At 50.0% G+C, this 144,179-nt stretch overlaps 4 protein-coding genes and 2 long non-coding RNA genes across 8 annotated transcripts in view; 3 read left to right on the top strand and 3 right to left on the bottom strand.

Annotated features, from left to right (window-relative positions):
- Positions 1-34,972: 34,972 nt before the first annotated feature.
- On the bottom strand, positions 34,973-43,774 carry LOC132397032 (claudin-7-like). The gene is made up of 4 exons (XM_059975267.1): positions 43,410-43,774; positions 39,661-39,825; positions 36,373-36,457; positions 34,973-35,951 (listed from the first exon to the last, which is right to left on the bottom strand). The coding sequence occupies exons 1-4, from the start codon at positions 43,630-43,632 to the stop codon at positions 35,786-35,788; spliced, it is 639 nt and encodes a 212-aa protein (XP_059831250.1). The 5' UTR covers positions 43,633-43,774; the 3' UTR covers positions 34,973-35,785.
- A 144-nt stretch (positions 43,775-43,918) lies between these two features.
- Positions 43,919-67,675, top strand: LOC132397033 (uncharacterized). Its single transcript, XR_009513240.1, has 3 exons — positions 43,919-44,254; positions 53,754-53,840; positions 59,034-67,675. It is a non-coding gene; the product is annotated as an uncharacterized LOC132397033 (long non-coding RNA).
- LOC132397034 (uncharacterized) lies at positions 46,118-74,560 on the bottom strand. Its single transcript, XR_009513241.1, has 3 exons — positions 74,425-74,560; positions 73,114-73,213; positions 46,118-48,981 (listed from the first exon to the last, which is right to left on the bottom strand). It is a non-coding gene; the product is annotated as an uncharacterized LOC132397034 (long non-coding RNA).
- Positions 74,561-74,597: 37 nt separating this feature from the next.
- Positions 74,598-86,784, top strand: elp5 (elongator acetyltransferase complex subunit 5). Of its 3 annotated transcripts, none has more exons than XM_059975263.1 (8): positions 74,599-74,744; positions 82,539-82,599; positions 83,237-83,317; positions 83,712-83,944; positions 84,421-84,620; positions 85,562-85,651; positions 86,125-86,225; positions 86,454-86,784. In XM_059975263.1, exons 1-8 carry the CDS (start codon positions 74,690-74,692, stop codon positions 86,557-86,559), a joined length of 927 nt encoding a protein of 308 aa, XP_059831246.1. In that variant the 5' UTR covers positions 74,599-74,689; the 3' UTR covers positions 86,560-86,784. The 3 variants fall into 3 exon arrangements, with proteins under 3 accessions (XP_059831248.1, XP_059831246.1, XP_059831247.1); XM_059975264.1 differs by having other exon boundaries at positions 85,562-85,645; XM_059975265.1 differs by lacking the exon at positions 83,237-83,317 and having other exon boundaries at positions 74,598-74,744.
- Positions 86,785-92,911: 6,127 nt separating this feature from the next.
- LOC132397031 (CTD nuclear envelope phosphatase 1) lies at positions 92,912-125,335 on the top strand. Its single transcript, XM_059975266.1, has 8 exons — positions 92,912-93,356; positions 116,023-116,089; positions 118,151-118,269; positions 118,389-118,460; positions 120,011-120,127; positions 120,732-120,843; positions 122,546-122,630; positions 124,245-125,335. The coding sequence occupies exons 1-8, from the start codon at positions 93,252-93,254 to the stop codon at positions 124,303-124,305; spliced, it is 738 nt and encodes a 245-aa protein (XP_059831249.1). The 5' UTR covers positions 92,912-93,251; the 3' UTR covers positions 124,306-125,335.
- Positions 125,336-142,232: 16,897 nt separating this feature from the next.
- LOC132397035 (protein NYNRIN-like) overlaps positions 142,233-144,179 on the bottom strand; it is a 3,851-nt gene continuing 1,904 nt past the window's right edge. The window contains exon 1 of the mRNA XM_059975268.1: positions 142,233-144,179. This exon is cut by the window's right edge and continues 1,904 nt beyond it. Within this exon, the coding sequence (XP_059831251.1) occupies positions 142,909-144,179 (1,271 nt within the window). The 3' untranslated portion in view covers positions 142,233-142,908.

A 144,179-nucleotide genomic window follows, 5' to 3' on the forward strand; every position in this document is an offset into this window, starting at 1 on the left:
AAACTGAACATACATATAATTTCAGACTACTTGTATCACGTAGGAATTTGGAGAAACAAGAAATTAACTTATTGAATATAATGGGTTTAATTGCATAATAATGGCGACTTTGCAAGAGTTCAACTCAGCTAAACATGTTCCGTTGATGATTTTCATTTGAGGCTTCTCACTTAAATATCCAACAATAATCAGCCAGCATTAATGGATTCCAGTTGCCCCGATACAGCTTCTCCACAATATCCTGGTGAAACCTTTCACTAACAGCAGCAGGATTTGCAGGGAAGCTGTCTAACTGGGAATGCAGGAAATGAACCTTCAGTGACACGTTGCACCTCATGGTTTTCTATGCTTGAAGCAGGTTGTCAACCAGCTGCACGTGGTTTGGTGATCTGTCGTTGCCAAGAAAATTTTCAGCAACAGTCTTGTCTGCCTTCCATGTGATTTTCTCCAGCCCCACTAGATTAGAAACTCTTCAAATTGCCTGTCGTTGATGTCCTGTTTGAACTGTGGACCAACAAAAATGCCTTCCTTGATCTTGGCATCAGTTATCCTGACTTGAAGAATTGAAATAACAAAAGCAGGTGATTTTTAAAGAAGTGGTAGGGAAATTTCATGGTGATTTTCCTGATCAGCTGCCCACGATCCATAAAACGCACCCAGAAGTAATCAGGAAGCAGAATCTTTGTTGCCCAGTGCTGTTTGTACAGAAACACCAAAACACAGGGTGAAAAGCATCATCTACGTCACAGTCTGAGGATGTGTCGGGGGGCTTCCGTTGCCCACTGCTTACTAATGGTAACCCGCACATCTCTGGAATGTGGGAGGAAACCGCTGGGAGAGCATGCAAACTCCTCACGGGCAGTAACCCTGGTCGCTCATCGCTGGTGCTGCAAAGTGCTACGCTAACTGTTTCAATCTACTGTTCCGCCCCGCCGGACAGCACGGTGCAAAAAGAAGGAAACACTTTGGTCCACGATATTGTGCCAAACCAATTGAACTAATTATTCAACACCCAACTAAACTAATCCCATCTGACCGCAGGGTACGAGGGCAGAGACTTGACAGCAACCTGAGAGGTAACTTCTTCACACAGAGGGTGGTGAGGTCCTGGAATGAAGTGCCGGACAAACTGGGCACGGTTGCATTTGGATAGGTAAATGGAGGGGCTTGGGCAATGGGCTAGCAGGGAAGATGCTGTGGTCAGCACAGATCTGTAGGGCAGAATGTCCCATTTCTGTGTGACTCTCTGACTGATGTCCAGATCCCTTTATTCCTGCAAACTCAATCCAAATGGAGGACCTCTTCGGTTTCTGGTTCCTCTGCCTCCCGAATCAGGTAGCCTCCCCTCTGTGTGTGTGGGGGGGGGGGAATCACCCCGTAAATGTCCTATCAAAGTACCTCTCGCATCTTTAATGCACGCCCCGTCATTAAACATCTCGACCCCGGTTCTCTGTCCACACCTCTCAGGCCTGGCCGAAGCCTGTTGGTCAGACAGTACATCGCGATAACCCCGCCGGCCAGCACGGGAGGACGGGCTGAATCCTGCAGGACCACGGCACGGGGCTCGTCCACTGCGGGAGAGGGAGGGGCCGGCCGGGTTGGTGAGGGAGCCCCTCACTATTTATTTATTTATTGAAATAGACTGCAGAGTAAATCCTTCGAGCTGCAACACCCAGAAATCCCCCAGTTTAACCCTACCCATTAACACACCAACCGGGACTGTGGGAGGAGTCCCACGCGGTCACGGGGAGAACGTACAAACTCTTCGGTGGGAATTGAACCCGGGTCACTTGTATGGTAGAGCTTCTACACGACTGTGTCACCCGAACCGTGGAGTCTTTGTCACTGTTACGTACTCCGTAACGGGTTAAAAAGAACCAGCAGATGTGACACAGCTGGAGTCGGAGTCTTCCCTGATAAACCCTGTGATCTTAGTGACTACGTGAGAAAGTAATACAAAACAAGATAAGGCAAAGCAGGTTAGCAGAGTATATGCATATGTAAAGTTCTCAAGCTTCTCCCGGCTCAGGTGATTAGATGATACATTCTTACAGTCAGTTCAGTTCTGGAATTTGATTTGAGTAGAGGTAGGGAGAGGGAGAGAGGGAGTTGATCCTCCACGTTGTCCTCCTGCTCCCGAAATGTAAAAATCACCAACTTGTGACCACAGAAAGAGATGCCGTCTTTACATGACACTGCTATCAACCCAGGTGAGGTTAAACACACCGATTGCTCCCCACCGGTCCACACTGTGAGCAAAAAACCCACCCTTGTCGTGGGCACACAAATCTCACCAGTGCTTCCTTGGTGTCTGGCGTGTCTGATTACAAAGCCAGCTGGCCCTGTATATATTCCACTAGTGCTGACCATCACATAGTTCCGCCTTTCAGTTTCCAAGGCAACTCAGACTTTCTGTTGCTCTCTCTCCCCCTGAAATAGCACACACGCTGCCCGCTCCCCCTCTCGTTTTTTAAAAGGAACAGTCCACTTAGAATAATCTTTCACATCTCGTCACAGTGGCAAGGAATGTTTCTGGGATTGAAAGGCGTGTCGTTTCATGGCTCACTGGAATTCAGGAGAATGAGGGGTGACCGAATTGAAACCTATCGAATGTTGAAAGGCCTAGACAGAGCAGACACAGAGAGGATGTCTCCTACGGTGGGAGAGTTGAAAACAGGACACAGCCTCCGAATAGAGGGGAGTCCATTCAGAACGGAGATGAGGAGGAATTCCTGTAGCCGGAGGGTGTTGGGTCTGTGGACAGCCGTGGAGGCCAGGTCAATAGGTCTACTTGGCACAGAGATGGATAGCTTCTTGATTAGCAAGGCATCGAATGGTAGGCCGAGGAGGCAGCAGAATGGAGTTGAGAGAGGAAATTGATCAACCATGATGGAATGGCGGGTGGACGCGATGAGCCGAGCGGCCGAATTCTGCTCCTCTGTTCTGGTCCTATCGGGCCTCACCAGGGTCACAAAGCCGCCATCATGCCCAACGTCCCTTCTCCCACCGCAAACCACTTGGGTGACTTTCATCTTCAACTATTTCTTTATAACGGACACTGTTTACTCTTTGGCATTCAGACAAGTCTGGAATTTATTACCTTGCTATACACAGCAATAAGCTAATCTAATCATAAAGATAACGCGGCCGATGATAGGAGTCAGAGTAAACGTTACTTTTTATCGAAACGTTAGTTTGAATTTTCTGTGTCCATGCATTTTATGAATAACTTGGAGTTAATATGATCAAACACAAAGTGACCCTCCCTCCACACCGTCCCATCACACACTCCCGGGGTCAGACACAGAGTGAATCTCTCTCCACACCGTCCCATCACACACTCCCGGGGTCAGACACAGAGTGAATGTCCCTCCACACCGTCCCATCACACACTCCCGGGGTCAGACACAGAGTGAATCTCCCTCCACACCGTCCCATCACACACTCCCGGGGTCAGACACAGAGTGACCCTCCCTCCACACCGTCCCATCACACACTCCCGGGGTCAGACACAGAGTGAATCTCTCTCCACACCGTCCCATCACACACTCCCGGGGTCAGACACAGAGTGAATCTCCCTCCACACCGTCCCATCACACACTCCCGGGGTCAGACACAGAGTGAATGTCCCTCCACACCGTCCCATCACACACTCCCAGGGTCAGAGACAGAGTGAATCTCCCTCTACACCATCCCATCAGACACTCCCGGGTTCAGACACAGAGTGAATCTCCCTCCACACCGTCCCATCACACACTCCCTGGGTCAGACACAGAGTGAATGTCCCTCCACACCGTCCCATCACACACTCCCAGGGTCAGAGACAGAGTGAATCTCCCTCTACACCATCCCATCAGACACTCCCGGGTTCAGACACAGAGTGAATCTCCCTCCACACCGTCCCTCACACACTCCCGGGGTCAGACGCAGAGTGAATCTCCCTCCACACCATCCCATCACACATTCCCAGGGTCAGACACAGAGTGAATCTCCCTCCACACCGTCCCATCACACACTCCCGGGGTCAGACACAGAGTGAATCTCCCTCCACACCATCCCATCACACACTCCCGGGGTCAGACACAGAGTGAAGCTCCCTCCACACTGTCCCATCACACACTCCCGGGGTCAGACACAGGGTGAATCTCCCTCCACACTGTCCCATCACACACTCCCGGGGTCAGACACAGAGTGAATCTCCCTCCACACCGTCCCTCACACACTCCCGGGGTCAGACACAGAGTGAATCTCCCTCCACACCGTCCCATCACACACTCCCAGGGTCAGACACAGAGTGAATCTCCCTCCACACTGTCCCATCACACACTCCCGGGGTCAGACACGGAGTGAATCTCCCTCCACACCGTCCCATCACACACTCCCGGGGTCAGACACAGAGTGACTCTCCCTCCACACTGTCCCATCACACACTCCCAGGGTCAGACACAGAGTGACCCTCCCTCCACACTGTCCCATCACACACTCCCGGGGTCAGACACAGAGTGAATCTCCCTCCACACCGTCCCATCAGACACTCCCGGGTTCAGACACAGAGTGAATCTCCCTCCACACCGTCCCTCACACACTCCCGGGGTCAGACGCAGAGTGAATCTCCCTCCACACCATCCCATCACACACTCCCAGGGTCAGACACAGAGTGAATCTCCCTCCACACTGTCCCATCACACACTCCCGGGGTCAGACACGGAGTGAATCTCCCTCCACACCGTCCCATCACACACTCCCGGGGTCAGACACAGAGTGACTCTCCCTCCACACTGTCCCATCACACACTCCCAGGGTCAGACACAGAGTGACCCTCCCTCCACACTGTCCCATCACACACTCCCGGGGTCAGACACAGAGTGAAGCTCCCTCCACACCGTCCCATCACACACTCCCAGGGTCAGACACAGAGTGACCCTCCCTCCACACCGTCCCATCACACACTCCCAGGGTCAGACACAGAGTGAATCTCCCTCTACACTGTCCCATCACACACTCCCGGGGTCAGACACAGAGTGAATCTCCCTCCACACCGTCCCATCACACACTCCCGGGGTCAGACACAGAGTGAAACTCCCTCCACACCGTCCCACCACACACTCCCGGGGTCAGACACAGAGTGACCCTCCCTCCACACCATCCCATCACACACTCCCGGGGTCAGACACTGAGTGAATCTCCCTCCACACCGTCCCATCACACACTCCCAGGGTCAGACACAGAGTGACCCTCCCTCCACACTGTCCCATCACACACTCCCGGGGTCAGACACTGAGTGAATCTCCCTCCACACCGTCCCATCACACACTCCCGGGGTCAGACACAGAGTGACCCTCCCTCCACACCGTCCCATCACACACTCCCGGGGTCAGACACAGAGTGACCCTCCCTCCACACCGTCCCACCACACACTCCCAGGGTCAGACACAGAGTGAAGCTCCCTCCACACTGTCCCATCACACACCCCCAGGGTCAGACACAGAGTGAATCTCCCTCCACACTGTCCCATCACACACTCCCGGGGTCAGACACAGAGTGACCCTCCCTCCACACCGTCCCATCTCACACTCCCGGGGTCAGACACAGAGTGACCCTCCCTCCACACCGTCCCATCACACACTCCCGGGGTCAGACACAGAGTGAATCTCCCTCCACACCGTCCCATCACACACTCCCGGGGTCAGACACCGAGTGAATCTCACTTCACACTGTCCCATCACACACTCCCGGGGTCAGACACAGAGTGAAACTACCTCCACACTGTCCCATCACACACTCCCGGGGTCAGACACAGAGCGAAGCTCCCTCCACACAGTCACATCACACACTCCCGGGGTCAGACACAGAGTGACCCTCCCTCCACACCGTCCCATCACACACTCCCGGGGTCAGACACAGAGTGACCCTCCCTCCACACCGTCCCATCTCACACTCCCGGGGTCAGACACAGAGTGACCCTCCCTCCACACCGTCCCATCACACACTCCCAGGGTCAGACACAGAGTGAAGCTCCCTCCACACTGTCCCATCACACACCCCCAGGGTCAGACACAGAGTGAATCTCCCTCCACACTGTCCCATCACACACTCCCGGGGTCAGACACAGAGTGACCCTCCCTCCACACCGTCCCATCTCACACTCCCGGGGTCAGACACAGAGTGACCCTCCCTCCACACCGTCCCATCACACACTCCCGGGGTCAGACACAGAGTGAATCTCCCTCCACACCGTCCCATCACACACTCCCGGGGTCAGACACCGAGTGAATCTCACTTCACACTGTCCCATCACACACTCCCGGGGTCAGACACAGAGTGAATCTCCCTCCACACTGTCCCATCACACACTCCTGGGGTCAGACACAGAGTGAATCTCCCTCCACACTGTCCCATCACACACTCCCGGAGTCAGACACAGAGTGACCCTCCCTCCACACCGTCCCATCACACACTCCCGGGGTCAGACACAGAGTGACCCTCCCTCCACACCGTCCCATCACACACTCCCGGGGTCAGAGACAGAGTGAATCTCCCTGTACACTGTCCCATCACACACTCCCAGGGTCAGACACAGTGTGAATCTCCCTCCACACCGTCCCATCACACACTCCTGGGGTCAGACACAGAGTGAAACTCCCTCCACACTGTCCCATCACACACTCCCAGGGTCAGACACAGAGTGAATCTCCCCCCACACCATCCCATCACACAATCCCGGGGTCAAACACAGAGTGAATCTCCCTCTACACTGTCCGATCACACACTCCCAGGGTCAGGCACAGAGTGAATCTCCCTCCACACTGTCCCTCACACACTCCCAGGGTCAGACACAGAGTGAATCTCCCTCCACACCGTCCCTCACACACTCCCAGGGTCAGACACAGAGTGAATCTCCCTCCACACCATCCCATCACACACTCCCGGGGTCAGACACAGAGTGAATCTCCCTCCACTCCGTCCCTCACACACTTCCAGGGTCAGGCACAGAGTGAAACTCCCTCCACACCATCCCATCACACACTCCCAGGGTCAGGCACAGAGTGAATCTCCCTCTACACTGTCCATCACACACTCCCGGGATCAGACACTGAATGAATCTCCCTCCACACCGTCCCATCACACACTCCCGGGGTCAGACACAGAGTGAAGCTCCCTCCACACCGTCCCATCACACACTCCCGGGGTCAGACACAGAGTGACCCTCCCTCCACACCGTCCCATCACACACTCCCGGGGTCAGAGACAGAGTGAATCTCCCTGTACACTGTCCCATCACACACTCCCGGGGTCAGACACAGAGTGAATCTCCCTCCACACCGTCCCATCACACACTCCTGGGGTCAGACACAGAGTGAAACTCCCTCCACACTGTCCCATCACACACTCCCAGGGTCAGACACAGAGTGAATCTCCCCCCACACCATCCCATCACACAATCCCGGGGTCAAACACAGAGTGAATCTCCCTCTACACTGTCCGATCACACACTCCCAGGGTCAGGCACAGAGTGAATCTCCCTCCACACTGTCCCTCACACACTCCCAGGGTCAGACACAGAGTGAATCTCCCTCCACACCGTCCCTCACACACTCCCAGGGTCAGACACAGAGTGAATCTCCCTCCACACCATCCCATCACACACTCCCGGGGTCAGACACAGAGTGAATCTCCCTCCTCACCGTCCCATCACACACTCCCAGAGTCAGGCACAGAGTGAATCTCCCTCCACACCATCCCATCACACACTCCCAGGGTCAGGCACAGAGTGAATCTCCCTCCACACCATCCCATCACACACTCCCAGGGTCAGGCACAGAGTGAATCTCCCTCCACACCGTCCCTCACACACTCCCAGGGTCAGACACAGAGTGAATCTCCCTCCACACCGTCCCATCACACACTCCCAGGGTCAGACTCTGTGGAGGGAGATTCACTCTGTGTATGTCACCTTCCTGTCAGCTTGAACCAGTCTGGCCATTCTCTCTCTCACCCACACACTCTCTCTTTCACACTCACACACACCCCTACACAATGCACACTTCCAGTTCCCCACAGCCCACCCGCCCCCTTCTCCCTCTCTCACCCCCCGCAGCTGCCAACCACACCTGATTATTTTCTTTCCATTATTCACAAAGCTTTGACTAATGGGGATTTAAACACGCTCCCAAAGTTTCTGAATGTGAGAGGAGCTGGTGGCGAAAGGGGTGTTTTCCCCGGGCAGGTGAGCAAGCTGGGCCTGTTCCGGCAGCCGCCGTGTGTGACCATGCGGGTCAGAACACTCGGGGAAACTTGGTCAAGTAGGAAGAATTGGCCTGGAGCGGCAATAGCGAATGGACGGGGTCACATTAGCCTCCAGCCCCGATCTCTCTGCCCTGTCCTTCCCCGGTTCCATACAGTACAGTACAGAGACCGCTCGGTCCCTCTGTCCGTCACTGGGACTTGAGAGGCCTCCCTGATAGCCCTCCGCACCGAACTTGCTTTTGATGTCAACTGTAATCTGCAGGAGGGACGTAACCACCATATCGGAGCAGAATTAGGCCATTTGGCCCATTTAGTCTCACCTTACCAATCAGGAAGCTCTTTACCTCTGGTTTAAATGTTTTGGCCTTCACAGCTGCCTGAAACCCTCTGACTGAAGAAATGCCTCACATTTGTTCCCCAAAGCCTGGAGAAGAGTGGAGGGGGAGGGGTTCTGATCCCAAAAGAAAATGATTCGTCCACCATTGAACAGTTTTGCCAAATAAACCTTCTGAACATAGAAGGCAAGATATTTTTCATTGACATTCAAAACCATTTCATTGACACGTCAATCCAAAAGACTGGCATAGCAGGCTTCTCGGGATGCCTTGAACATACCAGCGTCATATGGCATCAAATCCAGACAGCTAAGAAAGAAGGAAAGGATCTGCATGTCTTGTTCCTCGACCTGGCCAACGCCTACGGATCGGTTCCTCATTCCCTGCTGTGGACTGCTTTTGAACTCTTTCAGGTGCCTGCAACAATAACAAATCTGGTAAAATGCTTCTTCCAGGATGTGCAAGCTTGTCTCACAACATCAGACTTCACCACAGCTTGGCAACCACTGGAAGTAGGCATCATGGCGGGGTGCACCTTCACTATGGCAATGGAGCTCATTATCAGAGCCTCAAAATGGGTTGCGGGAGGAAAACGGCTGCAGTTTGGTCAAAGGTTACCACCGATACGAGCCTATATGGACAAGATAACAATACTGACGACAACTGTCCCCTGCACCAAGAGACTTCTGCAAAAGCTTCATCAAAACATCACATGGGCGAGGATGAAGTTCAAGCCCAGCATGTGCAGAAGCATCTCTATTGTCAAAGGTCAAGTCACAGATTAAAGATTTCATATTGAGGGAACACCTGTCCCAACCATGTCAGAAACACCAGTGAAGAGCTTGGGCCGATGGTATGATGCTCTCAAGGACACCGGGCAGTTTAAACAACTCAAAAAGGATACCATCACGTACATAGCTCACATCAACAAGTCCTGGCTGCCAGGAAAACTCAAGCTATGGTGCTTCCAGTTCGGCATACTCCCAGACTCATGCAACCTTTAACAGTGTATGAAATCCCCATCGGCAAGGTGGAAAAGCTCAAAAGAGTGATCAGCACACATGTGAAACAGTGGCTTGGATTCCACGATGCTTAAGTCCTGTTGGACTGTACGGGAACGGCAAATTGGAATTACCAATTACAAGTCTTATGGAAGAATACAAGTGCACCAAAGCAAGGTTGGTCATTACCCTCAATGAATCTGAAGATACTGTTATTCGAACAGCAGCCCCCCGTGTGGCAACGGGGAGGAAGTGGACCCCATCTGAAGCCGTTCAGAGTGCTAGGTCTGCTCTTCACTTCAGGGATGTGGTTGGCCAAGTCCAACATGGGAGAGCCGGTCTCGGGCTCGTCCCAAAGGCTCCTCAATGGCATCAGGGCAGAAGAGACGGCTCGTGGTGGAGGAGGTGAGGAGACAGGAGGAGGCAGGGCGACACGCCAGAGCCGTCTCAATGGCCAAGCAGGGCCAATGGACTAATTGGGAGAGCCTGGAAAAGAGGAAACTCAGTTGGCGTGACCTCTGGGAGATGGAGGGATCTTGTCATCAGAGCCACTTATGACCTCCTACCAACACCTCAAAACCTGAACCAGTGGTGGGGAGAAGACCCCTCTTGCTTTATTTGTCAAGCACCTGGATCACCAAGGCACATTTTAACAGGATGCACCATGAGCCTCAGCCAGGGGCCGTATACTTGGTGGCATAACCAAGTTCTCAGACAGCTGGCATCAATCTTGGAACAGAGGCCAATCTTGGAACCACTGTAAACACTCTTCCACAAACATCGGCAGGAAATATCCACATTACACGATTTGTACCAGCAGGCCAACCTCCAGAGCACCAAGTAACATCAAAGGATATAAGCATTCTGCAAGTTGCTTGGGATTGGAAAATGGATGAGAACTTGGAAGAAAAGCTTGTGTTTCCCCCAGATATTGCGGCTATAACACTCCGGCCAGACATAGTCCTGTGGTCCACATCAGCCAAGCTGGCTTATGTTGTGGAATTGACAGTACCATGGGAAGATGGCGTTGAAGAAGCTTATGAGAGGAAAACGACCAAGTACTCTGAACTGGCAACTGAAGCTGCTCAGAATGGCTGGAAGACCAAGATTTTCCCTGTAGAAGTGGGATGCAGGGGATTCATTGCTATATCTACAACCAGTCTATTGAAGAAGGTGGGGGTGAGGGGTGTCTCCCTGCAACAAGCAAACAAATCCTTGTCAAATGCAGCAGAAGAAAGCAGCAATTGGATTTGGATTAAAAGTTAAGACAACAACTGGGCTGCAAGATGAAGACAGGAGGGTACGGAACTGAGGGGGGTGTATCTGGGACACCAGGTAGCAGCGTTGAGCCCTCTGGAGACGTCATGGGTTTATCAACGAAACGTCAAAGAAAGAGGATGCCCACCTGATGACCCCGATAAAGTAGCTACCCTCCTCATCACCACTCCAAGCCCACTACCAACATCGAGAGCGCCGACTTTATCATTGGGATTGAAACATCAAGTCCTAGTAGCTCTACTGCTCTGCCAAATGTATTCTGAGGTATGACCTCAGATCCTACATGCTCCCACTATAGGGAATGTCCACTCTATCTGTGTCCTCTGGTCCTAGACTCCCCAACTAAAGGAAACATCCTCTCCACATCCACTCTATCTGTGTCCTCTGGTACTAGACTCCCCCACTATAGGAAACATCCTCTCCACATCCACTCTATCTGTGTCCTCTGGTCCTAGACTCCCCCACCATAGGAAACATCCTCTCCACATCCACTCTATCTGTGTCCTCTGGTCCTAGACTCTCCCACTATAGGAAACATCCTCTCCACATCCACTCTATCTGTGTCCTCTGGTCCTAGACTCCCCCACTATAGGAAACATACCCTCCAAATCCACCCTATCTGTGTCCTCTGGTCCTAGACTCCCCCACTATAGGAAACATCCTCTCCACACTCACTCTATCTGTGTCCTCTGGTACTAGACTCCCCACTATAGGAAACATCCTCTCCACACTCACTCTATCTGTGTCCTCTGGTACTAGACTCCCCCACTATAGGAAACATCCTCTCCACACTCACTCTATCTGTGTCCTCTGGTCCTAGACTCCCCCACTATAGGAAACATCCTCTCCACACTCACTCTATCTGTGTCCTCTGGTACTAGACTCCCCACTATAGGAAACATCCTCTCCACACTCACACTATCTGTGTCCTCTGGTACTAGACTCCCCACTATAGGAAACATCCTCTCCACACTCACTCTATCTGTGTCCTCTGGTACTAGACTCCCCCACTATAGGAAACATCCTCTCCACACTCACTCTATCTGTGTCCTCTGGTACTAGACTCCCCCACTATAGGAAACATCCTCTCCACACTCACTCTATCTGTGTCCTCTGGTACTAGACTCCCCCACTATAGGAAACATCCTCTCCACACTCACTCTATCTGTGTCCTCTGGTACTAGACTCCCCCACTATAGGAAACATCCTCTCCACACTCACTCTATCTGTGTCCTCTGGTTCTAGACTCCCCCACTATAGGAAACATCCTCTCCACACTCACTCTATCTGTGTCCTCTGGTACTAGACTCCCCCACTATAGGAAACATCCTCTCCACACTCACTCTATCTGTGTCCTCTGGTACTAGACTCCCCCACTATAGGAAACATCCTCTCCACATCCACTCTATCTGTGTCCTCTGGTCCTAGACTCCCCCACCATAGGAAACATCCTCTCCACATCCACTCTATCTGTGTCCTCTGGTCCTAGACTCCCCCACCATAGGAAACATCCTCTCCACATCCACTCTATCTGTGTCCTCTGGTCCTAGACTCTCCCACTATAGGAAACATCCTCTCCACATCCACTCTATCTGTGTCCTCTGGTCCTAGACTCCTCCACTATAGGAAACATCCTCTCCACACTCACTCTATCTGTGTCCTCTGGTCCTAGACTCCCCACTATAGGAAACATCCTCTCCACATCCACTCTATCTGTGTCCTCTGGTACTAGACTCCCCCACTATAGGAAACATCCTCTCCACACTCACTCTATCTGTGTCCTCTGGTACTAGACTCCCCACTATAGGAAACATCCTCTCCACACTCACTCTATCTGTGTCCTCTGGTACTAGACTCCCCCACTATAGTAAACATCCTCTCCACACTCACTCTATCTGTGTCCTCTGGTACTAGACTCCCCCACTATAGGAAACATCCTCTCCACACTCACTCTATCTGTGTCCTCTGGTCCTAGACTCCCCCACTATAGGAAACATCCTCTCCACACTCACTCTATCTGTGTCCTCTGGTACTAGACTCCCCACTATAGGAAACATCCTCTCCACACTCACTCTATCTGTGTCCTCTGGTTCTAGACTCCCCCACTATAGGAAACATCCTCTCCACACTCACTCTATCTGTGTCCTCTGGTACTAGACTCCCCCACTATAGGAAACATCCTCTCCACATCCACTCTATCTGTGTCCTCTGGTACTAGACTCCCCCACTATAGGAAACATCCTCTCCACACTCACTCTATCTGTGTCCTCTGGTCCTAGACTCCCCCACTATAGGAAACATCCTCTCCACACTCACTCTATCTGTGTCCTCTGGTACTAGACTCCCCCACTATAGGAAACATCCTCTCCACATCCACTCTATCTGTGTCCTCTGGTCCTAGACTCCTCCACTATAGGAAACATCCTCTCCACACTCACTCTATCTGTGTCCTCTGGTCCTAGACTCCCCACTATAGGAAACATCCTCTCCACATCCACTCCATCTGTGTCCTCTGGTACTAGACTCCCCCACTATAGGAAACATCCTCTCCACACTCACTCTATCTGTGTCCTCTGGTACTAGACTCCCCACTATAGGAAACATCCTCTCCACACTCACTCTATCTGTGTCCTCTGGTACTAGACTCCCCCACTATAGGAAACATCCTCTCCACACTCACTCTATCTGTGTCCTCTGGTACTAGACTCCCCCACTATAGGAAACATCCTCTCCACACTCACACTATCTGTGTCCTCTGGTACTAGACTCCCCACTATAGGAAATATCCTCTCCACACTCACTCTATCTGTGTCCTCTGGTCCTAGACTCCCCCACTATAGGAAACATCCTCTCCACACTCACTCTATCTGTGTCCTCTGGTACTAGACTCCCCACTATAGGAAACATCCTCTCCACACTCACTCTATCTGTGTCCTCTGGTACTAGACTCCACCACTATAGGAAACATCCTCTTCACACTCACTCTATCTGTGTCCTCTGGTACTAGACTCCCCCACTATAGGAAACATCCTCTCCACACTCACTCTATCTGTGTCCTCTGGTACTGGACTCCCCCACTATAGGAAACATCCTCTCCACACTCACTCTATCTGTCTCCTCTGGTACTAGACTCCCCCACTATACGAAACATCCTCTCCACACTCACTCTATCTGTGTCCTCTGGTTCTAGACTCCCCCACTATAGGAAACATCCTCTCCACACTCACTCTATCTGTGTCCTCTGGTACTAGACTCCCCCACTATAGGAAACATCCTCTCCACATCCACTCTATCTGTGTCCTCTGGTACTAGACTCCCCCACTATAGGAAACATCCTCTCCACACTCACTCTATCTGTGTCCTCTGGTACTAGACTCCCCCACTATAGGAAACATCCTCTCCACACTCACTCTATCTGTGTCCTCTGGTCCTAGACTCCCCCACTATAGGAAACATCCTCTCCACATCCACTCTATCAGTGTCCTCTGGTCCTAGACTCCCCCACCATAGGAAACATCCTCTCCACATCCACTCTATCTGTGTCCTCTGGTCCTAGACTCCCCCACCATAGGAAACATCCTCTGCACATCCACTCTATCTGTGTCCTCTGGTCCTAGACTCTCCCACTATAGGAAACATCCTCTCCACATCCACTCTATCTGTGTCCTCTGGTCCTAGACTCCTCCACTATAGGAAACATCCTCTCCACACTCACTCTATCTGTGTCCTCTGGTCCTAGACTCCCCACTATAGGAAACATCCTCCCCACACTCACTCTATCTGTGTCCTCTGGTCCTAGACTCCCCCACTATAGGAAACATCCTCTCCACACTCACTCTATCTGTGTCCTCTGGTCCTAGACTCCCCCACTATAGGAAACATCCCCTCCAAATCCACCCTATCTGTGTCCTCTGGTCCTAGACTACCCCACTATAGGAAACATCCTCTCCACACTCACTCTATCTGTGTCCTCTGGTACTAGACTCCCCCACTATAGGAAACATCCTCTCCACACTCACTCTATCTGTGTCCTCTGGTCCTAGACTCCCCCACTATAGGAAACATCCTCTCCACACTCACTCTATCTGTGTCCTCTGGTACTAGACTCCCCACTATAGGAAACATCCTCTCCACACTCACTCTATCTGTGTCCTCTGGTCCTAGACTCCCCCACTATAGGAAACATCCTCTCCACACTCACTCTATCTGTGTCCTCTGGTACTAGACACCCCACAATAGGAAACATCCTCTCCACACTCACTCTATCTGTGTCCTCTGGTACTAGACTCCCCCACTATAGGAAACATCCTCTCCACACTCACTCTATCTGTGTCCTCTGGTACTAGACTCCCCCACTATAGGAAACATCCTCTCCACACTCACTCTATCTGTGTCCTCTGGTACTAGACTCCCCCACTATAGGAAACAACCTCTCCACACTCACTCTATCTGTGTCCTCTGGTACTAGACTCCCCCACTATAGGAAACATCCTCTCCACACTCACTCTATCTGTGTCCTCTGGTTCTAGACTCCCCCACTATAGGAAACATCCTCTCCACACTCACTCTATCTGTGTCCTCTGGTACTAGACTCCCCCACTATAGGAAACATCCTCTCCACATCCACTCTATCTGTGTCCTCTGGTTCTAGACTCCCCCACTATAGGAAACATCCTCTCCACACTCACTCTATCTGTGTCCTCTGGTACTAGACTCCCCCACTATAGGAAACATCCTCTCCACACTCACTCTATCTGTGTCCTCTGGTCCTAGACTCCCCCACTATAGGAAACATCCTCTCCACACTCACTCTATCTGTGTCCTCTGGTACTAGACTCCCCCACTATAGGAAACATCCTCTCCACATCCACTCTATCTGTGTCCTCTGGTCCTAGACTCCCCCACCATAGGAAACATCCTCTCCACATCCACTCTATCTGTGTCCTCTGGTCCTAGACTCCCCCACCATAGGAAACATCCTCTCCACATCCACTCTATTTGTGTCCTCTGGTCCTAGACTCTCCCACTATAGGAAACATCCTCTCCACATCCACTCTATCTGTGTCCTCTGGTCCTAGACTCCTCCACTATAGGAAACATCCTCCCGACACTCACTCTATCTGTGTCCTCTGGTCCTAGACTCCACACTATAGGAAACATCCTCTCCACATCCACTCTATCTGTGTCCTCTGGTACTAGACTCCCCCACTATAGGAAACATCCTCTCCACACTCACTCTATCTGTGTCCTCTGGTTCTAGACTCCCCCAATATAGGAAACATCCTCTCCACACTCACTCTATCTGTGTCCCCTGGTCCTAGACTCCCCCACCATAGGAAACATCCTCTCCACACTCATTCTATCTGTGTCCTCTGGTTCTAGACTCCCTACTATAGGAAACATCCTCTCCACATCCACTCTATCTGTGTCCCCTGGTCCTAGACTCCCCCACCATAGGAAACATCCTCTCCACATCCACTCTATATGTGTCCTCTGGTCCTAGACTCCCCCACTATAGGAAACATCCTCTCCACACTCACTCTATCTGTGTCCTCTGGTACTAGACTCCCCCACTATAGGAAACATCCTCTCCACACTCACTCTATCTGTGTCCTCTGGTCCTAGACTCCCCACTATAGGAAACATCCTCTCCACACTCACTCTATCTGTGTCCCCTGGTCCTAGACTCCCCCAGCATAGGAAACATCCTCTCCACACTCATTCTATCTGTGTCCTCTGGTTCTAGACTCCCTACTATAGGAAACATCCTCTCCACATCCACTCTATCTGTGTCCCCTGGTCCTAGACTCCCCCACCATAGGAAACATCCTCTCCACATCCACTCTATCTGTGTCCTCTGGTCCTAGACTCCCCCACTATAGGAAACATCCTCTCCACACTCACTCTATCTGTGGTTCTAGACTCCCCCACTATAGGAAACATCCTCTCCACATCCACTCTATCTGTGGTCCTAGACTCTCCCACTATAGGAAACATCCTCTCCACATCCACTCTATCTGTGTCCTCTGGTCCTAGACTCCCCCACTATAGGAAACATCCTCTCCACACTTATTCTATCTGTGTCCTCTGGTTCTAGACTCTCTACTATAGGAAACATCCTCTCCACATCCACTCTATCTGTGTCCCCTGGTCCTAGACTCCCCCACCATAGGAAACATCCTCTCCACATCCACTCTATCTGTGTCCTCTGGTCCTAGACTCCTCCACTATAGGAAACATCCTCTCCACACTCACTCTATCTGTGTCCTCTGGTCCTAGACTCCCCACTATAGGAAACATCCTCTCCACATCCACTCTATCTGTGTCCTCTGGTACTAGACTCCCCCACTATAGGAAACATCCTCTCCACACTCACTCTATCTGTGTCCTCTGGTTCTAGACTCCCCCACTATAGGAAACATCCTCTCCACACTCACTCTATCTGTGTCCCCTGGTCCTAGACTCCCCCACCATAGGAAACATCCTCTCCACACTCATTCTATCTGTGTCCTCTGGTTCTAGACTCCCTACTATAGGAAACATCCTCTCCACATCCACTCTATCTGTGTCCCCTGGTCCTAGACTCCCCCACCATAGGAAACATCCTCTCCACATCCACTCTATCTGTGTCCTCTGGTCCTAGACTCCTCCACTATAGGAAACATCCTCTCCACACTCACTCTATCTGTGTCCTCTGGTCCTAGACTCCCCCACTATAGAAAACATCCTCTCCACACTCACTCTATCTGTGTCCTCTGGTACTAGACTCCCCCACTATAGGAAACATCCTCTCCACACTCACTCTATCTGTGTCCTCTGGTCCTAGACTCCCCCACTATAGGAAACATCCTCTCCACACTCACTCTATCTGTGTCCTCTGGTACTAGACTCCCCACTATAGGAAACATCCTCTCCACACTCACTCTATCTGTGTCCTCTGGTCCTAGACTCCCCCACTATAGCAAACATCCTCTCCACACTCACTCTATCTGTGTCCTCTGGTACTAGACTCCCCACTATAGGAAACATCCTCTCCACACTCACTCTATCTGTGTCCTCTGGTACTAGACTCCCCCACCATAGGAAACATCCTCTCCACACTCACTCTATCTGTGTCCGCTGGTACTAGACTCCCCCACTATAGGAAACATCCTCTCCACACTCACTCTATCTGTGTCCTCTGGTTCTAGACTCCCCCACTATAGGAAACATCCTCTCCACACTCACTCTATCTGTGTCCTCTGGTACTAGACTCCCCCACTATAGGAAACATCCTCTCCACATCCACTCTATCTGTGTCCTCTGGTACTAGACTCCCCCACTATAGGAAACATCCTCTCCACACTCATTCTATCTGTGTCCTCTGGTACTAGACTCCCCCACTATAGGAAACATCCTCTCCACACTCACTCTATCTGTGTCCTCTGGTCCTAGACTCCCCCACTATAGGAAACATCCTCTCCACACTCACTCTATCTGTGTCCTCTGGTACTAGACTCCCCCACTATAGGAAACATCCTCTCCACATCCACTCTATCTGTGTCCTCTGGTCCTAGACTCCACCACCATAGGAAACATCCTCTCCACATCCACTCTATCTGTGTCCTCTGGTCCTAGACTCCCCCACTATAGGAAACATCCTCTCCACACTCACTCTATCTGTGTCCTCTGGTCCTAGACTCCCCCACTATAGGAAACATCCTCTCCACACTCACTCTATCTGTGTCCTCTGGTACTAGACTCCCCACTATAGGAAACATCCACTCCACACTCACTCTATCTGTGTCCTCTGGACCTAGACTCCCCCACTATAGCAAACATCCTCTCCACACTCACTCTATCTGTGTCCTCTGGTACTAGACTCCCCCACTATGGGAAACATCCTCTCCACACTCACTCTATCTGTGTCCTCTGGTACTAGACTCCCCCACTATAGGAAACATCCTCTCCACACTCACTCTATCTGTGTCCTCTGGTACTAGACTCCCCCACTATAGGAAACATCCTCGCCACACTCACTCTATCTGTGTCCTCTGGTTCTAGACTCCCCCACTATAGGAAACATCCTCTCCACACTCACTCTATCTGTGTCCTCTGGTACTAGACTCCCCCACTATAGGAAACATCCTCTCCACATCCACTCTATCTGTGTCCTCTGGTACTAGACTCCCCCACTATAGGAAACATCCTCTCCACACTCACTCTATCTGTGTCCTCTGGTACTAGACTCCCCCACTATAGGAAACATTCTCTCCACACTCACTCTATCTGTGTCCTCTGGTCCTAGACTCCCCCACTATAGGAAACATCCTCTCCACACTCACTCTATCTGTGTCCTCTGGTACTAGACTCCCCCACTATAGGAAACATCCTCTCCACATCCACTCTATCTGTGTCCTCTGGTCCTAGACTCCACCACCATAGGAAACATCCTCTCCACATCCACTCTATCTGTGTCCTCTGGTCCTAGACTCTCCCACTATAGGAAACATCCTCTCCACATCCACTCTATCTGTGTCCTCTGGTCCTAGACTCCTCCACTATAGGAAACATCCTCTCCACACTCACTCTATCTGTGTCCTCTGGTCCTAGACTCCACACTATAGGAAACATCCTCTCCACATCCACTCTATCTGTGTCCTCTGGTACTAGACTCCCCCACTATAGGAAACATCCTCTCCACACTCACTCTATCTGTGTCCTCTGGTTCTAGACTCCCCCACTATAGGAAACATCCTCTCCACACTCACTCTATCTGTGTCCCCTGGTCCTAGACTCCCCCACCATAGGAAACATCCTCTCCACACTCATTCTATCTGTGTCCTCTGGTTCTAGACTCCCTACTATAGGAAACATCCTCTCCACATCCACTCTATCTGTGTCCCCTGGTCCTAGACTCCCCCACCATAGGAAACATCCTCTCCACATCCACTCTATCTGTGTCCTCTGGTCCTAGACTCCCCCACTATAGGAAACATCCTCTCCACACTCACTCTATCTGTGTCCTCTGGTACTAGACTCCCCCACTATAGGAAACATCCTCTCCACACTCACTCTATCTGTGTCCTCGGGTTCTAGACTCCCCCACTATAGGAAACATCCTCTCCACACTCACTCTATCTGTGGTTCTAGACTCCCCCACTATAGGAAACATCCTCTCCACATCCACTCTATCTGTGGTCCTAGACTCTCCCAGTATAGGAAACATCCTCTCCACATCCACTCTATCTGTGTCCTCTGGTCCTAGACTCCCCCACTATAGGAAACATCCTCTCCACACTTATTCTATCTGTGTCCTCTGGTTCTAGACTCTCTACTATAGGAAACATCCTCTCCACATCCACTCTATCTGTGTCCCCTGGTCCTAGACTCCCCCACCATAGGAAACATCCTCTCCACATCCACTCTATCTGTGTCCTCTGGTCCTAGACTCCTCCACTATAGGAAACATCCTCTCCACACTCACTCTATCTGTGTCCTCTGGTACTAGACTCCCCCACTATAGGAAACATCCTCTCCACATCCACTCTATCTGTGTCCTCTGGTACTAGACTCCCCCACTATAGGAAACATCCTCTCCACACTCACTCTATCTGTGTCCTCTGGTACTAGACTCCCCCACTATAGGAAACATCCTCTCCACACTCACTCTATCTGTGTCCTCTGGTCCTAGACTCCCCCACTATAGGAAACATCCTCTCCACACTCACTCTATCTGTGTCCTCTGGTACTAGACTCCCCCACTATAGGAAACATCCTCTCCACATCCACTCTATCTGTGTCCTCTGGTCCTAGACTCCACCACCATAGGAAACATCCTCTCCACATCCACTCTATCTGTGTCCTCTGGTCCTAGACTCCCCCACTATAGGAAACATCCTCTCCACACTCACTCTATCTGTGTCCTCTGGTACTAGACTCCCCACTATAGGAAACATCCACTCCACACTCACTCTATCTGTGTCCTCTGGTCCTAGACTCCCCCACTATAGCAAACATCCTCTCCACACTCACTCTATCTGTGTCCTCTGGTACTAGACTCCCCCACTATAGGAAACATCCTCTCCACACTCACTCTATCTGTGTCCTCTGGTACTAGACTCCCCCACTATAGGAAACATCCTCTCCACACTCACTCTATCTGTGTCCTCTGGTACTAGACTCCCCCACTATAGGAAACATCCTCTCCACACTCACTCTATCTGTGTCCTCTGGTACTAGACTCCCCCACTATAGGAAACATCCTCTCCACACTCACTCTATCTGTGTCCTCTGGTACTAGACTCCCCCACTATAGGAAACATCCTCTCCACACTCACTCTATCTGTGTCCTCTGGTACTAGACTCCCCCACTATGGGAAACATCCTCTCCACACTCACTCTATCTGTGTCCTCTGGTACTAGACTCCCCCACTATAGGAAACATCCTCTCCACACTCACTCTATCTGTGTCCTCTGGTACTAGACTCCCCCACTATAGGAAACATCCTCTCCACACTCACTCTATCTGTGTCCTCTGGTTCTAGACTCCCCCACTATAGGAAACATCCTCTCCACACTCACTCTATCTGTGTCCTCTGGTACTAGACTCCCCCACTATAGGAAACATCCTCTCCACATCCACTCTATCTGTGTCCTCTGGTACTAGACTCCCCCACTATAGGAAACATCCTCTCCACACTCACTCTATCTGTGTCCTCTGGTACTAGACTCCCCCACTATAGGAAACATCCTCTCCACACTCACTCTATCTGTGTCCTCTGGTCCTAGACTCCCCCACTATAGGAAACATCCTCTCCACACTCACTCTATCTGTGTCCTCTGGTACTAGACTCCCCCACTATAGGAAACATCCTCTCCACATCCACTCTATCTGTGTCCTCTGGTCCTAGACTCCACCACCATAGGAAACATCCTCTCCACATCCACTCTATCTGTGTCCTCTGGTCCTAGACTCTCCCACTATAGGAAACATCCTCTCCACATCCACTCTATCTGTGTCCTCTGGTCCTAGACTCCTCCACTATAGGAAACATCCTCTCCACACTCACTCTATCTGTGTCCTCTGGTCCTAGACTCCACACTATAGGAAACATCCTCTCCACATCCACTCTATCTGTGTCCTCTGGTACTAGACTCCCCCACTATAGGAAACATCCTCTCCACACTCACTCTATCTGTGTCCTCTGGTACTAGACTCCCCCACTATGGGAAACATCCTCTCCACACTCACTCTATCTGTGTCCTCTGGTACTAGACTCCCCCACTATAGGAAACATCCTCTCCACACTCACTCTATCTGTGTCCTCTGGTACTAGACTCCCCCACTATAGGAAACATCCTCGCCACACTCACTCTATCTGTGTCCTCTGGTTCTAGACTCCCCCACTATAGGAAACATCCTCTCCACACTCACTCTATCTGTGTCCTCTGGTACTAGACTCCCCCACTATAGGAAACATCCTCTCCACATCCACTCTATCTGTGTCCTCTGGTACTAGACTCCCCCACTATAGGAAACATCCTCTCCACACTCACTCTATCTGTGTCCTCTGGTACTAGACTCCCCCACTATAGGAAACATTCTCTCCACACTCACTCTATCTGTGTCCTCTGGTCCTAGACTCCCCCACTATAGGAAACATCCTCTCCACACTCACTCTATCTGTGTCCTCTGGTACTAGACTCCCCCACTATAGGAAACATCCTCTCCACATCCACTCTATCTGTGTCCTCTGGTCCTAGACTCCACCACCATAGGAAACATCCTCTCCACATCCACTCTATCTGTGTCCTCTGGTCCTAGACTCTCCCACTATAGGAAACATCCTCTCCACATCCACTCTATCTGTGTCCTCTGGTCCTAGACTCCTCCACTATAGGAAACATCCTCTCCACACTCACTCTATCTGTGTCCTCTGGTCCTAGACTCCACACTATAGGAAACATCCTCTCCACATCCACTCTATCTGTGTCCTCTGGTACTAGACTCCCCCACTATAGGAAACATCCTCTCCACACTCACTCTATCTGTGTCCTCTGGTTCTAGACTCCCCCACTATAGGAAACATCCTCTCCACACTCACTCTATCTGTGTCCCCTGGTCCTAGACTCCCCCACCATAGGAAACATCCTCTCCACACTCATTCTATCTGTGTCCTCTGGTTCTAGACTCCCTACTATAGGAAACATCCTCTCCACATCCACTCTATCTGTGTCCCCTGGTCCTAGACTCCCCCACCATAGGAAACATCCTCTCCACATCCACTCTATCTGTGTCCTCTGGTCCTAGACTCCCCCACTATAGGAAACATCCTCTCCACACTCACTCTATCTGTGTCCTCTGGTACTAGACTCCCCCACTATAGGAAACATCCTCTCCACACTCACTCTATCTGTGTCCTCTGGTTCTAGACTCCCCCACTATAGGAAACATCCTCTCCACACTCACTCTATCTGTGGTTCTAGACTCCCCCACTATAGGAAACATCCTCTCCACATCCACTCTATCTGTGGTCCTAGACTCTCCCAGTATAGGAAACATCCTCTCCACATCCACTCTATCTGTGTCCTCTGGTCCTAGACTCCCCCACTATAGGAAACATCCTCTCCACACTTATTCTATCTGTGTCCTCTGGTTCTAGACTCTCTACTATAGGAAACATCCTCTCCACATCCACTCTATCTGTGTCCCCTGGTCCTAGACTCCCCCACCATAGGAAACATCCTCTCCACATCCACTCTATCTGTGTCCTCTGGTCCTAGACTCCTCCACTATAGGAAACATCCTCTCCACACTCACTCTATCTGTGTCCTCTGGTACTAGACTCCCCCACTATAGGAAACATCCTCTCCACATCCACTCTATCTGTGTCCTCTGGTACTAGACTCCCCCACTATAGGAAACATCCTCTCCACACTCACTCTATCTGTGTCCTCTGGTACTAGACTCCCCCACTATAGGAAACATCCTCTCCACACTCACTCTATCTGTGTCCTCTGGTCCTAGACTCCCCCACTATAGGAAACATCCTCTCCACACTCACTCTATCTGTGTCCTCTGGTACTAGACTCCCCCACTATAGGAAACATCCTCTCCACATCCACTCTATCTGTGTCCTCTGGTCCTAGACTCCACCACCATAGGAAACATCCTCTCCACATCCACTCTATCTGTGTCCTCTGGTCCTAGACTCCCCCACTATAGGAAACATCCTCTCCACACTCACTCTATCTGTGTCCTCTGGTACTAGACTCCCCACTATAGGAAACATCCACTCCACACTCACTCTATCTGTGTCCTCTGGTCCTAGACTCCCCCACTATAGCAAACATCCTCTCCACACTCACTCTATCTGTGTCCTCTGGTACTAGACTCCCCCACTATAGGAAACATCCTCTCCACACTCACTCTATCTGTGTCCTCTGGTACTAGACTCCCCCACTATAGGAAACATCCTCTCCACACTCACTCTATCTGTGTCCTCTGGTACTAGACTCCCCCACTATAGGAAACATCCTCTCCACACTCACTCTATCTGTGTCCTCTGGTACTAGACTCCCCCACTATAGGAAACATCCTCTCCACACTCACTCTATCTGTGTCCTCTGGTACTAGACTCCCCCACTATAGGAAACATCCTCTCCACACTCACTCTATCTGTGTCCTCTGGTACTAGACTCCCCCACTATGGGAAACATCCTCTCCACACTCACTCTATCTGTGTCCTCTGGTACTAGACTCCCCCACTATAGGAAACATCCTCTCCACACTCACTCTATCTGTGTCCTCTGGTACTAGACTCCCCCACTATAGGAAACATCCTCTCCACACTCACTCTATCTGTGTCCTCTGGTTCTAGACTCCCCCACTATAGGAAACATCCTCTCCACACTCACTCTATCTGTGTCCTCTGGTACTAGACTCCCCCACTATAGGAAACATCCTCTCCACATCCACTCTATCTGTGTCCTCTGGTACTAGACTCCCCCACTATAGGAAACATCCTCTCCACACTCACTCTATCTGTGTCCTCTGGTACTAGACTCCCCCACTATAGGAAACATCCTCTCCACACTCACTCTATCTGTGTCCTCTGGTCCTAGACTCCCCCACTATAGGAAACATCCTCTCCACACTCACTCTATCTGTGTCCTCTGGTACTAGACTCCCCCACTATAGGAAACATCCTCTCCACATCCACTCTATCTGTGTCCTCTGGTCCTAGACTCCACCACCATAGGAAACATCCTCTCCACATCCACTCTATCTGTGTCCTCTGGTCCTAGACTCTCCCACTATAGGAAACATCCTCTCCACATCCACTCTATCTGTGTCCTCTGGTCCTAGACTCCTCCACTATAGGAAACATCCTCTCCACACTCACTCTATCTGTGTCCTCTGGTCCTAGACTCCACACTATAGGAAACATCCTCTCCACATCCACTCTATCTGTGTCCTCTGGTACTAGACTCCCCCACTATAGGAAACATCCTCTCCACACTCACTCTATCTGTGTCCTCTGGTTCTAGACTCCCCCACTATAGGAAACATCCTCTCCACACTCACTCTATCTGTGTCCCCTGGTCCTAGACTCCCCCACCATAGGAAACATCCTCTCCACACTCATTCTATCTGTGTCCTCTGGTTCTAGACTCCCTACTATAGGAAACATCCTCTCCACATCCACTCTATCTGTGTCCCCTGGTCCTAGACTCCCCCACCATAGGAAACATCCTCTCCACATCCACTCTATCTGTGTCCTCTGGTCCTAGACTCCCCCACTATAGGAAACATCCTCTCCACACTCACTCTATCTGTGTCCTCTGGTACTAGACTCCCCCACTATAGGAAACATCCTCTCCACACTCACTCTATCTGTGTCCTCTGGTTCTAGACTCCCCCACTATAGGAAACATCCTCTCCACACTCACTCTATCTGTGGTTCTAGACTCCCCCACTATAGGAAACATCCTCTCCACATCCACTCTATCTGTGGTCCTAGACTCTCCCAGTATAGGAAACATCCTCTCCACATCCACTCTATCTGTGTCCTCTGGTCCTAGACTCCCCCACTATAGGAAACATCCTCTCCACACTTATTCTATCTGTGTCCTCTGGTTCTAGACTCTCTACTATAGGAAACATCCTCTCCACATCCACTCTATCTGTGTCCCCTGGTCCTAGACTCCCCCACCATAGGAAACATCCTCTCCACATCCACTCTATCTGTGTCCTCTGGTCCTAGACTCCTCCACTATAGGAAACATCCTCTCCACACTCACTCTATCTGTGTCCTCTGGTCCTAGACTCCCCCACTATAGGAAACATCCTCTCCACACTCACTCTATCTGTGTCCTCTGGTCCTAGACTCCCCCACTATAGGAAACATCCTCTCCACACTCACTCTATCTGTGTCCTCTGGTCCTAGACTTCCCCACTATAGGAAACATCCCCTCCAAATCCACCCTATCTGTGTCCTCTGGTCCTAGACTCCCCCACTATAGGAAACATCCTCTCCACACTCACTCTATCTGTGTCCTCTGGTACTAGACTCCCCACTATAGGAAACATCCTCTCCACACTCACTCTATCTGTGTCCTCTGGTACTAGACTCCCCCACTATAGGAAACATCCTCTCCACACTCTCTCTATCTGTGTCCTCTGGTACTAGACTCCCCACTATAGGAAACATCCTCTCCACACTCACTCTATCTGTGTCCTCTGGTCCTAGACTCCCCCACTATAGCAAACATCCTCTCCACACTCACTCTATCTGTGTCCTCTGGTACTAGACTCCCCACTATATGAAACATCCTCTCCACACTCACTCTATCTGTGTCCTCTGGTCCTAGACTCCCCCACTATAGGAAACATCCTCTCCACACTCACTCTATCTGTGTCCTCTGGTACTAGACTCCCCCACTATAGGAATCATCCTCTCCACATCCACTCTATCTGTGTCCTCTGGTCCTAGACTCCACCACCATAGGAAACATCCTCTCCACATCCACTCTATCTGTGTCCTCTGGTCCTAGACTCTCCCACTATAGGAAACATCCTCTCCACATCCACTCTATCTGTGTCCTCTGGTCCTAGACTCCTCCACTATAGGAAACATCCTCTCCACACTCACTCTATCTGTGTCCTCTGGTCCTAGACTCCCCCACTATAGGAAACATCCTCTCCACACTCACTCTATCTGTGTCCTCTGGTACTAGACTCCCCACTATAGGAAACATCCACTCCACACTCACTCTATCTGTGTCCTCTGGTCCTAGACTCCCCCACTATAGCAAACATCCTCTCCACACTCACTCTATCTGTGTCCTCTGGTACTAGACTCCCCACTATAGGAAACATCCTCTCCACACTCACTCTATCTGTGTCCTCTGGTACTAGACTCCCCCACTATAGGAAACATCCTCTCCACACTCACTCTATCTGTGTCCTCTGGTACTAGACTCCCCCACTATAGGAAACATCCTCTCCACACTCACTCTATCTGTGTCCTCTGGTACTAGACTCCCCCACTATAGGAAACATCCTCTCCACACTCACTCTATCTGTGTCCTCTGGTACTAGACTCCCCCACTATAGGAAACATCCTCTCCACACTCACTCTATCTGTGTCCTCTGGTTCTAGACTCCCCCACTATAGGAAACATCCTCTCCACACTCACTCTATCTGTGTCCTCTGGTACTAGACTCCCCCACTATAGGAAACATCCTCTCCACATCCACTCTATCTGTGTCCTCTGGTACTAGACTCCCCCACTATAGGAAACATCCTCTCCACACTCATTCTATCTGTGGTACTAGACTCCCCCACTATAGGAAACATCCTCTCCACACTCACTCTATCTGTGTCCTCTGGTCCTAGACTCCCCCACTATAGGAAACATCCTCTCCACACTCACTCTATCTGTGTCCTCTGGTACTAGACTCCCCCACTATAGGAAACATCCTCTCCACATCCACTCTATCTGTGTCCTCTGGTCCTAGACTCCACCACCATAGGAAACATCCTCTCCACATCCACTCTATCTGTGTCCTCTGGTCCTAGACTCTCCCACTATAGGAAACATCCTCTCCACATCCACTCTATCTGTGTCCTCTGGTCCTAGACTCCTCCACTATAGGAAACATCCTCTCCACACTCACTCTATCTGTGTCCTCTGGTCCTAGACTCCACACTATAGGAAACATCCTCTCCACATCCACTCTATCTGTGTCCTCTGGTACTAGACTCCCCCACTATAGGAAACATCCTCTCCACACTCACTCTATCTGTGTCCTCTGGTTCTAGACTCCCCCACTATAGGAAACATCCTCTCCACACTCACTCTATCTGTGTCCCCTGGTCCTAGACTCCCCCACCATAGGAAACATCCTCTCCACACTCATTCTATCTGTGTCCTCTGGTTCTAGACTCCCTACTATAGGAAACATCCTCTCCACATCCACTCTATCTGTGTCACCTGGTCCTAGACTCCCCCACCATAGGAAACATCCTCTCCACATCCACTCTATCTGTGTCCTCTGGTCCTAGACTCCCCCACTATAGGAAACATCCTCTCCACACTCACTCTATCTGTGTCCTCTGGTACTAGACTCCCCCACTATAGGAAACATCCTCTCCACACTCACTCTATCTGTGTCCTCTGGTTCTAGACTCCCCCACTATAGGAAACATCCTCTCCACACTCACTCTATCTGTGGTTCTAGACTCCCCCACTATAGGAAACATCCTCTCCACATCCACTCTATCTGTGGTCCTAGACTCTCCCAGTATAGGAAACATCCTCTCCACATCCACTCTATCTGTGTCCTCTGGTCCTAGACTCCCCCACTATAGGAAACATCCTCTCCACACTTATTCTATCTGTGTCCTCTGGTTCTAGACTCTCTACTATAGGAAACATCCTCTCCACATCCACTCTATCTGTGTCCCCTGGTCCTAGACTCCCCCACTATAGGAAACATCCTCTCCACACTCACTCTATCTGTGTCCTCTGGTTCTAGACTCCCCCACTATAGGAAACATCCTCTCCACACTCACTCTATCTGTGTCCCCTGGTCCTAGACTCCCCCACCATAGGAAACATCCTCTCCACACTCATTCTATCTGTGTCCTCTGGTTCTAGACTCCCTACTATAGGAAACATCCTCTCCACATCCACTCTATCTGTGTCCCCTGGTCCTAGACTCCCCCACCATAGGAAACATCCTCTCCACATCCACTCTATCTGTGTCCTCTGGTCCTAGACTCCCCCACCATAGGAAACATCCTCTCCACACTCATTCTATCTGTGTCCTCTGGTTCTAGACTCCCTACTATAGGAAACATCCTCTCCACATCCACTCTATCTGTGTCCCCTGGTCCTAGACTCCCCCACCATAGGAAACATCCACTCCACATCCACTCTATCTGTGTCCTCTGGTCCTAGACTCCTCCACTATAGGAAACATCCTCTCCACACTCACTCTATCTGTGTCCTCTGGTCCTAGACTCCCCCACTATAGGAAACATCCTCTCCACACTCACTCAATCTGTGTCCTCTGGTCCTAGACTCCCCCACTATAGGAAACATCCTCTCCACACTCACTCTATCTGTGTCCTCTGGTCCTAGACTTCCCCACTATAGGAAACATCCCCTCCAAATCCACCCTATCTGTGTCCTCTGGTCCTAGACTCCCCCACTATAGGAAACATCCTCTCCACACTCACTCTATCTGTGTCCTCTGGTACTAGACTCCCCATTATAGGAAACATCCTCTCCACATCCACTCTATCTGTGTCCCCTGGTCCTAGACTCCCCCACTATAGGAAACATCCTCTCCACACTCACTCTATCTGTGTCCTCTGGTTCTAGACTCCCCCACTATAGGAAACATCCTCTCCACACTCACTCTATCTGTGTCCCCTGGTCCTAGACTCCCCCACCATAGGAAACATCCTCTCCACACTCATTCTATCTGTGTCCTCTGGTTCTAGACTCCCTACTATAGGAAACATCCTCTCCACATCCACTCTATCTGTGTCCCCTGGTCCTAGACTCCCCCACCATAGGAAACATCCTCTCCACATCCACTCTATCTGTGTCCTCTGGTCCTAGACTCCCCCACCATAGGAAACATCCTCTCCACACTCATTCTATCTGTGTCCTCTGGTTCTAGACTCCCTACTATAGGAAACATCCTCTCCACATCCACTCTATCTGTGTCCCCTGGTCCTAGACTCCCCCACCATAGGAAACATCCACTCCACATCCACTCTATCTGTGTCCTCTGGTCCTAGACTCCTCCACTATAGGAAACATCCTCTCCACACTCACTCTATCTGTGTCCTCTGGTCCTAGACTCCCCCACTATAGGAAACATCCTCTCCACACTCACTCAATCTGTGTCCTCTGGTCCTAGACTCCCCCACTATAGGAAACATCCTCTCCACACTCACTCTATCTGTGTCCTCTGGTCCTAGACTTCCCCACTATAGGAAACATCCCCTCCAAATCCACCCTATCTGTGTCCTCTGGTCCTAGACTCCCCCACTATAGGAAACATCCTCTCCACACTCACTCTATCTGTGTCCTCTGGTACTAGACTCCCCATTATAGGAAACATCCTCTCCACACTCACTCTATCTGTGTCCTCTGGTACTAGACTCCCCCACTATAGGAAACATCCTCTCCACACTCACTCTATCTGTGTCCTCTGGTCCTAGACTCCCCCACTATAGGAAACATCCTCTCCACACTCACTCTATCTGTGTCCTCTGGTACTAGACTCCCCACTATAGGAAACATCCTCTCCACACTCACTCTATCTGTGTCCTCTGGTCCTAGACTCCCCCACTATAGCAAACATCCTCTCCACACTCACTCTATCTGTGTCCTCTGGTACTAGACTCCCCACTATAGGAAACATCCTCTCCACACTCACTCTATCTGTGTCCTCTGGTACTAGACTCCCCCACTATAGGAAACATCCTCTCCACACTCACTCTATCTGTGTCCTCTGGTACTAGACTCCCCCACTATAGGAAACATCCTCTCCACACTCACTCTATCTGTGTCCTCTGGTACTAGACTCCCCCACTATAGGAAACATCCTCTCCACACTCACTCTATCTGTGTCCTCTGGTACTAGACTCCCCCACTATAGGAAACATCCTCTCCACACTCACTCTATCTGTGTACTCTGGTTCTAGACTCCCCCACTATAGGAAACATCCTCTCCACACTCACTCTATCTGTGTCCTCTGGTACTAGACTCCCCCACTATAGGAAACATCCTCTCCACCCTCACTCTATCTGTGTCCTCTGGTCCTAGACTCCCCCACTATAGGAAACATCCTCTCTACACTCACTCTATCTGTGTCCTCTGGTACTAGACTCCCCCACCATAGGAAACATCCTCTCCACATCCACTCTATCTGTGTCCTCTGGTCCTAGACTCTCCCACTATAGGAAACATCCTCTCCACATCCACTCTATCTGTGTCCTCTGGTCCTAGACTCCTCCACTATAGGAAACATCCTCTCCACACTCACTCTATCTGTGTCCTCTGGTCCTAGACTCCACACTATAGGAAACATCCTCTCCACATCCACTCTATCTGTGTCCTCTGGTACTAGACTCCCCCACTATAGGAAACATCCTCTCCACACTCACTCTATCTGTGTCCTCTGGTTCTAGACTCCCCCACTATAGGAAACATCCTCTCCACACTCACTCTATCTGTGTCCCCTGGTCCTAGACTCCCCCACCATAGGAAACATCCTCTCCACACTCATTCTATCTGTGTCCTCTGGTTCTAGACTCCCTACTATAGGAAACATCCTCTCCACATCCACTCTATCTGTGTCCCCTGGTCCTAGACTCCCCCACCATAGGAAACATCCTCTCCACATCCACTCTATCTGTGTCCTCTGGTCCTAGACTCCCCCACTATAGGAAACATCCTCTCCACACTCACTCTATCTGTGTCCTCTGGTACTAGACTCCCCCACTATAGGAAACATCCTCTCCACACTCACTCTATCTGTGTCCTCTGGTCCTAGACTCCCCACTATAGGAAACATCCTCTCCACATCCACTCTATCTGTGTCCTCTGGTACTAGACTCCCCCACTATAGGAAACATCCTCTCCACACTCACTCTATCTGTGTCCTCTGGTTCTAGACTCCCCCACTATAGGAAACATCCTCTCCACACTCACTCTATCTGTGTCCCCTGGTCCTAGACTCCCCCACCATAGGAAACATCCTCTCCACACTCATTCTATCTGTGTCCTCTGGTTCTAGACTCCCTACTATAGGAAACATCCTCTCCACATCCACTCTATCTGTGTCCCCTGGTCCTAGACTCCCCCACCATAGGAAACATCCTCTCCACATCCACTCTATCTGTGTCCTCTGGTCCTAGACTCCCCCACTATAGGAAACATCCTCTCCACACTCACTCTATCTGTGGTTCTAGACTCCCCCACTATAGGAAACATCCTCTCCACATCCACTCTATCTGTGGTCCTAGACTCTCCCACTATAGGAAACATCCTCTCCACATCCGCTCTATCTGTGGTCCTAGACTCCCCCACTATAGGAAACATCCTCTCCACACTTATTCTATCTGTGTCCTCTGGTTCTAGACTCTCTACTATAGGAAACATCCTCTCCACATCCACTCTATCTGTGTCCCCTGGTCCTAGACTCCCCCACCATAGGAAACATCCTCTCCACATCCACTCTATCTGTGTCCTCTGGTCCTAGACTCCCCCACTATAGGAAACATCCTCTCCACACTCATTCTATCTGTGTCCTCTGGTCCTAGACTCCCCCACTATAGGAAACATCCTCTCCACATCCACTCTATCTGTGTCCTCTGGTCCTAGACTCCCCCACTATAGGAAACATCCTCTCCACATCCACTCTATCTGTGTCCTCTGGTTCTAGACTCCCCACTATATCCACTCTATCTAAGCCTTTCAATATTCCATAGATTTCAAAGTGATTCCCCCCCCTGCCCATTCTTCTAAACTCCAGCAATTAGAGGCCTGGAAACATGAAACCCTGTGCAAATGCTAACCCTTTCATTCCCAGAATCATTCCCGTCTGGTTCCTCTCCGATGCCAGCACATCCCATCTTGGGTGAGGAGTCCCAATTTGCTTGGAATACTCCGTCCACCTAAAGACTATCCACCTCTCTCCCTATTGAGATTCTGCATGTTTCTCTCTCTGTCTAGTCTCCCCCTCCATCTCCAGATTCTCTCCTCTCCCTCACTTTCTAGAGAATCTCAGACTCTTTCTGTCCTGAGAGCCCTTCTCTGTCTAGAGACTCCACCCTTTCTCCCTGTCTTGAGTGTCCCCATTTCTCCTTGTCCCCCTCTATCTAGAGTGTCTCCCGATTCTCCCTCTCTGCCTCAGTTTCACTGGATTCTCCCTCCCTGTCTCAAGTCTCCCGATTCTCCCTTTCTGCCTCAGTTTCACTGGATTCTCCCTCTCTGTCTCGAGAGACTCTCCCTAGAATTTGTCCTGTCTTAGGGAGTAACATCTCTCTCTCTCTCAAGTTTCCCCTTTTCTCTTTACTCCTAGAATTAATCTCTCTCCATTTAGTCTTTCCCTTGCAGTCTTGTCTCTTTATCTAGACAGCCTCCCTCCCTTCTCAAGTCTGTCTCTCTCTCTGTCCCACCCCCCTGAGTTACCCTTTGCTCCTGCTCCATCTCAAGAGTATCCCCCCCCCCCTTTCTCTAACCCTCCAGGGAGTCTGTCCCCTCTACCCCCAACCCGACCAATGTGTCGCCTTATCAGTCTGTCCCCTCCCCTCCTGTGGCCAGGGTGTCAGAGTATGTGAGTGTGACTGTCTAAAGAATATCCCACTTCTTTTCTGTCTGAAGAATTTCACCATATTTCTGTGTCTAGAATTTCCCATCTCTCACCATCTACAACCTCTGACAGGAGTCTTTACCCCTCTATCCATCCAGAGACCCCCTCACTCTCTGCCTCAAGAGCCTACCACTCAGTCAAGTCTCCTTCTCCCTCCCTATCTAGAGACTCCCAGCGTCTCCCCTTTGTCCTCTCTATCCGTTTAGAGTCTGTCTCTGTATCCCACTTCCTTTGTCTGGAGTCTTTACCATCTCTCTCAAGACTCCATCCCTTGTTGTCTCAATAGTCTGCCCATTTCAGTCTAGACAGTCCATTCCTGTCTAAAGTCTCTATCTAGAGAGCCTACCCATCTATTTCACAAGTCTCCCCATCTCAAGAATCTCCTCCTCTGTCCAGAAAATATCGTCTAGACTGCCCCCACTGTCTCAAGTCACCACCCATTCTCTTGCCATCTATCCATCTCTCACCCTTTCTTTCTAGAGTCAGTCTGTCTAACGTGTCTCCCTGTCTAGAGTACCCCCCTCGTCCATTGTGTGTCTGTATGTGGGACAGTCCCCCAGTGACAATCTCTCTTGAACCTCTGTCTCCTCCACCTCACCCCCCCCTTTCTCTCTATATGTCTCTCCCTGTCTAGAGTTCCCCCCCCCCCACCACCACTCTGCCAGGAGTCAGTGTCTCTCTGTCCAGCCTCTCACTCTGGGGGTCTAACACAACACCTCCTCCATCTCAGGTGTCTACCCTGTCTTTGAGTCTCTAACTCTCTCCCTCCCCCCACCTCAATGGTCTCCCTCCCGAGCCTTTCTGTCTCCTCCCCTCCATCTGCCTTGAGTTTCTCTCCCTCTCTCATCTCTCTTACTGTCTAGAGTCCCCCCACTCTGTCCCTGCCAAGAGTATTCTCATTTCTCTCCCCCCCCCCCCAAAACCTGACTGGAGAGTCCCCATCTGTCTCGAGTCTCTCTCCCCTCCCACCTACACTGATCACAACTCTCGACACTCTGTCCCCCTCTCAACATGCAGAGGGTCTCTGGACAGAGTACGAGTCTTTGTCTCGTCTCTCCCCCCCCTCCTCCTCCAAGCCAGGGACTCCACCCATGCCCCCCCAATCTACCAAGAGATGAGTGGTGACTCAAACCCCAACATCTGCCCGTCAGGACAAAGGCAGTGCCAACAATAGATCCCCCCCCCTGCCCAGGGCAAGCAGAGAACTCACATCATCACCACACCAGCAGATTATGAACTTTATTTAAGAAAAGAAATGTACATGCACATGTTTTAAATAAAACCAGATAACTCTTTAAAACCCCTCAAGTATAGGTGGGAGTATTGGCAAGACAGACCCCACCTTCCACTGAAGGAATCTGACCCCACCCGGAATGTCACAGGTCACGAACTGTAACCTTTCAGAGGAGCAGGATTGGGCAGGGAGAAAGAACGCGGTCCCCACTCTCCAAATGGACCCTCCATTATCCCCGGGAGAGATTCTCTGCCTCAGCGGAGTGGATAATGGACTGGACTATTCCATCTTGGAGGTGCTGAGGGCAGGATCGGGTACCAGAGGCGATTGAAACAGGTTGGTGAGAGGGAGAACAGTCACCATCAGTTGGATGCCAGTTTCAAGGTAACGGAATCAGGACTGGTCTGTCCTTTTCCCTAGCACGAAGATCAGCCACACTTCTTCCCGAAGACGCGTTCAGACTCAGCACCGTGCCAAGGCCAAGTCTCTCGGTTCGAAACTCGTCCCTTGAGTACCCTTCCCAAACACATTATTATTTTTAAATTCCTCGTCCAGAGCTATCTGAAGCAGGAAAACTTAATCCATCACAATCTGTCAAAACCCCAGTCCCTCCCCTCAGTTTAAAAAAAAACTCTAAACAAAAAAAATACACAAGATAAATGTTTAAAATAAATCAAAGCACAAAATGTACAACGTTCTGTTTAAATTCACAAAAATTCCTTCTTCATTCAGCATCCCACAGAGAATCTTTTGATCAACAGTTCGTGGAGATACTCCTCTTCAAAAATGACCCCCGACTGATCCTCACACAAACTCCTTGTTGCTGGAGGCCTTGGAGCGAGCCTTAGATTTCGGGTAGGATGTGGGGTAGCCACTCTTACCGGGGCAGGAGCAACTGAGCATCCCACCACCAATCAGCACCAGGGCAGCCCCAGCCCAGTTGACAAAGATCGCAGACCCAAACTCGTACCTGAAAGGAAATGATGTCACAGCACCGTTCAGCATTGGAGGCACAGAATGAGACCACAATCCCATCGTGGGGAGCCATTCACCCATCTGGGGTCCTTCCCATTTCCCCAATATTCACCCTCTATACGTGTGCTAACCTGGAATCACACACCTCAGGTTCCCACTCTCATCAGGCTACTGTCCCAAATACCCCCACCCCCCCATCCTGGTATAGATTCTGCCCCATCTCCCACACCTGCAGCCCAGGCCCTTGGTGGGACAGGGACAGGCACCGAACACAGACCAGCCTGGCACCGAGGAGTTTTGCAAGAGGTTGCCAATCCCACAGGGACATGACTGGTTAAATTCCAAAACCCTGCCACCTCAAGCCTCCCTTCCCTTCTCCTCCCCTCCCCACTGTGCAGTCAACAGGAAGGACTTACTTTGTGTTGACAGGGGTGAATGGGTTGTAGAAGTCTTTCACAATCTGGTTCCCAAACCAGGAGGCGCCAATCAGTACACAGAGACCTGTGGAGGAGAGGCAAGTTGTGACAGTTTCTCGCAATTACCAAGCAAAAGCTCTCAATTTCCTCCCCACAGGGAGTAGAAGGGCCAAAGGGCAGACAAGACACTTTGAAATATAAACAGGAGCTTGGGGTGGGGGAGACTGGAGGAGAGAGGGAGGGAGAGGGAAACAGAGTCAACCTCAGGAATTTAAAAGGGCTAAGGGACGTGGGTGGTAAGTCCCAATCCTAGAAAGCAAGGGAAGACTCGGAACAAGGATCAGACCGATGCCCTAGCCGGAGGCAGCCGATCTGTGTATGTGAGAGAGGGTGGGGAGGGAGGAACCACTGAACATCGCGAGGCTATGAAAAGTCCTTGGCAAGATCTATCAAAGAAAATCCCAAGGGCTTCTGTGCATACATCAAGAGGCAGAGGATAACTAGAGAGACTCAAGGGTAAAGAGGGGAGCATCTGCTTGGATGCAGAGGGAGTGGTCGAGGTCCTGAACGATCAGTATTTACTAAGAACGTGGGGGAATAGAGAGACAAGAGCTGAGAGTATTAATATTGGAGGGTATTTCAAAGCAAAGGAGGGGGTCATTGGGTCCCATTAAAGTGGGCAAGTCCACAGGGCCTGATGGGTTATACCCCAGGTTATTGATAGGGGCAAGTGATGAGATTGCTGGGGCCTCAACCAATATCTGTGTGACCTCGCTAGACAGTCAAGGTCCTGGAGAACTGGAGAGTAGGCAATGCTGTTCCTTTATTCAAGGGAACTGGGGACCTTCACATCAGTGGAGAGGAATCTTAATGATATGAGCATTTGGAAACCCACAGCCTAATAATTATGGGTAGCCAGCATGGCTGTGCTCATCCAGAAGATTAAGAAAAATGGATTGTTTGGATTCAGAACTGCCTCGCACATGAAAGACAGGGTCTTGGGTGAGGAACTGATTCGAGCTGCAGGTCTCACATCAGTAGAGTTCCGCAGGGATCTGTGGTGGGACCTCTGGTGTCTGTGATGTACACAAATAACCTGGGTGAAAATGCAGATGGGTGGGTTAGTTTGTAGATTTTAGCAAGAGTGGTGGAGCTGTAAGTAGTGTAAAGAATATAGTGCGATTATAGATCAGTTGTATATATGGGCTGAGAAATGGCAGATGGAGTTTAAGCCAGATAAATGTGAGGTGTTGCACTTTGCAAGGAGATGGCTAAGGACAAGATCCTCAACAGACTTGCTGATCAGAGGGTGTTTGGGGCCCAAGTTCACAGCTTCTTGAAGGCACCTACACAGTTCAATACGGCGGTTCAGGCGGCTTGCCCTTATTAGTCGAGGCAGTGTTCAAAAGTCAGGACTACGTTGCAATTTGATAAAATTCCAGTTGGGCCACACCTGGAGTACTGCACACAGTTCCTGTTGCCCCCACTATAGGAAGGGCATTGAGACTTTGAGGAGGGTGCAGAAGATGCTGAGGGGAGATCTGATGGAGGTTTATAAGCTTGAGAGGCATAGAGTATCTGTTCCCTCCCAAGCGAGGAAATGTCTAATACCAGAGGGCACTTAAGGTAAGAGGGAGCAATTTTAAAGGAGATGTGAGGGGTAAATTTTTGAGTGGTGGCTGCCGGGTGGTGGTAGAGGGTGACAGAAGGTTTTAAGAGAGATTTAGATGGTCACATGAATGTGCAGGAAATGGAAAGTTGTGCAGGCAGAAGAGTTTAGTTGGTCATTAGATTACCAATTGAATTGGCTCAGCACAACACTGTGGGCTGAAGGGCCTGTTCCGGGATTGTTCCATTGTGCAGGGGCTCTGTTGGTGCGGGACTGTGTGGTGATACTCGTGGGCCGGCTCCACACATCCACAGGCTGTGTTTGTTTCAACACAAACACCACACTCGATCCTCAAGATCAACCCAAGGGCAGGGCAAGTCTTTCAGTGTTTAAGTGAAAGGGAAATTTATTCTCCCCCCCCCCCACCCCACTATGGGTGTCCAGTTCACACGAGGAACATCGAGGGGAAATCATCAAGTGCAGGTGCAGGACCACCAGTGTAAAGGAACAGAGGGACGTGATCAGGTATCGAAAGAGAGGGAGGGGAGTGGTCTGGGAGAGCACTGGGCTATCTGTAAACCAAGGTCAGAGAAGGGAGGGGTGGAAACAGCTTGTGGGAAAGGTCCATCAAAACAGGACAGTACAAAGCAGTGTTCATTCTGGAACGATGCAGGGATCAAACTGAGGTGCTTAGGACTTGACTTGGGATGAAAGACAGAAAGGGTCCCATGAAGCAGGGTGCAGATTTACATGATTGAATGACCTCCCTGCTCAGTGCCATTTCCCCACCTCTTCACAGTAGACTTTGACCTCCATATTAATCCCTGGAATGCTGGGGCCTGGATCAAGGATATTGGGGAGCAACACCCCATCCCCCATTAGAGGATACAGGGCAGTCTATCTCCCACCCCGAAGGGAGAATCCAGAGACAGCCAAGAGTGTGCAGCTGCTGGAGATCTGGACCTGAACTCGTTGAAGTTTAGAAGAATGACGAGGGATCCCATTGAAATCCACTGAAGAATGGAAGCCTTAGAGAGGGGGTATTTCCTACAGTGGGCATCTAGCACCAGAGGGCACAGACTCAGAATAGATGGATGTCCTTTAGAGCAGAAGATAGTGAATCTGTGGAATTCATTGCCACAGATGACTGTGGAGACCAAGTCATTGGTATTTTTAAAATGGAGGCTATTGGCTTCTTGGTTAGTCAAGGAACCAAGGTCTTAGGGAGAAGGCAAGAGAATGGGGTTGAGAAGGGTATGATGGAACAGTGGAGCAGACTTGATGGGCCAAATGGCCCAATCCCACAATGGATATGACAGGCCAAGGCACACAGACAGTGGGGGGGGGGGGGGGGGGGGGCAATTACCCTCCTCCGCACCTGGTTTGGAGCTCAGGTGGGGGTCCGTGCGGGCAGGAGGCACGTGGCCAGAATTCGCTGAACAGCAAGGCCACCGGGTCCTGAGGTCAAAACACACCCCTGGAGCATTTGGCAGTCAGCACAAACTGTACATTTCATCGGCCACTACAAGCAGGCCATTCAGCCCATCTAGTCCAATAAATAAACTATGAATCTGCACCCCCTCCCCTCTGTCCCACCAGACCCCTTTCCTCACCCGCCCCCCAAATCTGGCAGGAGGCTCCCATGCTGGGCGGGGAATGGGACCCGGGGCAGTTCTCACCTGCCAGGATGAAGGCGATGCCCCCGCCCATGGCGATGCGGGCTTTCCGGGCCTTGTCGTCACCCCCACAGTTGGTGCACTTCATGCCCACGGTGCTGATGCCAACTGCCAGGACACCCACCACGATGCCCACCACCATCAACGCCCGGGTTGCCTGCAGCGAAGCTGTAAGAGAGAGAGAACTTGTTAGAACCCAGATGAAGGATCACCGGGCACACAGGGAGGGGGTGGAATGGAGCCTCATGGGTCATAAAGGCAAGAGAGGGGGAAAAAACAGGTTATTCGGCCCCTCAAGTCTGTTCTGTCACTGATTTATTTTCCCTCCCAACCCAATTCTTCAGCCTCACTCATTAAGAACCTCTGAACCTCTACTTTAAATATACCCAACGATGTCCTTCACAGCCACCTGAAGTCCAGATTCCCTGCCCGCAGGCTGAGGGAATTCCTCCTCACCTCTGTTCTGAAGGGACATCCCTCTACTCTGAGGCTGCGCTCTCTGGTTCTAGTCTCCGCTCCATCTAGGCCTTTCAATATGCAGTAGTTTTCAATGAGATTTCATCACCACCTTTCATATTTCTAAAGTTCAGCAAGTATAGGCCTAGAGGTATCAAACACTCCTCATACATTAACCCTTCCATTCCTGGTATCATTCTTGGGAACCTCTTGCCAGCACAACAGCCCACACAATCTGCTTACACACCCCATGTCTTTGGCCCTCCATCCCCAAATCCAGAAAGGACATGCCTTGTGTAATTTAGTGCCCACTTACAGCCCCCTCCCACAAGGATTGCAGGGGATGGTCCCGATACCCAACTCTCCACCCCCCCCACCTCCTACTGAGGTTGGGCAAGATTGCAACTAGGAGCTACAGGTCAGGCTGAAAGGCGAAATACTTCAGGGCAGCCCGTGAGGGAACTGAGAAGGTGCTGCCAGCAAGAGCTGTGGACACGGGTTTGATCGCAACGTTTAAGAGAAGTGTGGATGGGAGGGTGATGGAGGGCTGCAGTCCAGATGCGGATTTTAGACTGATTACTAGTTCAGCATGGACTAGATGGGCCAAAGGGCCTCTGCTGTTGGCCTCCAACCAGAAGGAAGACAGATCAGTGGTGTCACTGTGAAAGGAGATAACTGCGTCAATAACCAGCTCTGACGGCTGGGGGGGGTGGGGCAGCCTGCCTGTGACGCCTTCTTCTGGCAATAGAGCAACGAAGTGTGGGAGGAAACCTCCACGGCCCGACAGACTGTAACAGGAGTTGAACCCCAATGCTGTAAAGCACCTCGCTAACCTTGCTGCTATTCCACTGCCTCCTTTCTGTGAAAGGGCAGATTAAGAGTCCTCCAAGAGATGGTGCAGAGGGGAACTGCATCCCACATCGGTCTAGTATAAGAGTTTCAGCAGCCCTCGTCTGAGCAGGCACTCTATAAATAAAGGTGACACAGTGCCTTTGGAAAAGTAACCGGGGCAAGACTGGCCTAGAGAACAATTAAAAATCACACCCCATGCAAATTAAACACAGTCAACAACAAAAAAAAACAGGAAATTAAAAACCTAACCACAAGGACATTAGATTATTCCTTAAAAATTCAGGGCAGGAAGTAACTGCATTCTCTTCCCCAATCTCACTCTACAACAGCTCCAAATTTGAGGAAGTCATACCCCAGTGAACCTGCGAGTGGGTTAACGGAGCCGATTACCTGGGGCTGCAGGTTTGCTACAGAAGGAAGTGGAATCTAGGCAAGGGGAACCGTGTGGTCACAGCCTAACTGCCAGTTTATACGTCACTCCTGGTTAACCAGCTAACCTTCCACAGTCAACACGAAGCAAGAGGGACAGTGGGGGTAGTAATCGGCAGGTACAAACACCTAACTCTTCACATAGTTGGAAGTTGGAATGGGCACTTTCCAATTAAACCAAATGCCGGAGAGAAACTCAGCAAGTCAGGCAGCATCTATGGAGGATGCCATCTCAACGCGGAACGTTGACTGTTTACCTCCCCCCCCCCCCCCAATTAACGCTGCCCATCCCGTGGAATTTCTCAGACTTCCAGCACCTGCCAGTCCCAGCCAGGGACAGGAGGTCGGAGGCCCAAGCTCTGTGACACATTTCCCTGTGTTTCAACGTCTGCAGAATAGATAATCTGCAGGGGATCAGATCAGAGATTAACCTCGTGTCTTGTTCATGTACAGCTGCAAAGAGTTGTCAGAGGAGTAAGAAAATGGAGGGGGGGGGTGCTTAGAAACATTACAGCACAGTACAGGCCCTTCGGCCCACAATGACCTTTTAACCTACTCCAAAACCAATCAAAGCCTTTCCTCCAGCTTCCGATCTAAATGCCCCCAATGTCTCTTCCTCCTCCACAACTCATTGTCAGTGTGTTCCATGAACCCACCAATCTTGGTGTAAAAATATACAGTCCCTCTAAATCCCCCCCCCCGAAATTCTCTCCAATCATCTTAAAATAATACCTCCCTTGAATTAGCCATTTCTGCCTTGAGAAAAACAAACGTATCTGGCTGTCCACTCGGTCTCCGCCTCAGACATCGCAATCTAGAAATACTTGAGATTTCTTTCCAGAAGTGACCTCTCCTTGTTCCGCGCTCCCCACCTTGCGGGGGCCGGAGAAGAGCCGCTGTTCCCCGGGTCTCCAGCTCGGTAAACTCGTTACTCGAGGTGGCGGCCCGGGAACGGCTGCGCTCCGCACCTGCGGCGGGTCTGAACCCTTCCTCCTTCCCACTGCACGACTGGCCGCCGAGGTATTTCCTCGTTCGAGTCGGACTCTGCACCCCCTCCCGCTCTCTCAAAACAGGAACTCTCTCCAACAGTTCAGGAGACTCAGCAAGAGGGTCCAGGGCTGGGGCGGGGACAGCTCGCTGTCTCTCAGTTACGGGGCAAAAGAGCTGGGGGTGTGTGGCTGAGGGTCACAGGACCCCCTAATCAAACAGGAAACGAGGAGACATTCCCCTCTGCGCAAACACCTACCCTCCGCAGAAAGAAACTGCGGGGGGGGGGAATCATTTTCCGCGCGTGGGGATGCGAAGGGAACCGAGGAACGGACGAGACCGGAATCTTGCTCTGATCTACCTGTCGGAGACACACCCAGAGCCCCAGGAAAGCAGAGGGTGGAGGTTAACCAACACGCAACAGCCAGGACCCTCTCGGTACATAGTTCCCCCCCCCCCCACCCCTCCGCCCAACCCAAATCCTTAAAGGGACAGGTAACACCACCAACCCACCGGCCCCGAGAAGTTCCTCTCCAAATCCAGCTCCGCTCTCCGCGAACGTCCGTTAAGGACCTGTGGTTTATTTTCAATCCTAATCTGGCCTCAAGCGCTTTTATCAACAGTTGTGTACATTTAACCAACGCGATAAGACAAAATAAATATGGAAAAAAAGCCTCAACAGAACGAGTGCAAAACTCAGAGCGCTTTCCCGATTTCTGAACAATCGGGCCCGGCGCAGAATAGGTGCCCGCCCGGATCGCAGATTTCTTTGTTTCATTCCCAGACTCGGCGGGCGGGGGGGAACTCCGGGAGAGTACAAGATCACGCCGGGGCCTTAGTTTGGTAACTTGCCACCTTCAATTTAGAGGACAGTCTGGGTAAAACAACACCGGGGGTGGTGCGGTGTGGGGGGGGGGGGGGGGGTGAAGAGGGCTGTTTAACCGCCAGGGGGATCTTGTGCAAACAAACAGACCTGCCTCATTGTTTACCCCTCCACTGCAAACCCCGGCACGACGCCGTTCGCTCACCTCCCAGCGCCAGGATGGAGTCGTACACCTTGCACTGCATTTGTCCGGTGCTCTGAAATACGCAGTTCATCCACAGCCCCTGGTACACCGCCTGTGCCGTGATAATGTTATCGCCCGCGTAACTCGACATTTTCCACTGGGGCATGATGGTGCTGGCCACCACGGCGATCCAGCCGAGCAAAGCGAGGACAAACCCCAAAATCTGCAGCCCCGCGTTGGCCATCGGTTCGCTCCCGGCGCCGAGATTAACCTGAAATCAAAGAGCTGAGCTGAGCTGACCTGTCCCGTCCCGTTCCGACGCCGCTCTCTTCTACCTGCAACGGCCCCACCTTCACCTGTTTTTAACAGCAGGCCGCGGGGGCGCGCCCCGCCTCCTCGGGGACGCGCGTCGGGTTTCGGTTGGGAAACCGCCCGAGTTTCGACACGGAAGACATCCACTGCGCGTTCCCGTGGTTTCAGCGAATGTAACAGACAAAACAATCGTAAAAACACACAAACACGCTGCCGACATTTCCTCCATAATATTACGGATTTGTTGAACTTCAGACTCCGCCACTGTTAAGAGCCCAGAGGAACGGCAAGATCCCACGGGTGTCAGCCACGTGACGATGACCCGAATCATCTGGTTTCGCCGATGATTCAGGGGTTGGGGTGAGAGTAAACGAGTCCGGCTGAGAGGGTTTCTCCTTCAGCCCAGGAAGGCGCCCCTCGCCTCCGACCGAATTCTACCGAGACCCGAGACGAAGGCAGGGAATGGGGTCGAGTCCCGGACACACTCCATCCCCAAGGATACCCGTCCCCTCACCTCCGGGGTAGTCAGCGACACCCGAACTTCACTCTGACCAGTGAGTTTTGAGTTAACTTAGTTTGGGTTGTTTGTAGGGCCCATGAAACTGAGTGGCGGAGGTGTGCCGATAATTGAGAACTCGGGTCCAGTTCAGAGAGAGGAGGAGAGTCACTGAAACATACTAAATATTGAAAGGCCCACTTGTAGGTTTCTCCACAGCACCGAAACTGCACCTGGGCCCCTCTGGTTGGCGCCAGATTGTTATTCTGTCCGGTCCTATTGAAACATAGCTGTCCATAACCCTCCTGGCCGTGCTCTTATCCAAACTTCTCTGAGACGTTGCAGTCAAACCCACAACTACCACTTCCCTTGGCAGCTGGTTCCACTCTCTCACCACCCTCTGAGTGAAAAAGTCCCCTCTCCGATTCCACCTTAAATATTCCACCTTTCCCCCTTCACCTATGAGTTCAAGTCTCGGCCATCCTCAGGGTAAGATACCGCTTGCATTTACCCCATCGATACCCCTCATAATTTTGTACACCTCTATCAAGTCTCCCCTCAGTCTCCTACGTTCCAGGGAATAAAGTCCTAATCTATTCAACTTTTCCCTAGAACTTGGGTCCTCAAGTGTTGTGGGGGAGTCCAAGACCCGGAATGGAAGGATGTCCCTTTATAAGAGAGATGAGGAGGAATGTCTTTCACCAGAGGCACTAGCTTGCCCAGCAACATGAACATCTTCAGAAGGGATGCCTCAAAAAGGCGGCATCTGTCATGAAAAACCCCCACCACCCAGGACAGCCTGTAGTCCAGTGTATTTTTTTTCTCTCTCTGTTGTTTTTTACGTAGTTCAGTCTAGTTTCTTGTACTGTGTCATGTAACACCATGGTCCTGAAAAACGTTACTGACCCTCTTCCCGCTGTTACCATCAGGGAGGAGGTACAGGAGACTGAGTGATTCAGGAACAGCTTCTTCCCCTCTGCCATCTGATTTCTGAATGGACACTGAACCCATGAACACTACCTCACTATTTTTCCTCTAGTTATTTAATTATATCTATGTACACTTACTATAATTCATAGTTTTTTTTAATTGTGTATCTCAATGTATGCTGCCATAAAATGGCAAGTTTCGTGGCACATTGCCAGTGATATTAAACCTAATCCTGGAACCTGAGGGCAGCCTGCAAGTGTCGATGTTGCACATTCTCAAGTGTTTGGCAGAACAACAGCAACAAAACAAGCCCCTTCCTTTTGTGGTATCCACCCACCCACACACAGGCCCCCGGCCCCAGGACAGGCCACTCCCGGGCTCCAGCCTCCAGTGAAGGTGTGATAAATCAGAATTCTCCTGCCCTGGAACGTGATCTCTCTCCTGCCTCCGCGGATGCTGCTTGACCTGTTGCGTGTGTCTGACTTTACTCTGGTTCTGATCCAGGTGTTTGTGGCCACGGAATAGTGTATGCCAGCCACTCTGGCACATCTGTCCAGCTGTGTGGGCTGGCACTGGACTCGTCAGGCCAGCTTGGAGTCAGCAGATCCTTTGTCAGAGTGAAAAGCCTTTCCACACAGTCCATACAGATTGACCGTCACGGTAGCGTGGGGGTTAGTACATCGCTTTACGGTACCAGTGACCTGGGTTCAATTCCCACCACCTTCAGTAAGGAGTTTGTACGTTCTCCCCGTAACCTTGTGGGTTTCCTCCAGGTGCCCCTCATAATTTTGTACACCTCTATCAAATCTCCCCTCATTCTCCTACACTCCAGGGAATAAAGTTCTACCCTGGTCAAACTTTCCCTAACTCAAGTCAAGTCAAGTCATTTTTATTGTCATTTCAACCATAACTGCTGGTACAGTGCATAGTAAAAATGTGACAATGTTTTTCAGGACCATGGTGTTACATGATACAGTACAAAAAACCAGACTGAACTACGTAAAATATAACACAGAAAAAAAACTACACTAGACTACGGACCTACCCAGGACTGCATAAAGTGCACAAAACAGTGCAGGTATTACAATAAAAAATAAACAAGACAATAGGGCAGTAAGGTGTCAGTCCAGGCTCTGGGTATTGAAGAGTCTGATAGCTTGGGGGAAGAAACTGTTACATAGTCTGGTCGTGAGAGCCCAAATGCTTCGGTGCCTTTTCCCAGACGGCAGGAGGGAGAAGAGTTTGTGTGAGGGGTGCATGGGGTCCTTCACAATACCGTTAGCTTTGCGGCTGCAGCGTGTGGTGTAAATGTCTGTAATGGCGGGAAGAGAGACCCCGATGATCTTCTCAGCTGACCTCACTATCCGCTGCAAGGTTTTGCAATCTGAGATGGTGCAATTTCCAAACCAGGCAGTGGTGCAGCTGCTCAGGATGCTCTCAATACAACCCTTGTAGAATGTGATGAGGATGGGGGGTGGGAGATGGACTTTCCTCAGCCTTTGCAGAAAGTAGAGATGCTGCTGGGCTTTCTTTGCTATGGAGCTGGCATTGAGGGACCAGGTGAGATTCTCCGTCAGGTGAACACCAAGAAATTTGGTGCTCTTAACGATCTCTACGGAGGAGCCGTCAATGTTCAGCGAGGAGTGGTCGCTCTGTGCCCTCCTGAAGTCAACTCAACTCCTCAAGTCCAACACCCTTGTCCATTTTCTCTGCACTCTGTCAACTTTTTAATATATTCCCTGTATGTAGGCGATCAGAACTGCTCTCAATTCTCCAAATTTGGCCTCACGGTCGGGGGTAAGTCAGTAGAATATGTGAGCCTGTGTTCTGTACATAAACATACCAAATTCATATGCAAGTAAGTGATGTCAAGTGTTTTGGGGGGTTGGGGGGGGGGACACAAAAACAGCAATTCAAATTCAAGTTCAAGGTTCAAAGTAAATTTATTATCAAAGTAACAATTTTTCTATCAAAAGAGACTTTTTCCCCGGGGCTTTCATTAGACTATTGGGAGGGGGAGATAATTTGGAGGTGATTGGAGGGAAGTATAGGGAGAGATGTTTGGTGAGAGTTTTCTTACACAGAGAGCGGAGAGCGTGTGGAACATGCTGCCGTGGGTGGGAATAGAGGTAGGTATTTATTTATTTTCTTGATGGTTTATTGAGATAGGGTGCAGAATACTCCCTTCGAGCTGCTCCACACAGCAAACCTATGACTTAACCCTGGCTTAATCACATGACCAGTTAAGCTACTAACCCGTTTGTCTTCGGACTGCGGGAGGAAAATCTGCAGCGCCCGGAGGAACCCCACAGGGTTACGGAGAACGCACAAATTCCCTACAGGCAGCGGCGGGAGACATTTGAGAGACTCTTAGATAGGCACGTAGATAACAGGTAAATGGCAGGAAAGGGTTAGATTGATCTCAGAGTAGATTAAAATGTTGGCACAGCATCATGGACCCAAGGGCCTACGGTCTATCTGTATATTACCGTTCACAACAGTCTGCCTGATATAGTGTTCCATTTGTGTTTATTCCTGTAAAAATTATTTGATTTACATGTAGTTTACGCTTTTCTTGTGAGTGCTGCTTATCTGATGTTCTGAGCCTGAGTTGCAGCAGCAAATAGGTTTTTCACTTGTTCAGACATGTACTTGTTAAGATGAAAGTAAACTTGAACTTGGCTTCAGTTTTCCACATACTTCTGACTCTCTTCCTTCTTTTCAGTCTCTTTCTCCTTCTCTCCCTCATTCTGCCAAGATCTGTTTCACCCCTGCACGCATGTGACTGACGCATCAGAGCCCGGGCAGAAACTATAGAATGCAAACAGAAACGCGATGTGGAGCCCGCCTCTTCCCCACGATGTCAGCAGATTCCCCGTGAAGAGTACCTTGAGTCACTCCCTCTGGGTGACGGTGCAGCGTTCTCGGTGATGTCACCAGGATCCCTCACCACTAGCCGAGGGCTGTCATCTCCCCTCTGGTCACCATCTGTCACCTTCTTTACCCCCCGCGATCTCTTCTGCCATCACGGCACGACCGCGTAGCGGTTAGTGCCAGTTCAATTCTCACTGCTGCCTGTGAGGAGTTTGCACGGCCTCGTAGGTTTCCTCCGGGTGCTGTGGTTTCCCCTACAGTGCAAAGACCTGTGGTCAATTGGTCACAGGGGTGTAATCGGGCGGTGCGGACTCATTGGGCTGGAAGTGCCCATTATCGGGCCATATCTCTGAATAAAAATACTGGGAATTGTAAGCAAGGAATTCTGCAGTTGTGGGAGGGCTGGGCTCTCCCCGGTACAGTCCTCGGACTGTATTGATCAGTGACACAAGTGATGCAGCACGTACGTTTCGATGGAGGTGAAGCAGATAAAGCCAATGATAAGACTCCCTTTAATCTGTAATCAGCAACTCCCCCCCCCCCCAACCCAGTTCCCGTTGCTCTGTCACCGGCAATCCTCAAACCCCAGGGTCCTCGGCTCCAGAATTCCCTCCCTGAATTTTTCCACCTGCTGGGATACGTTGGGAATTCTGCCCCCTTCCCGTGATTGTGTGCCGGATTCTTTCCTGCGCATCGACTGCCCTACCCCTGGGATGAGTTTAACTTGGCAATTTGACAAGCAAACATCAACAGGGACTCAGAGTTTCCACAGGAGCCAATCTGTATACATCAGAAGGTTCCGGAACGTTGACCAGAACTGGGAGAACCAGACCTTCCACATTGACACTGGCTTTTTACCTGCATGATCTCATGCAGTGGGTGGGTGTGTGAAACCATGGCAACCGGGGCTGTCCCAACAGTCGAACCATAGCAACCGGCAGGCTTTGCGTCTGAGTGGCAAAGGCTGGCGTTTAATCAAACCTAGGATTGTAATCAAAACATGACAATCAGAGCCTGTAATCAAACTGAGGATTGTAATCAAAACATGACAATCAGAGCCTATGATCAAGTCAGGGACAGTAATAAAACTATAATCAGGCCTGGAACTCGTATTAAGCTGTAACAACCATGGCCTGTCATCAAACCTAATCAGTCACTTCCATCATGGGCTCTAACCTCCCCAGCATCCAGGACATCTTCAAGGAGCGGTGCCTCAAAATGGTGGTGTCTATCATTAAGGACCCCCACCACCCAGGATGTGGCCTCTTCTCACTGTTACCATCAGGAGCCTGAAGACCCACTCAACTATTGCTTAGCCTAAGGGTGGTGAATCAGTGGAATTCTTTGCCACAGGTGGCTGTGGAGGCCAAGACATTGGGTGTATTTAAGGAAGAGGTTGATAGATTCTTGATTGGTCCAGGCACGAAGGGATACGGGGGGAGAAGGCAGGGGATCAGGGCTGAGAGAGAAATAGAGCAGACTCAATGGGTCAAATGGCCTAATTCTGCTCCTATGTCATATTGTCTTATGGATTCAGAAACAGCATCTTCCCCTGTGCTGTCCGATTTCTGAATGGACAATGGACCCATGAACAACAGTTTTTTTCTTTTTTTGACCTACTTATTTAATTTGATTTTTTTAATACACACAGAATATATGTATATACTTGTTACTGTAACTTACACTTTTAAATATCGTGTTTGGCAATGTTGCTTAATAACAAATTCCATGATATATGCTGTTGGTATTAAACCTGAGTCTGATTCAATCAGAGATTGTGACCAAATTCTATCAACCCGTGTCTCTAATGAAGTCACAAGAACCTTGATCCTGTGATCGAATCGTTGCTTTGTAATTGAACACGACTTGTAATCATATTTCTGCTCCTGACACGACACCAAGCTCCTCCTACTCCAAGCTCAGCTCTTCGGCAAGAACTCCCCACCCTGCACCAATGACCTTCACCCACCTCCAACCCTCCTCATCACCTCGTACAGCCCGCTCTGGTTCTCTGCCCTCGCTGGATCTCTTCACCTCGAATTGCCAACAAGACTTCAACCGTCTCGAAGCTTACCCCCTCTGAAATCACTTCACCCCCACTCTCTCTGCACCAATCCCAGCCTCACCATTGAACCTGCAGACAAAGTTGTGGTGTGGTGCGCTGACCGCTACTTGCTGAGGCCAGGCGACATCTCTCAGACACTCCACTTGAAAAGGACCCCACTCCACACCATTGGAAAACTGCCTCCGACACCATCACTAACTTCATCCGCTCTGGAGAACTCCCAGCCACTGCCACCATATGCATAGTTCCATTACCCCATGCTGCTCACTTCAAACCAAGATCCACGAACTTGACTGGCCAGCTAGGACTGCTGACTCTGCCTGTTCCTGTCCCACTGAACTCTTGTCCACGTCAAATCGTCTTGACTTGATTCTATCCCTCCACACCTGCATCCCCGACGTTTCACATCCCCTCAGTCTCCTCAGTTACTTTCACTTCCCTGGCCATGATCGCCTCATCTTCTCCATGGATGTTCAGTCCCTGTACACTTCTATCCCCCATCAAGAAGGCCTCAAATTTCTCCACTTCTTTCTCACAAATGACCCAGCCAGTTCCTCTCCACCACCACCCTCTTCCGTCTGGCAGAACTGGTCCACACGTTCAGCAGTTCTGCCTTTGGTTCATTGTCCTCAACAATTCCTCCTTCGGTTCCTCCCACTTTCTCCAGGCTTGTGGGGTAGCCATGGTTACCCACATGGGCCACAGCTAAGTTGTCCTTTATGTTGGCTACATAGAACAGTGCCCGTTCCAAGCCTTTCCTGATGATAATCCACAACTCTTCCCGTGCTACATTGATGTCTGCATTGGAGCTGCTTCATGCACTCGTGCTGAGCTAATCAATTTCATCAACTTTGCCTCCAACTTCCACCCTGCCCTTAAATTCATCCAGTCCATTTCTGACACCTTCCTTGATCTCCATCTCTGGAGCCAAACTGTCTACCAACACCTTTTATAAACTTACCGATTCCCATGGCTATATTGACTGTACCTCTTCCCACCCTGTCTCCTGTAAAAATTGCTAGTCCCTTTTCTCCATTCCCTCTTCTGCACTGCATTGGCTCGCAGAATGAGGCTTTCCTTTCCAGGACATCAGAGGTGTCCTCGTTCTTGAGAGTTCAAGGTTTCCCTTCCCCCACCATTGATGCAGCCTTCACCTGCATCACCTCCATTTCCCGAACATCCACACTCACTCAATCTTCCCGCCACCTGAACAGGGCTGGAGTTCCACTTGTCCTCACCCACCATCCATCAGCCTCTGTATTCCACATACCTTTCTCCACAGCTATTGCCACCTTCAGTGGGACCCTACCACCAAACACATCTTCACTTCCCCCTCACCCCTGCCAACTCTCCACTTTCTGCAGGGGTAGCTCCCCTAAGTGATTTCCTTCCATTGTCCCTTCCCACTAATCTCCCTCCTGCAAGTGACAGAAATGTTAACACCTGCCAGTCCTTCCAGATGAGACATCTGGTCACCTGTGGATCTGTTGGGGTTCTCTATTGCATCTGCTGCTCCAAGTATAAGTTGGGGGGTGGTTTGTCGAGCAACTTGCCCCATCCGGGAAAGCATAACTTCCCACCGGTCAACCACTTTAGTTCTGCTTTCTGTCCCGACATGTTGGTCTATGGCTTCCTCCTGTGCTACCCTCAGGCCGGAGGAGCAACTCCTCATATTCCATCTGGGTAGCCTCCATCCTGATGACGAGAATATCGATTTCTCCTTCCAGATATTTTCTTCTCTTCTTTTGTCCTCCCTCATCCTTCTTCACTTCCCCACTTTCCATCCATCTTTCATTCCCCACTCGACCTCATACCTCTTCTCCTCACCTGCCTATCATCTCCCTTTGAATCCCCTACTCCTTCCTTTCTCCCATGGTCCACTCTTCTCTTCTATCAGGTTCCTTCTTCGCCAGCCCTTGACCTTTCCCACCCACCTGGCTTCACCTGTCACTGTCCAGCTATCCCCTTCCATCTTTTTATTCTGGCATGTTGCCCCTTCCTTCCCAGTTCTGAGGAAGGGTCTCGGCCCAAAACGTCGACTGTTCCTTCATTTCCATAGATGCTGCCTGCAGTGTTTTGTGTGTGTGTTGCTCTGGTCTTCCAGCATCTGCAGAATCTCTTATGTCTGCAACTGAACCTTCATCAATCTTGGAACTGTTAGTGACCAAGGCTTGTAACATAAACCAGGATTACAAGTAGGGTCTCAGCAGCAGTCACTCGGACGAGGAGGGCAACTCCCACAGGTCAGGGTAACTTTCAGAGTTTCACTCCTGGATAACATCTGTGTGCTGGTTCCCCTAAACGATTCCCTCTCCCTGTACAGACTACAGATACTGGGAAGTGGAGTCACACACCATCAAATGAAGGAACTCAGCAGGCCGAGCACTTGTGGGGATAATTAACGTTTCGGGTTGAGATCTTTCATCTAGACCTTGCTCATTCATTCACCCCCAATAAACACCCCACTTCTTGTGCACTGGGGAGTGTGTGGCCAGATTGTGCTCAAACTCCACCTAAAAGTTTGCTGGTGATACCAGCATGATGGGCCATCTCAAATGATGAGTCAGAGCACAGGAAGGAGACAGAGTTGTCATGACAGGAACCTTTCCCTCAAGGTCAGGAAAAGAGCTGGCCATTAACTTCAAGAAGAGGAGCAGTGGACATGCTCCTGTCTACATCAATGGTCCCGAGGTCAAGAGGGTTGAGAACTTGAGGTTGCTCGGTGTGAACATCACCAACAGCCTGTCCGGGTCCAACAATATTGATGTTATGGCCAAGAAGGATTACCAACATCTCAACTTCTTCAAGAGGCTGGAAAAAAATTGGTTTGTTGCCTTTGATCCTTACCAATTTTAAGTGACACACCACAGAAAGCATCTGATCTGGTCATGGCTCTGTACGTGAGAGTTGTGGACATCGTGGAAACTAGCCTCCCCACCAATGGTCTCTGACGACACTTTTCACTGCCTCAGTAAAGCAGCTGACAGAATATAAGACCATACTCACCCCGGATAGTCTCTCTTCTCTCTCCTCCTGTCAGGCAGAAGATCCAAAAGCTTAGAAGTACCTACCTGCAGGCTCAAGAACAGACCTATCCCACTGTTATCAGACTAGTCAATAGTTCCCTGGGTCAAGGTGGACTCTTCACCTCACAATCTAGCTCATTATGATCTTGCACTTTATCATTTTGGGGTGGCTGGGTGTAGATACGTCTCTACCGAAGGAGGTGTGAGGAGCTCCTTCCCTCCGCTAGCCTGCTGGTTACCCTTGGGTAAGGTGTAGCACTTGTTTAGCCCCCACTCAGGGTCACATGAACCCATGGGAGCAGGTGGTTGTTGGTCGTACGAGCAGCAGGTGCACATCACAAGTCCTGGTTACGCGACCACTGACGCCAGGCAGACAATCTCTGAAGAGTGTTAATAATGGCTGGAGTTACCCATCTTGTAAAGACACTGTCCAGAAGACGGCAATGGCAAACCACTTCTGTGGAAAAATTTTCCAAGAACAATCATGGTCACCATAATCGCCCACATCATACAACACGGCACATAACAAACAAACCTTATTGTCTACCCACACTGCACTTTCTCTGTAGCTGTTACACTTTATTCTGCATTCTGTAGTCATTATATTTCATCAGGAGTTTGAGAATTGGTATATAACCAAAGATTCTTGCAAATTTCTACAGACGGAGAGCTTCTGACTGATAACATGGGAAAAATACAACATCATCCACAGTGCAAGGAGGAGACCAATTCAGCATGTTACTAAAAAGGTGAGAGGTCAGTGTCCATGAACAGCCCCCGCTGATAGAATACGTGCAGGGGAGTGAAGCAGTGGAGCAGTTTATTGACTTTCCGCAGGAGGGTTTGGGGACAGGAACAAGGGTGTCTTCCTAAAGTTCTACACAGCCTTGGTGGGACCACATCTGGAGTGTTGTGGGTAAGTTTGGTCTCACATCTGAACGGAGCCTCCACGTGCTGTTCACATCACTGTGGTCAAATCTGCAGATGTTACCCATGTGGGTAGAGGAATGGATCAAATTGTTGTTGCTGATTTATAAAATAAAGTAACTGGGACCAGAACACACGCACTCTTACAACTCAAGTATTCTTTTTAATTTCCTTGGACACAAGGAGAACAGCATGGTACCTGTCTCCCACACTGTTCTGGTTTGAACAGAAAACTGCCATTTTTACACAGAATTGGCTTATCAGTTAAGGATGTTGAACATTTGGTAAGTTAGAAAAACGATGTCTCTCAAAACAATTGTTCAGTGTGTTTCACATCCTTCAGTTATTCTTATCTCATCGGCCTCTGGCACCCCTACCTTAAAAAGGGAAGCTATGTTTTAGGAAGGCCTTTCAGTGAAAGACTCAGAACAGAGGCCTCACTCATCTGGTTTTAGAGCACAATGCCCCAGTCACCCCAGCCCATCTCGTCTCTAGAAAGCAGAGGTGTCGCTGGCAGTCTCACTTCAAAGGTCACACCTAACTACAACTGAACCAGGCTATCCTTGCCTGGATGCTGTCTTTAACCCTCGCCTTACCTCAACTTCCACACTTTCTCCCCATTGTCCTGTAGACAGAAATTCATAAATCTTACTGAACTTCAATAGGGCAGAGTCTCTGAAACCCTGTGAGCTTTTCATCAAGGACGGTTGGCTATTGATGTCAGGGATGTGCGGGCAACACTCCTGGCATGTACCAGCTCTCGGACAACAGAAAGTCAAGTACTAGTCGACTTTGAAGGGCCACGGTGTGGATTGCCAGCGTCTCGGCAGTCACGTGGTCTGGCTCGTGTCACCTAGCACTAAGACTGTGTTAGTAGCCACCTCCTGCAGTGCTGCATAGTCCACATTAATGCTCTCACAAGCCAGTCTGGCAGGAACACTGCAATCCAGAAACACTCAGTCTCCATAGCCCTACGCAGTGACGCAGTGGCGTGTAGAGGTGGTACATCTACTCCTCCGCAACTTCGCCTCTGACCAGAGGTCCCATTTTGGAAGGACTATCCCAGCAGTCTGTTGGCCAGAGATCCAGTAAGTACCATTGACAGGATTCGGAGGGTCACCAGTTGTGTAGACATTGCACAGACTGTTGCCTAAGTTTAGACCCGTCCCTTGATGGTTACAGTTAACATCCTTACCCCTATCCCCATGAAACAGCTTCAGAGTGGGGTGGGGGGGAGGGGGTTATGCGACCGTTGCAAGTCGTTTGATAAAATAGCTACATTGGCAAGAGTCATTGCTACGGGCAGTGCAGGTCCATCCTCCATTCACAGTTCCAATTTTGTTATCAAAGTAAATGGACTCAAACTCGTTATGGTCCAGGGGTACAAATGCATTGGCAAGCCACCTTCTGGAATGTATAGGCCCTCTCTAGCGTACTCCCAATGGGCTGACCTGTCAGGACCCAACGTATGGTCATAACTAGGGTGAAGCCAAGTGTTTGGAGTATTACTACTGAGATGCAAGTGGAAAACAGATGTCCAGATTACCCAAGACTCATAGTGCTCAGTGATGGAGACTTCAGTCCATCGGTCCCAATCACCAATGTTCTTCTGGCCACATGTTTTCTAGTCCAGTGGCACCGCTGGCTCAATGTGTCAGGCGTGTAATCATGTCAAGACGTACAAGCAAGCTGGATGAACTCAGCAGGTCCAGCAGCATCTGTTGAAATGAGCAGTCAACGGATGCTGCCCGACCTGCTGAGTTCATCCAGCTTGTTTGTACGTCTTGATTTGACCACAGCATCTGCAGTATACTTTCTGTAATCATGTCAACTTCTCTTGGACCTTTGAAGAGCTAGATGTGGTCAGCAATACTCTCCATGGAGCTCCAGGCAGCTCTTTCGTAAGTAGGCTCTCAGCAGTACCCAATCTCCCGTCCAGCAGGGGCTCCCAACCTTTTTTATGCCATGCACCAAAACAATGGTCCCAGGCTGGGAATCCCCTGCTGTAAGACAACATAATCTTCTGGCTTCAAGTACCTATTGACAGGAAACTTTAAGAGCTTGTGTGAGTGCTGTACAATAGTACAACATGCTTTCGCTCATAATATGTCCATCTGTCTCATTTGAAAGGGAGGGGTGACTGGCAAATGCTGGACAGGTAGTAATGCAGGACAAGGAATGGAGGATAAATTGAATAAGTGTTTCATTGTGGAAGACACTAGCAGTATGGAGGAAGTTCCAGGTGTCAAGGGTCATGAAGTTACCATGACTAGAGAGAAAGTTCTTTGGAAACTGAAAGTTCTTAAGGTAGATAAGTCACCTGGACCAGATGGACTACACCCCAGGGTTCTGAAAGAGGTTGTTGAAGAGATTGTGGAGGCATTAGTAATGATTTTTCAAGAATCACTAGATTCTGGATTTGTTCCGGAGAACTGGAAAATTGCAAATGTCACTCCACTCTTCAATAAGGGAGGGAGGCAAAATAAAGGAAACTATAGGCCAGTTAGCCTGAGTTCTGTGGTTGGGAAGATGTTGGAGTCAATTTTTAAGGATGTGGTTTTGGGATATTTGGCCAAAGTCAACATGTTTCCTTGAGGGAAAATCTTGCCTGACAGATGTGTGTTATGAATGTGCCACCGCTCTGAGGGGCTGAAGGGTGCGGGGTAGCCCCCTCCTTTGTGAGAATCGCAAGATCACTATTGAGTCAGTTCAGGAGACCCAGGAAATGAGAGAAAGACATGCAGAATCTACAAAGAGTTGGAATGTGTCCTGGCCTCCGAAAGGCGGAACCATTGATACCGGCTATTGTCTCTTGGAGACAGGATTGTGTATTGAATCCTGTACGATGCATCAAAGCCCCAGGCAATGAACCGAGGGGGAGGTTGGTGGAGGGATTGCATCATCCCAACCTGATTGACATCTGAGACCCTGTAAGTCAGGATAAAAGAGGGTCTGTGGGAACAGCCCCTCAGACGCACCAGAAGAAACGCTAGCGATCCTGTAATAGCGAAAGCCGGTGGGAAGGCCATGTGCGTTCTTTTCCATTTGCCCCGGAATCGGTGAGCCTTTACCACGGAAGAGCAGTTTTTAGCTAACAACGGGGAAATCAACTCCCAACGACTCTCAAAGGATTGACATCATAAAAGGAATGGGCAAGTTTTAACTGGTCTTTCTCTCCAACCGAAACGCTGCAGCTTGAATGAACTAAAGTGACTTTTATATTTCCATCAAACAATACATTAACCCCTAGACAACAATAGAGGTATTTCTTAGTGATTATTATTATACCCGCGCTTTTAGATTTAGTATTGACGACGTATATCATCTGTATGTTTGGATTGATATTATTTTTGTGTATTTTTATCAATAAATACTGTTAAAAATAGTACCATCAGACTTCAATGGACCTCTCTATCTTTGCTGGTAAGTGTCCCAGTTACAGGGTACGTAACATGTGTTTGAATTTTTTGAGGAAATAACAAGCAGGGTAAACAAAGGAGAATCCGTGGATATTGTGTATTTGGAATTTCAGAAGGCCTTTTGCTATGTTTTGTGACTTCAAAATATTACAGTAATTCAAAGGAAGATATTGGAGTCTGAAATGTGAGTCTAACTTTGTCTTTTACTTTAAATGGTGATGTATGCTATTTATATATTTTTACATACAACAGTCCTTCAAGGTGAGGCAACACTTCACCTGCTGGGGTTGTCCATTGTGTCCAGTGCTCCTGAAGCAGCCTCCTCTACATTGCTAAGGTCCATTGTAAATTGGGGAACTGCTTCGTCATACACCTCCGCACATCACTACCCGATGGCCAAACATTTTAATTCCCATTCCTGTTCCCGTTTTGACATGTTGGTCCACGGTGTCCTCCTGTGCCAAGATGAGGCCACCCTCTGGGTGAAGGAGCAACACCTTATATTTTGTCTCGGTAGCCTCCAACCTGATGGCATGAATATTGATTTCTTCTTCTAGTGAACTAATTTCCCACCTCCCCCACCTTACTCTATTCCCCACACTGACCTTTTTCTTCTTCTTATCTATTAATTCCCCCAGATCCCCTCCCCCTTTCCTTTCTCCTATGGTCCTATCAGATTCCTTCTTCTCCGGCCCTTGACCTTTCCCAGCCATCTGGCTTCAGCTATCACCTTCCAGCTAACCTCCTTTCTCCACCCCCCCACCCAATTTTTATTCTGGCGACTAACCCCTCCTTCTTTCTCAGTCCTGAAGGGTCTCTGCCTGAGATGTTGACTATCTATTACTCTCCATGGATGCTGCCTGACCTGCTGGGTTCCTCCAGCATTTTGTGTGTGCTGCAATATATTCACAGTATTTCTCAAGTGTCACTGTAATATTAAATACACAACAGTCTTCCCTGCTTAGCTATAAACTCCAACTCCATAGAGAATGCACCTCAACTATTATTACTATATAATACAACTATACTGACATCCACTGTATAGAAAATGTTAACTTGTCCCATTCAGGCCAAAAGATTTAATTGCTTTCAAGGATTTCTTACTTCTGTGGGATAATGTCTTTCCTGACAAGTGGGGTCACTCTGTGAGACTTGTGCAGTCTCACGTTCTGAAGTCTTCTCCATGGTGGCTGTAGGAGTTGACTCTGAAACTGCAGCAAAGAGCCTTTACACGTAGAGTAGATTCTGGTTCCTTATGCTCACAAAAGCTGAATGCTTGCAACTTTCCTGAATCTTCTTTAACTCTCTTCCAGCTTAAAACGAAGGCACATTTCACAAGCAGCTGCCTGACTAACAAACACATCTGAAGCTTTCTCTGATATGTTGCCGATATGCAGCAGTCAGACCACTGCTTTCACAATTCCTCCGAACAACATTGTCCTTCCTTGGTCCTATACGCTTTCCACCAGAGGCACAGAGGCTGACCCCAGCAAATGTTTGTCCTCGATTGGCAGAGGTTCATGGTGCTCAGTGTGGAGACATTAGTAGCATCACTCAGTGCCTTTCTTAATTCACTTTCATTTGACTCTATTGCAGGGGATGTGGCACGCAAATGGTGGATGGATCGCCAACTAAGTTGCAGTTGTCTCAGCCAGTCACATTCCCACAATGCTGCTCTCCTGTTGGTTGTTGTATTTCACTGTATGAATGTCATTCCCATAGGGGTTTGCTTTCTCCGGTATATGTTCTTAGTTGGATCTCTGCAGGCTTCAGTTAAAAATGTCATTCAAACTCATTTTGTGGAATGACTGAAATAGCTGAGCTGGTGTCTAATTTTTTTTCAATTAATTTCCCATTTCACTTGCCTATTGTTAGTTTTTCATTGTAAATCATAAGGCCACCAAGTCCTGTGTCACCTTCTTCATTATCAGATTTTTCATCAACACATCAGCGCTCTATTTGAAACTGCAACTTGATTTTTTAGCTTTTACTCTTCCCTGATCAGTCCATTTATTTTTGTCTGCTTGACATGCTCTTTGTATGTGTCCTACTTTGCATTGGTCTGGTACATGTGAGCCCCTGCCACAACGATAACACAATTTGGTCAGAACAGTTTCGGTTTAGACGTTGCAATTTTGTTCGTGCTCACTTTCATTTGTGAATGCCACTCAATTGTGTCTGTCGATTGCTCCCATTGATACAGTGATTTCAACTGCTCTTTTAAATGTGAGTTGTACTTCAGTTAGGAGCTGTTATCTTGTAAGAAAAATGCTTTCTTGTAAGATTCCACAAACTAAAAGATCTTTCAGTGTATCATTAAGCCCATCACTGAACTGACAATGCTCAGGCAATCCCAATTCAGCCACGTAAACTGAAATGGACTTCTCCTCTTGTTGATTCTACTTATGAAACCTAAAGCGTTCTGCAGTCAACAATAGTTTTGATTCTAAATGTTCCTGCATTACTTTGACAATATCAGCAAGGCAAATTTCTCCTCGTTTGGTTGGAACAGTTCAACTTTGAAGCAAACTGGATGCCTTTAAACACAAAGCACTCAGCAAAATTGGCACTTGTTTCTCACTTGCTATTTTGTTTGCTTCAAAATATTGTTCAATTAGCTCTGTATACATGAGCCAATTATTTCTTGTGGAATCAAATGCACCAATCTTCCCGATGTAGCCAGCATTTCTGCTATTTTTATGATTATTATCACGTGATACTCATTCCTTATGAACCCGCGAATTCTTCCATCTTCTTACTTAAAAAAAAAACTTGACTATGTCTTCCTTTCTGAATAACATGTACTGGGCTGTATTTTTTTACTTTCTGTGTATTTTTTTTTAGTCTAAACATCTCAGTGAGCTTCAGCCGGCCAATAGCCATGTTGGGTTCATTTTGAAAATACGTCGCCGACAATGGTAGCTTTATCACTTCAAAACATTAAATTAATTCAAAGGAAGTCTGAACTTTAAGTCCAGTTTTGTCCTTTACTTTTGGTGAGGTACACACATATTGTGCGGTAGCATGATGATGTATGTATTTCACTTATTTTTACATATAACCCATAATTAATTATTTAAATGAACAATAATGCTTGATCAAACAATATATATACACAAGTTTACTCAAATGTTACTGAAATATTAAAAACACAACACCTTAATGAGCTATGAGCCCATGGTATTACTGGAAAGATAAAGCAGAGGTTGTTAGGAGGCAAAGAGTAGGAATAAGGGGAGTGTTTGCTGATTGGTTGCCGGTGACTAGTGGTGTCCCACAGAGGCAGGTGCTGGACCATTTCTTTTCACCTTATATGTCAATGATTTAGATGATGGAATCAATGGTTTTGTGGCTTGATACAAAGATAGATGGAGCGGCAGGTGGTGTTGAGGAAGTAGAGAGGCTACAGAAGGACTTCGACAGATTAGGAGAATGGGCAAAGAAGTGGCAGATGGAATACAGTGTCAGGAAGTGTATGGTCATGCACTTTGGGAGCAGGAATAAAAGCATAGACTATTTTCTAAATGGAGGGAAAATTCAAAATCCAAGGTACAAAGGGACTTGGGAGATTCCCTTAAGGTTAACTTGCAGGTTGAGTCTGTGATGAGGAAGGGAAACACAACGTTAGCATTAGTTCAAGTGGGCTAGAATATAAAAGAAAGGGTGTAATTTTGAGGCTTTATAAGGCAGTGGTGAGGCCTCACTTGGAGTATTGTGAGCAGTTTTGGGCCCCCTTATTTAAGAAAGAATGTGCTGACGTTGGACAGGGCCCAGAAGAAGTCCACGTGAATGATCTTGGAAACAAAAGGGTTAACATATGTTTTTCTGTCTCTAGACCTGTACATGACAGAGTTTAGAAGGATGAGCAGGGATCTCATTGGTTACTTAATGGCTTGGACAGAGTGGAAGTGGACAGGATGTTTCCAGTAGTGAGAGATGCTAGGACCAGAGAGCACAGCCTCAGATTAAAGGGATGTCCCTTTATAACTAGAGTGAGGAGGAATTTCTTTGGCTAGAGGGCAGCGAACGTGTGGAATTTGTTTTAGGGATCTGCTGTGTATCAGGGTCAGGGTGCAGCCGGTTCTTCCTCACTGCCACCCTCCCTCTGCAACCACTTCCCAATGACTCCAGGCCCCAAGCAGGAGTTGCCAACTTGCATTGCTGCAAGAGGTTCAAATTCTCATTTATTGTCTACATGTACATCATTGAATGAAACAATGTTGCTCCGGGCCGAAGTGCACAACACAGTACATATAACGCATACACATAACACGCCACAAATAAATTAACAAATAATATGGTTAAAGTTCAAAAGTAAACAGTATAACGCTGCTAATGGCCGGGGGGGGGGGGGGAGCTGTTTCCAATTGTAACAATCCTGGTGCTACAGTACCTCCTACCTGATGGTAGGGGGTGAAAGAGATTGTGCGCAGTGTCCCTGGCAAATATCTCTACTGGGTGGAAGAGAGACCCTGACGATCCTCTCGGCAGCCCTCGCAATCCTTCGTAGCGTCTTGTCCAGCAATTCCTGTCCCGGATGGTCAGAACAACCCAATGGTGTTCCTGTAAAAACTGGTTACAGTGGGGTTGGGGGGGGGGGGGGGGTTGCCTCAGTCCCCTCGGGAAGTGGAGATGCTGCTGTGCTTTCTTGACTAAAGAGGAGGCGGTATGCAGGTACCAGGTGAGATCATCCATTATGTGCACTCCTCCACGGAGAACCATGTGTGTGTAGTGAGGAGTGGGCAGCCTGTCTCTTCCAAAAGTCCCATCATCTCTTTGGTCTTGTCCACATTGGGACTCAAGTTGTGGTGCTGGCCACTCATCCTCTGTGAATGCTGACTGGCCATTGTTGTTGATGAGGTCGACCACTGTTGTGTCATCAGTGAACTTGATGATGCGGTTTGAGCTGGATCTGGCGGTGCAGTTAGTCAGCAGGTAGCCCTGGGCAGTGATGGAGCTGGAGATGCTTCAGCCATCACGGATGGACTGTTCAGCCTGCCTGTCTAGATGTCCAGATCCAGTTACAGACACAATAGTTCTGATGGTGTACAGGAGAGAGATATATCTGTCAGATGAGTAGTCTTGCATTCAACATAAGAAATTGGAGGAGGAGTCGGCCATCTTGCCCATCGAGCCTGCTCTGCCATTCAACAAGATCATGGCTGATCTGGCCATAGACTTATCTCCTCTTACCTGCCTTTTCCCCATCACCCTTAATTTCCCTATTATGCAAAAATCTATCCAACCTTGTCTTAAATATATTTACTGAGGTGGCCTCCACTGCTTCACTGGGCAGAGAATTCCACAGATTCACCACTCTCTGGGAAAAGCAGTTCCTCCTCATCTCTATCCTAAATCTACTCCCCCAAACCTTGAGGCTATGTTCCCTCATTCTAGTCTCACCTACCAGTGGAAACAACTTTCCTGCCTCTATCTTAGCTATTCCTTTTATAATTGTATATTGTATGTTTCTATAAGATCTTCTCTCATTCTTCTGAATTCCAGTGAGTACAGTCCCAGGCAACTCAATCTCTCCTCCTAATCTAACCCCCTCATCTCTGGAATCAACCTGGTGAAGCTCCTCTGCACCGTCTCCAAAGCCAGTATATCCTTCATCCAGTACGGAGGCCAGCACTGTACACAGTACTCCAGGTGTGGCCTCACCAGTACCCTGTATAGTTGCAGCATAACTACCCTGCTCTTAAATTCAATCCCTCTAGCAATGAAGGCAAACATCCCATTTGCCTTTTTGATAGCCTGCTGTACCTGCAAACCATCCTTTTGTGATTCATGCACAAGCACTCCCAACTCCCTCTGCACAACAGCATGCTGCAATCTTTCACCATTTAAATAATAATCTGCTCTTTCGTTTTTCCTTCCAAAGTGGGTGACCTCGCATTTACCGACATTGTACTCCATCTGCCAGACCTTTGCCCACTCACTTAACCTAAATGTACCTCTCTGCCTGCTCTCCGTATTTTCCGCACAGTTTGCTTTTCCACTCACTTTAGTGTCATCAGCAAATTTAAATACATTCCGCTCAGTCCCCTCTTCCAGATTGTTAATGTACAGTGGCATGCAAAAGTTTGGGCACCCCTGGTCAAAATTTCTGTTACTGTGAATAGTTAAGTGAGTAGAAGATGGCCTGATCGCCAAAAATCATAAGGTTAAAGATGAAACATTCTTTTCAACATTTTAAGCAAGATTAGTGTATTATTTTTGTTTTGTACAATTTTAGAGTGGGGAAAAAAGGAAAGGAGCACCATGCAAAAGTTTGGGCACCCCAAGAGATTTGAGCTCTCAGATAACTTTTACCAAGGTCTCAAACCTTAATTAGCTTGTTAGGGCTATGGCTTGTCACAGTCATCGCTAGGAAAGGCCAGGTGATGCAAATTTCAAAGCTTTATAAATACCCTAACTCCTCAAACCTTGTCCCAACAATCAGCAGCATGGGCTCCTCTAAGCAACTGCCTAGCACTCTGAAACTTAAAATAAATGATGCCCACAAAGCAGGAGAAGGCTATAAGAAGATAGCAAAGCGTTTTCAGGTAGCCGTTTCCTCAGTTCATAATGTAATTAAGAAATGGCAGTTAACAGGAATGGTGGAGGTCAAGTTGAGGTCTGGAAGACCAAGAAAACTTTCTGAGAGAACTGCTCGTAGGATTGCTAGAAAGGCAAAACAAAACCTTCAGGAAGATTTAGCAGACTCTGGAGTGGTGGTGCACTGTTCTACTGTGCAGCGACACTTGCACTAATATGACCTTCATGGAAGAGACATCAGAAGGAAACCTTTCCTGCATCCTCACCATGAAATTCAGCGTCAGAAGCTTGCAAAGGAACATCTAAACAAGCCTGATGCATTTTGGAAACAAGACCTGTGGACTGATGATAAAATATAACCTTTTGGCCGCAATGAGCAAAGGTATGTTTGGAGAAAAAAGGGTGCAGAATTTAATGAAAAGAACACCTCTCCAACCGTTAAGCATGGGGGTGGATCGATCTTGCTTTGGACTTGTGTTGCTGTAGAGGGAAGAATGAATTCAATTAAATACCAGCAAATTCTGGAAGCAAACATCACACCGTCTGTAAAAAAGCTGAAGATGAAAAGAGGATGGCTTCTACAACAGGATAATGATCATAAACAAACCTCAAAATCCACAATGGACTACTTCAAGAAGCACAATCTGAAGGTTTTGCCATGGCCCTCACAGTCCCCCAACCTAAGCATAATCGAAAATCTGTGGATAGACCTCAAAAGAGCAGTGCCTGCAAGACAGCCCAAGAATCTCACAGAACTAGAAGCCTATTGCAAGGAAGAATGGGCAAAAATCCCCCAAACAAGAATTGAAAGACTCTTAGCTGGCTACAGAAAGTGTTTACAAGCTGTGATACTTGCCAAAGGGGGTGTTACTAAGTACTGACCATGCAGGGCACCCAAACTTTTGCTTTGCGCCCTTTTCCTTTTTTGTTATTTTGAAACTGTAAAAGATGGAAATAAAAAAAGTAATCTTGCTTAAAATATTAAAGAAATGTGTCATCTTTAACTTTACACCTTTTGGAAATCAGGTCATCTTTTACTCGCTTAGCTATTCACAGTAATAGAAATTTTAACCGGGGTGCCCAAACTTTTGCATGCCACTGTATATTGTGAACAGTTGCGGGCCCAGCACCAGCCCCTGTGACACACCACTCACCACTGATTGCCAACCAGAGTAGCACCCATGTATCCCAACTCATCAGGGCCTAATGGTCTGCATTCCAGGGTACTCAAGGAGGTGGCTCTAGAAATCATGGACGCATTGGTAATCATTTTCCAATGTTCTACTGATTCAGGATCAGTTACTGAGGATTGGAGGGTAGCTAATGTTATCCCACTTTTTAAGCAAGGAGGGAGAGAGAAGACAGGGAATTATAGACCAGTTAGCCTGACATCAGTGGTGGGGAAGAAGCTGGAGTCAATTATAAAAGATAATAAGTACTCCTGCTTGAGTACTGTTGGGGGGGGGGACAGCCTACCTGGGGGAAGCAACAGTGGCTGTGCCTCCAACACAGAGTCTGGCCCTGTAGCTCAGAAGGGTAGGGAAAGGAAGAGGAAGGCAGTAGTAATAGGGGTTGCAATAGTTAGGGGGTCAGATAGGCAATTCTGTGGACACAGTCAGGAGTCCCGGATGGTAGTTTGCCTCCCTGATGCCAGGGTCCGGGATGTTTCTGATCACGTCCAAGATATCCTGAAGTGGGAGGGTGAGGAGCCAGAGGTACATATAGGTACCAATGATATGGGTAGGAAAAGGGAAGAGGTCCTGAAAGGAGAATATAGGGAGTTAGGAAGAAAGTTGACGAGAAGGACCGCAAAGGTAGTAATCTCGGGATTACTGCCTGTGCCACGCGACAGTGAGAGTAGGAATGGAATGAGGTGGAGGATAAATGCGTGACTGAGGGATTGGAGCAGGAGGCAGGGATTCAAGTTTCTGGATCATTGGGACCTCTTTTGGGGCGGGTGTGACCTGTACAAAAAGGACGGGTTACACTTGAATCCTAGGGGGACCAATATCCTGGCGGGAAGGTTTAATAGAGCTGTTAGGGAGGGTTTAAACTAATTTGGGAGGGGGATGGGAACTGGAATGATGGAGTGGAGGAGAGGGAAAACAGAAATAGATCTAAGGTAGTGAGCAGTAAGGACGTCAGGAAGGACAGGCAGGTGATGGAGCAAATTTGCAGCCATTGGGATGAGTTGCAGTGCAATCAATGCAAAAAGTACCAAATACTGGACTTAAGGTTTTATACTTAAATACACGCAGCATAAGGAATAAGGTGGATGATCTTGTTGTACAGTTACAGATTGGCAGGTATGATATTGTGGCCATCACTGAGACGTGGCTGAAGGATGCATGTCTCTGGGAGCTGAATGTCCAAGGATACACAGTGTATCAGAAGGATAGGCAGGTAGGCAGAGGGGGTGGCGTGGCTTTAATGGTAAGAAATGATATTAAATCATTAGAAAGAGTTGACATAGAATTGGAAGGTACAGAATCTTTATGGGTTGAGCTAAGAAATCGCAGGGGTAAAAGGACCCTGATGGCAGTTATCTACAGGCCTCCAAACAGCTGCAGTGATGTGGACTACAAATTACAACAGGAAATAGAAAAGGCTTGCCAGAAGGGCAGTGTTATGATAATTGTGGGGGATTTTAACATGCGAGTGGATTGGGAAAATCAGGTCGGCACTGGCTCTCAAGAGAGAGAATTTGTAGAATGTCTACGAGATGGCTTTTTAGAACAGCTTGTTGTTGAACCCACTAGGGGATCGGCTGTTCTGGGTTGGGTATTGTGTAATGAACCAGAAATGATTAGAGACATAGAAGTGAAGGAACCCTTAGGAGGCAGTGATCACAACATGACTGAGTTCACTGTGAAATTTGAGAAAGAGAAGCCGAAATCCGATTTGTCGGTATTTCAGTGTAAAGGAAATTACAGTGGCATGAGAGAGGAACTGGCCAAGGTTGACTGGAAAGGGACACTAGCGGGAAGGATGGCAGAGCAGCAGTGGCTATAGTTTATGTGAGAAGTGAGGAAGGTGCAAGACAGATATATTCCAAAGAAGAAATTTTTGAATGGAAAAAGGATGCAACTGTGGCTGACAAGAGAAGTCAAAGCCAAAGTAAAAGCAAAGCAGAGGGCATACAAGGGAGCAAAATTTAGTGGGAAGACAGAGGATTGGCAAGTTTTTAAAAGCTTACAGAAGGAAACTAAGAAGGTCATTAAGAGGGAAAAGATGAACTATGAAAGGAAGCTAGCAAATAACATCAAAGAGGATACTAAAAGCTTTTTCAAGTATATAGAGTAAAAGACAGGTGAGAGTAGATATAGGACCAATAGAAAATGATGCTGGAGAAATTGTAATGGGAGATAAGGAGATGGCAGAGGAACTGAACGAGTATTTTGCATCAGCAATATACCGGACATTCAAGGGTGTCAGGGAAGAGAAATATGCGCAGTCACAATTACAACAGAGAAAGTACTCAGGAAGCTGAATAGTCTAAGGGTAGATAAATCTCCTGGACCAGATGGAATGCACCCTAGTGTTCTGAAGGAAGTAACAGTGGAGATTGCAGAGGCATTAGCAATGATCTTTCAAAAGTCGATAGATTCTGGCCTGGTTCCGGAGGACTGGAAGATTGTAAATGTCACTCTGCTATTTAAGAAAGGGACAAGGAAGCAAAAAGGAAATTATAGACCTGTTAGCTTGACATCGGTGGTTGGGAAGTTGTTGGAGTCGATTATCAAGGATGAGGTTACAGAGTACCTGGAGGTATATGACAAGATAGGCAGAACTCAGCATGGTGTCCTTAAAGGAAAATCCTGCCTGACAAACCTAGTGCAATTTTTTGAGGAAATTACAAGTAGGCTAGACAAGGGAGATGCAGTGGATGTTGTGTATTTGGATTTTCAGAAGACCTTTGAATAGGTGCCGTACATGAGGCTGCTAAACAAGATAAAAGCTCGTGGAATTACGGGAAAGTTACATATGTGGATAGAACGTTGGTTGAATAGCAGGAAACAGGGAGTGGGAATAAAGGGATCCCATTCTGGTTGTCTGCTGGTTACCAGTGCTGTTCCGCAGGGGTTCAAGTTGGGGCCGCTTCTTTTCACATTGTTTACCAACGATTTGGATTATCAAATAGATGGTTTTGTGGCTAAGTTTGCTGATGATACAAAGATAGGTGGAGGGGCCGGTAGTGCTGAGGAAACAGAGAGTCTGCAGAGAGACTTGGATAGATTGGGGGAATGGGCAAAGAAGTGGCAAATGAATTAAAATGTCGAAAAGTGTATGGTCATGCACTTTGGTAGAAGAAATAAAAGGGCAGACTATTATTTAAATGGGGAGAGAATTCAAAGTTCTGAGATGCAACTGGACTTGGGAGTCCTCGTGCAGGATACCCTTTAGGTTAACTTCCAGGTTGAGTCGGTGGTGAAGAAGGCGAATGCAATGTTGGCTTAAAATTTCTAGAGGAATAGAGTATGGGAGCAGGGATGTGATGTTGAGGCTCTATAAGGCACTGGTAAGACCTCACTTGGAATACTGTGTGCAGTTTTGGGCTCCTTATTTAAGAAGGGATGTGCTGACATTGGAGAGGGTTCAGAGAAGCTTCACTAGAATGATTCCGGGAATGAGAGGGTTAACATTTGAGCACCGTTTGACCGCTCTTGGACTGTACTCCTTGGAGTTTAGAAGATTGAGGGGGGAACCTCATAGAAACATTTCGAATGTTGAAAGACATAGACAGAGTGGATGTGGCAAAGTTGTTTCCCATGGTGGGGGAATCTAGTATGAGAGGACATGACTTGAGGATTGCAGGGCGCCCATTCAGAACAGAAATGCAAAAACATTTTGTTAGCCAGAGAGTGGTGAATCTGTTGAATTTGTTGCCACAGGCAGCAGTGGAGGCCAAATCATTAGGTGTACTTAAGGCAGAGATTGATAGGTAGTAGTCGGGGAGAATGGGACTAAATGGGAGAATGGATCAGCTCATGATAAAATGGCGGAGCAGACTCGATGGGCCAAATGGACCTGCTCCTTTGTCTTATGGTCTAAGATGAAATAGCAGCACATTTGAATAGCAATAACAGGATCGGTCCAAGTCAGCATGGATTTACGAGAGGGAAATCATGCTTGACTAATCTTCCGGAATTTTTTGAGGATGTAACTATGAAAGTGGACAAGGGAGAGCCAGAGGATGATGTGTACCTGGACTTTCAGAAAGCCTTTGATAAGGTCCCACATAGGAGATTTGTGGGCAAAATTAGAGCACATGGTTTTGTTGGTAGGGTACTAACATGGATAGAAAATTGTTTGGCAGACAGGAAACAAAGAGCAGGGATTAATGGGTCCCTTTCAGAATGGCAGGCAGTGACTAGTGGGGTACCGCAAGGGTCGGTGCTGGGACCACAGCTATTTACAATATATATTAATGATTTAGATGAAGGGATTAAAAGTAACATTGGCAAATTTGCAGATGACACAAAGGTGGGTGGCAGTGTGAAATGTGAGGAAGATGTTAGGAGAATGCGGGGTGACTTGGACAGGTTGGGTGAGTGGGTAGATGCAGTTTAATGTGGATAAATGTGAAGTTATCCACTTTGGTGGCAAGAACAGGAAGGCAGATTACTATCCGAATGGTGTCACGTTAGGAAAAGGGGAAGTACAACGAGATCTAGGTGTTCTTGTACATCAGTCACTGAAAGTAAGCATGCAGGTACAGCAGACAATGAAGAAAGCTAATGGCATGTTGGCCTTCATAACAAGGGGAGTTGAGTATAGGAGCAAAGAGGTCCTTCTGCAGTTGTACAGTGCCCTGGTGAGATCACACCTGGAGTATTGTGTTCAGTTTTGGTCTCCAAATTTGAGGAAGGACATTCTTGCTATTGAGGGAGTGCAGCGTAGGTTCATAAGGTTAATTCCCGGGATGGTGGGACTATCTATCATATGTTGAAAAGTTGGAGCGACTGGGCTTGTATACACTGGAATTTAGAAGGATGAGAGGGGATCTCATTAGGGACATATAAGATTATTAAGGGATTGGACATGTTAGAGGCAGGAAACATGTTCCCGATGTTGGGGGAGTCCAGAACCAGAGGCCACTGTTTAAGAATAAGGGGTAGGCCATCTAGAACAGAGTTCAGGAAAAACTCCTTTCACTCAGAGAGTTGTGGATCTATGGAATGCTCTGCCTCGGAAGGCAGTGGAGGCCAATTCTCTGGATGCTTTCAAGAAGGAGTTAGATAGAGCTCTTAAGGGATATGGGGAGAAGACAGAAACAGGGTACTGATTGTGGATGATCAGCCATGATCATATTGAATGGCGGTGCTGACTCAAAGGACCGAATGGCTTACTCCTGCACCTGTTGTCTATTGTCTCTCCGCTTTCTATAAGTTAACCAATCCTCTATCCATGCTAATACATCACCCCCCCCCAAACTCCATGCATCCTTATCTTATGGATAAGTCTTTTATGCAGTATCTTATCAACCCTTTTGTTAATCTGTAAATAATGTCCATCTGTTCCCCTCTAACCACTGTGCTTGTTATATCCTCAAATAACTCCAGTAAATTTGTCAAACAGGACCTGCCTTTGCTGAATCCATGCTGTGTCTACCTGATGGATCCATTTCTTTCCAGATGCCTCACTATTTCTTCATTAGTGATAGCTTCAAGCATTTTCCCAACTACAGATGTTAAACTAACTGCCTTTTCCCTACATCCTTTTTTGAACAATGGTGTGACATTTACCATCTTCCAATTTGCCAGGACCTACCCAGAGTCCAGAGAATTTTGGTAAATCATCACTAAAGCCTCTACTATAACTTCTGCCATTCCTTTCAGTACCCTGGGATGCATTCCATCAGGACCAGGGAACTGATGTATCTTCAGGCCCACAAGTTTGCTCAGCACTACTCTTTAGTGATAGCTATTGTATCGAGGTCCTCACTGCCCATCGCATCCATAACATCTCTCTCTGGCATGTTAGGTGTGTTCTCCATCATGAAAACCGACACAAAATAGTCCCTCAATGCATCCGTCATTTCCTTATTACCCAATATCAATTCCCCCTTCTTGTCCTCCAAGGGACCTATGTTCACTTCAGCCACCCTTTTCCACTTTATATAATTATAAAAACTTTAACCATCCATTTTTATAGTTTGTGCTAGTTTATTTTCATAATCTATCTTCCCTTTCTTTATTGCTCACTTAGTGGTTCGTTGTTTTAAAGTTTTCCCAATCTTCCAGTTTCCCACTACTCTTGGCGACTTTGTATGCATGAGCTTTTAGTTTGATGCCTCTATTATTTCCTTAGGTATCCATGGCTGACTGTCCCTACCCTTATTGTCCTTGCTCTTAACTGGAATATACTTTTGTTGAGCACCGTGAAAAATCTCTTTGAAAGTCTACCACTGTTCGTCAACCATATAGCCTGTGTTCCCATTCTACACTAATCAAATCCTCCCTCATCCCGTTGTAGTCTCCACTGTCTGGGCACAACACACTGGTTTTAGATTGAACTATTGCACCTCCACTTGTGTGAGAAACTCACTCACACTAGGATCACTCTTTCCAAGAGTGTCCCTAACTACAAGATTACTAACTTTACCTGTCTCATTGCACAGTACCAGATCTAAGATAGCACATTCCCTTGTAGGTTCAGTAACATGGTTGTTCCAGAAAGCCATCACGGATGCATTCTATGAAGTCCTCCTCAAGACTGCCCTGACCAACTTGATTCACCCAATCTGTGTGCAAGTTAAAGTCCCCCACGATAACTGCTGTTCCATTCTTACAAGCCTCAGATATTTCTCTGTTTATTGTCTCTGCCACTGTAATGTTACTATTCAGTGGCCAATAGACAACTCCCACCAGTGATTTGTTCCCTTTGCTATCCCTAATCTCTACCCAGATGGACTCAACTTTCTGCTCCTTATATCATCTCTATCGCCCTGATCTCACCTTTCGTTAAGAGCACTACCCCACCTCCCTTACCTTCTGTATTACCTGATATCCTTGGATATTTAATTCCCAATCCTCTCCACCCTGCAACCACATCTCCGTAATGGTCACTAAATCACACCCCTTTGTACTGATTTGTGCCACAAGTTCACTGAGCTTGTTTGAAATACTACAGGCACTCAGATAAAGTGCCTGTACACTGATTGTGCTTTTAAAATCCTGTAAACTTCTTTTCTTTTGCACTTGACTTTTCTTCACTCCACTCTTAATTTTATCTTTTTTTATCTTTATCCACACTTTTCTCTTTTTCTTTATCCATACTTCTCCAATGTGTAGAACCCACCTCCCTACTATTTAGTTTAAAGCCCTATCCACACCCCTAGTTATGCAATTCACTAGCATCCAGATCCCATTACGTTTCAGGTAGAGCCCATCCCATTGGACCAGCTCTGTCCTTCCATAGTACTGGTGCCAATTCAAATCCACTTCTCCCACACCAATCCTTGAGCCACATATTTAACTCTCTAATCTTCTTGACCCTATGCCAATCTGCCATGACTCAGGTAGTAATCCAGAGATTACCACCTTTTAGGTTCTGCTTTTTAATTTGGTCCCTAGCTGCTCAAATTCCCTCAGCAGAACCTCTTTCCTCATTCTACCCATATGGACCACGACAACGGGATCTTTCCCCTCCCACTGCAAATTCCTCTGCAGGTCAGATAAGATGTCACTAACATGGGCACCAGACAGGCAACAACCTTCAAGACACTCTATCCTCATGACAGAGAACTCTGTCTATTCCCCTGGCTATGCTATCCCTAATTACCTCTACATTTCTCTTCTTTCCCCCCTCTTGAATGGCTCCCTGAACTACGGTGCCACAGTTAGGTTGCTCATCCTTCCTACAGACCCCACTGTCATCCACACAGGGAGCAAGAATCACAGACCTGTTGGACAAGCTCAAGGGCTGAAGCTCCTCCAGCATTGTCTCTTGGATCCCACTACCCAACTCACTTGCCATCACACCCTGACCTCAGACCCAATTTGAGACAGCTAACCTAAGGGTGTGACTACCTCCTGAGATAGAGAATCCGGGTAACTCTGCCTCCTTCCTGATGTCAGTAAGAACAAAGAACTGACTGTGGTCTTCAGAAAGGGTAAGATGAGGGTACACACACCTGTCCTCAGAGGGATCAGAAGTGGGGAGGGTGAGCAGTTTCAAGTTCCTGGGTGTCAACATCTCTGAGGATCTATCCTGTGCCCAACAAATCGATGCAGCTATAAAGAAGGCATGACAGTTGCTATATTTCATTAGGAGTTTGAGGAGATTTGGCATGTCACCAAAAACCCTTGAAAATTTCTACAGATCCCCCTTCATCCTTCTAAATTCCAGCCCGTACAGACCTAGAGCCATCGAACATTCCTCATATGATAACCCTTTCATTCCCAGAATCATCCTTGTGAACTTCCTCTGAACCCTCTCCAATGCCAGCACATCTTTTCTTAGATGGGGAGCCCAAAACTGTTCATGATACTCAAGGTGAGGCCACACCAGGGCATAAAGCCTCAGCATCACATCCCTGCTCTTGTATTCTAGACCTCTAGAAATGAATGCTAACATTGCATTTGCCTTCCTCACCACCGAGTCAACCTGGAGGTTAACCTTCAGGGTGTTCTGCACAAGGACTTCCAAGTCTCTCAACATCTCAGATTTTTGTGTTTTCTCCCTGTTTAGCAAATAGCATATTTATTTCTACTACTAAAGTGCATGACAGTGCATTTTCCAACATTGTATTTCATTTGTCACTTTCTTGCCCATTGTTCTAAGTCCTTCTGTAGCCTACCTGTTTCCTCAACACTACCTGCCCCTCCACTAATCTTCATATCATCTGCAAATCATCTAAATCATTTATATTCTGCATAAAAAGCAGCAGTCCCAACACCGACCCCTGTGGAACACCACCAGTAACTGGCAGCCAACCAGAAAAGGATCCTTTAATTCCCACTCGCTGCCTCCTACCAATCAGCCAATGCTGTAACCATGCCAGTAACTTTCCTGTAATACCATGGGCTCTTAACTTGGTAAGCACTGACCCCCTCGGTTAATGTTAAAGGTCGGGAACCCCTGATCGAAATATCATCCCTCTGTCAATCTGATGCCAGCTTCTGCTGTGAGATCTCAGTAGCCCGGGATCACGGTTTACAAGTCATCAGCCGAGGCCGCTCAACCCCCTCTCTCCCCAGGATTCCTCCAGCACACTGTTGACTTTGGGCCTGCTAGGCTTAATTATTCCTTATTTCTTGCTGGGAAACATTATTCTGGGGTGTGTAGATCTCGTCATCATTATGAAACAGTTGAACATGTAGAATTACAGTGTGAAGCAAATCAAATGCAGGCTTCATTACAATCTTTGTGGTTGATAGTTTTAATTTTTAAAACTTTGTTATGGGAGTGACTTTGATTCACAGCATCGTCTTTCATTACTTACGATCTATAGGGCTTTGGGGGTAATTTAGCTTTCCTTTGAAAGAGAAGTGGTGCGGGTTCCCCCCCGAGCTCTCCACACTCCAGTTGGTGGCGATAATCCACCTCCAAATTGGGCTGCGAAGCGCCATCAAAAGTTAGGAGAGCGTTACCCGGGGCAACTGCGAGTTGTCAGGCGCGGCGCAGGCTTCCCCGAAGCAATGGAGGACCCCGGATCTGATGACGCAATAGTTCTGCGCCCATAACCCGGGCGCCCGGCGGCGGCTGAGATGTTGTCGGGTCTAAGCGGCGGCTCCGGGCCGGAGGGGCTGGTGGTAGTGACAGGTATTGGGGGTGTCGTTCACCGCGGTCGGGGGGTCAGAGCTGCTGGAACTGGGGTTAGTAGGCGTCGGTGGTACGCGGGATATAGGTGTTGGGGGTGGTCACAGCTCCCAGGACACGAGGGTTGTGGGTCATGACAGGCACTGGGGTCAGGGACATCGGAGATCATGGATACCTGGGGTCAGGGGTCACATCTAGGTCAGGAGGGTTGTGGGTCGTGACAGGCACTGGAGTCAGGAACGCTGGAAATCGTGGGGTTGGGTGTCAGAGATGACAGCTACTGAAGCTGATGGATGGTGACAGATACCGGGAATTGCAGGGTTACAGATACAGGAGTGGTGTGGGGTGTAACGTGTCATAAATACCTCAGGTTACAGGTTCTGGGTCACAGGAATGGGGTCAGTGTCATGAGTATCGATGGGTCAGAGGAACTCTGTAGATGTTGCATGTCAGATCCATTCTCTTGTGCGCTTCAGTGGACAAATGTAAAATAATGTTACTTTCCCCAAACATTTTCGGCTCAGTGACTGGGTGGGGGTGACCTTACTCTGCCCTGCCCGTCTCCCTTTTGATCTCTACCCTCTTCAGTCTGTGCTCTCCCTTCACCCCTCTCCCACTGGGCAGAAGGTACCAAAGCCAGAAAGCACAGACCACCAGGCCCAAGGACTGCTTCTATCCCTCTGTTGTCAGACTCTTAAACAAACTCCTTGTATAATATGATGAACTTTTCCCCTCACAATCTACCTTGCTATGATCTTGCATTTTATTGTTTTCAGGCACTGCACTTTCTCTGTCGCTGTTACACGTAATTCTATTGTTATTCTTTTCCCTTATATTGCGTAATAAAAGACTAAAGATTACCTGTCACACATACATCAAATCGGTGAAATGCATTGTTTGTGTCAACAACCAACACAATCCGAGGATGTGCTGGGGACAGCCCGTAAGAGACACCACACTTCTGGCGCCAACATAGTATGCCCACAACATACAGAATCGGGTTTATTATCGGCATGTGTCATGAAATTTGTTAACTTACCAGCAGCAGTTCAATGCAATGCGTGATAACATAGAAAAAAAGTAAATGATTACAGTAAGTATATATGTCTATTAAATAGTTGCATTAAAAATAATGCAAAAACAAATCATACATTCGGCCCTCCTTATCCGCGAATTCTGCATGCGCCAAGTCAACCAACCGCGAATCGAGAAAACCTGGAAGTGCTCTTCCAGCACTTGTTGTTCAAGCATGTACAGGCTTTTTTCTTGTCATTATTCCCTAAACAATGCAGTATAACAACTTGTTTACATAGCATTTACATTGTATTAGGTATTATAAGTAATCTAGAGATGATTTAAAGTATACGGGAAGATGTGCATGGGTTATCGTGGATTGGGATCGAAAAAAATCAGAAGTTCTCTTATTAAGTAAGTCGGAACAGGTACATCTGGTATTATTTAGCGTCAGTTAGTCAAACGTTTGTCTTAGTATATAGTATATATTTTACCTTTATATGCATATAAAACACTTAAGAACGTATGTTTCAGCGCCGGGCTCCAGTTCAATCCAGTGACAGACCGCTACCGAGTGTGCTCTTCATTCGTGCCGGGTTGATGTGGAAAATCAAAAACCCAAAACCCAATAATTAAACTACTGCGTTGCTTAGTAATAATTGTAGCTTTCATTGGGGCGGAGCCTTTCTCACTTTATCCTTTAAAATTGTTCTGATTGTTGACTGACTGTAGCCTAACACTTTTCCAATGACCAATGGCATTTCACCTCTTTCTGATCGCTTTAATATTTCCACTTTATTTTCAATCGTGATCATGATTATTTTCGTGAACAGAAACACTGCAAGTTCAGAGCTCTGATGCTGGGTCCTAATATCCACTGCACTGAGACAGGTTAAATAAGGTCGGGTTCCGCTGGGTCCCAAGGTCCACTGCATTGAGACAGGTTGAATGAGGGACTTGAGCATCCGTGAATTTTGGTATCCGCAAGGGGTCCCAGAACCAATCCCTCGCGGATCAGGAGGGCCAACTATATATATCTATATATATATATATATATATATATATTTTTTTTTTTTTTTTTTAATGATTTCATGGGTTCAATGGCTATTTAGGAATCAGATGGCAGAGGGGAGAAGCTGTTCCTGAATCGCTGAGTGTGTGCCTTTAGGCTTCTGTACCTCCTCTCTGATGGTAACAGTGAGAAGAGGATATGCCCTGGGTGAGGGGGTCCAAATGAGGAACACCGTCTTTCTGAAGTACTGCTCCTTGAAGATATCTTGGGTGCTACATTGGCTAGTACCTATGATGGAGCTGATTAAGACTTACAACCTTCTGCAGCTTCTTTCAGTCCTGTGCAGTAACTCCCCCCCACACACCAGACAGTAATGCAGCCTGTCAGAATGCTCTTCCCTCCATACCAGACAGTGACGCAGCCTGTCAGAATGCTCTCCTCTCCCCCCCATACCAGACAGTGATGCAGCCTGTCAGAATGCTCTGCCCCCCCCCAAACCAGACAGTGACGCAGCCTGTCAGAATGCTCTCCTCTCCCCCTCCATACCAGACAGTGACGGAGCCTGTCAGAATGCTCTGCCCCCCCCATACCAGACAGTGACGCAGCCTGTCAGAATGCTCTGCCCCCCCATACCAGACAGTGATGCAGCCTGTCAGAATGCTCTCCCCCCCCCATACCAGACAGTGACGCAGCCTGTCTGAATGCTCTCCTCTCCCCCCCATACCAGACAGTGATGCAGCCTGTCAGAATGCTCTGCCCCCCCCAAACCAGACAGTGATGCAGCCTGTCAGAATGCTCTCCTCTCCCCCATACCAGACAGTGACGCAGCCTGTCAGAATGCTCTCCTCTCCCCCCCATACCAGACAGTGACGCAGCCTGTCAGAATGCTCTCCTCTCCCCCCCATACCAGACAGTGATGCAGCCTGTCAGAATGCTCTGCCCCCCCCATACCAGACAGTGACACAGCCTGTCAGAATGCTCTCCTCTCCCCCTCCATACCAGACAGTGACACAGCCTGTCAGAATGCTCTCCCCCCCAATACCAGACAGTGACGCAGCCTGTCAGAATGCTCTCCCCCCCCATACCAGACAGTGACACAGCCTGTCAGAATGCTCTCCCCCCCATACCAGACAGTGACACAGCCTGTCAGAATGCTCTCCTCTCCCCCCCATACCAGACAGTGACGCAGCCTGTCAGAATGCTCTCCTCTCCCCTCCATACCAGACAGTGACGCAGCCTGTCAGAATGCTCTCCTCTACCCCCAATACCAGACAGTGATGCAGCCTGTCAGAATGCTCTCCTCTCCCCCCCCATACCAGACAGTGACGCAGCCTGTCAGAATGCTCTCCTCTCCCCCCCCATACCAGACAGTGACACAGCCTGTCAGAATGCTCTCCCCCCCCATACCAGACAGTGACACAGCCTGTCAGAATGCTCTCCCCCCCATACCAGACAGTGACACAGCCTGTCAGAATGCTCTCCTCTCCCGCCCATACCAGACAGTGACGCAGCCTGTCAGAATGCTCTCCTCTCCCCCCCATACCAGACAGTGACACAGCCTGTCAGAATGCTCTCCTCTCCCCCCCATACCAGATAGTGACGCAGCCTGTCAGAATGCTCTCCTCTCCCCCCCATACCAGACAGTGACACAGCCTGTCAGAATGCTCTCCTCTCCCCCTCCATACCAGACAGTGACGCAGCCTGTCAGAATGCTCTCCTCTCCCCCCCCCCATACCAGACAGTGACACAGCCTGTCAGAATGCTCTCCCCCCCATACCAGACAGTGACTCAGCCTGTCAGAACGCTCTCCTCTCCCCCCCATACCAGACAGTGACGCAGCCTGTCAGAATGCTCTCCCCCCCCATACCAGACAGTGACGCAGCCTGTCAGAATGCTCTCCTCTCCCCCTCCATACCAGACAGTGACTCAGCCTGTCAGAATGCTCTCCTCTCCCCCTCCATACCAGACAGTGACTCAGCCTGTCAGAATGCTCTCCTCTCCCCCTCCATACCAGACAGTGACTCAGCCTGTCAGAATGCTCTCCTCTCCCCCTCCATACCAGACAGTGACTCAGCCTGTCAGAATGCTCTCCTCTCCCCCCCATACCAGACAGTGATGCAGCCTGTCAGAATGCTCTCCTCTCCCCCCCATACCAGACAGTGATGCAGCCTGTCAGAATGCTCTCCCCCCCATACCAGACAGTGACTCAGCCTGTCAGAATGCTCTCCTCTCCCCCTCCATACCAGACAGTGACACAGCCTGTCAGAATGCTCTCCTCTCCCCCCCGTACCAGACAGTGACGCAGCCTGTCAGAATGCTCTCCTCTCCCCCCCATACCAGACAGTGACACAGCCTGTCAGAATGCTCTCCTCTCCCCCCCGTACCAGACAGTGACGCAGCCTGTCAGAATGCTCTCCTCTCCCCCCCATACCAGACAGTGACACAGCCTGTCAGAATGCTCTCCTCTCCCCCCCCATACCAGACAGTGATGCAGCCTGTCAGAATGCTCTCCCCCCCATACCAGACAGTGACTCAGCCTGTCAGAATGCTCTCCTCCCCCCCCCCATACCAGACAGTGACACAGCCTGACAGAATGCTCTCCTCTCCCCCCCCATACCAGACAGTGACGCAGCCTGTCAGAATGCTCTCCTCTCCCCCCCATACCAGACAGTGACACAGCCTGTCAGAATGCTCTCCTCTCCCCCCATACCAGACAGTGACGCAGCCTGTCAGAATGCTCTCCTCTCCCCCATACCAGACAGTGACGCAGCCTGTCAGAATGCTCTCCATGGTTCATCTGTAGAAACTTGAGTATTTTTGGTGACAAACCAAATGTCCTCAATCTCCTAATGAAATAGAGCCACTGCCTTTATAGCTTCATCGATATTTTCGTCTAGACAAGGACCTCCGAGATCTTGACACCCAGGAATTTTAAGTTGCTCTCTCTCTCAACTTCTGATCCCTCTATGAGGATCGGTTTGTGTTCCTTCGTCTTACCCTTCCTGGTCCACAATCAGCTCTTTCGACTTACGTTGAGTGCCAGGTTGTTGCTGTGGCACCACTCCACTAGTTGGCATATCTTGCTCCTGTATGCCCTCTCGTCTCCATCAGCGATTCTGCCAACAATGGTTGTATCAGCAGCAAATTTATAGATGGTATTTGAGCTTGCCTAGTCACATAGACATGGGTATAGAGAGAATAGAGCAGTGGGCTAAGCACACATCCCTGAGGTGCGCCAGCATTGATCATCAGCGAAGAGGAGATGTAATCACCAATCTGCACAGATTGTGGTCTTCCGTTGGGAAATCGAGGATCCAATTGCAGAGGGAGGTACAGAGGTCCAGGTTCCATAGCTTACCAGTCAGGATTGTGGGAATGATGGTATTAAGTGCTGAGCTATAGTCGATGAACTGCATCCTGACGTAAGTGTTTGTGTTGTCCAGGTGGTCTAAAGCCGTATGAAGAGCCATTGAGACTGTCTGCCGTTGACCTATTGTGGCAATAGGCAAATTGCAATGGATCCAGGTCCTTGCTGAGGCAGGAGTTCAGTCTAGTCATAACCAACCTCTCAAAGCTTTTCATCACTGTAGATGTGAGTGCTACAGGGCGATAGTCATTAAGGCAGCTCACATTATCCTTCTTAGGCACTGGTATACTTGTAGGTGGGAACTTCTGACCATAGCAATAAGAGTTTGAAAATGTCCTGAAATACTCTTGCCAGTTGATTGGGACAGGTTTTCAGAGCCTTACCAGGTCCTGCCCTCCGGACATCTGCCTCCAAAATGGAGATCACAGGGTCACCAGTGCAGCAGGGATCTTCACGGATTCTCCCTTTCCACACGGGCATAGAAGGCGTTGAGTGCATCTGGTAGTGATGCTGCTGGGTTTCGCTTTGTAGGAAGTAATGTCTTGCAAACCCTGCCAGAGTTACCGTGCATCCGATGTCACCTCCAACCTCGTTTGAAATTGTCTCTTCACCCTTGAAATAGCCCTCAGCAAATCATACCTGATTTTCTGATATAGACCTGGGTCAGCAGCCTTGAATGTCACAGATGTAGCCCTCAGCAGACAATGGACCTCCTGGTTCATTCATGGCCTTTGGTTTGGGAGTGTACAGCAAGCTTTGTAGGCGCACACTCATCCACACAGGTTTTAACAACTGCAGCATACTCATCCAGATTCAAAGATGGATCCCTGAATACTGTCCAGTCCGCTGATTCAAAGCAGTCCTATAGGCGCTCCTGTGCTTCCCTTGTCCAAACGTTCTTAGTCCTCACTGCTGGGTCTGCAGTCTTCAGTCTCTGCCTACACTCAGGGTTTCGAAGTACAGCCAGGTGATCAGATTTCCCGAAGGGAGGGTGTGGAATAGCATGGTAGGCAGTCTTGATGGTGGTGTAACAGTGGTCCAGTGTGTTGTTTCCTCTGATATTGCAAGTGATCTGTGATGGTAATTGCTTAATGAATTTTTCAGACTGGCCTGGTTAAAATCCCCCAGAATGATGGTGTGTACTGTTTCGTGCATGTTGATCCCGTTGCTCTGTTTGACACTGTCCTGAGGTGGAGTGTATACCGCTACCAAAATGATCGCAGAAATCTCCCGTGGCAGATAAAATGGATGCCACTTAACTGTGAGATATTCCAGGTCTGATGAGCAGAATTGGGATGGCACTGTGCACCAAGAGGAGTCAATCATGAGGTTTATTCCTCCACCTCTGCTTTTGAGTGACTCAGTAGTCCTATCCTGACGGTGTACAGTAAACCCGTCAATCTGAAGCTGACCTGTATTTGCGCCTTTGGACTATGGGAGGGGACGGGGCGCATGGTCACAGAGAGAACGCACAAACTCCTTGGAGGTGACAGGCGGGAATTGGGCTTGAATCACAATAACTGGCACTGTAAAACATTACACTAACCACCAACCTGTCCAAGCATATCACCATACCTCGGTAATAATAATAAACCAATTCCAGTCCTCTCTGTCCAGGGAAATGGTGTCTCGTTGGAGGGAGGGGAGACTGAAATGAGGGATTCAAAATCAAGAAAGGATATTGGAGATTGACTGGGGTTGGAGTTTATGTTAGACCGGAAAACATTCACATAGACCTTGGCTGTTTGTGCGTGACTTGTTTTTGTTTTGTATGTTCCTTACAGTGAATTTTGTGTGGCGTGGTCAAAGGGCTAGAAGGGCCTGTTTCACACAGTATCTCAGTAAATAATGAAACAGATTTCTCCCTGATATTAAAGCTGCTTCTCGTTCTGTGGTGTCACTCTTTCAGGAGAACAGAATTGAGAGCATCCTGTTTTGTAGGGGGATGGATGGTGGTGTTTTGAATTTAGATGTTCTCTGTGAACCCAGGTGTCCTCTTCTCACTGTTAACCATCAGGAGGGAGGTACAGGACATGTCCACTTCTCACTTACCATCAGGAGGGAGGTAAAGGAGCCTGAAGACACACACTCAATGATTCAGGAACAGCGTCTTCCCCTCTGCCATCAGATTTCTGAACGGACATTGAACCCATGTACACCACCTCACTTTTGCTCCAACTTATGTTGTATGTTTCTGATTGTGACTTGTAGTATATTTTTGTCTTTGCACTGGACTGCTACTGCAGAACATCCAATTTCCCCACAAATGTCAGCGATAATGAACCTGATTCTGACTCGGGGCTCGGTTGACGTGAGCTGGAAGCTGGGTCTGATTGGATCAGAGTTGGCTGGTAACGCTGGGGCTGACTGCTTATCATTTCTTCTTCCTCTCGTCCTGCTGCAGACAGCCTGAAGTGTGAGGGTCGGAGTCTGATCAAGAGTCTGGTGAAGAGTGCAGCTGTGCGGTAAGTGCCAGGTCTGGTGGCGGTGTTGGGAGTCTGGGGGCAGGATGGCACCATGGGGCACACAACTGTTACAGGTTGGCATTGCATATTGAACTAGATTCTGTAGAGAGGACGCAGAGGAGATTCACCAGGATGCCGCTGGGATTAAAGAGCAGGTCCTATGAGGGATGGTTAAGCAAGCTAGGGCTTTTCTCTTTGAAGCAAAGAAGGATGAGAGATGACTTGATAGAGGTGGAGAAGATGTGGTATAGGTTTTGCCTTGAGTTTGCAACACCTCACAGCTTTTCCTGAACCTGATCTGTCTGTGGCCTCCCCGTGCCAGACGGCGTGACCTCCCCGTGCCAGACGGCGTGACCTCCCCGTACCAGACGGTGTAATACTCCAGCCAGTTGGAGTACTCTCCACGCTGCACCTGTAGAGATTTCGGTGACATACCAAATTTTCTGAAATTCCTAATGAAATATAGCTGCTGTCTTGCCTTCTTTGTAGCTGTATCGATATGTTGGGCCCGGGGTAGATCCTCAGAGGTATTGACACCCAGCTCAGGGACTGGTGTCTGAGGTCCACAGTCAGTTGAAGGGCCTGTACGAGGCTGAGATGCTGGTGACATTGTGTGTTGTTTTACCACTCTTTGCAGGGGGGAGTGTATCCACGTGGCCACCCTCGAGCTCTCGATGTCAGAGTTCTGTGAGGGGCTGGACGAGAGCGTGAGGGCGAGGTGAGTTGGCGGGGCACACATCGCCTGGTATGGAGAGGAGTCACGAGGATCCGGGCAATACCGGGGAGCAACAAACCGGGACTCTGGTGTGAGCGGCGTCTGTGGGGAGCGAACAGGTCAGGCTCTGATCATGGGGAGGGTTTGAGTCAGGCCAGTAGGTGATGGGTGGATTGAGCACGGGGTAAGAGTGATGGAGGAGGGGGTGAGTGTGATGGGAGGCAGAAGTGTGATGTGTGGATCCTGTTGGTAGGTCCTGTGGGAGTTCGGCACTGTGCTTGTCTCCTGGTGAAGGGTGTGGGAGAAATCAGCTGGGATTGGGATTGAGGATAGGTGGGGTTCACTCGGTTTGGGGGGGCTCTGGGGACGGACTGACTCTTACCCCCTCCCCACTCAGGCTAAGGTTTGAGGATGGTTTCAGCGACCCCCTACACTGGGAGCAGAGCGATGCCCTCCCCCTGGAGCGCTTCACCGGCCCGGAGATGGTATCCCGGCTGGAAATGGACCTGGGATCAGCAGGAACGCGCTGGATGCTCGTGCTGGATTCCCTCAGCCAACTGCTCCAGGCAAGAGGGGCCACGACCCTCTGCCGAGACCTACACACATTCCAGCGGAGAGCTGCCTCTGCAGGTCAGTGAGCCTCGATTCCCTGCCCAGCACTGGTCATCGTCCGGAGTGCAGGGACCCTTTGCTGAGCCACCCGCCCCAGGTCAAAGGTCAGGGGTTTCACATAACCGGCAGGGAATGGTGTTCTTTTGCTGGGGCCACAGGTCACTGGCTCTTAAGACAGATCAGAGGTCACTAGATTCTTGATGGAGTTCACCAAGTGTTGACCCAGGTCAGAGGTCATTGCTTTCTGTCAAAGGTAACTGAAATTGTGCATATTGCTGGTCAAAGGTCACTGATTCTGATGAAAGATTAATGACACTCAGTTCAGAGGTCATAAGTGACTAGCTCTTAATGTAGGACGCAGGTCATGCATAGATTGTGAAGCTCAGACTTGGTTCCACTTTGGGAAGAGTGGAAGATCGGGGAGGGGCAGCAAGTGGAGGGCAGTCTGCTTGGGATTCAGTGGGACCCAGAGCCCCTCTCTGCTCTCTCCTCAGGTTTGGGGACGGGGCGGGTGCTGGGCCTGCTCCACGCTGACCTGCACCAGCCCCAGGAACTGGAGGTCGTGGCCCAGATGGCGAACGCAGTGGTGTCACTTACCCCAGTCCCCCAGGGTCACCAGTGCTGCCGGGAATTTCCAGCACACGCCATCGCCACCTGCTTCCACAGGAGAAAGTCAGGCAAAGTCCACAGGACGGTCAGTATCTCTCCCACTCGACCCCTTCCCTCTTCATACTCGTCCCCTTCCCTCCTCCCACTCGACCCTTTCCTTCCTCCCACTTGAACCCCTCCCTCCTCCCACTTGAACCCTTCCCTCCTCCCAATCGAGCCCCTCCCTCCTCCCACTCAAACCCCTCCCTCCTCCCACTCAACCCCTTCCTTCCACTCGAACCCTTCCCTCCTCCCACTCAAACCCCTCCATCCTCCCACTCGACCCCTTCCCTCCTCCCTCTTGAACCCTTCCCTCCTCCCTCTTGAACCCTTCCCTCCTCCCTCGAACCCTTCCCTCCTCCCACTCGAACCCTTCCCCTCTCCTCCTCCCACTCAAACCCCTCCATCCTCCCACTCGACCCCTTCCCTCCTCCCTCTTGAACCCTTCCCTCCTCCCTCGAACCCTTCCCTCCTCCCACAAACCCTTCTCCTCTCCTCCTCCCACTCAAACCCTTCCCCTCTCCCTCCTCCCACTCGAACCCTTCCCCCTCCCTCCTCCCATTCGAACCCCCTCTCCTCCCACTCGAACTCTTCCCCTCTCCCTCTTGAACCCTTGGCAGGATTTAGGGGTATACTGGGAGTGGGAGGGTGGGACTATAGTGAGAGCTGGAGAGGGTGTAGTGAGACGGGGGAGGGGATGAAGAGTGGAGGGGAGGGAGGGGATGAAGGGGTGTAGTGAGGGAGGGAGGTGCTGAGGGTTAAAGTAGGAGGGGTGAGGACTGTAGTGGGAGGGGTTGAGGGTGAGGGAGGGAGGAACATGGGGGTATAGTGGGAGGGGTGAGGGTTGTAGTGGGGATGGAGGGGATGAGGGCTATAGTGGGAGGGAGTGGGATATGGTCTGGGTTGGGGTTTGTAGGTGGATGTGATGGAGGTAGGGGTGAGGGAGTGCAGCAAGTACGGGGTAAACCCTCCTGCCCTCTGCCGCAGGTGGAGTATTTCACAGTGGAGGACGGTCTCGGACTGAGGACTGCAGGGGTCCCATTCCCAGAGGAGATGCCAACAGAGACATCGGTAAAGGTACCAGGGCTCCCGACCCCTCCGAATTCCTCACTGGCACCATCCCCCCTCGACTTCAGCTCTGCACGTCCTCTCCACATACCCCTTCCCATTCTGCTGCACCTCGTTACCCCCACCCTGTCCTCCTCTCCAACTCACCCCCCTGCTGACCCCCACTCCTCTCACTCCCCCCCATTCACCCTCCGCTCACCCCCCACTGACCTCCCCACTCCTCTCCCACTCCCCCCCACTCACCTCCCCACTCACCCCCCACTCGCCCTCCACTCCCCGCTCACCCTCCGCTCATCCCCCACTCCTCTCCCACTCACCCCCAAACACCCTCCGCTCACCCCCCCACTCACCCTCTGCTCACCCCCCCACTCCCCTCCCACTGACCTCCCCACTCCTCTCTCACTCCCCCCCGCTCACCCCCCACTCCACAACTTCCTGGTGCTTCTCCCCACCATCACGTGTCCCTGTTCTGTGATTCTCAGACGGACCCCACCGCAGACCTGACCTTCAACCTGCGGTTGACGGCAGAGGAGCAGCAAGCCCGCTCGTCCGTGCCACTGCCTTACCACCTCTCTCCTGCCAGGTATGTGTCGTGTCTCGCCATCAAAGTCAACCTGGTCTCCCCTCCCCTTCCCTCCCACAGCACTGTCTCAACTGGTGGTCATGGGGGAGGGAGAACGGATGCGAATGCGGTGAGCACAGAAAGTGTGCATTGACCGTTTCTCTCCCCTCCCATTCTCTATCCATCACTCCCCCGTCCCTCTGCATCTCTCTCTCTCCCCCCTCTCCCAATCGCTCTCTGCCGGAGCAGGAAGGCTGCCCTCTTACAAGGAGAAGGCCGGGGAAAGATTCACTACCAGCCCGACACCGGCGACGATTTTGACGAGGAAGATCCTGATGATGACCTGGACATCTGAGGAATCCCCAGGGCTGACACTCCGCCTCAGCCCCACTGTCACTGGGCTTCACCCTGGTGACCACAATCAGAACGAAGAAACTGCAATGAGAGTCCAATGCTCACCGCTCAGATCTCTGCTGACAGCTGCCCGCCGTTTCCCTGCATCCTCGTCTCTGGCTCTGTTCCAAACTTCGGAACTTTCAGCCTCTTCCGGTGTTAAATAAAATAATTCCTTTTTATTAGATTTCTTCTTTTGAACAGCTTGGTGTTGGACACAGAGTGAAGCTCCCTCCACACCGTCCCATCACACACTCCCGGGGTCAGACATAGAGTGAATCTCCCTCCACACCGTCCCATCACACACTCCCGGGGTCAGACACAGAGTGAATCTCCCTCCACACCGTCCCATCACACAGTCCCAGGGTCAGACACAGAGTGAATCTCCCTCCACACCGTCCCATCACACACTCCCGGGGTCAGACACAGAGTGAATCTCCCTCCACACTGTCCCATCACACACTCCCGGGGTCAGACACAGAGTGACCCTCCCTCCACACTGTCCCATCACAAACTCCCGGGGTCAGACTCAGAGTGAATCTCCCTCCACACCGTCCCATCACACTCTCCCGGGGTCAGACTCAGAGTGAATCTCCCTCCACACCGTCCCATCACACACTCCCGGGGTCAGACACAGAGTGAAACTCTCTCTAAACTGTCCCATCACACACACGAGGGTAGGATATAGGGTGGAACTCTCTCCCTGAGCTAAAGGAAGGAGAGATTGTGGACTATGGAGTGCAAGGGGTTTTCTTTCTGGGTGAGTTTCTGCTTTTGCTCTTCCATATCCTCCCATCGTGGAGTCCAGCAATCAACGTTTGGATAATTGTCACTTCGAATTCTCCTTGGGAATAATTCTGCACATCCCTCTGCTGCTAGCAGCAGTCTTGTGATGAAAATCTACCTTGTGGTTCTTGTTCCCTGCCCACCTAACAGGTAACACCGGTGAGCTCCCACCCCATCCTCTGCCGAGGCCATTTGAATGAAGAGATTGAATGGTTTTGAGAACCTCAGCCTGACTCGGCTGGAGAAGCCTGACAAAGCTGCAAGAAGTTCTGGGCACAGCCACCCTCAGGCCCCTCTGCTTTGTCGTGTCGTAGCTAGCGACCTAGCTTCAGTTCAGTCCTTGCCGCTGTCTGTAAGGAGTTCGTGTGTCCTCTCTATGACCATGAAGCTTTCCTCTGGGTGCTCCGGTTTCCTGCCAAGGTTCAGGTGAGGGTTAGTGAGTTGTGGGCATGCTATGTTACTACGAGAAGCATAGCAAATCTTGTAGGCTGCCCCCACACAATCCTCGGACTGTGTTGGTTGTTGACACACTCGTACCACCCTCTGAGTGAAGAAATTCCCCTTCAAGTTCCCCTTAATATTTCACCTTTCACCCTTAACCTATGAACTCTAGTTTGAGTCTCAGCCAACTTCAGTGGAAAAAGCTGGCTTGCTTTCAACTTATCTATGTCCCTCATTATATTGTACACCTCTATCACATCTCCACTCATTCTCCTACGTTCCAAGGAGTAAAGGCTTATAAACATTCTGCAGATGCTGGAAATTTCAAAGCAACACACACAAAATGCTGGAGGAACTCAGCTGGTTAGGCAGTGTCTATGGAAAAGGGTAAACGGTCGATGTTTCGGGCTGGAAAGGAAGGGGGAAAGATGCCAAAATTAAAAGATGGAAGGCAGACAAGCTAGAAGGTAACAAGGTGAGAAAGGTAAATGACTGGAGAGGAAGGAATCGAGTAGGAGAAAGTGAAGGAAGAGGGGCACGAGGGGAAGATGATAGGCAGCCTAGGAGAAGAGGCAAGAGAGCAGAGTGGGGAGGTAGATGGGGTAAATACTGGAAGGAGAAATAGATATTCATACCATCAGATTGGAGACTTCCAGACAAAGTTTGAGATGTTACTTCTCCACCCTGAGGGAGGCCTCATCTTGGCAGAAGAGGAGTCCATGGACCGACGTGGGAATGGGGATGAAAGGTAAAATGGTGGGCCAGTGGGAAGTTCCACTTTCAGCAGGCAGAGCGGAGGTGCTTGCCGACACTGTCCCTCTATTTACTTTTGGATCACAACATTGTTGAGCGGGCTGCACTGGAAGCACCAGATACGGTAGACAACCCCGACAGCTTCACTGGTGAAGTGAACGGGCAGATGTGGCAGACGGGAGCTATGACAGGAGAGAGTTTGCTGAGGGGGGACAATCCCCACGGAAAGTGGAGAGTTGGGGGAGCAGCGTGACAGATGTGTTTGGCGGTAGGATCCTGCTGAAGATGGATGTAGAAGTGTTAGACGTGGAGCCTCTCGGATGGTGAGGACATGAGGAGCTCTATCCCTGTTCAGGCGGGGGAAGATGGTGAGAGTGCAGATGTCCGGGAAACAGTACAGCACAGAAACAGACCCATCAGCCCATCTAGTCTGTGCAAACCATTTAAACTCTACTCCCACTGACCTGCACAAGGACCATACCACAGCCATCCACATACCTATTCAATTTTTTCATAAACGTTGAAATCAATTTTGCATGCACCGCTTGTAGCTCGTTCCTACTCTCACCACCTTCTGAGTGAAGAGTTTCCCCTCACGCTTCCCTTAAACTTCTCACCCTTAACCCATGACCTCTGATAGTCCCACCCAACCTCAGTGGAAGAAACCTGCTTGCATTTACCTTATTGATACCCCTCATAATTCTGTATACCTCTATCAAATCTCCCCTCAGTCGCCTACATTCCAGGGAATAAAGTCATAATCTATTCAATCTTTCCTTATAACTCAGGTCCTCCAGATCCAGCAACATCCTCATAAATTTTCTCTGTACTCTTTCAACCTTATTTACAGCTTTCCTCTGGGCAGGTGATCAAACCTGCCCACAACACTCCAAATTAGACCTCGCTGTCTTACACAACATCCCAAAATGGAGGCAGCATCGATGGTGGACGAAGGGAAATCCCAGTCTGTGAAGGAGGTGGATGTCTCTGATGTCCTGGAAAGAAAAGCCTCGTCCTGGGAACAGACATCGTGGAGACAAAGGAGCTGAGAAACGAGAGCAGCAGTTTTCCAGGAGATTGGGTGTGAAGGGGTATCGTCATGGCAGTCAGTCAGTTTATAAAAGATGTCAGTTGACAACTTGTCTTCAGATATGGAGACAAAGATTGAGAAGGGGGGGAGGTGTTGAGTGAACTTAAGGGAAGGGTGGAAGTTGGAGGGAAAGGTGACGAGCTCAGCACGGGTGCAGGAAGCAGCGCCAATACAGTCATCAGTGTAGCAGAGGAAGGGTTGGTGAGTATTACTGGGGAAGGCTTTGAATTTAGAATGTTGTACATAGCTGACGAAGAGGCAGGCAGACCTGGGGGCTGATGGCTGCCCGAGACAAAGTGGACGTTGTTGATGAGAGCTAGTTCCACCAGTGGTGATGGAGAGGAACTAGTTGGGTCATTTATTGAGAAAGAGGTGGAGAGCTTTGAGGCTTTGTTGATGGGGGACATGGTGAAAATGCAGTGATCGAGGCCGGGGAACTGCAAGTTGTTGAGGAGATTGGGATCATGTGAAGTGTCGTGGGTGTAAGTGGGAAGGGACTGAACCAAAGGAGTCAGGGTTTGTGGACGTGAGTTCAGTGGGGCGGGAGCAGGCAGAGACAGTGGGCCTCGGTTTGCGGATCTTGGGTAGGGGGTAGGAGGGAGAAGCGAGCAGCGTGGAGTAAGGGGATTGAGGTTGGTGGCGGTGGATGGGAGTGACCCGGAGTGGGTGGTGTCAGAGACAGGGTCCCGATGCTTCGCACTGGGGTCTCTTCGAGGGATGGGAATGAGGAGGTATCTGGCCTCAGCAAAGTGGGGTCACTGCACCAAACGACAACAGCACCCCGTTTGCGGGTTTGATGGTAAGGTTCAAAATAAAACTGTTACCAAAGCAGATGTACAGAATGTCACCAAGTACAACCCTGAGGTTCATCGTCCTGTAAACGTGCTCAATAAATCTAGAATATTAACCGTTGCAACACCGCGTTCAACCAGAGTACCAAAGGTACAAAATAAATAAGTAAGCAACACATGTGGAGAACATGAGATGAAGAGTGTTTAAAAGGTTGTGGGAACACTCCAATGAAGAGGTGAGTGAAGTTACCCTCTCAAGTTGGTGCAGAGTGTGTGGAGGGCAGTGTGGTCAGAAGGTACTTTGCTAGGACAGAACATCCTGCCTCAGACAGGGAAGGTTGGAGGGGATGGTGAGAGACAAGGCTGGGATTAGAGCTGTGATCGGGGGGGGGGGGGATGAGAATTGATGGTGTCGGGAGGGGGTGGGGGTTTTAGGGGTTCAGGAAAGGTAGGGTGGAAGAAAGATGGAGGCTTTGATGATCCAAGAAGTGAGTGAGGGTCTTGGGGTTGGAGTTTGGTTGGGCGTGGGAGAGGAGCCCAGCCACCATGCCACAGGCAGAAGGTGTTTGCGGAGCCGGAGCTAGAGACCGCACAATTCACAGTCTGGCGTTGGAGAGGGCGGGATCTGCGAACTGAGTTATGAGTGGGGCAACCCATCTCTGGATTGGCGATGGCAGATCTGCAGACTGGAGATTGGCAACTGGCTGATCCTCGCTGGAAGGCAAAGCTGAAGGTGTGGCTCGGGGAAGAGGATGAAATGTCGGAGATGTCCAGGGCAGGTTGAGAAGAGAAAAGCAATGATAGAGGCTGAGATTGGGCCTGCATTGGGAAGAGGGTTTGGACAGAGCAGCAGTTAATCCTCGGTGGGTGCAAACGGTGCCTGAAGATGGAGCTGGAAACCGTGTGGAACAAGGTAGCAGCAAAGACGAGTTCTCAGGAAGGATACGCTGCTTGGGTAGTGAGACTGGGTGAGCTCATGGTCAAAGACTCCGATGGTGGCAGAGATCACAACGGGGGAGCAGAAAGACAGGGTCTCCCCGAATTCCTGTTGAAGAGAAGATTTGAACTCCTTCAGAGTAGGCACACCTCAGAGAGACTACACAATGGAGCACCAAATTTAGGTTTAACCTGTAATGTACAAATACTCCTGTACCCACTTTACGTACATACAATCAGTTTATGCGTCTACATTAATCTTATGTATTTATATTTATTGTGTTCTTTATCTTGTTGTGCTGCATTGAATCTGGCATAACAATTATTTCTTTACACTCGTGTACTGACCTTGGGTGGCGAGGTGGAGATTAATCTCTACCAAAGGAGGTGTGAGGTGCCCCTTCCCTCCGCTAGCCTGCAGGTCACCCTTGGGCGAGGTGTAGCACCTGCTTAGCCCCCTCCCCACCTCAATCAGGGTCATGTGAAGCCATGGGAGCAGGTGGTGGACGGATGTATGAGCAGCCGGTACAGATCACAAGTCCTGGTTATGCGACCACTGACACTAGGCAGACAATCTCTGTAGAGTATTGGTAATGTCTGGGGTCGCAGGTCTTGTAAAGACGCTGTCCAGAAAGTGGCAATGAAAAACCACTCCTGTAGAAAAATTTGCCAAGAACAATCAGTCATGAAAAGACCATGATCGCCTATGTCATACAACACGGCATGTAATGGTGATGTCATATGATATGGCATGTAATGGTGATGTCATACAACACAGCATGTAATGGTGATGTCATACGACATGTAATTGTGATGACTGTTGAAGGCCTATAAACAATCTTGAATCTTTCACTATAAATGCAGATCTCAAGTCTTGGCAATGTCCTTGTAAACATTTCAAGTTCATTGATTAATAAACCACAACTTAATAAACCCTGAACATTAAAAATTCCACAGAATCTGGAAATCCACACAACACACACAAAGTGCTGGAGGAACTCAGGCGGTTAGGCAGCATCTATGGGAGTGAGTAGGCCATGACCCATGACCCTTCCTCAAGACTAGGAAGGATTGCCCGAATAAAAAGGTGTGGGGAAGTGAAGGATAGTGGGAAGGTGATGGGGGAAAACGGGGTTCAATTCCCACCACTGCCTGTGAGGAGTTTGTGAACCCATGGGTTTCCTCCAATATTCTAATGACATACTGGTTGATTGGTCATTATAACTTGTCTCGTGATTAGGCTAGGAACAATCGGGGGAATTACTGGGCTGTGTGGTCGAAGGGCCGGAACTGTACATCAACAAACAAACAACCAAACAACATGTCTTTAAGGCTCCTGGAAATAAGTGAGGGCAGCCGCCGAGGCTCATGGGATGTGTACCAGTGAGGGCAGCCGCCGAGGCTCATAGGATGTGTACCAGTGAGGGCAGCCGTCGAGGTTCATGGGATGTGTACCAGTGAGGGCAGTCCGCCGAGGCTCATGGGATGTCCCGGGGGGGGTGCGTCCACTGAGGCTCATGGGCTGTGTACTAGGGAGGGCAGTCCGCCGAGGCGTTCCAGAGAGGGTTTTCCGCCGAGGCGGAGGTGTACTGGCGAGAAGTTCATGGGAGGAAAGTGAGGCAGAGGCGGGTTGATTTACCGGATGTGACGTGAGATTCGTGCTGTTCCACAGAGCTTCCGCTGAGCGATGGCGGCTCTCAGGCGGGTTCCGGTTTCAGTTTGGCCTCGCTGAGGGCCCGGGCGGTCGCCTAAACGGGCTCGGCTCCGTCAGCGGCGGCCGTAGGAGGGGCGTGGGGAAGAGTCGGCGTCCTCAGTCCCGTCAAGCTGGAGAGGCCGGGGAGCCTGGGGCGGACGGCGATGATGATGAAGAACCAGTGTCTGCTGGGACTGAAAACGTTCGTGGCGTTCGCGGCCAAAGTCTGGAGCTTCATCGTTTATATCTTACGGCGGCAGATCCGTACCGTGAGTCCGGGGGGGAGAGACTGGGGTCCGTACTGTGTCCGGGGTGGGGGAGAGACTGGGGTCCGTACTGTGTCCGGGGTGGAGAGAGACTGGGGATCTGTACTGTGTCCGGGGTGGGGGAGAGACTGGGGGTCTGTACTGTGTCCGGGGTGGGGGAGAGACTGGGGTCTGTACTGTGTCCGGGGTGGGGAGACTGGGGTCCGTACTGTGTCCGGGGTGGGGGAGAGACTGGGGATCTGTACTGTGTCCGGGGTGGGGGAGAGACTGGGGGTCCGTACTGTGTCCGGGGTGGAGAGACTGGGGTCCGCACTGTGTCCGGGGTGGAGAGACTGGGGTCCGTACTGTGTCCGGGGTGGGGAGACTGGGGTCCGTACTGTGTCCGGGGTGGGGAGAGACTGGGGTCCGTACTGTGTCCGGGGTGGGGGAGAGACTGGGGGTCTGTACTGTGTCCGGGGTGGAGAGACTGGGGTCCGTACTGTGTCCGGGGTGGGGAGACTGGGGTCTGTACTGTGTCCGGGGTGGGGGAGAGACTGGGGTCTGTACTGTGTCCGGGGTGGGGGAGAGACTGGGGTCTGTACTGTGTCCGGGGTGGGGGAGAGACTGGGGGTCTGTACTGTGTCCGGGGTGGGGGAGAGACTGGGGTCCGTACTGTGTCCGGGGTGGGGAGAGACTGGGGGTCTGTACTGTGTCCGGGGTGGAGAGACTGGGGTCTGTACTGTGTCCGGGGTGGGGGAGAGACTGGGGTCTGTACTGTGTCCGGGGTGGAGAGACTGGGGGTCTGTACTGTGTCCGGGGTGGGGGAGAGACTGGGGTCCGTACTGTGTCCGGGGTGGGGGAGAGACTGGGGGTCTGTACTGTGTCCGGGGTGGGGGAGAGACTGGGGTCCGTACTGTGTCCGGGGTGGGGAGAGACTGGGGGTCTGTACTGTGTCCGGGGTGGAGAGACTGGGGTCTGTACTGTGTCCGGGGTGGGGGAGAGACTGGGGTCTGTACTGTGTCCGGGGTGGAGAGACTGGGGGTCTGTACTGTGTCCGGGGTGGGGGAGAGACTGGGGTCCGTACTGTGTCCGGGGTGGGGGAGAGACTGGGGGTCTGTACTGTGTCTGGGGCGGGGGAAAGACTGGGAGTCCGTACCGTGAGTCCGGGGGGAGAGACTGGTGTCCGTATCGTGTCTGGCTGAGAGAGGTCCGTACGGTCAGTTCTGGGATGGATGAGTCCATACTGTGTCTGATCTGGGTGAGGAAAGGATCTGTACTGTTGTGGGGAGGGGTGTCTGTCCCCTGAATACCAGGGATCTGTACATTGAAATGTAGAATCCTATCGTGAGAGTGTGGGTGATACCAACCAGGAGTTGTTTGTATTGGGAAGAGGGGCTCGGGAACGAGGATGCAAGTCTGCCAGCAAGATTCACTGGACATCATGACATGACATCCAACTCCTTCCGCCCATTCCAGCCTGACCCATCACAGGCCAGCCCAGAGAGTCTGTACCCATGGCAACTTCTCCCATCCCAAGCCTCCTGAAAGTAATATTCCTATTTCTCAGCACTGAATCTCATACAGTTCCTATGTAACACCTCAGATGCTATCCGAACACCACTACAGACCCTGTCTCTCCTCCTCATGAATGCACTGCTTCTGAGCACCAGGAAACTCGACAACTTCTCTTCCCATTCAACACGGCCCTCTCCTCACTCACAACATCTGGCAGTCTGCTCATCAGATCTGATTGCAAGTGCGACGCCGGGGTCTGATCCCGGTACGGACAGGTGTGCGACGCGGGGGTCTGATCCCGGTGCGGACAGGTGTGCGACATCGGGGACTGATCCCGGTGCGGACAGGTGTGCGACATCGGGGACTGATCCCGGTGCGGACAGGTGTGCGACGCAGGGGTCTGATCCCGGTGCGGACAGGTGTGCGACGCCGGGGTCTGATCCCGGTACAGACAGGTGTGCGACGCAGGGGTCTGATCCTGGTGCGGACAGGTATGCGACACGGGGGTCTGCTCCAGGTGCGGACAGGTGTGCGACACGTGGGACTGATCCAGGTGCGGACAGGTGTGCGACGCCGGAGTCTGATCCCGGTACAGACAGGTGTGCGACATCGGGGTCTGATCCCGGTGCGGACAGGTGTGCGACGCCGGGGTCTGATCCCGGTACGGACAGGTGTGCGACGCAGGGGTCTGATCCTGGTGCAGACAGGTGTGCGACACGGGGGTCTGCTCCAGGTGCGGACAGGTGTGCGACACGTGGGACTGATCTAGGTGCGGACAGGTGTGCGACGCCGGAGTCTGATCCCGGTACAGACAGGTGTGCGACATCGGGGACTGATCCCGGTGCGGACAGGTGTGCGACGCAGGGGTCTGATCCCGGTGCGGACAGGTGTGCGACGCCGGGGTCTGATCCCGGTGCGGACAGGTGTGCGACGCAGGGGTCTGATCCCGGTACGGACAGGTGTGCGACGCAGGGGTCTGATCCCGGTGTGGACAGGTGTGCGACGCCGGGGTCTGATCCCGGTACGGACAGGTGTACGACGTGGGGGTCTGATCCCGGTACGGACAGGTGTACGATGCCGGGTTCTGATCCCGGTGCGGACAGGTGTACGACGTGGGGGTCTGATCCCGGTACGGACAGGTGTGCGACGCGGGAGTCTGATCCCGGTGCGGACAGGTGTGCGACGCGGGGGTCTGATCCCGGTGCGGACAGGTGTGCGACGCGGGGGTCTGATCCCGGTGCGGACAGGTGTGCGACGCGGGGGTCTGATCCCGACGCGGACAGGTGTGCGACGCGGGGGTCTGATCCCGGTACGGACAGGTGTGCGACACCGGGGTCTGATCCCGGTACGGACAGGTGTGCGACGCAGGGGTCTGATCCCGGTACGGACAGGTGTGCGATGCCGGGGTCTGATCCCGGTGCGGACAGGTATGCGACGCCGGGGTCTGATCCCGGTACGGACAGGTGTGCGACGCCGGGGTCTGATCCTGGTGCGGACAGGTGTGCGACGCGGGGGTCTGATCCCGGTGCGGACAGGTATGCGACACGGGGGTCTGCTCCAGGTGTATGACACGTGGGACTGATCCAGGTGTGCGACGCCGGAGTCTGTTCCCGGTACAGACAGGTGTGCGACGCTGAGGTCTGATCCCGGTACGGACAGGTGTACGACGTGGTGGTCTGATCCCGGTACGGACAGGTGTGCGACGCTGAGGTCTGATCCCGGTACGGACAGGTATACGATGCCGGGTTCTGATCCCGGTGCGGACAGTTGTGCGACGCGGGAGTCTGATCCCGGTGCGGACAGGTGTGCGACGCTGGGGTCTGATCCCGGTACGGACAGGTGTGCGACGCGGGGGTCTGATCCCGGTACGGACAGGTGTGCGACGCCGGGGTCTGATCCCGGTACGGACAGGTGTGCGACGCGGGGGTCTGATCCCGGTGCGGACAGGTGTGCGACATCGGGGACTGATCCCGGTGCGGACAGGTGTGCGACGCAGGGGTCTGATCCCGGTGTGGACAGGTGTGCGACGCCGGGGTCTGATCCCGGTACGGACAGGTGTACGACGTGGGGGTCTGATCCCGGTACGGACAGGTGTACGATGCCGGGTTCTGATCCCGGTGCGGACAGGTGTACGACGTGGGGGTCTGATCCCGGTACGGACAGGTGTGCGACGCGGGAGTCTGATCCCGGTGCGGACAGGTGTGCGACACTGGGGTCTGATCCCGGTACGGACAGGTGTGCGACGCGGGGGTTTGATCCCGGTACGGACAGGTGTACGATGTGTGGGTCTGATCCCAGTACGGACAGGTGTACGACGCCGGGGTCTGATCCCGGTACGGACAGGTGTGCGACGCCGGGGTCTGATCCCGGTACGGACAGGTGTGCGACGTCGGGGTCTGATCCCGGTACGGACAGGTGTGCGACGCGGGGGTTTGATCCCGGTACGGACAGGTGTACGATGTGGGGGTCTGATCCCAGTACGGACAGGTGTACGATGTGGGGGTCTGATCCCGGTACGGACAGGTGTACGACGCCGGGGTCTGATCCCGGTACGGACAGGTGTACGATGTGGGGGTCTGATCCCGGTACGGACAGGTGTACGACGCCGGGGTCTGATCCCGGTACGGACAGGTGTGCGACGCGGGGGTCTGATCCCAGTGCGGACAGGTGTGCAACGCCGGGGTCTGATCCCGGTACGGACAGGTGTACGACGCCGGGGTCTGATCCCGGTACGGACAGGTGTACGATGTGGGGGTCTGATCCCGGTACGGACAGGTGTACGACGCCGGGGTCTGATCCCGGTACGGACAGGTGTGCGACTCTGGGGTCTGCTCCCGGTATGGACAGGTGTGCGACGCCGGGGTCTGATCCCGGTACGGACAGATGTGCGACTCTGGGGTCTGCTCCCGGTGCGGACAGGTGTGCGACACGGGGGTCTGATCCCAGTATGGACAGGTGTGTCCATTAGTGGTTGTCAACCCGTCGATCGCGATCGACTGGTTGATCTTTGAGACTTTCCCAGTAGATCCAGAAAAAAAATGAAAAATAAATACACAAATATTGTTGAGAGATTGTTTCCAGGTTGCGGGGTTTTAATTCAGTTCTTTCTGCCCAGTGTGCATGCGTGTAACTCCACTGCATTACACAGTGTAATTCAGTGGTCCCCAACCACCGGGCTGCGAGGAAACGATATGAGTCAGCTGCACCTTCCCCGTAATGCCACTGTTGAACCTGAACGCACGCGAGGTCATCAGCCGCCTAAACGCAGTGACACCGTCGTGCCAAGGGTCACTGGGTGGCCGGCAGGAAGTGCCGTTGCTACCGGCCCAGAGCGCGGACAGATGGGCGCCGTCTCTTAACCTGTTTACCACACCGAATGTTCGTGGGGAACCCGGTGCTAAAATATTCACAGACTGTAGCGATGTGCTACACACAGTGCTGAAATAACGACATGCAGTCGGTAAGTCGTTTTGAGGCTCGTTTATTCAAACTTCGCGGTGCTAGGATTTAATCCCTAGCACCTGCCCTCTCCGGGCGGAAATGACATTAGAGGTGCATTACCAAAGTCTCCCCCTGCGCGCTGGCTATTTGTGAGCCGGTTTGCCTGCACAGAAAGTGGGTTGCCACATAACCCCCCCCCCAGAATCGGCGATACACCCCAATGTCCAGAGTCTGGATCGGCCTCTTGTTTGGGAGGTCTGCCTCTGCGCCGCGGTGCCTGAACCTTGACCGGCTGTGCCAAGTCCACATGGGCTGGTTTGAGTCGGTCCACCATGAAAACCTCCTCTCTCCCTTCAATGTCCAGAACGTATGTGGACCCGTTGTTGTTGGTCACTTTGAATGGCCCCTCGTACGGCCACTGTAGCGGTGCCTGGTGTCCGCCCCCTCATACAAACACAAACTTACAGTTCTGCAGGTCTTTGGGTACATGGGTCGGGGTCCGTCCGTGCTGTGAAGTCGGTACGGGGGCCAGGTTGCCGAGCCTCTTGCGTAGTCTGTCCAGGACTGCTGCGGGTTCTTCCTCTTGCCCCCTTGTGGCTGGTATGAACTCTCCTGGGACGACCAGGGGTGCGCCGTACACCAACTCGACTGACAAGGCATGCAGATCCTCTTTGGGCGCTGTACAAATTCCAAGCAGGACCCAGGGAAGCTCGTCCACCCAGTTAGGTCCTCTCAGGCGGGCCATAAGAGCCGACTTCAAGTGACGGTGGAAGCGTTCCACCAGTCCGTTCGACTGTGGGTGGTAGGCAGTTGTGTGGTGTAGCTGCGTTCCCAACAGGCTGGCCCCAGCCAACCACAGGCTGGAGGTGAGCTGGGCGCCTCTGTTGGAGGTAATGTGGGCCGGTACCCCGAAGCGTGCTACCCAGGTTGCAATCAGTGCTCGGGCGCAGGAATCAGCAGATGTATCGGTGAGCGGGACCGCCTCTGGCCACCTCGTGAACCGGTCTACCACTGTTAGGAGGTACCTCTCTCCTCGGGACACTGGTAGGGGGCCCACGATATCCACATGAATGTGGTCGAACCTCCGGTGGGTGGGTTTGAACTGCTGCAGCGGGGCTTTAGTGTGCTGCTGCACCTTGGCTGTTTGGCACTGCGCGCACGCTGTGGCCCATTCACTGACCTGCTTGCGAAGTCCGTGCCACGCGAACTTGCTGGAGACCAGCCGGACGGTTGTCCTGATAGATGGGTGCGCCAAACCGTGTATGGAGTCGAAAACTTGCCATCTCCAGGCTGCTGGGACGATGGGGCGAGGTTGGCCAGTAGCCACGTCGCACAGGAAGGTCCTCTCACCTGGGCCTACGAGAAAGTCCTGCAGCTGCAAACCCAAGACTGCGGTCCTGTAGCTGGGCATCTCGTCGTCTGCCTGCTGCACCTCCACCAGTGCTGCGTAGTCCACCCCCAGGGACAGAGCCTGGACAGCTGGTCTGGAGAGTGCATCCGCCACGATGTTGTCCTTTCCTGAGATATGCTGGATGTCCGTTGTGTACTCGGAGATGTAGGACAGATGTCGCTGCTGGCGAGCCGACCAGGGATCAGACACCTTTGTGAACGCGAAGGTCAATGGTTTGTGGTCCATGAACGCGGTGAACGGCCTGCCTTCTAAGTAGTACTTGAAATGCCGGATTGCCAGATATAGTGCCAACAGCTCCTGGTCAAAAGCACTGTACTTGAGTTCGGGTGGTCGTAGCTACTTGCTGAAGAACGCCAGGGGTTGCCAGCGCCCCTCGATGAGCTGCTCCAGCACCCCACCGACTGCTGTGTCGGATGCGTCCACCGTGAGGGCGGTCAGAACGTCCGTTCTGGGGTGCACCAGCATCGCGGCATCTGCCAAGGCTTCCTTGGCTTTAACGAAAGCGGCCGCGGCCTCCTCGTCCCAAGTAATGTCCTTGCCTTTACCCAACATCAGGGTGTACAAAGGGCGCATGATACAGGCTGCTGAGGGGAGGAAACGGTGGTAGAAGTTCACCATACCAACGAACTCCTGCAGGCCTTTGACCGTGTTGGGCTGGGCAAAGTGGCGGATCACGTCTACCTTGGCGGGCAGAGGTGTTGCCCCGTCTTTGGTAATCCTGTGGCCCAGGAAATCGATGGTATCGAGACCGAACTGGCATTTGGCCGGGTTGATTGTGAGGCCGAAATCACTCGGGCGGGAGTAGAGCTGGCAGAGGTGGGACAGATGCTCCTGACTACTGCTGGCTATAAGGATGTCGTCCAAATAGATGAACGCAAAGTCCAGGTCGCGTCCCACCGCATCCATTAGCTGCTGGAACGTCTGTACTGCATTCAGAGGAACTCGAACAGGCCAAACGGGGTGATAAGTGCTGTTTTGGGGATGTCTTCAGGGTGCACCGGGATTTGATGGTATTCCCGGACGGGGTCTACTTTGGAAAATATTCTTGCCCCTTGCAGGTTTGCTGCAAAGTCCTGTATGTGCGGCACGGGATAGCGGTCTGGAATTGTAGCCTCGTTCAGTCTGCGGTAGTCGCCGCATAGTCTCCAACCCCAGCTGCTTTGGGCATCATGTGCAGCAGGGAGGCCCATGGGCTGTCAGACCTCCATACGATCGCCAATTCCTCCATCCTCTTGAACTCCTCCTTCGCCAGGCGGAGCTTTTCCGGGGGGAGCCTTCGTGCACGGGCGTGGAGGGGTGGTCCCTTGGTCGGGATGTGGTGCTGAACCCCGTGTCTGGGCATGGCTGCCGTGAACTGCAGTGCCAGAATTGATGGAAAGTCTGCCAGGATTCTGGTGAATTTGTTGTCCGACACCATGATGGAGTCCAGGTGTAGGGCCGGCAACTTGGCTTCACCCAGGGAGAACATCTGGAAAGTCTCGGCATGTACCAGTCTTTTCCCTTGCAAGTCGACCAGCAGGCTGTGAGCTCGCAAGAAGTCCGTCCCCAGGAGTGGTTGGGCCACTGCTGCCAGTGTGAAGTCCCACGTGAACCGGCTGGTGCCGAACCACAGCTGCACTGTGCGGGTGCAGTAGGTATGTATCGCCCTGCCGTTTGCGGCCCTCGGTGGGTCCTGGCTTCCTGTTGCGGGTGTCGTACCCCGTTGGGGGCAAGACGCTGATTTCCACTCCGGTGTCGACCAAGAAGCGGCGTCCTGACTGTTTGTCCCAGACGTACAAGAGGCTGTCCTGGTGGCCAGCCGCCATAGTCATTAGCAGCAGCTGGCCCTGGCCTTTGCAGGGCAGGCAACAATGGCGGGCTTCTGTGCCCCACTGCTGGTGGTAGAAACACCACTGTTCACTGGCCTCCTCACTCCTGCCTGTGTTGTGTGTGCCCCCCTGCCGGGCCTGGTCTGGTCCACTGTTGGGTGCGTGTCCTGGTAATCTGACCGACGGATGCCATGCTCTCCCTCTTGGCTTTCCACAGCACATCTGCCCGTGCCGCTACCTTCCGGGGGTCGCTGAAATCTGCGTCGGCCAGCGGCAGATGTATGTCCTCAGGCAGTTGCTCTAGGAACACTTGCTCGAACATGAGGCAGGGCTTGTGTCCATCAGCCAGGGCCAGCATCTCATCCATCAATGCTGACGGCAGTCTGTCTCCCAAACCGTCCAGGTGAAGCAGGCGGGCACCCCGCTCACGCCATAAGAGGAGTGAGCAGCGCTTTGAATGCTTCATATTTGCCTTCTTCTGGAGGCGACTGTATGAAATCCTCAACCTGGGCATCCATCCCCGGTCAAGGACATTCACCACGTGATAGTAACGTGTGGAATCAGAGGATATCTGCCAAATCTGGAACTGGGCTTCTGCTTGGCTAAACCACACGCGTGGTCGCAGCGTCCAGAAAGTCGGCAGTTTTAGTGAAACTGCGTGAACAGATGAAGAGTCAGACATCTTTGGTCCAAATCCCGTTTGGACCGTCGGGGTCACCAATGTAGCGATGTGCTACACACAGCGCTGAAATAACGACACGCAGTCGGTAAGTCGTTTCGAGACTAGTTTATTCAAACTTCGTGGCACTGGCATTTAATCCCTAGCACCCCCCCTCTCCGGGCAGAAATGTTGGAGGTGCATTACCAAAGTCTCTCCCCGCACGCTGGCTATTTGTGAGCCGGTTCGCCTGTGCAGAAAGTGGGTCGCCACTGGACGACCTAATTCAGGCTCTGGGTTTCATAAATGTGGGAGCAGCTACCGCGCTGCCATCGACTGAAACAATTGACAAGGGGGGATGTTGAGTTTTTTCCAGCTGACAGGTGTGTGACACCGGGATCAGACCCCGGTACAGACAGGTGTGCGACACCAGGGACTGATCCCGGTGCAGACAGGTGTGCGACATCGGGGACTGATCCCGGTGCAGACAGGTGTGCGACGCCGGGGTCTGATCCCGGTGCAGACAGGTGTGCGACGCCGGGGTCTGATCCCGGTGCAGACAGGTGTGCGACGCCGGGGTCTGATCCCGGTGCAGACAGGTGTGCGACGCCGGGGTCTGATCCCGGTGCGGACAGGTGTGCGACACGGGGGTCTGATCCCGGTGCGGACAGGTGTGCGACACGGGGGTCTGATCCCGGTGCGGACAGGTGTGCGACGCGGGGGTCTGATCCCGGTACGGACAGGTGTGCAACGCGGGGGTCTGATCCCGGTGCGGACAGTCGTGCGACACCGGGGTCTGATCCCGGTGCGGACAGGTGTGCGACACCGGGGTCTGATCCCGGTGCAGACAGGTGTGCGACACGGGGGTCTGATCCCGGTGCGGACAGGTGTGCGACACGGGGGTCTGATCCCGGTGCGGACAGGTGTGCGACACAGGGGTCTGATCCCAGTGCGGACAGGTGTGCGACACGGGGGTCTGATCCAGGTGCGGACAGTCGTGCGACACCGGGGTCTGATCCCGGTGCGGACAGGTGTGCGACACAGGGGTCTGCTCCCGGTACGGACAGGTGTGCGACACCGGGGTCTGATCCCGGTGCGGACAGGTGTGCGACACAGGGGTCTGCTCCCGGTACGGACATGTGTGCGACACCAAGATATAATCCCGGCATGGACAGGCGTTTAACACCTCTGTGTTAATGCCATGTGATAACAGTGTCCCACCCTGGCATGGAGGGAGTTGTAGTGCCGGGATCCAGCCCTGGCACAGCGTGACTCCAGATTTGATGAGCAGTGGAGTGTATCACCTCCGTTCCCAGCGCGGAGGGGCATGTGGCGCCAGGGTCCAATCCTGATAGGTTCGGCTATGCGGCTGACAGGATTGTGTGAGAATTACTGCAGCGTTACTTTGTTGTGCCTTCAAACTGCGGAAGTTTATTGATATTGAAAGAAGTGGGTACGTTGGGAAATGAAACTCTCAGTTGTTCTGAGGTTTGTCTGGACTGTCACTGGGGCTTTCCTCGTGGGCTGCAAGACCTGTGTGTTAAATGTGGTTAGCGTAGTTCCCCTCACTGCTGAATATTCTAAATAATGCTGCCTTCAGCAGCACAATCCCTGTTAGGGTTCATCCTGCCGAAGTCCTTGGGGCAGTGAGGGTAGATTGCTGCCACTCCAGGGTCTGCTCTTTCTCCCTCTAAGCCTAAGCGAACCCTTTGAACGATCGGCGTACAGAGCTGCCAGCCATCAGAAGTATTGGCCTTCAGTTGAGACGGTCTGATCTGGCGTGGGTGGGTGAGTGACATTGGGGTCCAGTCACAGTGCAGACGGCAGCGTGGCAGAAATGTGTGTCTGTAGGTCAGGGCATCTTCAGAATGTGATGCCTTAAGAAGGAGACATACATCTTTAAAGACTTGCACCATTGGGAACATGCCTTCCTCTGGTCCAGGAGCCTGCAAACACACTGAACCATTTGGGAACAGCTTCTACCCTCTGCTGTTAGACTGTGGAATAGTCTTTGCCTGCTAGCTCACTATTCCTCTTTCACACTATTCAATTCTAATTTATAGCAGTTCTATTTAACTTTATTTATTACCATACATCACAGAACAGGTCTTTCCAGCCATTGAGCTGCTCCATCTATCAACCACCCCCGAGCCTAAACACAGGACAGTTTATAATGACCAGTTCACCTACCAACGGGAAGTCTGTGGGTTGTGGGAGGAAACCAGAGCACCCGGAGGAGACCCACACAGTCACGGGGAAAATACACAAACGTTTTTACAGGCGGGAATTGAACCCAGGTCACTGGTACTGTAAAGCGTTGTGCTAACCTCCATGCTACCACTACACTTTATGTATTTGCACTATCCTGCTGCCACATAACAACAAGTTTCACAGCATATGTCAGTGATATTAAACCTGATTCTGATTCTTAAGAGATCGATTTGAAATTAGATCTTTGTTATGGAGATGTTTGGGTAAATCAAGAGTGGACTTGAGTCGGGATCTCAGTGAAAGGGATTCAGGATTGAGGTTTTTTTCTGATTTACCTCAAAGTTCAAAGTAAAATTATTATCAAAGTTGGATATGACACCTTGTGCTATCCGGAGATTTATATTCTTGCAGACATTTGCAGGAAAAATATGGGCATTTAATAGAATTTATGAAATCCCGATACATAAAGACTGCAACAAGCAGTGTGCAAAAGAAGACAAGTTGTGCAAATAGAAACATAACACTGTGAACTTGCACAGTAAAGGGTTGTTGAAAGTGAGTCTGTTGCTTGTGGAATCAGTTCAGAGTTGTGGTGAGTGAAGTTCTTTTTCAATGATTCTTTTATTGATTACTTACATACAAATACATTATGATATCATGAAAACAAAGTTGAAATGCCCCATATCTATGTATAGTAAATTAAACGTGATATTGAAAAGGTATATTTTAGTCTAATCTAAAACAAAATCAAAACCCCATTTTTAAAAAAAAGGAAAAAGTGGGGGGGGGGGGGAAGCTGTTTGGTTAAAAGAAAAGGAAAAAAATCCTGAACATAGTCGTAAATTCACAGTCGAAGATTGTGAAAGTATTTCCAAAAAGGCCCCCATGATGTGAAAAAATCTTGTCTAGGTACAGAAATAGAACACCTAATCTTCTCTAAATTTAAACATGACGTAACATCAATCAGCCAACAGGCATGAGCAGGCGGAGCAGCATCTTTCCATTTAAGCAGCAAAACTCCTCTGGCTAAAAGAGAAATAAAAGCCCAAATATGCCAATCATTCGACTTAAGAGTAAAATTATTTCCTTCGAAAAAGCCAAACAAGGCAGTCAGAGGGTTGGGTTTAACGTTTACTTTAAAATGCTCCAAGAAAGTTTGAAATACTTTGTTCCAAAATTTATCAAGCCGTGGGCAGGACCAAAACATATGGATGAGAGAGGCTGCTTGGACATTACACCTATTGCAGTATGGAGAAAAATCTGAATAAAAATGAGTAAGCTTATCTTTCGTCTCTATGAACCACTTTAATTTGTAAAAAAAAGTGACAGGCACATAATGAAGAGGTGTGAACAAGTTTATAAATTTTGTCTAACGTAATGTTTCTCATTGCCAACAACATATTAGAAATAGATCCGTTACGAAAAGGTTTCAGAGTAAAAATTATATCAATTAGATTCTTATCTGGACATTTAGGAAATGTATGATGTTGAGGACACAAGAACTCTCTAATTTGTAAATATCTAGAAAAGTGAGCTTTACGAAGATTATATTTGATATTTGATCAAAGGAGGAAAGCCTATCTCCAACAAACAGATCCTGAAAACATTTAATACCTAGTCTGTTCCACTCTTTAAGAACTACATCAGTCAAAGAAGGTTTAAAAAAAATTAGAAAAAATGGGACTAGAGAGTGAGAAACCAAAATTCCCAAAGAATTTTCTAAATTGTAATCAAATCCTCAAAGAATGTTTAACTACATAATTATCAGTTAAATTACTTAAGGATAGAGAAATTGAGGAACCAAAGAGAGAAATAATAGAAAATTTATTAACAGAATTAACTTCTGAGGAAACCCAGTCAGGACAATCTTAACAATTAATATAATATAACCAAAATGTAAGGTGTGTATTGACTACCCAGTAGTAAAACCTAAAACTTGGTAGAGCTAATCCCCAATTTTTTTTATATATATAGTTTTTTGAAGATGAACTTTGTTTAATCGGGGGGGGGGGGGGGTTTATTCTTCCATAAATAAGAAGATATAATTGAATCTAAAGAGTCAAATAAGTATTTAGGAATAAAAACAGGTAGGGCTTGAAATAAATATAAAAATTTAGGCAAAATATTCAATTTAATAGAATTGATACATCTAGTCAGCAATAAAGAAAGGGAAGACCAGTTCAGTAGTACCTTCTTAACATACTTCAAAAGAGTGTTAAAGTTCTCTTTAAAAGGAAATTTATACTTGGTAATTGTTATACCCAAATTGATTTCTTACAATTTTAAAAGGAAGGTCAGAGTTGACTGATACCAAATTATTCAAAGGAAAAAGTTCGCTCTTATGAAGATTAAGTTTACATCCTGAGAACTGACTAAATTCAGAAAGTAAAGAAATTACTGAGGGTAGAGAGGACTCCACATTAGAGATGTAGAGCAAAATGTCATCAGCATAAAGTGACAACTTATGAGTGATACCCCTCCTTAAAATACCCGAGATTTTACGGATTCACGAAATGCGATGGCTAAAGTCTCTAAAGCCAAAACAAACAGCAAAGGGCTCGAAGGACATCCACGTCTGGTTCCACGTTAGAGACTAATGGTTTAGAACTCTGAGAGTGAGTAAGAACCTGTGTAGTGGGAGATAAAAAAAGTAATTTAATCCATTGAATAAAATTGGACCTAATGTTAAATATTTCTAATATTTTAAATAAATAATGCCATTCAACCCGGTCAAAGGCTTTCTCAGCATCTAAAGAAATCACGCATTCTGAAGTTTCTTTAGAAGGAGAATAAATAACATTCAGTAAACACCAATTGTTAAAATGAGAATAACGATTTTTGATAAATCCGTTCTGGTCATCAAAAATAATAGAAGGCAGAATGTTTTCCATCCTATGGGCCAAAAGTTTAGATAAAATTTTAGCATTGGCATTAAGTAAAGAAATAGGTCTCTAGGAAGAGCAATCAGTTGGATATTTATTCTTTTTGAGAATAAGCGAAATAGAAGCATCGTAAAAGAAAGAACAGAAAGTAAGAGAGGAATAGGCAAAGGAGCAAAAGCCTTATAAAACTCTCCAGAAAATCCATCGGGACCGGGAGCTTTCCCCAAACTCAGAGAATGGACAACCCGGGTAATTTCCTCAGAAGAGAAAGGTTGATCGAACAAATTTCAATTAACCTCAGAAAGTGAGGGAATATTTAAACGATCTAGAAAATTGTTCATAGCAAAATTGGCTTTAGGGGAATCGGAGCTATACAGTTTAGAGTAAAATTCTCTAAAAGTATCATTTATTTCTAATTGATCAGTAGTTATATCATCATTCGCTTTGGAGATTTCCTTAATTTGACATTTAACTATAAAAGTTTTAAGTTGATTAGTCAAAAGTTTGCCCATTTTATCACCATGAACATAAAATTGACTTTTATCTTTTAAAAGTTGAGTTTCAACAGGGTAAGTTAAGAGCAGATCATATTTTTAACTTCAACATGTCTTTTATATAAGACAGGATCCAGGTCGGAAGCATACTTTTGATCTAAATGTTTCAACTGATCAGTTAAATCAGTTCTCTCCTTATTAGCTTTTTTCTGAATACTTGCTTTATAGGAAATAATTTGGCCTCTAATATAAGCCTTGAAAGCATCCCAAACAATGCTAGAAGTGCCATCTAGTGTATTCTCTTCAAAGAAAAAAGTAATTTCACTCTCTAAAATTTTTTTTATAACCTTATCCAATAGCAAAATTGGATTAAAACACCAAAATCTGTTTGATCGAGAAACATCCAGAAGATTTAAGGACAAAAAGGCAGGGGCATGATCTGAAACAGCAACTTCTTTATATTCACTGGATCAAACATATGGTATCAAATGAGTATCGATGAAAAAGTAATCAATCCTGGAATAGGTATGATGAACATGAGGAAAAAAAAGAATATTCTCTACTTGTTGGGTATAAAAAACGCCAAACATAAATAATGTCACATTTCATTAGAAAAGATTGGATATAGGAGGCAATCTACTAATAATTGTTTGGAAGATGAACAGTCTAAAACAGGGTCAAGACAGCAATTAAAGTCACCTCCCAAAATTAAAGAGTACAAATTTAAGTCTGGTAAAAAAGAAAAAAATCGTTCAAGAAAGCTGGGATCATCTATATTCGGAGCATAAAGGTTAGCAAAGACTATTAGTTTGTTATCTAATTTTCCATTAGGGTCAGCCATTACATAATGTTGAATGAAGGCAACTGAATTGTCAATCAAAATCGAAGTACCTCTGGCCTTGGCTCGAATGGAAGAATGAAAAGCTAGACCATTCCAATGCTTGAACAAATACCCACAGTCAGATCTGCGAACATGTGTTTCTTGTAAAAAAATAATTGAGACCTTTAATTTCTTAATATAGGTAAAAATCTTAATGTGTTTCACAGGGTGGTTTAAACCTTTCACATTTAAACTAAGAAAATTAATATTGTGTACCATTTAAATATGTTTAAAACAGAGGTTAAACATTTTAACCGCTGGAATATACAAAAAATCCAAACCTTAAAATTCTAAATACTTAACCAAGCAATAGATGAGGTGGGGATAACCGAACAGCTGATAAAAAGGAAAAAGATTAAAAAACTGCCCATTCCCACCTCACCTCTCCCAAAGCATAAAATTATCCAAGAGAGGACGAAGGCTAATCTACTGATAATCCCACCCACAGCACCCTACTGGCAGAGCTCCAAGGTTAGTACGGAATGAATTCCAACCTATACTACATAACCTTCAACAGAACTAAAAAAAAATTCAAAACATCATATTTGCAAAGAATAATTTCAAAGAAGACTTACTGAAGTTAATTCGATTAATTTTCTAAACAGAAAAGATAAAAATACGAGAAGAAAAAGGATTGCTTATGAAAATATATCAAAAAAAAGAATTGTTCAAAGAGAAAAGTAATAAACAAATAAACTGCAAAATTGCAACAAATTGATCAGCCAAAATGAGAGAACAAAGTTATATGAAGCAGAAATAAACAGTTAAACTTTTGGAGTTGAGAGACTAAATAATATTCAAAAGAGCTCAAAAAAAAGAGTTCAAAACATCATATTGAAAAAAATTAACTCAGCAAAGAAAATACGATAAGAACAGAAACTAATTATGGGAGTATACAAGAATAGAAAAGAGAATCGTTCAAAAGAAAAACGTACTAAACCAGTAGACTACAAAATTCCTACAACAAAGAATCGGTCAAACTAAGGAAGCGTAATTTATATGGTACAGTAATAAACAATTAATCTTCTGGAGGATTTGGCCTGAAGAAAATCATGCACTTCTTCAATCGAAAGAAACCACTTAGGAGATCCATTTTTCAAAATAATCCTGAGGCGAGCGGGGTAATTTTAGTGAAGGTTTATAACCTTAGTTACATAATTCCACCATGACCTTTTTATACTTAAAATGTTCAGTTAATACCTCACAGGAATAACCTTTGACCACCCTTATCTTATAATCTTCAAAGTTAATCATACCTAACCGACGAGATTGGCGAATTATAATAACCTTTGTTTGGAAGTCATGAAACATAATGATCACAGTGCGAGGGTTTTGTTGAGAAGAGGGTCTAAAAACTGGGACTCAGTGAGCTCCATCTATTCTTGGTGGAATATCCCAAACATCAAAAAACAAACGAGCGAACAGCTTTGCAAAGAATTCTGAGGGTTGATTGCCTTCAATCAACTCAGGAAGACCCAAAATTCGTATATTGTTCCTTCTTGATCTACTCTCCAAGGTGACAATTAGTAATCAGTCTCATTAAAGCATCTTCATGTTCTTGAATCTGAGTAGTCTGTTCCTGTAAAGTTTTTTGAATAGTCTGCAGCAGAGCCTCCATTCGCTTAAGCTCTGTGGTAACTCTTAAACACACATCCGAAAGTTTCACTCTGAGCTTTCCAAATTAGCTCCACAATAGCTTCCATCGTCACGGAAGGATCCTCTTCCTTTTTAGAAGTTTTAGCACGAGATATCATAATACTCCAAGAGTAAGTTTTCAAAGCAGATTGGATTCAGTAATTTAAAAAGAACAGAGCCGTTCAAGAAACACATCTACTCCATGCAATGCCAGTAGGAGGAGTCTGTGGTGAGTGAAGTTATCCACTCCAGTTCAGAAGCCTGATGGTTGGGGGTAATAACTGTTCCTGAACTTCTGGTATGGGGCCTAAAGGCTGATTTATACTTGTGCGTTGCATCTACACCGTAGGTACAGTGTACCGCATGCCGTAGGGTGACATGCACCTCTCCAGAAAAGTTACTCGCACGTCGCGGCAACGCAGACTGCATTAACTGATCGGTCCGCTTGGTTGCATCTCATTTCCAGTTGCTTCTTGTCCACCATGTCTGTAGGCTGTGCGTACACCGATGTGAAATAGATGAACCAAATCACCAAACCTACCTGCCGACATGCGAAAATGTTTGAAATGCATTTCCTCATCCATGTCTCTCATGAAGAAACTCAACGCAGTGGCATAGAAACCCCACCGCCAGCTGGCGTTTTGGCACACACCATTGCAAGATGCTCGCTACGGTGTAGGGTGATGCAGAAGTGAAAACTCAGGGTTACGGCGTAGGCTGCGGCATAGTCTGTACACACAAGTATAAATCAGCCTTAAGGCTCCTATAGCTCCCTCCCCATGATAGTAGTGAGAAGAGAGCGTGTCCTGGATGCCGAGGGCCTTCAGTGATGGATGCTGCTTTCTGGTGGCAGCGCTTGTTGGTGGGGACACTTTAGCCCGTGATTGTCTGGGCTGTATCTGTCACTTTCTGCAGACCTTTCCATTCCTGGGCATTGGCGTTTCCTTACCAGGCAGCTAGGGTACTCTTCCACTGTGCATTTATGGAAGTTTGCCAGAGTTTTCAGTGAAACTCTGCAAATTTCTAAGAAAGTAGACATGTTGTAAAAACACCTGAAGCCAGGACAGACAGACCCTCTGATATGACGGTGCCAAGGAATTTAAAGTTACTGACCCTCTCCATCTCCGATCCCCTAGTGTCACTGGCCTATGGGCCTCTATTTTCTCCCTCCTGTACTAAATAATCAGCTCTCCTGGCCCAGCTTCTCCTCTATGGTAGGTATAAAAGACTCTCCTGGGCATGTCATTTGCCCTGTGAACGTCATATTCCCCCCCCACCTCCACTCGGCCCAGTACCTGCAGGTACTAACAGTGTGAGAGGCGACCCATTACCTTGGGACAGATGTCACGCTGGCAAGTGCAGTGGATGAAGATGAGGGCTGATATCAACCCCAACCCCCACCACCAGGGCAGCGGGGTTAGAGATCTGTTAGCACGAGGGCTAGTCACCTCCAGGATATGCAATTCGGTGAGTCTGCAGTTTGAGGCCTAGTGTCTGGGGACCTGTCACTGTGAGTCTGGAGTTTGAGGCCTGGTGTCTGGGGACCTGTCACTGTGAGTCTGCAGTTTGAGGCCTGGTGTCTGGGGACCTGTCACTGCGAGTCTGGAGTTTGAGGCCTGGTGTCTGGGGACCTGTCACTGCAAGTCTGGAGTTTGAGGCCTGGTGTCTGGGGACCTGTCACTGCGAGTCTGGAGTTGAGGCATCAGCACCTCCTGGGGTTGATACTGAGCATCAAAGCCCAGTTGGAACTCATAAGTCAAGGCCCCGTGGACAGAGTCCTGGGACTGCGAATCTGTCGGGGAAGTTGGTCCGACGTCTGTCAACCTGCAAGTCTGCTGGAGGCCTGGAGGTGGCCTGCCCTGGGGGTGGGTGGGTGTGTCTGTGGGTGGATGTGGGTGTGTGTGGGGCTGGTTGTGTGTGTGTGTGTTTGTGAGACTCAGAAGCAGAATCAGGTTTATTATCACCAACATAAGTTGTGAAATTTGTTGTTTTGTGCCAACGGTTCAGTGTTACACATGAATTACAAAATAGACAAGCCATGCAAAAGGCAGACAAGGAGGTAACCTTCATGGACTATTCAAACATCTGGTGGCAGAGAAACCATTGCTAAAAACATTCAAGCTGCTGTACCACTTCCCAATGAGAAGAGGGCATTTCTTGGATGGTGAGAGCCCCTCATGAAGGGATTCCACCTTCTTAAGGTACTGCCTCTTGTAGACATCACTAGTGGTGGGGAGGGCTGAAATCTATAGCCCTCTGCAGCGTTTTCAAATCATGTGTATTGGGATTTCCATATTAGGCTGCGATATAACATGTCAGGATGTTCTCCACTGTATGTCTATAAAAATTTACTACTTTCTTTGGTGACAAACCAAACCTCCCCAAACTCCTAATGTAATATAGCCACTGTTGTGCCTTCTTTGCAATTGCATCAATATGTTGGGTCCAGGATAGATCCTCAGAGATGTTGACAGCCAGAAACTTGAAACTACTCACTGTCTCCACTGTTGACCTCAAGAAGACTGGTAATCCCCTTCCTGAACTCCACAATCAATTGTTTGGTGACGTTGAGTGCGAGGTTATTGCTGTGACACCACTCAGCTATATATATACGCACACACTATGATATATCACGCTTCTGTACGCCTCCTCGTCACCATCTAAATTCTGCCAACAACAGTGGCAGATTTATTGATGGCATTTGAGCTGCCTAGCCACACAGTGATGGGTGTAGAGAGAGTAGAGCAGTGGGTTAAGCACACATCTCTCAGGTGTGCCCGTGTTTTTTAGCGAGGAGATGTTATTTCCGATCCGCACTGACTGTGGACTCCCGATGAGGAAGTCAAGGGTCCAGTTGCAGAGGGAGGTTTTGGAGCTTGTTGATTAGAACCGAGGGCATGATTCTGTTGAACACTGGCACAGCAGCCTGATGTAGGTATTGTTGGTGTCCAGGTTATCCAAGGCTGAATGCCAGTGAAACTGTTGTGGCAATAGGAAAATTGCAGGAGTCCAGGTCCTTGCTGAGACAGAAGTTGACACACAGACAGACACAAAAACCACGTACGCATGCAAACGCACACAGTCTTTTTGAAGAAGAAGCCTGATGGGAGAAGAGATGAGGAATTTCTTTGGACAGAGGGTAGTGACTTACTCACTTGGGTCCTTGGCTCCTAAGTGGAGCACAGACCATCGATGAGCTCCTATGGCTGGAGTTGGTCAATGTTTCTGTAGTCCATTGCATCCACTGTACAGGGGATTGGCCTGTTGGCTGGCCTTGCCCATTTCCACCTCTCACGATGGGGGTGTACGGTTGGACTTTGAGAGGCAGAGGGTAGCGTATCTGTGGAATTCATTGCCACAGACGGCTGTGGCATTAGGTGTATTTAAAGTGGTAAGTTCTTGGTCAGTGGGGTCAAAGGTTAAGGGGCGAAAGCAGGAGAATGGGGTTGCCATGATTAAATAGCAGAGCATACTCGATGGGCCAAATGGCCTGATTCAGTCCCTGTGTCTTATGGCCAAAATGGTGTCAATTCATTTTTACTTGAAGAGTGAACTAACTTACTGTCCGTGACGCCACTGGTGTTGAGGGCAGCAGTGAAGTTCCTCCATCTGCCTGTGTAGAAGGAAAGTTCATTGCTGTTTCAGTAACAATTGTCTTTTGACCAGTCGGGGTTGTAAGCCCTGAGCTGAACCCCCAGACCCATGGACCACTCTTGACCCTACCAAGAGCCAAAGCATAAAGCCCTGACTCCAGCTAACACAGCTCTCCGGGTTATTGAGGTACACAAGCCTCTAAACCCTACAACGAGGTTGTGGTCCTCTTGGAGGTAACTCATTGAAGCCTACTGAATATTGGAAGGCCTAGATAGAGTGGACGTTAAGAGAATGTTTCCTGCAGTGGGGGAGTCTGGGGCCAGAGGGTAGAGCCTCAGAATACAGAAGGGAGATGAAAGGTCCCTTCAGCCAGTGGGCGGTGAATCTCTGGAACCCCTTGCCACAGCCGGCTGTGGAGGCCAAGTCATTGGGTATTTTTCAGGCAGAGGGTGATAGGTTCTTGATTAGTCGGGGCACCAAAAGTTAGAGGCAGGAGGTAGGAAAATGGGATTAAGAGTAAAAGTAACAGCCATGATGGAATGGCTGAGAAGATGCAATGGCCAAGTGGACGGCAGAGCATGGAACGGAGGGAAGGAGGTTTCAAACCAGAGGGAGGCAATGGGCAGGTGAGGAGAAGGGGGTGAGCAAAATGCTTCTAATGTCTCATTCCCTGATTCCTTGTAAGAGAAGGTTCCTGGTCTCTGCGGAACTGTAGCAGTTATTGTAACGCTCTGACTTGTTTTTTTTTAAAGCTCTCAATATTCTGGGACCAGGGTACATCACAAAATCACTATTGTTTCATAGTCCTGCTCAAACTCTCCGGCCTTCTTCTTCTGGTCCCTTAGATTTAAACAGTCTCCCTCAAAAGATAATTGGCAGGCCAGCCTTTCTGAACTACGCTCCTCAAATGAAAGTGAAGATTTAAAACTCAACTGATGCTTTTAAACACCAGCACAAAACCTTTTTAATTTAACCTTGCTTTTAACTAATATCATTTAGTCTTTTATTTTCATGGTTGCATTGCAAAGCACTTTGAACTACGCTGTCTGCGTGAAAAGTGCTCTGTAAATAAGTTATTATTGCAGAGCCGGTGGTTGGGATTCAACTCCTGCCCCTGGTATGTTCTTCCCGTAACCACGTGGGTTTCTTCCCACAGTCCAAAGACATACAGGCTTGTGTTATTAAGTTGTGGGCATGCTACGTTGGCGCCAGAAGGCAGTGACTCTTGCGGGCTGTACCTCAGACTTGAGTTGGTTGTTGACAGAAATGGTGTGTTTCACCAGATATGACGGATAAAGCTCGATGTTTCACTGACCCCTGGATCAAAGTAGACATTTGGATTGTTGGAGGTCGGTGCTGATTTTGCTGATTATTCTGTTGCTGTATTGTGAAGTGTGAGCTGATCGATGCTGTGTTCCTATGTAGAGCAGGAGCTGACCAGGTCACCAGGTAAAATTCTCATTCTCCCCAGGGGTTTACGGGTGCCTTGGGGCAGTCAGGAAATGGCCCAGGTGAAGGAATTCTCAAAAAGAGACTAATAGTGAATAGCAACTCCTGGGGTCAAGGCCTGAAGATCATAGTCCATGATCAGTGAGTCGTGGCTCGATTCCCAAGAGTCTGGAGACCTGGAGGTGGCCCGTCACGGGGGTTGGAAGTGTGTGTGTGCGTGTGTGAGAGAGAGAGAGAGAGAGTGGGGGGAGTGTGTGTGTGTGTGAGAGTGTAAAAAGTCGGCCCAAGACATCATCTCACAAACATGAGAGATTCTGCAGATGCTGGAAATCCAGAGCAACACGCACACACAATACTGGAGGAACTCAGCAGGTCAGGCAGCATCTATGGAAAAGAAGCACAAATTCGACCAGAAACATCAACCATACTGTTTTCCATAGATGCTGCCTGACCTACTGAGTTCCTCCAGCATTTTGTGTGTGTGTTGCTCTGGATTCCCAGCATCTGCAGAATCTCCTGTTGATTTGATTTTGCTGCTGTTATATTCTGCCGAACACTGGGGCTGTGCAATGGTGGACCGGATTGTATGGATCCCCCTGTGGGCTGTCCCCAGTACATCCTTAGGCTGGGTTAGTTGTTAACACAATTGATGCTTCTCACTGTGTGTGGTAAATAAAATAATCTGAATCTCTGAACCCTCTGATTTCTGCAGATTATTCAGTATCAGACAGTCCGATATGATATTCTACCTCTCTCGCCCATCTCAAGGAACAGACTCAGTGAGTATTTGCTGGGCTTGGTGCTTGATCCCAGATTGCCTCGCCGTTCCCCCATACCCCTCCGACCTCCTGAGTGAGATGTAGCATCATCGAGCCAGGCCCTCTGGCCCGACTCGTCTCTGCGCAGTGAGCGAGTCCCATCTGCCTGTGCCTGGCCCGCCATCTTCCGAACCTCTCCTAACATGGACTTATCCAGTTGGCTTTTAAACCTTGTTAATCTCCCCGCATCTCTGGCAGCTTGTTCCAAACAGGCATCACGCCTTGTGTGAAGAGGCTGCCCCTGACATCCCTTTGAAATCTCCTGCCTCTGATCGTGAACCTGTGCTCTCTCGTCTTTAGTACCTCTCCACTGGGTAAACACGAGTTGTGTCCCCAGTGCGCAGGAACAGAAAAGACTACAGAATGTGGCGGATACAGCCCAGTCCATCGCACTCAAAGCTCTCCCCACCATTCAGCACATTTACACGGAACACTGGCACAAGAAAGCAGCATCCCTCTTCAAAATCCCCACCATCCAGGCCTTGCTCTCTCTGCAGTACCACCAGGAGGTCCCACCCCACCAGGCTCAGGAACTGTTATTACCACTCAACCAGCATGGATAACTTCACTCACCGCAACTCTGAACATCCTACAACCTACAGACTCAATACAACTCGTGTTCTCAATTACTTGTTTATTTTTCTTTACGCATTTTGTCTTTTGCAGATTCGTTGTCTTTATTTATGGATAGTTTTCATAAATTATTTTAAAATATTTTTGCATGATAGTTAGTACATGATAGCAAATTTACTTAGAACTCTGTCCGTGGACTTCCCAGAATGCATCACTTTGCAGTGGTCAGAATTAAATTCCATCGGCCACTGCTCTGTCAAATTTTCAACCTAATTCATATCCTCCTCATCTTGCTATCTGCAGCGCCAATTTTCTCAGGAGTTCAGTATTCAGACCACTGACTCCATGCCATCATAAACTTCATTAAAATAAATCTCTCAACCTATAGCTACAAATATGCATTGTCTGTTCTCAGCCTTCAAACTATAACCATGCGCCATAGGAGCAGGATGCAGCCATTCGGCCCATCGAGTCTGCTCCACCATTCCATTATGTCTGATTTACTGACCCTCTCAACTCCATTCCCCTTCCTCCTCCCCATAACCTTTGACGTCCTCACTAATCAAGAATCTGTCAACCTCCACGTTAAGTATACACAATGAATTGGCCTATGCACGCACACGCACACACGCACAGTTATTATCCTTCTCAACCCCATTCTCCTGACCTCTCCCCATTATCCTTCACAGCCTTTACTGAACAGGAACCTGTTGACCTCCACGTGGAGTATACCCAGTGACCTGGCTCGAGAGCCGCCTGTGGCTGTGAATTTCACAGATTAATCTACGCCTGAAATTCCTCTTTATCTGTTCTAAATGGCTGTGGCTCCTACAAAGCTGTGCCCCTTGGCCCCCTAGTCTCTGCCGCTATAGGAAAAACACACTCCATCCAGGGGGATCAACATTTAATATGTTTCAATAAGATACCACCCCCCCCCCCCCCCATTCTTCTAAACTCCAGCGAGTACAGGTCCAGAGTGCTGTCCTCACATGTTAACCCTTTCATCCCCAGAATCATTCTTGTAAACCTCCACTGGACCCTGGTTCTGAAACCTCGCCAGAACACAACAGTTGTGCCGAATTAATTAAGTACCTAATCCCATCCCTCTGATTTCCGGCACATCTTGACCGACCCCTCCAGCAGTGTGTTCCTGCCACAGCAGCACACCTCCTTTGAACCTGCCGTCTCCCACAAGTGCATTTTGTAGCTGTTGTAGCTGGTGTAGCTAGCCCACCTCCCCCAATGCTCGGCCGCACTAAGACCGCATGCGTGTGGGTTGTGTGGGAGCCACGTGTCTGGACCCGACCCCTCCAGCAGTGTGTTCTTGCCTCAGCAGCACACCTCCTTTGATCCTGCCGTCTCCCACAAGTACATTTTGTGTAGTATGAGAGAAGGAGGTGGCGGCTGTCCATTCTAGACTAACCTGTCGACAACTCCTTTCTGTCTCAGGTCAAGTGAAGGGAAAAGTGCTGGTGCTCGACCTGGATGAAACGTTAATTCACTCTCACCACGACGGTGTGCTGAGGCCCACCGTCCGACCAGGAACGCCACCTGACTTTATATTAAAGGTAACCGCTGGCTGCCTGTGCATGTGGAGGGTGGGGAGGAACATAGGTTTTGTTGCTGAGAGGCAGAACTCAGGGGCATCCTGTACTAACTCCCACTCCACCCCTGTCTCTCCCCACAGGTTGTGATCGACAAACACCCAGTCCGGTTCTTTGTCCATAAACGACCGCACGTCGATTTCTTCTTGGAGGTGGTGAGTGTCAGCAGAGAGAGCAAGGACACCGAGACTTGTCCAGTGGAGCAACACACCCGAAATTACTACCTTGCCTGTCTATACTCATAGACTCAGAGACAGGCCCTTTGGCCCATCTAGTCCATGCTGAACCATTTAAACTGTCTACTCCCATCGCCCTCCATGTCTTTACCATCCATGTACCTATCCAAACTTCTCTTAAACATTTAAATCAAGCTCACATGCACCACTTGTGCTGGCAGCTCATTCCCCACTCATGGGTGAAGAAGTTTTCCCTCATGTTCCCCTTAAACTTTTCACCTTTCACCCTTAACCTATGACCCCAGGTTGTAGTCCTACACAGCCTTAGTGGAAAAAGCCTGCTTGCATTTACCCTATCGATACCCCTCACAATTTTGAATACCTCTGTCAAATCTCCTCTGTCTTCTACATTCCAAAGATTAAAGTCCTAATCTATTCAATCTTTCCTTATAACTCAGATCTTCCAAACCCAGCAACATCAGTGTAAATTTTCTCTGTATTCTTTCAATCTTATTCACATCTTTCCTGTAGGTAGGTGACCAAAAGGTGACCACACGATAGTCTAAACTAGGCCTTACCAATGTTTTGTACAACTTCAACATAACATACTATCTTTCAGATGTATGAAGGCCAATATACCAAAAACTTTCATTATGACCCTATCTACCTGTGATGCCTCTTTCAGTGAATGATGGACCTGTATCCATTCCCACTTTTTAAAATTTGTTGTTCGTTCATTTAGTAAAAACTGAGGAAGCACTTAATAAAAGTACAAATGTCTTCATGAGCTTTGGTGTTTGTGATGTTATGAGGTGGTAAAGGTCATTTTGTACACAAGGCTCTTTCTTCCTCAGACTGATCTGTCCTGAATTCCAGATTAGTTTTCTCATTTGTCATTTTTATTTCACAATTCAGCCCCGTAGCAGGTCTTTCCAGTTCACCCAGCCCATGCCACCCAATTACACTCATGTGACCAATTAACCTTCTAACTGGTACGCCTTTTGGACTGTGGGAGCACCTAGGGGAAGCCCACTCGTTCACTGAGAGAATGTACGTTACTGTATTTGTCAACATGGAGGGGAGAGCACGTCTGTAAATCTGGCGGCAGCAAAGGATGTTGGGAATGCTGAGGGAGGGGTGCGAGGCAGGTGTCAGAGGTGCAGGGTCAGGGGTCGGCACGGTCCAGTTACCCAGCTCTGAGACGCCACACAAGGTCTTTGATTTATTGATAATGTCTCTGGTGCTTCCCCTTTTCCCAACCGTGATTCCCGTCTCCCTGCCCCTTCCCACTCCCAGTCCACACGAGAGACAGGTTATCATCAGTCACACGTCATGAAATTAGCTTTTGTTTTATGGCAGCAGTACAGTAAAATTACTGCAGTACTGTGCACAGCAGCAAGTAAAAGTTTATGAACCCCTTGCAATTACCTGGCTCTCTGCATTTCTGTGACAACAACCTCGGGAGGGAGAGGTGGTTTGCTGGGCCTCTCTCTGCCCTGACTGATCGTCTTCCCTACTCCTGCCCGTAGGTCAGTCAGTGGTATGAATTGGTGGTCTTCACGGCCAGCATGGAAATTTATGGCTCTGCCGTGGCTGACAAGTTGGATAATAACAGAGGGATTCTAAAGCGAAGGTATTACAGACAGGTAAGGGCACAACTCTGCACGTTTCCAGGGTGGGGTTGCCACAAGACATTCAGACCATAAAACATCGCAGCAAAATTACACCATTCGGCCACACATAGAAAAACACACACACACACACACACACACACGCACGCACGTGCGCGCACACACAGAAAAACACATGCAGGCACGCACGCGCACACACACAGAAAAACACATGCACGCACACGCACACACACACGCAGACGTGCGCATGCACGCGCACACAGAAAAACACACGCAGGCACACATGCACTCAATTTGTTGTGTGCATGTCGAAACACAGTGAAATACTTTGCTTGACCCGTGCAGTCCGAGAATGTGCTGGGGGCAGCCCCCGCCAACATAGTATGTCCAAAACTTACTAACCCTAAGACCAGAGCACCCGGAGGAAACCCACGTGGTCATGGGGAGAATGTACAAGCTCCTGACAGACAGCGGTGGGAGTGGAACCCCGATGGCTGGCACCATAAGCATTGCGCTAACCTGTAGTGAGGGTTGACTGCTTGTAAAGTCTGAACCTTGTATCTGAGCTGTTTTGTTTCTCCTATCCTCTACCCTCCATTACGCATCATGTTCGGCACAGCACTGTACACTGGAGTTGGGTAGCTACATTAAAGACCTTTCTGTGGTGCATGGTGACCTTTCCAGCATCGTCATTCTAGACAACTCTCCTGGAGCCTACAGAAGCCATCCAGGTAAGGGGCGTGGGCTCTGGCGATGTTTTGCCCGTTGGCACGTTGTCCCTGTCTCTCCAGGCTTTGCCGTTTACCGTCCATGAGGTAGTGGCGGGCTGTCACCTAGGACGATATTCTGATTAAGATTCGGTATATTTAACTTTGTACGTAGAGGCATTCAGTGAAAAGTGTCATTTATGTGTCCACAGATGTGCTGGGGGTAGCCCAGTAAGTATCACTGTGCTTCCATGCAGCTCACTAACCCTAACCTTTCGGGTGTGCGAGGAAACCGGAGCACCCAGAGGAAGCCGCTGTCACAGGGAGAATGTACAAACTCCTTACGGGAGGCGGTGGGAACAGTAGAGCATTGTGATTACCGCTATGCTACGGTGCCATACCAGTTCTTTTTGGGCTGCTCTCAAAGTCTCTTTCTCACTTTAGTGCTGCATATGCATTCATCAGTCCTTCCACAACTTCCCTCCATTCCAGGTGGCTTCCTGGTGAACCTTTCTTATACTCTTTCAGTGTTGTCACATCCTATCATGTGGCAAACCCCGAGTACAGCCTGACCCATGTTTTGTATGGCTGCAGGTCCCAACTCTTTACTCAGATAAATTCATCACATACAATGGATGCTGGAGATCCAGATCATCCAAAGTTCTGAAAGCTCGGAACAAAACATCGACTGTTTATTCCTTTCCATAGATGCTGCCTGACCACCTGAGTTCCTCCAGCAGTTTTTGGAACTCTGAATCAGGCTTATGATCACTTGTGAATGTTCATCGCCTTCTCCTGCTGTAGCCCGTCCACTTCAACGTTCGATGTGTTCACAGATGATGTTCTGCACACCATTGTTGTAGCGTGTGGTTATTTGAGTTTCTGCATCTTTCCTGTCTCTTTGAACCAGTCTGGCCATTCTCCTCTGACCTCTCTCATTAAAAAGGCATTTTCACCCACAGAACTGCCAATCGCTGGATTTTTTTTTAAGTTTTGACACCTTTCACTGTAAACTGTAGAAACTGTTGAGCATGAAAATCCCAGGAGAGTAATTGTTTCTGAGATACTCAAACCTCCCCATCTGGCACCAGAAATCATTCCACAGTCAAAGTCAAATCTCTGTTGTTTGGTCTGAACAACAACTGAACTTCTTGACCATGTCTGCATGCTTTTATGCATAGGGTTGCTACCATATGATTAAGTGTTTCCATTAACAAGCAGGTATATAAGTGTGTGTATGCTGTGTAATTTGGAAGGATGAGAGGAGATCTTATAGAAACATAAAATTCTTATAAGATGGAGGCAGGAAAGTTGTTTCCACAAGTTGGTGAGACAAACTAGGGGACGTAGCCTCGGGACTCGAGGGAGTAGATTTAGGATGGAGATGAGGAGGAACTGCTTTTCCCAGAGTGGTGAATCCGTGGAATTCTCTGCCCAATGAAGCAGTGGAGGCTACCTCAGTAAATATATTTAAGATAAATTGGATCGATTTTTTTCATACTAGGGGAATTAAGAGTCCTGGGGAAAAAGCAGGTAGGTAGAAATGAGTCTATGGCCAGATCAGCCATGATCTTATTGAATGGTGGGGCAGGCTCGATGGGCCGGATGGCCTACTCCTGCTCCTATTTCTTATGTAATTTGGTGCTTTGCAGCAGGTTTGTCATCTTTAACCTGACAAGTCCCGCTCTTCTATTCAAATCTGATTTCTCTTTCTCTTGCTCTGCAGATAATGCAATACCTATTAAATCATGGTTCAGTGATCCGAGCGACACAGCACTATTGAATCTTTTACCAATGCTTGATGCATTACGGTAGGTGGCCGCAGGTCTGGCATTTCCACGGGAAAGCGAGTATTGTGGAGCAGGCGGGGCGGGGGAGGTTGCCAATTGAATCGACCTCCAGGGTTGTGTAGAAAGACGGTGACTGCCCCTTCCTGCCCCGTCCGATTCATTTCCACATTGTTTGTCATGACCTCAGGATGTCCCTCTGTACCTTGGACCCAATGTAATATCGTCACTGAAGTCAGCCTGTTCGCACAGTGTGACAGGCACAACAGGGCAACGGACCACAACACTGGGTCAGATTAACTAAACAAGCAATCAAATGCCTGATAAAAGGGTAACTTTATCTGTCGCCTGTACATCGAAACACACAGTGAAATGCTTCATTTGTATCAACAACCAGCACAGTGCAAGGCTGTGCTAGGGACAGTCCACAGGTGTCCCCTGTCCGCACTATGTGCCCACAACTCAATGAACCATAAACATGAAAACTCCTGCAGAATCTGGAAATACAGGGCAGCATAACTCTGAGTGCTGGAGGAGCTCAGCAGGTCAGGCAGCATCTGTGGAAATGAATAACCAGTCGACCATTTGGGCCGAGACCCTTCATCAGGACTGGGAAGGAAGGGGCAAAATGCCCAAATGAAAAGGTGTGGGGAGGTGAAGGAGGGCTGGAAGGTGATGGGGGAGGCGTGGTAGGGTAGTGGTTAGCACTATGCTTTGCAGTACAGGTGAGCCGGGTTCAATTCCCACCCCTGCCTGTAAGGAGTTTGTACTTTCTCCCTGTGACCTCCCACATTCTAAAGACATACTGATTGCTGGGTTAATTGCTCATTGTAGATTGCCCCATGATTAGGCTAGGGTTAAATCAGGGGATTACTGGGCGGTGTGCTCAAAAGGCTGGGGAGGAAGAGAGCTGATAGGAGAGGAGAGTGGACCCTAGGAGAAAGGGAAGGAGGGAGGGACCCTAACCTGCACACCTTCAGAAAGTGGGAGGAACTTGTGCACCTGGGAGAGCCTCACAGTCACAGGGAGAACGTTCAAACTGCTTCCAGAGAGAGGCAGGAACTGAATAGAGCTAACCACTATACTGAACTAATACTGTCTGTCAGCACACTCAGAATCAGGCTCCTTATTACTGACGTGGCAAAAGTACAGTGCAAGGTGTAATAAAAATTACTTGAAATTCCAGTGACAGTGCAAAAGAAGAATGCTGAGGCCACCTTCATGAGCCATTCAGCAATCTGGTGGCAGAGAGGAAGAACCTGCTTCCCAGATTGATAAAGGTGTGTCCTTAGACTCCTACACCTGCTCTCTGGAGTTGCCGGCTGCTGTCCTTTGATCTTCGGGAGACTAATGCCGGTGAGGAGCTGACAGAGTTTACAGTCCTCTGCAGTGCCCCTCGATGAGGCAGATATTTACAGTGCTCTTCACTATACACCCAGAGACTTTTGCTGGTGATTCCAAATCTCCCGAAACTCCAGGTGAAAGCAAATAGACACTGGGTCAACGACGGTGTTTAAGCGCTGGGGTGGAGGAGGAGACAGACAGTTCTCACCTCCCCAGTTGGTGGGGAAGGGTTGGGGAGAGCGAACCCACCCCCAAAAAGTTTGGTAATAATCATGAGCTCTGTTCTCCTTGCAGGTTTACAGCAGACGTCCGATCAGTCCTCAGTCGGAACTTACATCAGCACCGGTTATGGTGACCCTCAGCTCTTGCCCTCTCAACCTTGGGACTTGACTATGCCTTATTGTCACGGATACACCAATATCAAGCCTCTCCGACCCCTCGTGTGAATTGCAGTTTGACCCCTCCCCTCCAGTCCTCACTCCATGCCTCTGCTACAGACATTCTGTGCCGCGCCGGACCTAGTGATGTGCCGACACTCCGGGCGGACGAAGGCGACACAGGGGCGCGATACTGCACAGCGCACGGGGGCACGGTTTAATCCCCACACACCACTGATTATGAAGAAGCTTATTTTTCTCTCCCCACTTAGTTTTTTTTAAAATTAATTTTCTTGTATTGAAAGTGTCTTGTACACTATTCCTCTCCCCCCCAGCTTTGTTTCTCCTCCTGCCCCTACCTTCAGCACTTTCCCTGAACTTGCACTGACTTTGAAAACAGATCCACTCTTCCCAGACATACACAGCCCAAGAACCTCTGTCTGTCTCTCTCCCTTCCCTATCTGTCTCATCTGCACCACCCTCCCCACACTGTCTGCCCATCTCTCTCACCGTGCCCCGTAAACTCCACCTGTTTGTAGTCAGTTATCTGAACACGGGCAAGACTCTTCTGCCAGCACAGGCTTGGTTTCGTCCATGGGACTGCAAAGAATCTGGCTCGTAGCCATGGCAACCTACCCGGAAGGAGCTGCTGGCAAATGGCGACGTAATGCACCCTGTTAGCTCACCCCGATCACTCCAACCTCCTCGACTGGTCTTCCCAGTCTGCCCAGCGCTGAGAAATCCGCCTTTCCTCCAAACCGGGACTGCCGAGACTTCGGTTTGAAAGCATCCGACGCACGTGTGATTAAATCGACAGTGGGAGCAACTGCTTCCCGGACTTGGTCTGTTGAAAACTTTCTCGATGGAACATTGGTTGGGAATAGGCTCCAGCGGGAGCCGTACTCTGTGTTAAACCATATGCTACCCTGTCTACCTCCTTCCAACGTGGGTGCAGAATAAATTAACATGTTTTTTTCCATTTAACAATAAAACATTTTTATTTAAAGTTTTGACTTTCATTACATTTCTGATGCAATGTTATAAATGAGACATTTTGTCCAATAATTAATTCCCTCTGACAATAAGCACTCAAGCTGGTCAGAGTCCAATTCCTTTTCAATTAATTGATCCATCTGTCAATTCCCCTTGGTCCCAGATATCTGCCTCCATTACTCTCCAAGCCTCAAATGTTGCATTCAAAGCAATACCCTGGTTCTATTTTTGCACCAACCTCTGAAGAGGTTTGCTATCAAACATCTTTCACCCTTAACCCATGATCTCCAGTTCTACTCTCGTCCAACCTCAGTGGAAAAAGCCTGCTTGCAGGTTTTTATACCGCTCATAATGTTGTACACACAAGTTATCACCTTAAATTCAAACCAAGCAACAGATGGTCAAACACTCCCTCTTGATATTGACAACCAATCCCTCTCCCTGTAGTTACTGACTAGCAATCCCTCAGCCCTACCTCCTTGCAGACCACCAACAACTCCACCCAAGCTGACAACCCCCCATTCCCATTAAATTCCCTCCCCCTTCTTGTTACTGGCCAACGACCACTCCCGTTACCCACCACCAATCCCTCCCCCTCCCGTTACTCACCACCAATCACTCCCCCCTCCCGTTACCCACCACCAATCCCTCCCACTCCCGTTACCCACCACCAAACCCTCCCCCCGTTACTCACCACCAATCCCTCCCCCCTCCCGTTACCCACCACCAATTCCTCCCTCTAGTTACTCACCACCAATCCCTCCCCCTCCCGTTCCCCACCACCAATCCCTCCCCCTCCCGTTACCCACCACCAATCCCTCCCTCCCGTTACTCACCACCAATCCCTCCCCCTCCCGTTACCCACCACCAATCCCTCCCCCCGCGTTACTCACCACCAATCCCTCCCTCCCGTTACCCACCACCAATCCCTCCTCCTCCCGTTACCCACCACCAATCCCTCCCCCTCCCGTTACCCACAACCAATCCCTCCCTCCCGTTACCCACCACCAATCCCTCACCCCTCCCGTTACTCACCACCAATCCCTCCTCCTCCCGTTACCCAACACCAACCCCTCCCCCTCCCCAACACCAAACCCTCCCCCTCCAGTTACCCACCACCAACCCCTCCCCCTGTTACCAATCACCAACCCCTCCCCCTGTTACCCACCACCAACCCCTCCCCCTCCCATTACCCTCCACCAACCCCTCCCCCTCCCGTTACCCTCCACCAACCCCTCCCCCCCAGTTACTCACCACCAATCCCTCACCCCTCTCGTTACTCACCACCAATCCCTCCCTCTAGTTACTCACCACCAATCCCTCCTCCTCCCGTTACTCACCACCAATCCCTCCTCCTCCCGTTACCCACCACCAATCCCTCCCCCCGTTACTCACCACCAATCCCTCCTCCTCCCGTTACCCACCACCAATCCCTCCCTCCCGTTACCCACCACCAATCCCTCACCCCTCCCGTTACCCACCACCAATCCCTCACCCCTCCCGTTACCCACCACCAATCCCACCCCCTCTCGTTACCCACCACCAATCCCTCCCCCCGTTACTCACCACCAATCCCTCACCACTCCCGTTACCCACCGCCAATCCCTCCCTCTAGTTACTCACCACCAATCCCTCCCCCTCCCGTTACCCACCACCAATCCCTCCCTCCCGTTACTCACCACCAATCCCTCACCCCTCTCATTACTCACCACCAATCCCTCCCTCTAGTTACTCACCACCAATCCCTCCCCCCGTTACTCACCACCAATCCCTCCCCCTCCCGTTACCCACCACCAATCCCTCCCTCTAGTTACTCACCACCAATCCCTCCCCCTCCCGTTACCCACAACAAATCCCTCCCCCCTCCCGTTACCCACCACCAATCCCTCCCCCCGTCACTCACCACCAATCCCTCCTCCTCCCATTACCCACCACCAATCCCTCCCTCCCGTTACCCACCACCAATCCCTCACCCCTCCCGTTACCCACCACCAATCCCACCCCCTCTCGTTACCCACCACCAATCCCTCCCCCCCGTTACTCACCACCAATCCCTCCCTCCCGTTACTCACCACCAATCCCTCCCTCCCGTTACCCACCACCAATCCCTCACCCCTCCCGTTACCCACCACCAGTCCCACCCCCTCTCGTTACCCACCACCAATCCCTCCCTCCCGTTACCCACCACCAATCCCTCACCCCTCCCGTTACCCACCACCAATCCCACCCCCTCTCGTTACCCACCACCAATCCCTCCCCCCGTTACTCACCACCAATCCCTCACCCCTCCCGTTACCCACCGCCAATCCCTCCTCCTCCCGTCACCCACCACCAACCCCTCCACCTCCTGTTACCCTCCACCAATCCCTCCACCTCCCGTTACTCACCACCAATCCCTCCCCCCCGTTACTCACCACCAATCCCTCCCTCCCGTTACCCACCACCAATCCCTCCCCCCCGTTACTCACCACCAATCCCTCCTCCTCCCGTTACCCACCACCAAACCCTCCCCCCGTTACTCACCGCCAATCCCTCCCCCTCCCGTTACTCACCACCAATCCCTCCCTCCCGTTACCCACCACCAAACCCTCCCCCTCCCGTTACCCACCACCAATCCCTCCCCCTCCCCACCACCAATCCCTCCCTCCCGTTACTCACCACCAATCCCTCCCCCCTCCGCTTACCCACCACCAAACCCTCCCCCCTCCCGTTACCCACCACCAATCCCTCAGCCCTCTCGTTACCCACCACCAATCCCTCCCACTCCCGTTACCCACCACCAAACCCTCCCCCCGTTACTCACCACCAATCCCTCCCCCCTCCCGTTACCCACCACCAATTCCTCCCTCTAGTTACCCACCACCAATCCCTCCCCCTCCCGTTACTCACCACCAATCCCTCCCCCCTCCGCTTACCCACCACCAAACCCTCCCTCCTCCCGTTACCCACCACCAATCCCTCAGCCCTCCCGTTACCCACCACCAATCCCTCCCACTCCCGTTACCCACCACCAATCCCTCCCTCCCGTTACTCACCACCAATCCCTCCCTCCCGTTACCCACCACCAATCCCTCACCCCTCCCGGTACTCACCACCAATCCCTCCTCCTCCCGTTACCCACCACCAATCCCTCCCTCCCGTTACCCACCACCAATCCCTCCCCCTCCCGTTACCCACAACCAATCCCTCCCTCCCGTTACCCACCACCAATCCCTCACCCCTTCCGTTACCCAACACCAACCCCTCCCCCTCCCCACCACCAAACCCTCCCCCTCCCCACCACCAAACCCTCCCCCTCCAGTTACCCACCACCACCAACCCCTCCCCCTCCCGTTACCCTCCACCAACCCCTCCCCCTCCCGTTACCCTCCACCAACCCCTCCCCCTCCGTTACTCACCACCAATCCCTCACCCCTCTCGTTACTCACCACCAATCCCTCCCCCCGTTACTCACCACCAATCCCTCCCCCTCCCGTTACCCACCACCAATCCCTCCCTCCCGTTACTCATCACCAATCCCTCACCCCTCTCGTTACTCACCACCAATCCCTCCCTCTAGTTACTCACCACCAATCCCTCCCCCTCCCGTTACCCACAACAAATCCCTCCCCCCTCCCGTTACCCACCACCAATCCCTCCCCCTGTTACTCACCACCAATCCCTCCTCCTCCCGTTACCCACAACCAATCCCTCCCTCCCGTTACCCACCACCAATCCCACCCCCTCTCGTTACCCACCACCAATCCCTCCCCCCCGTTACTCACCACCAATCCCTCCCTCCCGTTACCCACCACCAATCCCACCCCCTCTCGTTACCCACCACCAATCCCTCCCCCCCGTTACTCACCACCAATCCCTCCCTCCCGTTACTCACCACCAATCCCTCCCTCCCGTTACCCACCACCAATCCCTTACCCCTCCCGTTACCCACCACCAATCCCACCCCCTCTCGTTACCCACCACCAATCCCTCCCCCCGTTACTCACCACCAATCCCTCCCTCCCGTTACCCACCACCAATCCCTCCCTCCCGATACTCACCAACAATCCCTCCCCCCTCCCGTTACCCACCACCAATCCCTCCTCCTCCCGTTACCCACCACCAAACCCTCCCCCCGTTACTCACCGCCAATCCCTCACCCCTCCCGTTACCCACCACCAATCCCTCACCCCTCCCGTTACCCACCACCAATCCCTCCTCCTCCCGTCACCCACCACCAACCACTCCCCCTCCTGTTACCCACCACCAATCCCTCCCCCTCCCGTTACTCACCACCAATCCCTCCCTCCCGTTACCCACCACCAAACCCTCCCCCTCCCGTTACCCACCACCAAACCCTCCCCCTCCCGTTACCCACCACCAATCCCTCCCCCTCCCCACCACCAATCCCTCCCTCCCGTTACTCACCGCCAATCCCTCACCCCTCCCGTCACCCACCACCAACCCCTCAACCTCCCGTTACTCACCACCAATCCCTCCCCCTCCCCACCACCAATCCCTCCCCCTCCCCACCACCAACCCCTCCCCCTCCCCACCACCAATCCCTCCCCCTCCCGTTACCCACCACCAAACCCTCCCCCCGTTACTCATCACCAATCCCTCACCCCTCTCGTTACTCACCTCCAATCCCTCCTCCTCCCGTTACTCACCACCAACCCCTCCCCCTCCTGTTACCCTCCACCAATCCCTCCCCCTCCCGTTACTCACCACCAATCCCTCCCCCTCCCGTTACCCACCACCAATCCCTCCCCCCCCGTTACTCACCACCAAACCCTCCCCCTCCCGTTACCCACCACCAATCCCTCCCCCTCCCGTTACCCATCACCAATCCTTCCCCTTCCCCTTACCCACCACCAAACCCTCCCCCTCCCGTTACCCACCACCAACCCCTCCCCCTCCCGTTACCCTCCACCAACCCCTCCCCCCGTTACTCATCACCAATCCCTCACCCCTCTCGTTACTCACCTCCAATCCCTCCTCCTCCCGTTACTCACCACCAACCCCTCCCCCTCCTGTTACCCTCCACCAATCCCTCCCCCTCCCGTTACTCACCACCAATCCCTCCCCCCCATTACTCACCACCAATCCCTCCCTCCCGTTACCCACCACCAATCCCTCCCCCCCGTTACTCACCACCAATCCCTCCCCCCTCCCGTTACCCACCACCAATCCTCCTCCCGTTACCACCACCAATCCCTCCCCCCTCCCGTTACTCACCAACAATCCCTCACCCCTCCCGTTACCCACCACCAACCCCTCCCCCTCCCGTTACCCACCACCAACCCCTCCCCCTCCCCACCACCAATCCCTCCCCCTCCCGTTACCCACCACCAATCCCTCCCCCTCCCGTTACCACCACCAATCCCTCCCCCCTCCCGTTACTCACCAACAACCCCTCCCCCTCCCGTTACCCACCACCAACCCCTCCCCCTCCCCACCACCAATCCCTCCCCCTCCCGTTACTCACCACCAATCCCTCCCCCCGTTACCCACCACCAATCCCTCCCCCTCCCGTTACTCACCACCAATCCCTCCCCCCCGTTACCCACCACCAATCCCTCCCCCTCCCGTTACTCACCACCAACCCCTCACCCCTCGCGTTACCCACCACCAATCCCTCCCCCTCCCGTTACTCACCACCAACCCCTCACCCCTCCCGTTACTCACCACCAACCCCTCACCCTCCCGTTACTCACCACCAACCCCTCCCCCTCCCCACCACCAATCCCTCCCCCTCCCCACCACCAATCCCTCCCCCTCCCGTTACCCATCACCAATCCTTCCCCTTCCCCTTACCCACCACCAAACCCTCCCCCTCCCGTTACCCACCGCCAATCCCTCACCCTCCTGTTACCCACCGCCAATCCCTCACCCCTCCCGTTACCCACCACCAATCCCTCCCTCCCGTTACTCACCACCAATCCCTCCCTCCCGTTACTCACCACCAATCCCTCACCCCTCCCGTTACTCACCACCAATCCCTCCCTCCCGTTACCCACCACCAATCCCTCCCCCTCCCGTTACCCACCACCAATCCCTCCCCCCCGTTACTCACCACCAATCCCTCCCCCCTCCCGTTACCCACCACCAACCCCTCCACCAAACCCTCTCCCTCCAGTTACCCACCGCCAATCCCTCACCCTCCTGTTACCCACCGCCAATCCCTCACCCCTCCCGTTACCCACCACCAATCCCTCCCTCCCGTTACTCACCACCAATCCCTCCCTCCCGTTACTCACCACCAATCCCTCACCCCTCCCGTTACTCACCACCAATCCCTCCCTCCCGTTACCCACCACCAATCCCTCCCCCTCCCGTTACCCACCACCAATCCCTCCCCCCCGTTACTCACCACCAATCCCTCCCCCCTCCCATTACCCACCACCAAACCCTCCCCCTCCCGTCATTCACCACCAACCCCTCACCCCTCCCGTTACCCACCGCCAATCCCTCACCCCTCCCGTTACTCACCACCAACCCCACCCCCTCCCGTTACCCACCACCAATCCCTCCCTCCCGTTACTCACCACCAATCCCTCCCCCTCCCGTTACCCACCACCAATCCCTCCCTCCCGTTACCCACCACCAATCCCTCCCCCTCCCGTTACCCACCACCAATCCCTCCCTCCCGTTATTCACCACCAATCCCTCCCCCTCCCGTTACCCACCACCAATCCCTCCCTCCCGTTACCCACCACCAATCCCTCCCCCTCCCGTTACCCACCACCAATCCCTCCCCCCCCGTTACTCACCACCAAACCCTCCCCCTCCCGTTACCCACCACCAATCCCTCCCCCTCCCGTTACCCACCACCAATCCCTCCCTCCCGTTACCCACCACCAATCCCTCCCCCTCCCGTTACCCACCACCAATCCCTCCCTCCCGTTACCCACCACCAATCCCTCCCTCCCGTTACCCACCACCAATCCCTCCCCCTCCCGTTACCCACCACCAATCCCTCCCTCCCGTTACCCACCACCAATCCCTCCCTCCCGTTACCCACCACCAATCCCTCCCCCTCCCGTTACCCACCACCAATCCCTCCCTCCCGTTACCCACCACCAATCCCTCCCTCCCGTTACCCACCACCAATCCCTCCCCCTCCCGTTACCCACCACCAATCCCTCCCTCCCGTTACCCACCACCAATCCCTCCCTCCCGTTACCCACCACCAATCCCTCCCCCTCCCGTTACCCACCACCAATCCCTCCCTCCCGTTACCCACCACCAATCCCTCCCCCTCCCGTTACCCACCACCAATCCCTCCCCCCTCCCGTTACCCACCACCAAACCCTCACCCCTCCCGTTATCCACCGCCAATCCCTCACCCCTCCCGTTACTCACCACCAACCCCACCCCCTCCCGTTACCCACCACCAATCCCTCCCTCCCGTTACTCACCACCAATCCCTCACCCCTCCCGTTACTCACCACCAACCCCACCCCCTCCCGTTACCCACCACCAATGCCTCCCTCCCGTTACTCACCACCAATCCCTCCCCCTCCCGTTAACCACCACCAACCCCACCCCCTCCCGTTACCCACCACCAATCCCTCCCTCCCGTTACTCACCACCAATCCCTCCCCCTCCCGTTACTCACCACCAATCCCTCCCCCTCCCGTTACCCACCACCAATCCCTCCCCCCCGTTACCCACCACTGTCAGAAACACACTGAGTCTCAGCAATTTGCAGAACGGTAAACTTTATTTTTCGAGTCTGCAGAGTCGGACCCAACCAGCTCCTGCTAGATTGAGTGCCGAATTACACTTTGCACAGTTTTTTATACCCTACTTGTTTACGACTTTGTGAGTTGCACCCATGTGAGGTGCAGACATTCTTCCTTAATCTCATTACAAAATTACAAATGTGATTACCCTTTGGCCCACTTATCAGCCTCAGCGCATTTTGACCGTTATTGTTCAACCGTTAAGCATGTCTTCCCATTACCCGTATCGCTTCTTTAATCAGCAAGCTATTGTTTCATCCTCATTTTGCAAATTGGTTTATACGTTGCCCTGCAAGTTGCTTTGCACGCTCTTTCTGTCTCAGCACATTCTAAATGGACTCCTTAAGTACCGTCTTTAATTTAATCATTTCTCTCAATCCACCCTTTTTCTTTTTAGAATGTGCTATCAGTTGGGCTTTTGCCACGGGTTTACATAGGCTTCTTCCTCTAGCTCTATTTCCCTTTGTAGGAGTACCTGAACAGGATCAGCTGGGGCCCCTGGTTGCATGACTTGTCTTGCCACCCGAGCTACTAGCTCCCGCAAGCAGGGGATCAGACATGGTAGCAGAAGGAGGACCATCAATCCCCCTCCTATAACCCCTAAAGCGGTTCGCCACCAGCCTCCTTTCAACCATCCGTCCAGCCAGTCCCAATACCCCAGCGGCTTCCAGGTCTGTACCGGCACGTGGGCCAGTTTCCTTATTTTATCTGATATTTTTTGAACCACCTTTCCGTTGTCATCTATCTTTAAGCAGCAGTTGGTTAGATTAAACTTTCCACATACTCCTCCTTCAGCCGCAAGCAAATAATCTAATGCCAAGCGGTTCTGATAAATAGCAGTGCGCATCTGATTTTGTTGCTTAGCTGGTAGTTCCAGGGCCAATGCAGTCTGATTTGTAATTACTTCTACCACTGCCTGTAGTCTGATTATTCGGTTTAGCATGTATATGGGCGTCCTATATCCCCAAGACCCATCCTGAGCCCAGGTCGCTGGTCCATAATACTCAATAATCCGGGCGGGTGGCCAGCCATCTCCCCAGTCTCCAACCTGCAACTCTCGCCTACTTCTTCGTAGGGAATCAAATGCCTTTACCCCCAATGCTTTGTCATCCTCCTCGGGCAACAGGAAGAATTCAGGCCGGATAATTCCCAGGAAACACACTCCCCCCCAGTTGGGCAACAGGCGTGTGTATGCCCTACCTCTGCAAATCCAAAACAATCCCTCTGGGGCAACACCCTGTCCTTTGTCCCAAACCTCGCTCACCCCGGGAATTCCGTGGTATGGGTCCATTCCAGTACAATTCCATACTTAGGGGGTATTCCCGAGGGGCGTACAGTTTCCTTTTGGTTCTATGGTAATATACCATTTCGGTTCCTCTGGCCACCAGGTAATGTTTCCGCTCTGCTCTTTATACTTAATGCTCTGACAGGGGCTTTTTCCTACTTTTATTTCCCCGTCCCGCGCAACACATATTTGTCCTTCGGGGAGATTCGTTAGTTCCCACCCCTGCTTCCTTCTATCCTTAACCACCGTCCAGTTCCGCTGAATTAATTCCCATGTATTTAGGCTTTCACCCCGCCAAGGCCATTGTTCACTCATGTGTGGCCCTCCACAGACCCAACAGTTGCTAATATTTAGACTGCCTGCTACCCGAGTTGCCAGATCTATAAAGAGGTTTTCTTTTACGTCTGGTAGCGTAATCTCCCTTTCTATTTCTTGGTATATCGATGGGTCTGTGGAGACTGCAGCTTTTTGTCTGTGTTGAGTTTCCTCAGCTATTTTCTTTTTCTCATTCTGGATTATAGTTTCCTTAACTTTATCCACATAATCGTCTACCAATATTGAGGGAATATCCCACTGTCCTCCCTTGTTAATGCATAGCCATTTATCCTTGGGAGGACAAGTGGTAACACTCCCATATACCCCTAATCCTTGGCCCCCAAACCCCCACACATATCCCTTATTTCTTACTTGATAATATCGCCTTCCGTTTTCCAGGCATTCCTCCTTTTTGTTGTAGTCATAACATTTCTCGTTTACATGCGAGTGTGATACAAAGGACCCTGGAAAAACCGTCATGCCCACCCTTACCGTCGTCCTGCACTTATCACATCCCCCTTCAGCGCTTCTCAACAATAGCAGTATATACATTACAGTCCCAAAGTTCATTCTGTCCGTCTTTTGAGCTTTAGCACCATCGGGTCTTCTCCCTGGACGCAAGTCCATTCTGCACCTTCTTCGGGCTTTACGGGTCCCTTGATTCTCGCAGCGTGGGTCCACCCTTTTTCTTTTGTCCTTACTGCGGCTTCGGTGGTCAGTAGCACCTGGAATGGGCCTTCCCACTGCGGCTGTAACTTCTCTGGCTTCCAAGTCTTAATCAGGACCCAGTCACTGGGCTGAGTTCGGTGGAGTGCGAAGTCCAGAGGTGGGGTTTGTGCGAGTAACCCCTTCCTGCGCAATTCTGCAAAAGAACGAGACAGTGCCTGTAAATAGTCCCTTACAAAGACATCTCCCCCTTGCAGGGAAGGATAGCCCTCCACCTTGTTCCAATATGGAAGGCCAAACAACATTTCATAAGGGGATACTCCTATATCTTTTCGAGGAGCCGTGCGGATTCTTAGTAGGGCCAGGGGTAGACACTTGGTCCAGGGTAGCTTGGTTTCCATCATTAGTTTTGTCAATTGCGTCTTCAGAGTACTGTTCATCCTCTCAACTCTTCCTGAGCTCTGAGGGTGCCAGGGGGTGTGCAGCTTCCACTGGATTCCTAAGGCGTCACAGATTAATATCCCTTTACAAACATAGTCCCTTAGGATAGTGTCGCACATAGCTTGCACTCCCCAATGGCTTTGTTGGTGTAGTTGTTGCAGTATATGACGAGTTACTTCCTTATTCAGTACTTGCCGTCCGTCGGGGGTCTTCCACTCGCCTTCTGATGTTTGTCGGGCTCCCAGCTGGCTCATAGCGTCTATTTCTACTTGGGTGAAGACTGGTAGTTTGTTAAGCCCTTCCCTTATTGGTATCAGGGTTAGAAGTCGGACCGTTTTTTCCATTGCTGCCCGTTTGGCTTCTTCATCTGCGAGCCGGTTTCCTATTGCTTCCGGGGCTGTTCCTCGTTGATGTCCTGGAACGTGAACCACTGCAATTTCTTGAGGTAATGTTAGAGCTTCCAGAGTCATGCTTATCATTTGTTCGTGAGCTAATTCCCTTCCCCTGGCTGTTATCAACCCCCGTTCTTTCCAAATCTTTCCGAAGGTGTGTACCACTCCATAGGCATACTTAGAATCGGTGTATATAGTGCCTATTTTGTTTCTTAACAGTTGCAGTCCCCTCTGCAAGGCATATAGTTCACAAGACTGGGCTGACCAATTACCCGGGAGCCGGCCGGACTCCACCGTCTCCCTAGTCCTCCCGTTTATAATAGCATATCCACTGTGTCGTATCCCATTGATGCATCTGGAGGAGCCGTCGATATATAGTTCCTCGCCTTCAATTAGGGGAACTTCTTGTAGATCTTCCCTACTTTTTGTCTGAAGGTCTGTTAGCTCCACGCAGTTATGCTCGGTTTCCTCCCCTGTTGATTCCCCGTATAAGAACTGTGCCGGGTTACAACTATTGTTCTTTTCAAAGCTTAAATCATCCCCGACCATCAGAATGGTTTCGTATTTCAGTATGCGAGAGTCCGTCAACCACCGCTGAGCTTTTTGGGCTAAGAGGGTGCTAACGGAGTGCGGGGTATACACCGTCATTCTTCCCCCAAAGGTTAATTTCCGTGCTTCTTCTACTAGTACGGCTGCTGCCGCTACGGCTTGTATGCACGTCGGCCATCCCTGGGATACCGGGTCTAACATTTTTGATAAAAAGGCCACAGGTTGCCGCTTTCCTCCTTTTTCTTGGGTTAGTACTCCTAACGCAGTTCCTTCATTGTTTGTTGCATACAGCTGAAAGGGCTTTTCCAGTGCTGGCAGTGTTAATACCGGGGCCCGAATTAGTTGCCCTTTTATTTTCCTGAACTTCTGTTCTTCTTCTTCGGTCCAGCTGATTATTCCCCGGTCTTCCTTTGCCAATTTGTCGTACATAAACTTCACCAGGGAGGTATAATTCTCTATCCAAATCCGGCAATAGCCCACTAAGCCCAGAAATTGTCTTATTTCCTTCTTTGTCCTGGGAAGCGGTATTTTAGTTATTCCCGCTATTCTTTCTGGGGTTATTTGGCGGTGCCCTTTACTGACTCTGTGTCCGAGATATGTTATTTCCTTCTCGACAAATTGCAGTTTCTTCTTGGACACCCGCAATCCTTTTTCTCCTAGGTAATTCAGGAGTCTTATAGTATTGTCTCGCACTACCTCCTCTGCTGGTCCCGATAGTAGTAGGTCATCGACATACTGTAATAGTTGGTTCTTTTCGGTACAATGGAATCCAGCCAATACTTGCTCCAGTACCTGTTCAAATAGGTTTGGGGACTCCGTGAACCCCTGGGGCAAGACGGTCCACCGGAGTTGCTTCTTCCGCCCAGTGAAGGGATTTTCCCATTCAAATGCGAACATATCTCGGCTACCTTCCTCCAACGGGCAACTCCAAAAGGCATCTTTTAGATCTATCACACTGAACCATTCATGTTCAGGAGGTATTTTGCTCATTAATGTATAGGGGTTAGGCACTACCGGGTATCGTGTTTGGACTACCGCATTTAAGCCTCTCAGATCTTGAACCATTCGATACGTGCCGTCGGGCTTTCGGACCGGTAGGATGGGGGTATTAAAGGGTGACATACATTCTTCCAGGAGTCCATCTGATACTAATGTCTCAATTACAGGTTGTAATCCCCTCCTCCCTTCCATGGCAATGGGATATTGCCGTCTTCTCACCGGGCGGCTGTTTGGCAACAGGGTGATTTTCAGTGGGGTGATGTCCAGGCCGCCCCGATTACCTTCTTGATACCAGACACTGGCCTTTATTTCCTGATCATCCTTTTCAGTCATTACGAACAGTTTCACCTGAATTTCACCTTGATATGGCACCGTCCGGATCCCTAGCAGTGCCTGCAAATCTCTTCCCAATAAGTTGAATCCGGCTGACGGAAGTAATAACACATCCTGGATACCTTCCCGGTCGTCGCATTTTATCTGTACATCTTCTATTATTGGGACCTGCATAGTTTTTCCTCCTATTCCGGAAACCCCAATGGTTTTGGTCCCAATCTTGGTTCCCGGAGGGGCTTGGATTATACTAGTTCTTTCAGCTCCTGAGTCGACTATGAAGGTTACTTCTGACCCTTGAGGACCTAATTTTAAATTTACCAGGGGTTCCTGTTTGTATCTCGTCCCCAAGGGTTGGGACCCCTGACACCCCTATTCTTCTTCCATGAGGGCATAAGCTCGGACTTCTTTTCGATATCTTGGGCACTCCCTCTTAAAGTGGCCTTCCTCATTGCAGTAAAAACATCGTGCCGCCCTCCTCATCCTCCTTCCCTCAGTACAGCCGCTTCTCTCTGGCCTTGCTTCCCTTTTCTCTTTGTTCTCTGAGTTTACTTGGCGGATGGTTTGAACCATTACTTTCGCTGCCTTTTTCTGATTTTCCTCATCTCTCTGGACATAGACCTTTTGGGCCTGTCTCAGTAATTCACTCAGTGGTTTTTCGTTCCAATCTTCCTGTTTCTCAAGCTTCTTCCGGATGTCTTGCCATGCTTTTGATACAAATTCAATTCGTATGAATTGTTCCCCTACTGCCGAATTAGGGTCCACCCCCGCATACTGTTGCACATTTTTCCGCACCCTATCGAGGAAGTCGGTTGGGCTCTCATCTTTCCCTTGGTGGTTTCCAAACGCCTTGGCAAAGTTGTGACCTTTTGGCACAGCCTCCCTTATTCCCTTAATGATGTACTCTCGCCACTGTCGCATATTGCGTCTTCCCTCTTCTGCTTGTTTATCCCACTGTGGGTCGTTTGCTGGAAATTTCCGGTCCCCCGGTAACTCATTCGGCTGTTCCCTTCCCCAAATTGATATTGCAGCTTGTCGTATCATTTGCCTCTCTTGTGCAGAAAATAGCGTTCCCATAATCGCATGCATTTCTTCCCAAGTGTAAACATTAGGTCCTAAGAATTGATCCAACTGTTCTGCCAGTCCCATTGGATCTTCTAATAAAGTTTTCATATCTTTCTTAAATCCTCGTACTTCGGTACTTGTCAGAGGGACGTTTACAAATCCTGTCCCTCCTCGTGCTCCTCCCATTGGAACCTCTCGAAGGGGATACATCGATACCTCTTCCCTTTTTGATTCGTCCTTCTTTTTCTTATCTGCTCCTGTCACACTCCTTGTTTCGATCCTTGCTTTTGCTTTTTCCCTAACATCCCTCTCTTCCCTCTCCGGGTCTATTTCTTCTGTTTTTTCACTTTCTTCACGTCCTCCCTCTGCTCCCGCAAGGGGCGCAGAAGGCTGGACATAGGGAGGGGGTAAATGATCGAGTGGGTCCCACTTCCGCTCCCCTTTAATGCCCAATTTAAAACTCTTTGTTGTTACAAATAAGCAATTTCTTCCGGTTTTACATTTGGTTTTGAATTAACGTAAATGTTTAAGGCTTGTCGTACCCAATCCTCCTCAGACCCAAGCCGCGGCCACCAGACCGCAGGTTTTTCTATCGGCTGTTTCAACCAAATTAAACAGTACTGTATCATTTTTTTTCTTTTGTTTCCCTTTTAGTCTTCCACATCCCCAATTCTCAAACATTCTACCGAGGGGGCTATCAGGAGGAACCCCCGGGTATGGTCCCGGTCTTTCCGTTTCCTCTTTCTTTTTAGAGCCACCCCCTCCCATCTTATTCCGCTCTTACTTAATCCCGCACCCTTCTACTGCAACAGTAGGCACTTTACCCGGTGCGTCCCAAGGACTTTTATCAGGAGGACCCCCGGGTTGCTATCCCGGTCTTCTCCGTCCTTACTTATTCCCGCACCCTTCTACTATAATAGTAGGCACTTACCCGGTGCGTCCTGGGGACTTCCAGTACCAGATACTGTCCCCTTCTCCCCGTTTACCGCTCTGCGCTGTCCGGATGTCACTCGCTCAAGCCGCGCCGGAGCGACGAGCAAGGAGTCAGGGACCACCAAACTCGGCGGGGTGCACCGTCTCCGATGTCCTTCCTCGTGTCCACCGCGGCCGGAGTGTGGATCCCGGACGAGCCCCCACGTTGTCAGAAACACACTGAGTCTCAGCAATTTGCAGAACGGTAAACTTTATTTTTCGAGTCTGCAGAGTCGGACCCAACCAGCTCCTGCTAGATTGAGTGCCGAATTACACTTTGCACAGTTTTTTATACCCTACTTGTTTACGACTTTGTGAGTTGCACCCATGTGAGGTGCAGACATTCTTCCTTAATCTCATTACAAAATTACAAATGTGATTACCCTTTGGCCCACTTATCAGCCTCAGCGCATTAACACCGTTATTGTTCAACCGTTAAGCATGTCTTCCCGTTATCCGTATCGCTTCTTTAATCAGCAAGCTATTGTTTCATCCTCATTTTGCAAATTGGTTTATTAGTTGCCCTGCAAGTTGCTTTGCACGCTCTTTCTGTCTCAGCACATTCTAAATGGACTCCTTAAGTACCGTCTTTAATTTAATCATTTCTCTCAACCACCAATCCCTCCCCCTCCCGTTACCCACCACCAATCCCTCCCCCCCGTTACTCACCACCAATCCCTCCCTCCCGTTACTCACCACCAATCCCTCCCCCTCCCGTTACCCACCACCAATCCCTCCCCCCCGTTACTCACCACCAATCCCTCCCCCCCGTTACTCACCACCAATCCCTCCCTCCCGTTACTCACCACCAATCCCTCCCCCTCCCGTTACCCACCACCAATCCCTCCCCCCCCGTTACTCACCACCAATCCCTCCCCCCCGTTACTCACCACCAATCCCTCCCCCCCGTTACTCACCACCAATCCCTCCCTCCCGTTACTCACCACCAATCCCTCCCTCCCGTTACTCACCACCAATCCCTCCCCCCCGTTACCCACCACCAATCCCTCCCCCCCCCGTTACCCACCACCACTCCCTCCCCCCCGTTACTCACCACCAATCCCTCCCTCCCGTTACTCACCACCAATCCCTCCCCCCCGTTACTCACCACCAATCCCTCCCTCCCGTTACTCACCACCAATCCCTCCCCCCCGTTACTCACCACCAATCCCTCCCCCCAGTTACTCACCACCAATCCCTCCCCCCCGTTACTCACCACCAATCCCTCCCCCCCGTTACCCACCACCAATCCCTCCCCCCCGTTACTCACCACCAATCCCTCCCTCCCGTTACTCACCACCACTCCCTCCCCCCGTTACTCACCACCAATCCCTCCCCCCAGTTACTCACCACCAATCCCTCCCTCCCGTTACTCACCACCACTCCCTCCCCCCGTTACTCACCACCAATCCCTCCCCCCAGTTACTCACCACCAATCCCTCCCTCCCGTTACTCACCACCACTCCCTCCCCCCGTTACTCACCACCAATCCCTCCCTCCCGTTACTCACCACCACTCCCTCCCCCCGTTACTCACCACCAATCCCTCCCTCCCGTTACTCACCACCACTCCCTCCCCCCGTTACTCACCACCAATCCCTCCCCCCAGTTACTCACCACCAATCCCTCCCTCCCGTTACTCACCACCACTCCCTCCCCCCGTTACTCACCACCAATCCCTCCCTCCCGTTACTCACCACCAATCCCTCCCCCCCGTTACTCACCACCAATCCCTCCCTCCCGTTACTCACCACCAATCCCTCCCCCCCGTTACTCACCACCAATCCCTCCCCCCAGTTACTCACCACCAATCCCTCCCCCCCGTTACTCACCACCAATCCCTCCCCCCCGTTACCCACCACCAATCCCTCCCCCCCGTTACTCACCACCAATCCCTCCCTCCCGTTACTCACCACCACTCCCTCCCCCCGTTACTCACCACCAATCCCTCCCCCCAGTTACTCACCACCAATCCCTCCCTCCCGTTACTCACCACCACTCCCTCCCCCCGTTACTCACCACCAATCCCTCCCTCCCGTTACTGTCGTGGTTTCTCGTGCCCCACAAACGACCAGGAGACGCAGAAGATTCTTCAAGAAGGGTTAGACTTTAATTTGCAAATTAAAGCTGAGACAGTCATTGAACTGGTCGCTGATCCCCGGACATAGCATGTTTTATAGCAATCTCCTGGTCCAGTTGTATTAACATATCCAATCGGTCTACAGTTGCGTATCACACGTACATCCGCCACCATTGTTTCCACCCATTGACTTAATCATGTTCGAATCTACTTTTTGGGCCAGGAGTTACCTCATCCCTGGCCACAGTTATCTCTGAGCTAGCCTCTCATTAACACACCATTATCTTCTTATTTGTCTAATTCCCAAGTCACTGTTGTGTTCAATAGTACAGAGACAATACAGAGATTTCATTCTACTACTAAATTGGATATAGGCATAGCAGATAGCAAACACAATGCTGAATACATAATCTGCACCTCTCAGCTAGCCTCTCATTAACACACCATTGTCTTCTACATTCTTAAGATTTCATTCTCCTACTAAATTGGATACATACATTGCAAATAGCAATCTCAAAGCTGACTACATAGTTTTGGTTACACAGCAAAGAATGCAACTTTTATCCTCCAATATATTCCCCCTTTGAGACCCGGAGAAAGAAGACTAGGAGTCCGCGCACAAAAGCCTCAATAAACTCAAGCACTTATTCCCAAATCTCGGGTTAAGCTATAATTTTCTGTGCCAGGACCTCAAAGTATTCTCTCCCTGCTACCCTGGGCCGCTGAGCCAAAAACCTGTCCCTTTGTACCTGAGACAGGGAAAAAGACTCAGAAGCCCTTACAATCTACTCCCACACTGTTGTTTTGCTCTTGTTCATCCTGCAGGTGTTGTAGGCTGTAACGATACATTTTCGGTGTTTCTTTCTCCACTAAGCTTGCCACGAGCACGAGCATCGGAAATTGTTTGGTTGCAGCACGTACTACAAGAGACTTGAGACAAGGAAGAAAACAGCACAGCACAAACGCACAGCTCAACAATACAATACTGACAGTTATTGCCATTTTAATCAGCCGTGCTCCCCATCCTCCGAGTCTACTTTCTAACCAGTCGAATAACTGATGTCCGGACCCTGCATTCTGTTTAACTTCCTTTCTTAGACTTTTCAACTTATACATTGCCTTAGTAAATGATCCTTCTGGACTAGTGTTATTTGATATAAAAGTACAGCACTTCTCTCCAAGCATCACACAAACTCCTCCTTCTTCTGCCAACAGCCAGTCCAATGCTTGTCTATTCTGCCACGCCATTTTGCTAGTTGCATCTAACTGTTCTCCCAAGGCCTCCAGTGCATAAATAGACCTATGTATCATAGTTAGCTGCTGCATGTATTGTTTCAATTCTATTTCCAATTGTTCCAAACTAGGTCCCTTATACGCCCCTCTCCACTGGGGCACTGGCATGGGCCTCCCAGTGACCATCTCATGTGGTGTCAGGCATGTGATTCGATTAGTTTGCATGCGGTAACTCATCAATGCTAACGGTAAAGCATCGACCCAATTAAGTTTAGTGTCTGCACAAATTTTGTTTAGTTTGGCTTTCAGGGTTCCATTAATTCTCTCTACCATGCCCTGCGACTGAGGGTGGTATACACATCCAAATCTTTGCTTTATCCTCAGCGCTTGTAGTACCAGTTTGACCACTTTCTGGATAAAAGCTGAACCATTGTCTGAGCTAACTTCTGTAGGTATTCCAAACCTTGGGATCACTTCATTTGTCAGAAATTTTACCACTGTCTTTGCCCCTTGATCTCTTGAAGGTACCGCCTCCACCCATCTGCTAAATCGATCAATTACTACCAGTATGTATCTTTTCCCTCTCACTGTCTTTATCATGTCTACATAATCGATCAATAGATGTTTAAATGGTCCTTCAGGTACAGGAATGTGACCTATTGGGGTTGTAATTCCCTTCCGAATATTATTCTGTGTGCATACCTCGCACTGTGACAAGACAAAGTCCACTGAAGCCTGTAAGTAAGGTGACCAAAAACCATCCTTCTTTATTTGCTTTATCACTTCTCCCCTTGCACAATGGTCAA

The sequence above is a fragment of the Hypanus sabinus genome, chromosome 7, assembly GCF_030144855.1.
Source record: "Hypanus sabinus isolate sHypSab1 chromosome 7, sHypSab1.hap1, whole genome shotgun sequence".
Lineage (NCBI taxonomy): Eukaryota > Metazoa > Chordata > Chondrichthyes > Myliobatiformes > Dasyatidae > Hypanus > Hypanus sabinus.

Bases quoted from the DNA above. Each gene is read 5' to 3' on its own strand.
- LOC132397032 (XM_059975267.1), bottom strand. From the start codon at position 43,632: ATGGCCAACGCGGGGCTGCAGATTTTGGGGTTTGTCCTCGCTTTGCTC. The intron at 39,826-43,409 runs GTGAGCGAACGG...TCTCTCTTACAG, and splicing joins CTCCATCCTGGCGCTGGGAG to CTTCGCTGCAGGCAACCCGG. The intron at 35,952-36,372 runs GTAAGTCCTTCC...ATTTCCTTTCAG, and splicing joins TTCACCCCTGTCAACACAAA to GTACGAGTTTGGGTCTGCGA.
- elp5 (XM_059975263.1), top strand. From the start codon at position 74,690: ATGTTGTCGGGTCTAAGCGGCGGCTCCGGGCCGGAGGGGCTGGTGGTA. The intron at 83,945-84,420 runs GTCAGTGAGCCT...CTCTCTCCTCAG, and splicing joins GCGGAGAGCTGCCTCTGCAG to GTTTGGGGACGGGGCGGGTG. The intron at 84,621-85,561 runs GTCAGTATCTCT...CCTCTGCCGCAG, and splicing joins CAGGCAAAGTCCACAGGACG to GTGGAGTATTTCACAGTGGA.
- LOC132397031 (XM_059975266.1), top strand. From the start codon at position 93,252: ATGATGATGAAGAACCAGTGTCTGCTGGGACTGAAAACGTTCGTGGCG. The intron at 118,461-120,010 runs GTGAGTGTCAGC...TCCTGCCCGTAG, and splicing joins TCGATTTCTTCTTGGAGGTG to GTCAGTCAGTGGTATGAATT. The intron at 122,631-124,244 runs GTAGGTGGCCGC...TTCTCCTTGCAG, and splicing joins CCAATGCTTGATGCATTACG to GTTTACAGCAGACGTCCGAT.